Here is a 128,277-nt window from a genome sequence, read left to right as displayed (position 1 = left end):
TGCCTGGATCAGTGAGGCTTGGATCTATGCCGGAGTGTGCAAGGCAAGTGTCAAAGCATGGTTACTCTCTCTAGATCACCATGGCAGTCTGTGCTGGGTTTCAGAAAGGAATTTGTGGCTTTGAGGCACACTCCTGACAAAAGGACACACTCCGGCATAGCATCACCGCTGCAGCTGGTAATGCTGTGGTGCCTGACAGGAAAACATCTTTCAGGTTGAAATTGCTGTGGCCACAGTTGACTTCTTGCCCTAATGAATAACCTCAAGTAGCACATAATTTTCAATTAATTTAATTTGTCTTGGCTCCTTATTTAACCTGAAAACCCAAGATGTATCCAACGCTCTCCTCAGTTACTCACCCCTTGCTATTATTCTTTGGAGAGTGGACACTAGCATATCCCTCATTTCGGCTCTGAATATATGTTTGAGATCCATCACGAGCAAGCTCTGCAAACCCTTTTTCTTTTTATTTCAGCTGTGTATACGCCCAGACAGGATGTGCCTCCTAATGCATTTGCTTGATAAGTTTAAAAGACCTCAGTGTAATTGATTTTTCACTGCTAATATTAGTCCAGGAAACCAGAGCTCCCATCCATCCTGCCAAAGGAGGAGGATTTATTGTTGAAGCTGTGCTGCCTGGTGTCAGGTCATTCCTGGCTTTGGTTGTTTCTCTGCAGCAATGTCACACTCAGTATGTTTGCTATTTGTGACTGCTGAGTGTTGGGGTGTCCTCATGGGTGACTCTGGAGTGACAGGGAGGTGCTTTCAAATCCTGACGTGTGCTGACCCCAGTGTAGTGTGGTCCTCCTTGGAAGGAATAAAGAGCATATGTGTCCTTCACATAAGGCTCTGTACCCAGGGTTGGTCTGTGCACAGAGGGTGATGTCCTGGCCTTGTCAATGGTGGTTAGACTGCCCTGGCCCTGTGAAGACCTTCCCCCAGCACTACGTGGAGCTGTGCTCATCCTCCATCCAGGAACAGTGGGATGTGTGAACTTTAAACCAGGTCCTCACATAGCTCTTTGCACCTATAAAACCACTTGGGAGAGTGGGTAATGTTTTCTTAAACATGACAGACGTATAGCACCTGAAGCAAAGGCTGATGTGCTGTCAGGAAGACAACCTATCCCCTTTTCTCTCTCCCTTTCTGTTTTTAGTGGCAGTCTTTCCAAACCATTACGTACCTATGGCCTGGTGTTTAGCATCAACTCCTTGTTTGGCCTCTGGGGACCAGTGATTTTTAAGATGTCTGACCCAAGCTCAGTGCTGTGCTAAGACAGTCCAGCTCCTAGGAGCATCCAGCCTCTAGGTGAACAGAGGATGGCCAAGGCAGAACATCACAGCAATATAATCTATACTATTTTTCTATTTTCTCTACAGAAATAGGTCTAAAGCCTGTCCCACTCCCAGCTGCCAGCTTGGTGAAGACACGTATGCTTCTTTAACTGGTGATATCCAGTGGCACCAGGTGTCTAGAATGATTTTTGAGTCTCTCCCAACCAATGGGTCAGATACACACTTACACCTCAAACAACAGTCTAAGACGTAGGAGTGGAGTGACATTCAGATTTGCACTTTTGGATCTAAAATGGTTCATCTCAGTCATGCCACCATCATTAAGGCTGATAATAACAAGCTATTTTGACATGCTTACTCCTGCATTCCTACGGCCCTAAGGGTGCTTAATAGCTTTAATTGCAGTGATCTGAACACCGCAACCTTTGTGCTGGACCCGTGCACAAGTTCCCATCTATCAGCTGAGCGATAGTGACTTGTGACAGGTCAGCTTTCAGCAGGGAGCAAATGTGAAGCGAGGAAAGAAGTTAAGACAACTCACATTGGCACAAGCCAAGAACACATCGATTAACCGGGGACTGATAGCTTGTTCCATATCTTGTCACCCGTTAAAATATTGTATTTATATTCACACTGATATACTGCCAGTTGCATTAAAAATAGACCAAGTGTGTAGCTTTTAGTCCACCAGAAGAAGAGTTTTCATGCATTTCAAAAACTTCACTGTGATTAATTCTTGCTTAGTTTTCAGGTGCCCCCAGGCAGTGTGTTTTGCCAGAGGTGTCCACTACACCTTGAAATTACCCTCTGCAAAATAAAGCAAAAGAGACATGCGCTGTTCATCAAAGCCCCATGATGTGCAGACCCCCTTCAGCCAAAACAAGTCCCAGTGAGGGGAAATCAGGCTGTTAAGACACTGACAGCCCGATGCTGATGCTGGGGAGCTGCGGGGGCAGCGGGAGCGTCATGGGCTTCTCCGTTGGCTCTGCGTGGGTGGCACAGGCTGGCAGGAGGTGAGTGCAAGGGATTGCACAGAGTCCTCCTCCCGTGCAATTAGCAGCTTGAGCAGCTGGAGTCAATGGTTGATGTGGTGCCTGCTGTGGAGGGTTAGGCTAGGAAAAAAAGATGATTTTCAGCCTTCTTTGGATCCTGTTTATTGGGAAGTTCTTGACAAAGTAGGGAAGTAGGGAGTTGCTGAAATGCACTTGCTTTGGAGAAGAGTGGTTTCATCAGTCCTTCTTCTGCAAGCACACAGGAGAAGGAAGAGCAGTCTGATGAGAGAAGACTTTACTGAGCTAGGTCTTCACTGTTTTATTAAAACAAAAACAAACACAAAAGAAGTCAGTTAGAAAATCAGTAAGATAATCGTACTCCTAAGCTCAAGCAGTCCAAGTAGCCTGTATAACAGGGCCATCCTTTTCTCTGCACATCCTGTCTTTCCTACTGAAATAATAGGGGAAGAATACTTTTCATCTAATGTCAAATGTTTAAAAGACAGCTGCTAATTTTAAATTAGTTATCCAGGCTCTTTCTACATCAGTCAAGAGGACCAGGTACTTCCAGAGGCTAGTTCATTCTCTGATGACATATTTTTAGGCATTTGGGTGAGATTCAGCCCTATATTGGTAGGTTTATGACCTTCAGATAAAATTTAGAGGTTGAACCCATAAACTGTATGTTTTACAGATCTCTGGCCAGGTAATCCACAATCCTTATCTTTTAGTTTTCTCTTTCTTTTACTTTTCTCTTTTTTATTTTTTTTCTTTCTTTTCAGAGCAGTGATAACTGCTTGCACCTCTGTTCCTGAGCGTTCCTGAGATTGCTGGTTCAGTTCCCTCCTTTGTCAGTCACGAGGACATTTGTCACCTGTGCCCTGCTAAAATGTGCTCTGATGTATTGCATGAGCTAATTCCCCTGACTCTGCCTCACAAATCTCTGTTTGTCTTGTTCATTAACATAATTACTTCCCTGCATTAGCTGATGCCTGTAATAAAAGTCTCTGTTCCTCCTGTTGAAAGCTGTAGAGGTTGATAGCATGGTAATAAAAGTCAACAGTACGGGTGACTTAACAAATGACTTTCCCTTCAACTGTTTGGCTGGTTTAGCAGAGCTGCCTTTCCCCAGTGCCCTTGGCATCGAGGGAACTCAGGAGTTCATGTGCTAACACTTTTGCTCGATGTAGAAGGCACTAGAAACTCCTTCAGAGAGCTCACCTTGATCGTTTGCCTCTTGGTAGCTAAGAGCAGATGGAACAAAAGGGAACTCCTTTCATTGCATGGAGCGAGATTCATTCCTGAATGCACGAATGGCATTCAGTGATAGAAATGATGCTATGAAAAAGCGGAAATTAGTTTTTAAGAAGGCTTTATTGTACACTTGCAATTCTGAGTCCTGTGAATTACGAGCATTGACAGGGAATTAATTCTCTTTAAGAACCAGTTTCCATTCAAAGATTATTTTTGCCCTACTTTGCCTATTTTTGCCACCCATGGAAATTATTTCAGAACTGGAAAATAGATCTTACAGTAAGACCTCACAAAGTCTATCTACTCTACTGCACTCAATAGGGGGATTGATTGCTGTCTTTAAAAGTACATCACTGAGGGGAAAATATTGCACGCTAATGGGCTCTTTAATCTAGACAAGAACACAACACAGCAAGGAGAAAAATATTAATGGTGAGGGTGATTCACTTACTAGAGCAAACTCGTAAGGGAATTATTGTTTTCTGTATCTCCTGAAGTTTGTTATCAGCTCTATTCAGTTGACTAAACATATGTGTTTAGTGCCTTTTCCCATGATCTGGGGTATTTGAGGCACCGGTATGGGGCTGGCAAGATCTATGAGGTACTCAAGTTCTTCTGAAGTGGCAGCAAGATGCTCTGTGGGAGAGCCCCATGGGTCTCAAATGATACTAGAAGCCTGCTTTTACTAATTACTAAATCCCTGGGCTCTTATTATGGATTTAAGGGGAGAAGTTGGTACTTTTAGGGAGCAAGATATTTAATCTATTTATACATCCTCTTTAGGATGAGTTGAATTGCCTTGACTGATTTCATATGGGGGCAGGAGCTCAGATACAGGCATCTATGCCTACTGAGATGGATGCCACCATCCATAAGCGAGGAGCTGAAATTGAACCCTGGGTCTCATGTCCATCTCCATTGCCTGTCTCACAAGAGCAACCTTTATGGAATGGCATGCTGCTTTTATCCTGGTTGGGAAGTCATGGTGACTTCTGTGCTTCAGCTGTGACTCCTAGGCCATTTGATACCTTCTGCACTAAGCAGGCAAATTGCCCTGTCTCTGCAATTAGAGTAATTAGGAAAAGCGATGTTTTGAGCTACTGGCAACTCTAAGAATAAAACAATTCATTTGAATCAAAGTGCTCTGATCAAAGTTTGAGCATTAAGATAACAATAGAGCAATTAAGGAAATTTTCAAAATGAAAAGCTTGTGTGGGTGGAAACAGTTTCTTTCAAAAATGTCATCAAAATATCTGAACTCTTTAAGAACACTCCTTTTCCTTTTGTTTTGAAAGCGCTCATTTAGGAGAACAACAAGGTAACACGGGTGTATCATAGGCTGGTATCATCTGTTCTTCTCCACCTTTCTTCTCCATTCCCAAGAACAAAAGTTCCAAATCCCAGTACAACTTGGGCAGGTCTGTTTCCCATGTGTGGGTCTGAGAACAAGGTCTGACTGCTGAAATTTCCACCAGCCTACACCCAGAAGGATCTAGAGCACATCTAGGGACGAACGCAAACAAAAAGTTGTCTGGCAAAAGGTTGTTCTCTTAGGCTCTTGTTCCTTTCTAAAGATGAAAAAAAAAAAATATGGAAAGACTCACAGGGGCTGAAAGCCTATCTAATGGGCTTCAGCAGTGTGAATTGTCCCAGTCTGCAGTGCTGCTTTGTGATAGAAAGAACCTGAGGGTGGAAAACAAAGGAAATCAAGCCTGGAAAATGGTGCAGATTGCACTTTGCTGCAGGCAGCGAGGTATTTATTGTAAGACACCCTGTCTCAGGTTGATCAAAAAGGCTCTGTCTCGCTGACAAGTGAAGTGAATTTCCTGGTACTGGGAAAAGAGATGAACTTTTAGTGAATGCCTCTGAGCACATATGAATGCAGAGCGCAGGAGTCACTCTGACTCTGTAATGAGTCCAGCTCAGGCTGAAATCATCTCGCTGCATGGAGAGGGATTCAGGCTTGCCACTGCTCTAATCGTGCAGTAGGAAACAGCCCTCCCTTGATGGGGTGTGATTCAGCCAAGATCAGCTTCTCGTGCAGTTATAAACCTGTTCCCAAGGGAAGGCAGGAAAAAAACCCCACCGAGCTCTCTAGGAAACACTGAATTTCATCATACATTCTGTGATTGAGGGCTCTGGAGGTAACCTGAACACACATGGCCTTAACTTGTGAAGTCCTAGTTCCTTTAGTGGAGTGATCTGGTGGGATTATCAGGCTCAGATTTGCCAGGAAGGTCATTTGCTTCCCATTAACCTTCAGTTTGTGCTTCTCTTGCTGTACCTGAGCGCTCACCCATCCTCACCACAGAAACATGGGTTGCTTCCTGAACTCCAAGTACTGGGAGTGGGAAAGAGTCTTCTGTTCCCTTCAGAGATGAAGAAGGATGGTACCTCTCCACCCAAACCAGCCCTGTGGTATGGGGACACAGCCACATGGAAGAGGAGAGTCTGATCCCTTCATGTCATATGGTGGGGAGGGACAGGGATGTGATTCAAAGTGAGAATTGTACCTTTGAGTTTTAGGGATCTAGAAGTCATGTGACTGCATCCAAGTTCTTCATGCTGGGGTCCCCTATAACCCGTAGCTGTAAGTAAGCCCTTCCAAAGGATCTTGTTCAGACTGACCTTAGGCTTTTATTTTAGGGTGATGCAAATTGTCCTCTGGATGTGCCCATTTCTCTTTATTGACTATGGAAGGAGACAGGTGAGAAGCTCAGGCTTAAATATCTCTGTTTTAGATGTATCAGAGCCAGAAGGAAGTTCCCACCCTCATCCCCACTGACATCAGAGCTGCACCTACCCCAGGTCTTCAGGAGAGCAATAGTTGCAGAGAATCTGGCCCATAGCCACATCACAGGATCCAAAATATCCACGGTATCTTTATTCCTTTGGATGCTGCGTGCTTGTAAACATCTAAGCAAATCAGGACATCTGATAGGGGAGAGCTATGCTAGTGAAAAGGTGCTGAATGCCAGCCTAACTCCTAATCTATCTCTTATAGGAGTATGCTAACTTGGATATTTATGGACAAGCCCACAACTAGTGTGAGCTGGGTTGGCACATGAGAGGTGGTAGCAGCTGGAGATGATCCCTCTGTGCTTGTTCTAGAGGCAACATTATGGCTGTTCTGGACACATTCACTAAGCAATTTCTATTACAATTTTATCTGAAGGAGTTTGGCATACCCAGACGTCATGAGCAAAACTTTATCAGTTTGGACTAGAATATGGAAGATAGTACTAAAGCAGTAAACATATTATGAGTAGAGGTCTTTGTGTCTTTTAATTTTTTAGATATTAGATGGAGCAGAAATGAATTTTCCAGTGATTTGGCTAAGATGCTCCTGGGTGTGGCAGCTGGAAGATTTTTTCACCAAATCTGTGTGGAATCCTGAATTCTGAGTAAGAGAACCTGAACCCAACCACAAATAGATAAATCATGGGACTGGACTGAAAATTTGACTGGCTGAATAGCCACTTCTGAAAGGTTAATAAGCTGTCTTATACCTGCATTCAGAGAATGGGAAAGACAACCAGTGACTCAGGAGAGGACAACATGGCCCATTTGCTGAATTTTAGTATGTAAATGGCAAGGAGCAACGTGTGTGTGAGTCCAACTGAGAAGACATCCAACAATTTCCCACCTTGGGGAGAAAGTCAGCTGGTGCTCACTTCCTAAGTGAGACCTTGAGCTCACAGATGTGCCTGGGAAGCCTTCCTTCTGCCTCTTCTGCTTCATTAGGTCAAGTTACACGACCAAAACGTCATCACAGAGCCTGTAGCTGTCACCCTCTGAATTGACAGTTATGAAGTACCACCTGCCTTGGATCAGAGCTAATAGAGGGTCCCCAGCCCAGTCAATCAGATTGCAGGTGAGCTTATGTTTAGAAGATCAGTCTCCTGGCTGATCATCTGAAACTGTGAAAATTACATCAATAACGGTGAAGAGGATTTTATTTTGTGGTGAAAAGTTGCTTGAATTTTCAACCCCAGGCCTTCAACTTGGCAAAAGACCCCTAGATTAGGTGGGGGACAGACCCCTCCACGGTGGTGTGGTCCACTCCTAGGTATGTCAGCCTAGATCTACACCACAGCCATGCAGCTCAGCTGGTCTGAAAGGAGACCTCCAAAATAGGTGAGAAGAATCACTCATTAAAAGTGCTCATTTGTCTCTGCTGATTGGGACCTGCAGTGCTTTGCTTAGCTGCAGATGTTCACACTGGAGATGTTCACACTAGAGATGTCCAACATTCAGTGAACTGAATCCCACCCAATATGGACTCCTCCCAGGCAGGCCACATGGTCTCAAATGCTGACACTGCGATGCTGTGCTTTGTACTGTTAAAATGACATCAGAGGAGAGGTATCCTCTGCTGTCTCTTTCCCTCCTCTCACCTGTGAATTCTGAATTTTAGTGATCATGTCTGTGGTGCAGATTTTAAGCAAACGATCTCTGTAGCACCCCTGCTAGTATGGGCTGTAGGTTTCTGGTCAAGAAGGTCATATTCCCCCTAGACTCAATAAGTAGTTCTTTGAATTAATCTTGTATTTCAACTGTGTCCTTACATAAGTCAATTCCTTTTAGAACTTGCACTGCCTGTTGCCAAAGCTCAATAAATTGTGTGGGTTTACATGAGCCAAACTGCAAAAGCTTGGTTGGTGTATATGAGGCATTTTGGAGCGCAATTTTGGGCAAAGAAGGAGCTTGTTCTTGCTGTGTCTGCTTAAATATGGCACTTTGCTTAGGCTGGATTATTATCTGGATGCAGGAGAAGTGTAGCTTTTTGAACTTTCACATTTAGATTGATGAAAGCAAGATAAAGTCTTCCACAAATGATAAAAAGTGGTTCCTGCGAAAGAGAGAGAGTCTGTCTTGCTCACTCACTTTTCTTCTTTGCTGATTGCATACATACGCATTCGACATCCACCAAACATAAAAGTCAGACAACCAAAACCTAATAAATGCAACAACGAAGGTTGCCCACCCATCCTGGGGTGGAGGTTCAGGGTTCATACTCTTTCCACTCTCTCCTCCTTTTTTCCTTATTTTCCCATTTGTGGTGATAAAACTGGAAAAGGAAAAAGTGAACACTGGAGGGAGGAAATCAAACATCCAAAATGCTGAATAAGCAGCAACCAGTTCCCTCCTGAGACTTGTAATTGGAAAAGGGTTTAAACAGCCTCCATCCAGTCCTCTCCTTGCCTGCTGCTTGTCTCTGTTCAAAGTGCATTTGGCTACATGGTGGAAATTGGATTATACCACCAAAAGCACATCTAACAGTGATGCATATCAATCCTAAAATACCTTTCTCTGCTGGGAATGTGAGATGGGCTTATTCGTCTTAATCAAAATAAATCAAAAGCCTTTGTAAAAAAGATTTCGAGCCATAGGTCACTGAGTTACCTTGAAGCTGCAATTTGGGAAGAAAAGTGTGATTAAACTTCTGGCAGTTTCTGATATGGGGCTATGTGGAAGAGCGTTTAGGCCTGTGGAGTTATGCATGGCCTCAACAGGCCTTGAGGCATTTTTGTATGTCCCCAGTGGAGACACAATAAAGCCGATTCAGTTACTCCCCTGTTAATTGCATTAGGATTCGGGTCTTGCTGAACCAACGTTATTAACAGTGATCAGAGACTTTTCAGCAGTGGTACCCAGGAGCTAGGAAAGCATCCTGTGCTATTTCTTTGATTGCATCAGGCCTAGATGACAGGGAACTCGGGGCGAATAAGGAGCTGAAGGGATGGTAGACACCACAGCTCTGATACATTATTCAGATGTTACGATATTGGAGCTGAAGTTGCACAGAGAAAATGAGACCTCCTTCTAGTAGGGCATCTGTTTATAGCAGCTGTTTGAGCACCACTAAGAGTAAAATAACAAGCTCCTGTAGGCTCCTGTGGAGATGGAGACCAAGCAGGGGAAAGCCTCGTGATGTGCTTGCTGGGAAAAAGAGCGTGAGTCTGATCGTCAACTCTTCACCAAAGAAACATCTGACTGATACCAATCTAGCTGGTTCTGAAAGACATCCAATGATGGAGAGATACTGAAAAACTGGCTATCAACTTGTTTGGGGGAGGGGGTGTGGGGGCGAGTCAGGAGGTTTTTGAGACTGAAGCTGAAAAGCACAAAGAACTAGGAGGGTTTGGGTCCTCTGTGCATAGTGGGGCAGATGAGGAGAGGCAGGATGCCAGGGTTCAACCTGAGAGGATGGAATAAGTGGAGGAGAAGTCACCCCTTTTGCTGAGCATGGGCACACCTGAGAGAAGAAACCATGATAGCAGGGCCTGGAGGCCTACACAGGAGTTGTTTCAAAAGCCGTTCAAAGTTTTGGGGGCCCAGCGCTGGTGATTCTGGATGGCAACTCCAGAGCATCCTCTGGCAGTAGGTTCCTGCCCTTCAGTCTTTGTAGCTGCAGAACTCTGTTTAAGGACTGTTTTGAAACTACATTTGGTCAAACTCTAAAACTTGTACGGCAGTACTGGCCCAGGTCAGTTGTGCCTAGCCTTAACAGGCGGTTGTACTCCTCTTCTTCCTTCCAGCTTATCCCTGGGCAAGCAGATGGGGCTGAATTCTTCCTCAGTTTGCTCAGGGTGGAAGAGAAACCCCAAATACCCCCTTCTCCCTCACCATAGTCTCAAGTGATTTGGCAAAGGCTGTCTTGCCTGTAGTTGCTCTCCCTCCCTCAAACAGGTAAAGAGGGAAATGTTTCCCCACAAACAGATGGAACTGCTTGCTCTGCCTCCCCTGGTAAGGGACAAGGAGATGGGGTCCTGGATGGAGAAGACCCCTTTCAGCCTCTGTGAGGGTATTTTGGGATCACATGGTGCAGGAGTCACAAATTCATATCCCTTCAGTTGCCCCAGTGTAGAAGTAGCCATGGATTAGATCAGTAACTGTTCACAGAATCCCAGACTGGTCAGGGTTGGAAGGGCCCTCTGGAGCTCCCCCAGTCCCACCCCCTGCCAGAGCAGGGGCACCTCCAGCAGTTGCACAGGACGGCGTCCAGGCGGGTTTGGAATGGCTCCAGAGTGGGAGACTCCCCCACCTCTCTGGGCAGCCTGTGCCACTGCTCTTGCCACCCTCATGGCAAAGAAGTTCCTCCTCATGTTGAGATGGAACTTCCTATATTCAAGTTTGTGCCCGTTACCTCTTGTTCACAAATACTGGGAGAGGTCCACACAATGTAATTGGGGATGAGTTCAACATGTTTTAGTGCTGGCTACTAGGAGTTAAATTAGCATACTTTTGCCATGACATGCATGTGGAGAGTCCTTGCTGCTCAGCAGTTATGTGGTAGCTTTCAGAGGTGCCACGTCTCTGTCACTGTCCCCGGGGATGAACTCCTTGTTGTGAGCGCAGGCTGGTGGGTGTCCTTGGGAAGAGCACAAAGGCCCCTGAAGAGCATCCCATCATGGAGGAAGGAGCGGTGCTGTCCTTCAGGACATTATTCCTCCCTCCTACTCATGGGTCCAGCACCACGAATGGTGGAGACAGCTGATTTTCACCCTCTTGGATCAATACATTTGCATGTATTTTAATTCCAGGGCTGGTTTGCTGTTTGAGTAGCTGTTTTCTGCCCCCCTCACTGTCCAGCACTCCAGTTTCCTTTGAATAGTACATTTATCTCTATTTCTCACAGACAGGGTTGACGGTGATGTGTAGATGCCAGACTGAGATGTGTACTGCAAATTCTGGGGACAGTTACTATGATAAATGCGTAAAGCTTCCTCAGAGGAAGAGTGCTGTCTGTATAGATACTGTCACACTGACAGATGAGCGCACGGGCTTATTCTCTTTCCCATTTGTTGCTAAGGGCCAGGCCCAGAAAGGGTTTCCCAGCACAGACAGAATATGCTTCCAATCTCATGTCTTTGGCTTTGTTAATATTTCACCATATCAGCCACCTCTTTTTGTCCAGGTTAGCAACCCTGGAGTCCCTCCAAGTCTGCACACATTTCCAGTAGTCATTAAAAATCAAAACCTCAGCGCCATTTCACCGGTGATTTTGGGAGCAGCTGATGAATGAAAATAGTCACGAAAACTGAATGTGTTCGGTGACACCAGAGAGGCATTCTGGTGTCCTGTCCACCTCCTTGGAAGTTGGCTGTTCAAGAAAATAACACCTTATTGGCTATTTTCCCATTATGTATTAGGAGAATCCTCCAGCTGGGGGAGGATAGACTTTTTGCAGCAGCAAGGGTAGGTCATGCTGATCTAGAGAACAGTCACCAGCCACCTGAGGTGAAGGAGAAAGACATGAGCAGCAGAGCTGAGAGCTCACTTCCCTCTCCAGGGGCAATGTACACACAGCCATTGTGCATTGCGTTGGCATGTTTCATTGGGACATTTACATTTTTCTTCATTTCCACTTGCTTCCAGCATGTTGGAGCAACATAATGGCACAGCTGACCACATACTTACAGCTCTCCAGGGTCCACCATGAGATAGTCTATGGTGACGGCTTCTCGATCTCTCTGAGTTGATCTAAGAGGCTGATTACAGATTGCACTATAATGTGCTTGAAGAGATAGTGAAACTGCAGTCTGAGTCCAGACATCATCGCTGAAAACACCAGGGAAGCACCAGACGCAGTGGTGGATTTTGAAGGCTTCTGGGTCTTGCTGTGCCCCCCAGACTCGATACAGCAACACAGAGAGTTCAAACAACACCCTCAGAGAAAACAGTATCTCAAACAAATAGGAAAGAAAGGAATGTTTACTTAAAACATTAAATATATCCTAATTAGTAAATAAAGTGAAATTCAAATAAGGCACGAAGAATTCCTACACTGCAGTATTATGCCACTTGTGAAATTTCTATGTGTAGTAGGAGAGAAGAAAAAAACACCAAACAGATGAAAATAGATGCCAAAGGAAATAAAGCTTTACATAAAAAATGGAGATTTAGATTTAAATCTTTCTTTGAAGATCACTTAGAGTCAGCAGAGGAGAAATGTTCCTGAACTTACTCAGACTCAGAGACTAAGGTTCCAAAGAGCTGGGGTCTCTGCAGGGAAGAGCCCAAGCATGGACACAGGCTCCATGCCCCAGCGACGGCACTTTTTTTATTACCACAGATATAAACCGGCATAAATCTACTGAAGACAATTGGATGTTACTAACACTAAGCAACCTTCACCTCTGTAAAGTACATCCACATAACTTTTTATAGCACCAAGTTAGCTTATTTTGTGTAAGTCAAGATGTTAATCATTTATTTGATTCTACTTTCTGATCTATGATCAAGGAAAGTCCTTCTCTACGTTTTCACTCCTGAACTTTTTACCCCTCACAGACCATTTTCTGCTGGCATGATTAGAGTCATGAGGGGGTATCTATTATCTCTTATGCTTGTTCATGCTTTTCTAAGTCACTGTATATATTGCTATCTGAACCTAAACTGTACTAATAAATATACTACCAATACTAATGTACTCCAAGCTGGTTATGGAGGAGAGTGCAGCCTTGCAAGATGTCCTCGTCCTCAGGTACCATGAAGCCAACCTTTATTTCTCCAGGTAAATTTTTGCCCTTCATTGCAGTGAGGAAAATCAGAATCCAACTGGTTTGAAGCAAGAGGCCATGCTGGAAGAAGTGAGGTGTTATGGCTAGGGACAGAGGCTGAAGATCTCAGAGGTCTACATATTGCTTATATCCATGGACTGCCAGATGTGGTGGGGACTTCTGGAGGTTTCTTCCACACCTGTACTTTTCAACCTACATAGAACAAAATGCTTTGTTTTGACATCGCTCTAACAACACGGCATTTGTTTAGTGACACGCAATGTGAGCTAGCACAGACTTTGGAGGATATTACAAGTACAAAAGTGCCAAGAGCATCTACACCTGGGTTTGCATAGCGGCTGGGCAGAATAGCTGGTAAAAGCCACCAAGTGTAATTTAGGTCAACTCTTCTTCCCAGGGGGTCATTGGTATCTCAGGTGATGCTCAAGGCCGGGCGGTTAGGGCTCTGTGCGGGGGCAGGCTGTGGTGGGACAGGCATGAAGGGAAGCAGAGCACTGAACAAACAACGGGGGCTTCTAAATTAACTTCTCCCACATCATTTTCAGGGATTTTTCTCCTACCGCTTCTGACACTGAAAAAGTCTTTCCACTTTGGACTCCACATCTTATAGCTTTATTATTTATGAGTCTCTATCAGCTGAAGAGAAGCAGATCATGTTTTATTGATGTTCTTTCAGATTAATCACAGGCTATATGGCACTTGGAGTATTTCCATTCCTCCGCTTTGTCAGGGATTGCAAGGCTTGGAACAGTGCTCCCCACAGCAGAAAATGCTGTAGATTTCCAAAGGGGTTTAGTTGGGGGAAACTATAAGGACATTTTCTTTTTAAGAATAGCGCAAAGACTTTTTTTTCCTCCTTTTTTCTTTGATAGTTATCATGACCCGGAAGAAACAGACAAATACACATACACACAAATAAAAAAAAAGGAAGAAAAAAAAAAAAAGGAGGACAATAAGCAAACTCACTTTGTCACAGATCTCTTTTCCTCCCCAATGTATGTGCATGTGCTGCTGTACTGCACGTGATCTTTGATTTTATATGTCTAATGGGCGACTCCCCTACCTTTAATCAAGTGAGCAATTGGCAGAATCAGGGAAAAATGGCGCTGAGAGGTGCCCTGGGGCATTTGGGGATTTAAGAACATTTTGTAAAAGTAGTCATAAACTCAGGCTTGTCTTGTACTTTGTCCTTATAAAAGTGGGGCTGCTGCCCTGGCTGTGTTAGGTAATAAATAGTGGTGTAAGAAACCACAGCTCTGTATTCAAAGTGTTTCAGTTTCTTAGAGACTGCTGCATGTCCAATACACAGAATTATATGCATATTATATGCATATGTATTGTGCTTATTAATATGCAGAAAGCAACAGCTTAGGCTTTTTTCTCTGGAGTCATGTTCTCAAAAAGCAGCAAACTCCACGTGACAGCAGCAGGTAGCTTCACACACCCGGCTTGTACGGGCAAGAGCAACATGGCCTGGTGGCACATGGGCTATTTCTCACCCCAGTGCTCTCGGGTAGAGGCACTGCCTGCAAACCCACAGCCATAAAAGACAAATAGCTCCATCTCATTTTCTTGTGAAATTAGGAACATCAGGAACTGCCTTTTTGATATTTCTTTGCAGACTTCTTTGCAGACAGACAACGTGCCTGTAGCTGCCCTAGTTTTTGTTAGTGTCAGAGAAAATCTGGACAAGAGAGGGGCAGTAATCTCATCTCAACCCTGCTTTTTACCCAGGCGAGGTGGCTGGGGTTGAGGGCAGGATCGCTTAGCATCAGTGGAGCTGTAGTGAGGCTCCTTGCCATCTTTGCAGATGTGAATAAAAGGTTTCTGCTCAAGGTGACTCACTGGGGAAGGTGCCAAATTCATGGCAGGTGAGTGGAGAGGTGGTGGTAGCTGCAAGGAGTCCAGGTAGGACGGGTACAGTCAGACATCAAACCTTCTTATGGACCTGATAACATCAGCGTTGACCGTTGCTGTTGCAAAGCAGACAGAGAAGGTGTCCATCCAGAGCCTGGCCATGAGCTCCCAGGCAGTGGACCAGCAGAAGAAAGCTGTCCTGAGAGCTGGGAATATCTCTCAGGAGGGCTGGTACATCTAATCCTAGGCTGCCCCTCTTTTCTCCTGAAGGACAAAGCTTTCTGGTCCCTTCTGCTCTAGCCAGCAGTGTTAATTACCAAGGCTCTCCGATGCTCATCACTGATTTGTGCTGACCCTTGCAGGTCTGTCAAGTCTCATGTGTTGAATGTGAGCTGACTCGATGTGGACCCACAATGAGGGCGGTGCCTTGCACTGTCCAGTGGTGTCCCCTTGCCTGGTCCCTGGCCCATGAGCCATAGGCAGCTGAGCTGCATCTGCTGCCAGAGGTGGTGAGGGGCTGGAGGGGCTCAAGAAGGCAGGACTGAAGCTGTGGCATGGTACAGCTCCTATCAGGCCCTAGGGCCACGAGTATATCTCCCTATGCTTCATCCCAGATAGACCATTTGAAAGATACAGCCCATTAGAGTAGTGTGGTGATCTTCACATCTCGGGTCAGAAGCAATGTGAAGAGTCTGGTGGGTTTCCGTGTTCTTCACTGCTGAGAAACTATGTCTGCCTGGGCTGCCTGCTGGTCTGAGATTAGGAAAATAACCAACCTGAACAACTCCCAAACCATTTCTGTGGTTCTTTATGCTCTGTGTGCCTCTGGGAGGCCCCCTTACAGGAGGACTTTGCAGTTCTGATCCAACACTCCTTTCCACTCCCCAGTTCAGGGAAGGTTGTGACCCTTGGAGGGGACCCTGCCTTTCTGATGAGCTGCGGGAATGCCAGTGGATCCTTTGCTTTGTTAAAAGTGGGAGTGTGTATGAAGCGAACCTGGCTCTGATATTTTCCCAAACACACCCAGCACTCACTCTGACTTTGAACAGCAGAGTAATCATCTCAAGAGGTTTTTTATTTCTTTTATTTTGGGTTAGGGCTGGAATGTCTTTGTTGGGCATCTTCAAAAGCTGCACTAGCCCCAACTGCTGTGCAGATAATGATGAGTTGCTCTTTGAAGTTGGGATCTGTGTGCCTGGTGTGTCAAGCCTTAGTAGCACTGAAGATCCTCGCTTTGGGATCAAGGGCTCCTCTGCCTCTGTTAAAATATATGCCAGGCACGAAGCTGCATCCCTCTCAGCCTGGAAACAACAAAGACTCCAACAATCCTGCTGTTTTGAACAGCTTGGACAACACAAGTCCACAAAACTAAAGAGGAAAGTGGGTGACACTCTTGTGTGACCGTAAGTATTATCTTGGAAGAATAAAAGGGGGAACTCCATTAATGTCTTTTTTCATGAGGTGCTTTGGTGTCTCTCTGGGATGGGATAAATGGCCAAATGTCCTAACCAAAAGGTTTTAAGCTTCTGCAGAGCTATTACCAGGTGCAGGTGCCATCTTCTTCTCCACATCTCCTTTCAGAAGATGACTGATTCTCTGGATGCCTTTTTATACCCACTTGTTTTTCCTCCACAGATGAATCTGGCTTAAGAAAAAGCATCTCATGGAACCCCTTTTTGTCATTCATGATCATACAGACCATCTTCTCCTTGCTGAACTCATCCAACCCAGCTTGTAGTAGTATCGCATCAAAGACAGCCAGTGGACCAGCACTAGATTTGTGTCTGAATTCTCATGGATTCTTTGTGTCTGGAAAGAAGGAGAAGTGTCAGCATTGTGTGACTAGCCACGTTTTCACACATGGCCAACAGAAATGTCCAATTGTCCCAATCTGAAAATGCTCCTACTCTGAAAATCCAAGTCCAAACTCCTGCAGGCATAAACTAGCACAACTTTACAGGCTCAGGCAGGGCAACACCAGCTGCAGACGCTGATTTCCACTAATTAGGATATTTGCTTCCAGAGGGAATACATCTATTTGTACCATGGAAGACCCAAGCTGACTTCCATGTAGCTACTCTGACATATACCACTGTGACATTGGTGTGTGCAGAGTTGTATTATCTCAGGATCTGGCCTTTACTGCTGCTGTATCCTTCCCAGATTGTGACGGCGTAATTAACCAGTTGCAGGGCTCACCCTCAGCTCCCAGCAGGTGAGAGGATTCACATCCTTCAGGCTGTGTAAGTGCTCCCACTGCAGCCCAGCACCATGTCCACATGAACTGCCAGCGCTAGTTAGGTTTACTGTGGTTATTCTGATGGTCTCTGTGCTAAGTAGAGGCAACACTGCAAGCACCATACTACAGAAGTGTCAAGATCTTAATGATGCCACCATACATTCACTAAAGGAGATGCTCCAATTTCAGTTTTGGAGGAGATGAAGGGTGTGAAGAATGGATGCACGTGGCAGAGGAAAGGCATGCTATCTCTCTGAAGTTAGTAACATATCTGTGATCCTTCGGCCTGATTGTTGAACTATAAGGGCAAAATGATTTTTCTACTGGTCAGATATTGGAAGCTTTAGTAAAAATCCTCATAAATCTTTAATGCTAGTAAAGAGCTCTAGTCAAGCATCCTTAAAGCAGTCGAGCTGCAAGTAACTGTGTTGGGTCCTCCTTTACTATGAAATTCTCCGTTCTTCCTCCAACAGAGCTGCAGGCAAAACCACAATGCTTTGGTTATTCTGAGCATCTGTGCGTTTGACCCAATTACTGTACGGTATCTGTCAGTTGAGAGCAGCATCTAATACAGACGTGCCTGATGCTGGAAGCTAATTAGTATTTCCTTTGTAACTTACTTAGGAGGGGGATGAGAAGGAGGTGGGAAGAGGGGGGTATGTTGAAGAAAGTATTTCAGGAGCTTGCAGTGGTTTTAATTTCAGGTGTGACTAGGGTCATTTCTGCCCACAATTTGATGCTTAACTCAAAAAGAAAAGTATGTATGTATCTATCTATCTATCTACACACACGTGTGTGCGTATAAAAAGAAAGAAATATATCTGGAAAATCTGTGAAGTCTGGAGTGACAGCATATAATTAAAGAAACAATCAATCTGTAGCATAATAGACCAAGCTGCTCTTACTGTCAGTGAAGAGAGCTATTTAACCTTTTCTGGACCAGAAAAGTAACAGTGGTGGAAATCTTCACTGTCTAGCTGATTTGCACTAGCTGGGGAATGACTTTTAACTCCAGGCTTGAGAAACTACTTCTGGGAAGAGCCAACATCTGGAAGTTCCCATCATTTCAGCGTCAATGCCACGCACAGCTGGTTTGGCAGCCTGGAGGATACGGAGCACTCCTCACACACTCAGACTCCTGCTGTCCAAAGGTGTCTTAATCCTGATGAAACCCTGGGACCAGGGCTGCACTGTGAAGTATCATTTCTAGATCTGCTGTGTGGGCAACTCTGAAAACAGGAGGAGATATCACACCAATTATATTGGGGGTTATATACCAACCAATTATATTGGGGATTAGATACCAACCCCCTTGGCTCTATGCTACAAAATTGATTTGCCCAGCAAATGTGGCATGCCTTGGAGGACCAGACTTGCTCCCCATGTCAGATGGACCATACATTGCATGGACAATGAATCCAACACGTCCAGGATACACAGGACTTACATACATGTGGTATAGACAAAACACGCATGTGCTAAAGGGCCATTTATGCAGGATTTCAGTCCAGCTTGGCTCCATGGGCGACCGACGATGCAGGAACTGGTAGGACTGTATTTACAGGGAACGTGTTAATTAATAGATGGCCACCCTGGAGCAATCAAAAAAGACCCAACAGTGGAAGAGGGCACAGGTTAGGAGAGGTGCTTCCTCTCAGACCAGACATGAGTCCAAAGCTTTAATGTCTAATGGCCACTAAAATGAAAAAGCCACTTCTCAGAAGGATAATGGCCATTTGGCTGAATTCTCACTCAGGTAATTACACTAAGGACCACTAGAGTCTTGACATGGACTTCTGGCTACCGTAACATTTACCGTAGTTTTGCAATTCTCTCTGCTAAATAGAGACAATATTGCAAACACCTTATTGTGGAAATGTCAAGATTCTAGTGATACCACTATAAATTTCTCTGAAGTATATTTGTGCTCCATTTGCAGTTCTGACTCATCTTGTTTGCTCAGAAAAGCTGTTCTCCTGTAGCTCTGGATGCTGTACGGTTAGCAAATGGTGTCTTCTCTGGAAATATTCCTAGGCAGGGAACAGCGTAGTGAAAAACTGGGCAACATTTTACAGCTACAACTTTTTTCCAGGGGAGATGTTCAGATTTAGAGGTACCAGAATGCTAATTGCTGGCATTGTCAATTTATTTATGTAGAAATCAGACAAACAACATTTTGAAAAGCACTTAAATTGCCCCTTTTCCTGCTTTTCACAGTTAAGTCTTTCAGCTTTTTGATTTGAACAGAATTTTGAATTTTAACTGTGCCATTTAAGCAAAAAGCCCTTTACTAAAGAATCCCTTAAAGAAAACATTTGAAGCTGAGACTGAAAGTCTTATTTACCTCCCAACAATGCTTTCGAACCATTGTTTACCTTTTTTTTTTTTTTTAAAGAGTGGAATTTGGTTTATCTTGAAATGATTATTTTTTTGTGTGTGTGAATTATGCACAAGCTGAGAAAGCAACGCTCTTGGAGCTCTTAAAAAGTGTTATGAGAGGCTGTGGGCTGCAGCTGATGAAAAGTTATGGTATAAGTAGAACTTCATATTATTCTATATATTTATGAAATATAAGTACTTGTTCCCCTCTTTGACTTGTGCTACTGCATTTATATGGTAAAGTGGCATATTTTGCTTTAGGTGTTAGATACTTGTGTTTACAGATGCAGCTATAAACTTGCTTTTTCCTGCTGTTGAAATTAGGAGGAACAAAAAAATCTGTGGGGTTTTTGCCTGCCCGGGCAGGTCTGCCTGGCTTGCCAGAGATATATACAAACCCTTTTTGAGGTTTTGCATTCCCTGGAGTCTCCAGACTGAAGGGAATCTAGACTTTAAAAGGTCATTTTGCTGACATCACTGGCTGTATTTATAATTGGGTCTGGAATGGGTTTTTAGCCATGATGCCAACATGGAAATAGTCCTTTTTCAGGCAGCTGAGTACGTTCATTTTCCAGATGGGCACAAGGGACATCCCTTAGTGACACAGCAAATCGTCCTTGACCCATGATGACTCCAAACTGTGCCTGGACAATGGCTGGGAAAGTGCTGGCTGGCAAGTTGCCCTGGGCCAAAACCATAACAACAGCCTTTCTAAGGGTTCAACAGTATATGGGTGAGCCCGTGCTAGTGTTTGGTTGCTGGTAAAGGTGTTTCTCCTGTTTTTTCTCAGGTCAGACTTCTCCAGTGCGCTAGCCTGCTCTGGAAGGTTTGTCTTTGTAGCTTGCAAGGAAAGAAGGATTTGCTTTTAGTAACGGCCCAGAGCATGATCTGGAGAGATCTACCTCTTTCAGGGCCAACATTCAATGTAATTACCAAATTACATCATTATTTATTCCTTCTTCAGTAAATTATGAGAATAGTTTTGTTTTCTCATCTTCTTTGAGACCTTCAGAACAGGTCTCTGGAGGTATCCAAAGCATCCGTAAGAAGATGGAAGTTATGATGCAGATGCCGTGAGAGACCTGTGTCCTTCTGCAGCAATATTTGGAGCCTGGTGAGATATCCTGAAGCGTCTCAAATGGCACTAGACACTTCTGTGTCGACAGCTGAACTAAGTCTGTTTCTTAAAAGCAGTGATCATGTCCATAACGATGCTGCCTACAGGTGAGATTCAGGTATGAATTAAGAGACTTCGAGGCTTTCCAAGGTTGGAAGGCTGGACTCTCAAACCATCAGTGGATTAACTCAGTGGGGTTTTTTTTTCTTTAAATATGGCTGAATTTTCTGAATACAAGAAGCAATAGAATGTTCTATACTTTTTTCTCTGACAAGGAAGTCACTTGCAAAATTCAGCTTAATTCCAGAGCAGCTCAGATTGATGATTTCATCACAAAATAGTCATGACAATGCATAATCATGGACTCAAGTATATTTACAAATGCACAAAAGATAAGACCTTTTCCAGTGAATAATAGAGGGCAAAGATACATTCAAAATTATTCTGCCTTTCTTTAGACGTGTACTTAAAAGAATCATCTTTATCCCAGTTCCTTTAGCATTCTTTTTTCTTTTCTTTTTTTTTTTTTCATAGGAGAATCAGGGTTTTTCCCAGGTTGCTTGAATAAAGAGCTGTTTCTAACACTTGCATATTGATGCCTACAGCATTGCAAATTTAATGTATGCACCTCATTTATATGAATCATTTAAGAGCATAGCTCCATAGGGGAACATAGAAAGATTAGCCTCTATATTTGTTCCAAATCCTAATGAGGCGAATGGAGAGATGTGTCAGGCACTCCTCCCAGACCATTTCTGCCTTATAACTGGAAACGCTGCTGCCTAGTGGCTGCTGTGGTTGGACTAGGGTGCAGAAGGTGCAGTTTTTCTTCCTACTTTTGGCCACTGGGTAACCTTTAACTCATTGTGCTGCTTCTTTATGACTCCAACATCTCTATCTGATAAAGGAGGGAAATGTTAATGAATTCCTTGAAAAATGATTCGGGGTGTGCTCCCAACAGATCAGGTTGGTTAAGTTGAGGTAGTCAAAATTAATGCTCAGCTTAACCCCTGATGGATATAGTCAGATGCCAATAAAACCCAAAGCCATTCCAGGCAGAGGGGCTTTAGCTGCCTTATTCAAAATTAACCTTGTTACCTTCAGGACATGGTATTTTGCTGTAGAAACTTGCTCCAAATTCTGTGAAGAAAGACTTTGTACAAGCACTTGTTCTTCTGCTGATGACAACCTGTACAACCTCACAAGCCAACATAGCCCTTCTGGATTTGATAAAGTAGGTTTTCAATTATCTCCCATTCCTGACCAGCCTGATTAATTTGGCATGCTGGGAAACCATCTGCTGGCTTGGGGTTCATGTTAAAATACACCCAGGAAGGAGGCTGGGCAGTGTCCCTGTGGGTAAAGCCCTCACTTAAGCTGTAGGAGGACAAAATCTTGATCCCAGTCTAAAACCTGCAGGGCAGCAATCTGAATGCCCTCGTGTGGCTTAGTCACCAGGCTTGCAGCTGGATGCTTGGCAATTGGATGGAAGTTCATTCACTATTATAAATATTGGAGTAAAAAATATCAAGGGAGGTTTTTATATGCTACTTCTTGCTGAGAGCTCACTCATCACCCAAGGAAAAAGTGAGTGCCATTAATTCAGTGAATGAAACTGTAAATAGAGGAGGAAACGTCAGTGTTGAATTTAATATCTGTATTATCTTCCAAAGCATAACATGTGCTAATTGAGCTAGATGAGAGTTCTTGCTCTCTGAGGACAGCAGAGATAATGTTCTCTGTTGCCCATTCAAGAGGATGAGAAAGATTCAGGTACAACACTACAAAACAGGGTTTATGAAGAGATGTTGGAATGAGGGCTGAGTCCAAGCCAGGAAGCCCACAGGGGACATTACAGCACCATGTAGATTGACCAAGATAGGCTGAATCGCACTGCTGGCCACGCAGACTAGTTGTCTGTTAACATAGGATGCTTGAGAGGAAGGATTTGGACTTGGACGGAGAGCTCTACATCTCATTAGGTGAGTCACACCAGATAGACCTGTCTGTCTGGTGCGATCTATCTATCCAGATAGATCTGTGGTTAATATCGTTTGACAGGGTTCTCTGTAGTGACCATGCTTGGATCAAAACAAAGCGTGAGCAGTCTACTGAGAGCTTTTAAACTCCCACTTGGCCAAAATGTTCTTTTGAGGTGTCAGTGCCGTCATTGCCAAGTTCAGCCAGAGCTCCAATTAGCACCATGCCTGCAGCTGACCTCCATGAACTGTCTGTTTTGATTAAAAATCATCAAAGAGAAGTGATCTGGAAGGCTTAAAATAGGGAAATTACAGGAAAAAAGATGCCTAGTATGCAACCATTTAGCCGTGTAATACAGTGTCACCATTGCTACTAAAAGGCTGTAAGCTTTGCACTGAATTTGCAAGTTCTCAGGAGTGAGGCTCCTCAGGCTTGCTCTGTCTGAACTATTCATGACCTGTCTGCAGCTTTGTTTCACTTTGTTTAGCCATGACAGCAATTTCTTTAACTGATCAGGTGTCTCTGGCTAATTTATTTCACTTTTATAACTACAGTTGTATATAGACAGCAGCAACAAGCAGAAAAACAAGAGCAAGAAACATTGAAATAGCACTCAATTAAAGATCCTTCTCAGAAAACCAGTGCTTCACTTCTGAAAACCTTGCTGCACAGCTCAGATGCAGGAGCCTGGGAAACAGCTCATCAGAACATCTTTGGTTTTCTAAACTGTGTTCCACAGGGCTGAATCCTCAGTCTGGGATGCAAACCAAATAGCGCATTCCAGGACTGAATGGAGAAAGGGGAACAAGTTGATGATTTGGGGTGGGATTCATCTATATCTGTTAGATGACCCTGTTGTCCAGTCCAACGTAATTTGCTAGAGCTCTGAACTCTTGCTAGAGTCAAAAGAGGAAGACAACCACCCCACCTGAGACCTGGTAGAGTTTATTGTGAGTTGGCAGGTAGGCAGCTCTCTCCTCTGGTCCAGAGGTGGCCTATGAAGTCAGTAGACTTAATGTCTGTCTCTTAGAGCAGTGCAGATGGATGAGATGAATCCCAGGTCTCAGGAACTCAACCTCTTGAGCTGCACTTCTCACCTCCTCTTTGCTTGTCCCTGAGGGTGTCATGGATTCAGAGGTCACCAGCTAAATGCAACAGCAAGGCAGGTCACTGCAGCAGCAAAGCAGACTTTGCTTTGCACTGACTCTGCTAGAAGACCTCTGGGACCTGGCTGCATCCCTTGGAGGATGGAGGCCCACCAGTGCATGAGCTCCTACGCTGGAGACCCAGTGCCTGGTCCAGAAATAAGGGTTTGAGAAGGCTGTCACCACTCTCAGCAGCTGTAGATATTGGGTGTTGCATAAATTCACTAGCACAGCAGATGAAGAGGCAGTTTTGACACGGTTACTGGTGTTAAAGCATTTTACTGAAGCACTGAAGTGCTTTGCGAGGTCTTGGCTCAGCACAGAATCAGGCCTGGGCCCAAAAACCCACCTGCTCTCGCTTGGGAGAGAGTACATTTGATTTCCCATTGTCTGTAAAAGCTGCCCTGTGGATAATCTCATTTACATTCCCGCCCTTCACGCAACCCCCGTGCCTTGCGATGGACGCGACCGGCTGAAGGAGCAATAACCATTTCCGCTGCTCAGATGGAAGCAAAGAGGATTTCCAAACTCAGCAATAAAAGCACAATTACTTCAGCGTCAGGTCTGCCTGTCAATGAGTGATGAAGCCGCAGATGCCTCAAAATTTTATCAACAGCACGGAAAAAAGTCAGCAGTGCCCTTTTTAATGTGCTCAGCAATAGCAAGGAAGAAATGAATGAAAAAATCTGCGTTTGTGGTAGTCTTTACCCAAAGCAAGGCAGGTATGTCAAAGCCAGGAAATCTCCTGCAGGATGGTCAGGTGGGATTTGGAATGCTGGCATTACTCCACAATCCTTCTGTGTGTGCCTTGGGACTGGAAGCTGCTCTATCCTAAAAAAAAATTAAAAAATATCTGGTATAGAAGATATTCTGCTGTTTGCTTACAGGGAGATTGATCTTGTTTAGTGTGAAGATAGACTGCATAGCCAATTTGCCCGTGACTTTTCCAAAGAGTAGACTTCTCAGTAGGAGTCAGACCAGGAATCACAGAATCACACCCAGAATCACAGACTGGTGGGGGTTGGAAGGGACCTCTGGAGATCATCTAGTCCACCCCCCCTGCCAGAGCAGGGTCACCTACAGAAGTTGCACAGGACGGCGTCCAGGCGGGTTTGGAATGGCTCCAGAGTGGGAGACTCTCCCACCTCTCTGGGCAGCCTGTGCCACTGCTCTGCCACCCTCACAGGAGAGAAGGCCCTCCTCAGGTTGAGATGGAACTTCCTATGGTCAAGTTTGTGCCCATTCCCTCTTGTCCTGTCACTGGGCACCGCTGGAAAAAGGCTGTTCCCATCCCCCTGGCACCTTCCCTTTCAGTATTTATAAGTATTGATAAGATCGCCCCTCAGTCTTCTCTTTTCCAGACTAGAAAGACACAATTCCCTCAGCCTTTCCTCATAAGAGAGATGCTTCAATCCCCTAATTATCTCTGTAGCCCTTTGCTGGACCCTCTCCAGCAGTTCCCTGTCCTTCTTGAACTGGGGAGACCAGAAATAAAGCTAAATCCCAAGTGGTGGAAATAAGCCAGCCAGGGGTCCCTAGATCTACCACCAATTCAGTATGTAATCTAGGATAAGTTTTGCCATTTACCAAAAGTGCTTCCTTACCAAATAACATGATCTGGAGTATTTCAATGGTAGCTCAGATACAGAATGCCAGATTTGTGAGGCAGCCGTGGCAGGTGAGGAGGTGGTCAGGGTCGGGTTCTTTCATTGCCCTTATTGGCAATTTTTCATTTTGCACCTTCAAATGCAGCATCTGGAGATTATTTTTTTTTTTTTTCCAAGTAGAAGCAGCAAATGCATGCACTGGCTGTGCTGCGTGGTGCAGCTCTGCACACTTTCCTGCGGTGCCAACGCTGCATTTGAGCCTTTGTGCTCGGAGGGGGATGCACCGAGTGGATCTGCCGGTGGATTGCACTGCAGATCTCCCTTTCTGCATGAGAGAAATTAAAAGCAGATTGAGAGAAACATCTCCTCACCACAGCCTGGCGCATCTTAGAAGCTGTAAGACGTTAATATGCAGAAGAGACTGCGGTCTCCTTGCTGAAGAGGTGCAGTGCGTTGGCTGGGAGCCCACAAGGAGGAGGAGGGCCTGGCAGCTGTTAGAAGCACTTGGAAGAAGAGATCAAAGCATATTAATTCTTCTCTATTTCCACAGCATCCAAGAATAGAGAAATAACTGTTTTTACTGCCCGTGAACCATACAGAAAGCAGCATTTTGTAACTGCAGGAATTACTCTTCCACCTGGTGGTTTGCTGCACTGTGATGAAGGCACAACATGATGAGAAGGTTTGGACGTGGTCCAGGTGACCTGAGGGGGCTCATATCTTGCTCTTTCACCTGTTTGGTCAGATGGTCTTTTTCCATGTCTCTGCCCAAGCCTCAGTTTCCCTATGTGTAAAAGAAAGATCTTGACCTCCCTCAAAGAGCGCTTTGAGATTTCTGGCTTGGAAGCCCTCTGCTGCATCTCTGTATTAAACCCCGTGAGCATCTCAGCATTGGTAGAGAAGGAACATAGTGTGAACTGGGGACTTTCATTGAAGCTCTGCAGTGCCTTCCTCAAAGCATAACCTGCCATTCTGGCAAAAGGGCTCTCTTTTTGTCCAAGCACCATTTTCTGGACTTTTGTCTCCATTTATCCAGAAACATTTACACTACGAAGGCCACAACGGCATCGGTACATTGGCCCGTGACCCTGCTACAGTGAAATCAGGTTTGCAGATAGTATTTAGCCACCTGCACAGTCCTGTTAACATTAGAGTTTGTGTCTGCAAAGTGCCAGGGAAGATTCCCAGGCACTGGAATTGATCATCTATATTGTGCAATTGTTGTGATACTCCTTGGTGTGTGCCTCGAGCCTGGACTAAATAGCACTTTCCCAAAGAATTTCTGAGGGTGTTTATGGGGGGAGCTCGTGTGGCTCATTCCTGATAGGGAGCTGAGATGGAGCCTCATATTTTGGAAACTAAGGGAGTTTAATAAAATAGCAGTGGGCCATTCTGAGCCAGCTGACCTCGGTACCAGAGAAGGATCCTGAACCCATTTCACTTGTTGCAATACCTGTCACCTTATTGTTTATTCCGAGTGTTTTCTGGGCCCCCTTTGCACTGTCAGAGCACACAGGGTGTTAGGGTGTGCATCATATTGCTTAGACAGCTGGATGGCATGAACAGTATCCCTGAGCTGTCCTTACCATGTCTGCAGTGCCACCAGAAAAAGTCATGATGAAGAAACCTAACCTTGCATGAAGTAGGGCAGACCCTGCCATCCATGGATTAAGATGTTTTTATTCTCCACCCAAACTTTTCAGAAATGGGCAGGGTCAAACTTCATGTGTTGGTACATGTAGGATTGATGAATTGAGTCCTGGATCTCCTCCTGGTAAAGTTTTTAATTATATTTATATTTATATTATTTACTTATATTTGTATACTCATACGTATATATTTTTTTTTTTAATACTTATTCAATATTTCTATGGAATCATAGAATCGCCTAGGTTGGAAGGGACATTTAAGGTCATCCAGTCCAACCATTAACCAAACACTGCCAAAAGCATCGCTAAACCATGTCCCTCAGCACCATGTCTACCTGTCTTTTAAATACCTCCAGGGATTGCTACTCAACCACTTCCCTGGGCAGCATATATATTTATATTTATATTTATATTTATATTTATATTTATATTTATATTTATATTTATATTTATATATTTATATTCGTATTTATATTTGTATTTATATATTTATATTTATATGTGTATGTATATTTATATCTCTGTATCTATGTCTATATCTAATCTATATCTATACTTATACTTACTCATACTTAAACTTATACCTATATAGTTATAGTTATAATTATAGTCTTTATATCTATATCTATCTACTTTCAGCAGCAAACAGTTCACAGATCCAGGGATTCCAGCTTTGTTCAGCCTTGCAGGCAGTGCTGTGACTCATCCCCATCTTCTGCAATGCCTCCTTTCTTTCAGGCTCTCCTCAAGGCAGAAAAAGCATGTAAATGGATTGGTCTGGTTTGTAGTTTGTTTATTTGGTTTTCACCTCGGAGGCAGCATGAGCAGTCAGCTGCGGGAGCATTTGTTCCTCATCTTTCTTCTGGGCATTGTCAAACTCCCATTTTTTTAGCTCAGGGTTAAATCCAACAAAACAGGCCGGAAGAGAGAGATGTCCTTCGAGTAATATCTTTTAGGGTGACTCATTTAAGGCCCTTGAGTTTGGAAATACTGGCCTTAACACTTCCGAACTCCAGTTTCTCCTATCCTTGCACCTGCCTGGTTTAGTGCATGGACAGACCATGCTGTCAGCATCGCTCTTGGTGATGTCTCCTCTCTCCTTTCCACCCATGCAAAGGCTCAACCCCTGCTCTTATTTCTTGTGTGATTGTCCAACACAGACAGGTATTGTTCATAGTCTGGCACTGCCTAACTTTTGTGGGCTTGACTTTGCAACTTGAAATGTAATCATTTCAGCGGGTAATATCGTAGCCTGTAGAAGAAGAAGGAGATGGAAAAAACAGCCATCCTGTGGCATCAATCACCCTTCTGGCTCTAATCCCTCTTCTGCAGCAGGGCGAGGAATCCCTCAAAGAAACAGATTGCAAGATTAAAGAAGAAAAAGCTGCCCTCACTGTTGGAACTTGCCCAACCATTTAGAAACACATTCCCTCTAAAAACATTGATCTCAAGAGGAAAACCAGGGTTGAAAAATAATGTCTAGCCCAAACTGTTTAATTTATGAGTGAAAGAGGAAAACGAGGTGAGGACGGTGATACCTGTTGTATTTTTATTAAAAGATTTGGGGCATATTTGTAGGCTTAAATTTAGGCAGCTTTTAGAAGTGACTATGTTAAGAGAAGACTTTCTTAGGTCCACCTGTGTTCAGTGGGGACACAGTCGTGCCCAGGAAGTGGTTCAGAACAGGAACAACTTAGCATCTCTGCGGTGCTTCTTGGTACTCCCCCTTTTCTGCTCTCAGCCTGACTTTCATGTCCAACGAGAGGGGGCCAAAGGCTCGAGGTGACTGTTGAAGAATCAAGGTAATTTGGTCATGACCTGGACTGTTAGACTCACCTGCAAAATGTTTTATTTTTTCGGCAGGGAGGGAGAATGGGATAACACACTGTGATGGTCAATGTGGCATACAGGGTGGCTGGGGAAAGAGACTGGGAAGGCTTCTTCTCGCCTGTGCTTTAAAAAACAGTCAGGCTTGACTGTCTCTACTCCTGCTAAATACTGCTGTGCTCTGTGAATGGATCTGTTGATGAGATTTTCAGGTGGCTTAGGTGCTAATCAATAATGAAGTAACATTAAACTGACACCATCTGCTTATTTATAACTCCAGAATATTTTTTCTTCATGAAACTATGTTTCTTCCGTATACTTACCTTAAAGCTTGTGTTAGCACTGTAAGAGCTTAATCCCCTCACTGGAGAAATACATGGAAAGACTAGTTTTGACCTCAGGAGGAGGTGTAGAAAGCTGGATGAGGCGAAGCCCAGCCCAAACAGTGACAAGGCTCATACCAGCGTGGCACAAAATGAGAAGGATCCTCATGAAGTCTCTGGCTGTTCCTGTAGTGCTGGCAAATCCTTTCCCACTTCAACAGACCACCTCAGAAATTCATTGATTTAACCGCAAAGTGAGCATTAGTCGCAGCTGTAGACTCATTTGTAACAGTGAGCTTTGGTTTGTCACAAGGGAGATGCTTTCTAAGGCATAACAAGCCTTTCCTCCTGAGCTGGTTGAGGATTTAGTCCAAAGTCATGGGATAAAATGTGCTGCTTTTTGCTGTCACCAGTAAATGCTGGGACACAGCCCAAAATGTTTGGTTTGTCCGGTAGCTGACCTTGGAGGGTTAGGATGACGTACTTCTTGGGGAATGACATTTTCACTGAGATTCACTTCATTTAATTTCAGGAGCTGACAGTGTTGGTCACCACATCAGAGCTAATTGCTTCAGACTACCTTTATAGTCTCCAAAAGGAATACGCCATGTTAGCACGTAGCTTATTGACCTTAAAATGAGAGGAACTTATTTCTCTCCACTGTCTGTGAAGGCAGCTTTGAGTGACTCACTCAGATGTAGATCTCACCTTGTATTCACATTTGGTCAGCAGTGGTCAGTGATGAGTGTTATCTTCTGACTGCAATGACCTTTATTGCTCTTCCTCCCTTCCAGCCCAGAAGTCCTCATACCCTCTCCCTACACAGAGACCCAACTCACCCAGGGCCGGTGGCTTCAGTCCTCAAGGATGTGTCAGCAAGCTTGGCTTCCAGCTGCCTGTTGTCCATTGGGGAGCAAGCATCCCTCGTGACTCCCTGGAAGTCTCAGATCATCATGATACCTATGCATGGGACCAGAATAATGCTAAGAATATTGAACTCTCTCAATCTCCACCAGCTATGGACTTACAGAACTGTTACAGTGAAACTGTGGGGTCTGACATTCATGGTTCAGAGTGGATGAAGAAAGCATTGGCGTAAAGATTCATGGGGATCATTTTCTTAACTTTTGCAGTATCAGAGCCTGGGCAGACTCCTTGGGGAGAAAACTCTTCCCAAAACTAGACCTGCATTTCCTACTCATTAAATCTTTCATGTGCGTAGTCGGTGTGTCCTGATTTCATGCTACGAATTAGAAGTTAGGAAAAGATGTTTCTCCCAGGTCAGATTGGCCAAGATCTCTGGAATTTTTGTCTTTTCTTTGGGTGTGGGGTGTGACTGGCTTCCGAGGAGCCTCTGCAAGTTTTTAAAAAGAATTTCCCTGCTATTGCAAATACCTCTTACTCTTTTCCTATACATGTTATAGTAGTCTTTTATCCTTTGCTAGAAGCCTTAAGTTAGTGACAGATTTTGGGAGGTGTCTGTAGTGTACAGCACATGAAGACCTCGTGGAAAAGGACACGTATGAGATGGCTGCCCATGGTTATGGGAAACTAGACACCAGGTTCCACATGCTCTTCACTGATTTTAAATTCCTATGCTCAAACGACCTCTCTGATTTTTCACAAAGCAGTGCAGATCTCAGGCACATCCGCGCTCTTTGGTTCCAGACCTTCCAGAAGGTGAAAGCCCAGCCCAGCATGAAGTCCAGAGGGCTGTTGTGCAGGTGAAGGCAAGCTTGTGTAGGTTCTCTATGAGTAAGTATCTCTAAGGAGTGGCACTAGATCGAGCTGCTCATACATTACAGTCCCTTCTATTTTTGGAGGGTCTAAGGCAATCCCATTAAATTCCCCAAAAAAGCAGTAGACAGCAGCTGATTAACTTGTGCCTGCTCATTTAAATGATAGACCAGCAGAATCAGCCTGTGGTCAATCTTGAAAGGTTTTATTGGCAGGGGGTTAATGCATTGGAACCCTGCCACTAACTCAGTCAGTAGACAATCAGTATCAACTGAATAATATTTGTAACAATGAATAAGGGTCATTCCTCAAATAATTTCACATTTATAATCAATCATGGCACTAGAGTTGGTAAGATCAGGCATACCGTGTGAGGTCAAAGACCTCACCAGCCCAGAAGGATCTTCTTTGGGTATCAGTTTGTAAACCCTTTGAAGTCCAGTGTCATGGCTCTAATGGTGAACACACTGTCAATCACGAAGCGTAGAGGGGAGATGAGGAAGAGCAACTGAAATAGTACCGAGCTCCATACGGATACATGATTCTGCTGCAGACTGTAGGGTTGGAAATAAGCAGAACAATCATCCAGATTAATCTCTCATAACTGCAGATGACCAGATTTTAGCTGTCTAGTTTAGAGAGATGCCCGAATAACCTGAAAATATTTTTTTTCTCCATAGTCCACAACTCCAAAAACACGCTTTAGTGTCATGCAACACACTTGACGTTCTCAGGGTGCCTTCAAGTGCAGTGGGTTGCTCTCTTTTAAATGTATACCTGAATATGTCAGTCCTCCTTCTGGAGGAGTTTAGCTTCTGTCATTTATCTCTTGTAGCAGAGGGATGGCTGAACTGACCTGTTTAGATCTGATCCAACCCGGTTTTCAAAGGTCCCAAACCACAGATGTGAAAAAGCATTTCTGAGGCATTTTTTAAGGCAGGATTTTTTTCCTATGTAGAGAGCTAGGCATGATTTAAGGCGTATTTTGAGGTTTCGATAGAAGGGTGCAGATCAGTGAGGTCTGCCAGTACCCATACCTGAGCGATTCAGGAATCACAGAATCACAGAATCACAGAATTTTCAGAGTTGGAAGGGACCTCTAGAGATCATCTAGTCCAACTCCCCTGCTAAAGCAGGATTGCCCAGAGCACATTACTCAGGACTGCATCCAGGCGGGTTTTGAAAATCTCCAGAGAAGGAGACTCCACCACCTCCCTGGGCAGCCTGTGCCAGTGCTCTGTCACCCACACTGTAAAGAAGTTTTTCCGTGGGTTGGAATGGAACTTCCTATGTTCCAACTTGCACCCATTGCCCCTCGTCCTGTCACTGGGAACCACCGAGAAGAGTGTGGCTCCCTCCTCCTTCAACCCACCCTTTAGATATTTGTAAGTAGTAATAAGGTCTCCCTTCCGTCTTCTTTTCTCCAGGCTAAAGAGTCCCAGCTCTCTCAGCCTTTCCTCGTAAGGGAGATGCTCCAATCCCTCAATCATCTTGGTTGCCCTTGGTTGACAGAATCACTGCTGTCCTGTGCACTAGTCCAGGACAGGTGTCTGTTGTCAGAAACAGAAAATGAATTAGGACAGAATCAGCTCAGAGTACCGGAAGGACACTTTTCACAACCATCTTGCTCTTTTTTTATTTATTGTTTTCCGCCTCTGCTTTAATAGTCTCGTTACCTTTCTTTTCAGCTTCTCCTCTGCCAGTTGGGAAACAGGTGGTGGGAGAAAAATCATTTTGCCTCAGAGATTCAGGGCAATTTTACACCTAGGGCAATATTTTTATTGTTTTCCTTTTCTCTTAAGGAGCCAGTGCAAAAGGTCTCTTTGCTGTTGCATGTATTAGGAAAAGAGGAAACTTCCTAGTGTTCAACAAGGCCAAGTGCAAGATCTAGTGGGAGGTGTCCCTGCACGTGGAAGGGGGGCTGGAACTTGATGATCTTTAAGGTCCCTTCCAACCTAAACCATTCTATGATTCTGTGATTCAGCCACTGCTTGCTACCACTGGGTCAAGACTATAACAGCAACACTGAATTCCTGCATGATTTAGAAGTTTCTCTAAATGCCATCAGTCACCGGGAAACTGGGAAATACCTAAATCTCAAGCGTCTTTTCTGGGGTGTGTTTGTGGAAATGTTCCTGGAAGGCAATATGGAAAATTTAACTTTTTTTTCTGCAGAATCAGAAAGTTTAGTGGGTATAGCGCTTAGGGACATAGTTTAGTGGTGGGTTTGTCAGTGTTAGGTTAATGATTGGACTAGATAATCTTACAGGTCTTTTCCAACCTAGGAGATTCTGTGATTCTGTGATCTTTGCCATCTAAAGACATGTCTTAAGGTGGTTGACCCTTTTGCATACTATGTTCCTAGAGAGTATGAGGAACTGATCCAGGGGAAAAACTCCCAGCAACAAATACTTCTTCTGTTGCATGAAGTTCTCATCTGGCTTTGGTGTTTTGAGTGCAATGACTCGACTATGCAAGGTCATAATCTCTGAGAGCAGCCACTTCCCTGCCCCTCGTGCCATCTCTTGAGGTTATGGGCAGTGACGTAATGTGCAAGACTGTTTACATCCTCCTTAAGAGAACAGTCTACTGAAAATAAAGCATGGGAACAAAAATGCAACTCTAGCACTGTCACTTAAGTTCTTTGATGAAAACAAGCAAGGAAATAAAATTAATATACTCCCAACAGCTTCAGTTCAACTTGAACTGGTGGGGGAAGAGAGGGACTCTGAAACCCCTCTCGAAAATGCAGGTGGTAGTGGCTCCCATCAGGAGCAAGCAGCACTTGTTATTAGTTGCTTTTTGGAACTAGATGATCTTTAAGGTCCCTTCCTACCTAAACCATTCTATGATTCCAGACAGTCATTCAGAAGGTGCAGGAGCAAATGGTTTGAGCCTTAGTGAAAAAGCTAATGGCAGTGCCTTCCTGTCCAGGAAGATGGAGGCAGTGTAGAAGGTGGAGGAAGTCAGTAGGTGTGTGAACATCCTAAAAGCCATAGATATTGGCTATATCTTCAGCTATGGTCCTGTTTCTCCCACAGTGTTATTTTTATTCAGAGTTTGAGGTAAGGTTTTTCTGTTTGGGAGCTTGGAAACCGTAGTCGCCCTTGGACTGTACTGACTTGTCCCTGGTCACTTCCAGTAAATTCTGATTCAGATCAATATATTCTGTACCCACAGAAAAAGAGAGTCCTTGTTATCTAGCGCTTACAGTCACAATAAATCAAGATATGCAACAGCGGGTGAATTGCCCTGGCCTAGTATTAGACATCACCACTGCTGACATCTCCAGATGAGGTAGTCCCAGGAAACCCTTTGTATTCAAGGCAAGAAACAGGCACTTTGGGCAAGATTTTCAGCTGCTTAAACACAGGTTTGAAGAGTCATAGAAGCTCTGAGATTTTCTTCTAGAAGTACAATTGTGCTTACAAAGTGATGTGTATTTGCTGTAAATTCTGTGTTGCACCTTCTGTTCCCATGTAGAAATATACAACACCTTGGGGATTTCTTGTGGCATTCGACACAATGGAGTCCTACAAATATGTCATTAATCTGACATCATTAAGCTGTCTACTTAAGATGAAATTATTATAACTCTGGTGCATTGCTTATATTGACCAAATCTCCAGTGACTATAAAGAGAGCTTCGCTACAAAACTGCAGTCCAGGCAATCAAAACAACATTATTTCAGCTTCAATAGATTAATAATAAAGTTGAAATTTGGCCTGGGAAGTTTGCCATTCTTAGCCAGTTTCGCAGACCCTGGGCTACATATTACTTCTGTTTTTGGTTGCCATGAAATTAATATGTGAAAAAGTGCCCCAATATAACTCTACATTTGAGAGTAAGCAGAGAGAGACACACATCTCTCGTCACACGTGCAGAAGGACAAATGGAGCAAGCAAAGGTCTGATTTGTTGTTGCTCCCATCTGGAGGGTAAACCTGACATTTCTGTCTGCCAATAGCAATTTATTGTGAAGCAGACCCTCAGGGAAGGTTTCTTCATGCTACATCAACCAGCAAAAGAAATGAACCTTGTGTTACAACCAAATAAGAAACTTAATCACAGTCTACATGTCCGGGATAAATAATCTAAATATATGCAGCTGAAATTTCAATATATTAAACCAAAGCCTCCCAAACAGCCATGTGAAAACCAAAAATTAATACTCCGTTAGAAAAGAAACTGAATATATCTAAGTGTAAGTTTGTTCTCATTTGATCTTTGGGGAGAGAAAGAACTTTTTATGATCTACAAGGAAAATTACTGTGTTAATGATCACCTGGTGGGTGTTCTGTCCCAGCGAATATATCTTTACTGGAGCCATAGTCAAATTCACTCTCTTAACAACAGCAATGTCCTTTCTGGGCATAAGTATATTTTTATATTATAATACTCAAGGTTTCATTCCTGATGCAGTGGTCACCAAAACATTCTTATTACAAGAATTTGTATTCATTGTTAACGTAGAACAGAAGCAAACAACAATCATATATATATTTGAGGAAAGGATATTGGATATACTGTGAGGTGTGCAGGTGTGTGTTTCAAGCAAAACTGTAATTGTTGCCACTTTCCTCCTCCAGCTTTGAACCAAAATGAGTTTCTGTAGCATCTTCCTCTTCATCATCGTGTCTTTTTATTGGTGTTTCCTCCCACAATACACATTTTTGTTTCCAAGAGTTTGTTACTAATTTTTGTGTTCACAGATTTGACAGGAACCATAGTAGCTGTGCCTCAGAAGATCAAGGACAGCTTTGGAGGCTGGTGATCCATCCATTCATTGCACATCTCTTGGCAACACCTCTGCAGTCATCAGCTTAGACCTTTGCAGAGCAGTTCACATCCATCAAGCATCTCTAAATCTCTTTTTTACAGTTTGCACGCAGTGCATTCTGGGAAAGGAGGTCTTTGCATGGTGGACATTTTACTCCTTTCAAACAGAAGAATCAGTAATTTCTGTGTCTGCTTTTTTAGTTTCCAAAGTCCTAAATCAGACAGTCTGGGGTTATTTGAGTGTATTAAGTCCCTCAGTTCCCTCAATTCATCTGCTGCACCTGGAAAGACGAATTTCCCCCTAAACTGAATTAACTGCATTGACAAGAGCTCCCTAGAAAGGAGTTCAAATGAGTGGCTCTGACATTAACAACTGTGTAAGAGATACATAAAACTGGCTGAGAGGAATTTCACCCAGAAAGTCAATACTACGATAACAATTGCTCTTTGCTTTCTGTTTACAAAGCTGACAATAGTTTCTCACAGTCTGGCCCACTTAACAGAGAGAAAACAGCGATCCTCTATGTGCAATGAAATGCAGTTTTTCAACTTGTCTCCACAGAGAGACAATGCCTTTATGGAGAGAGGTGTTGGGTGGAAGGCTTTTCCAGTTTGAGTGGCTAAATTCAACCTGCGGTTGAGCAGGGCCTATCAGATGCATTCCCCTGGCTGATGCTAGGAATTTGTACCCAGACTGTTAAGATTATATGAAGAAAGCAAACCTATTCAGCTGAAGGGCCCACATCTGAGGAGGTCAGAACAGGTTTAAATGGGAGTTCAGAACAAATGGGAGCTCAGAATAAACGGGAGTTCAGAATAATGGGAATCTGCATCACTCACCTCACCAAGTTGCACTGTACTATTTTTAATTTGCTTTTGTTTTGGTTCACGAAAAGAAAAAACTTTGGTAATGAGTTTCTGCAGCCAGCTTCACTGTACAATAGTGAGGGTTCTGTCAGTCATCTTTATTGCTGAAGTGCTTCATACCTGTGTGTCATCCTACACTTCACCAGCACTTTGCAAATCCTCTGCTTTTTCAAGTACTTGTTTTTCTTCTGACAAGAGATATGTTCCAGCTGAGTGTGTGTGATCCAATTGGAACTTGTCTCAAATGCTCCCTAGAAATTTCTCCCTTGCCGGAGTAATTACTACTTTGCTCTTTGACTTAATAACACCTAAAAAGCTCTTTCTCTGTGAACAGGCCGTAGCACTTCAGGTAATATTGAATCTGAAGAATTTCACTCTTGTTCAAGGCTTGGGCAACTTCCAGAACTGGAATATTACTATGAATCTGAGCAGCTCTGAAAAGAATGTTCCATTAATTTACATTCTGCAGTGTAATTAGATTGGCATTTGAATAATGAGAGTTGCTGAATTATATATCTATATATCTATATATATCTTTTGTTGATGTTAGGAAAGGTGCCCATTGACTCATATCACTGCTTAGCTCCACAGATGCAACCCTTGTCCTTCTAATCTGTGTATTATAAACTATATACAAATTAATCATCATGTACATAGAAGTGAGCTGATGTAGTAGGATATTGCAGCAACCAGAATTAATTTTGATCACCCTTTTGGAAACATTACCCACACAGAAAGATTATTGTAAATAAACTAACCCTGCTAAGCCTTCCAATAAGTCTAATTTTACTTACAAGTTGCCACCTTAGACAGCAGAAGTTACTAACCTGGCCCGTAAAATATTCTGATAAGGTGGCCCAGGCTCCAGCTCTTTGGGTTGTGCTTTTTTCTATAATGTTATGCATTGTTTCAGTATCTTACGTCTTTCCTAGCTTGAATAAATGCCTAATTTCAATTGTGAATTAGTGTCCTTATTTGAGAACAATTAGACAAATCTGTAATGTCCTACACTGGGAAAGAATACTGTGTATATAAAAGATGTACCATTCACAAAATCTCTTGAACACAGCACAACTCCTCAGGCTGGTGATTAGAACTGATCAGGCTGGGAAAGGGATGGGGGAACTCAAGCACGTGACCCCCAGTTTCTTCCAGTTCGAGAAAGTCATAACAGCGCAACTGGAAAGACCTGAGGGATTTAAAATTCTTCTACTTAATACCCTAGTAAATACATTAGTCTCATTCAACTATGCACAATGTAAAAGGACACGATCTTCAAAATCCAGGTTGTTGCTCTCACCCTACCTGGTTGCTCTGGCTGTAAGGTGAGTTAGTGGAAGGGAGGCAGTGCTGTCTTGTCTTCTTTTCTTTTGAGCGCATTTGATTTTTTCTTGACTTTTTTTTTTTTTAATAATTTCAAATGGCAGAAGTGAAATGTTCCATTCCATATCACAGTTGGTTTTTTTTTTCAAATAGTAATTTTATGTTTCTCCTTTCAGAGGTAAAAACCCATAATATGTCTGCTTTAGCATTTTGTTCAAAATAAACCATAGTTTTTGTTGTTGTTTGTTGTTTTTGTTTTGTTTTTTTTTTTAAAAGAAATAAACCATGGATATTTTTTCCTTCCCTTCACTCCTCAGCAGACAAAAAAATGCAATCAGTTGTTCACACAACTCCTAATAACCAATGCAGCTAATGAAAGCCAAAGCTTTCCTCTGAGATGGGGGAGCTGGTGAGAGCCCAGAAGTGAGGCGTACTCTATAATTTTGATTCTAAGCTTTATCCTTGTCCAGCTCTGGCCATAATGACAGTAATTCTCTCAGAAACTGTTGGTGCCTGGCCAGTAATGGAAGCAGGAAAGAAGAAAACCATCCAGTCATCTTCCCCAGATCAGATAAATGACTGTGATTATAAATAACCTTCTAATTTACAAACAGATCCTTGGAAACATGACCATCATGATTCAAGAAAGGGGTGAGTTCAGACTCAGCCAAGAGGACAGGGCCAGACAGGCTTTTGCAGCAGGAGGACCAGGCTGAGCAACTTGCACTGCTGCTCACTGTTGTCTCAGGGACAGCTCTGCGAGCTGCGAGATGTGTGTGGACCTTCTCCCATCGTAGACCAACATTTGGCATTTTCTCAAAAGCCAAAGAGCCTTGCTGGAACAGCTCCCAAGGCTGGAGTTTAGGGGAGAACTAGGTCACACAGGCACTGACTTGGTGGGAAATACCATGATGGGATCCAGTGAAAAGCTCCACCCAGTCCAAACCAGAAATCACATTACCCGCATAAATTTATTACACATAATAAATTCCTTCATCACTGCAGACTGAAGCCATGTGTCTATCAGATCCCCATATTTTTTAGCTGGGAGCAGATAGGATGTAATGAAATATTATGGCTTTGCATTGCTTTATGCCAGAGAGCTGAGAGTTAAGTGGTTGATAAGAAACAGCCATTGATTAGGCATCCCAGTGAAGTAAATCTGTAAGGGCTGGGGGAGGCAGATTCTTGGCAGCAGTGGCCAACTCAGTATTGGGGTCTTGCTGACGGTATTTTCCTTTTTTTGTAAAATAAAATTCACATCTGGATTCAGGTAAAAAGTGACAATATGGGCTGCAATCAGTTGTCAGGACCTGCCAGAAGGAAGGGTGAGATGCAAATACGTGGGTGTTGGTATGACATGGTTCTACCCTAGTTTTATCCACATCACATATTGGCATCACTGTGTTTTAAAAGCCACTGTCCACCTCCCACCCACATCTCTCAGCTTCGAAGGAATTTTGTGTCACCTGCTGGGAAAGTGGAGAACTCTCCAGAGCTACTGAGGTGCTTGCAGTGCTCACTCACGAGACATCTTGGCCAGGGACCCTGCTTCAAATCTCCTTTCGCCTTGATTTGGAGCTGATATTGACAGGACTCCTGTTTGTCACCCAGGGCATTTACTACCAAGGTACTGAAGTTTTGAGTTGAAGTAATTGTCCTCTTAATGTTTGGACAACAAAACAGGCTTTAGAGTGTCTTGGCCTTGGTTTCCCAACAAGCACACCGACCCTCAGGCTTACAAGTTCGATGTTGTTTTCCTTTCTTTCCCTCTCTCTATCCCAGTCAGTGTGCAAAAATTATATACAGTTGCTCTGAAAACCAAGAGCAGGAGTGATGTTGGCTGGTTTCAGTATGCCACGTTAGTTCCTGTACTCTTAGGCTGTGGGTGATAAGGGTTCAAAGGCTTTGATCTCGACTGGGCAGAGTGGAGATATTTCCAAGTAGTGGAATAGGTATTTCAGAGATATTTTCAGTAGCTTGATGTGGTAGGGATGGACTCTAGGAGAGAGTTCATCACTGAGCACGGTAAGGGGGAACCTAATGCCATATACACAAAACACTGGCCTTCTCTGGTCTTTGGCTGCAGGGCTAATTCAGTTCTGAGAATAACACTTTGTGGGAAATAGCAATTTTGAGATGACATTTCAACTTACCTGTCTTTGTTCATACAATCCAACAAAACGTTAAATGCATAGGGAGTTACACCAGTAGGAACGATTCCTCTGTGAGCACGTGTCAGCGTTGGAAGGGGTTTTTAAGGCTTTCAAAGTGTATGGTGTTTCAGCAGTGATGCTGTGCCTAGGCTCTTTTTGCCACACTCCTTTGTGATCCCTGGACAATCCAGAGTCTTTCTGAATTTGTCTGAGGGCAGCCGGACTCTTTCAGCGGGTTGCATTGAGTCACAGTTCAAACTTTACACCCCCAGTGGGAGGGAGGGAATGCAACTGGCTGCATGCAGAGTGAAGATAATTTAACCGCTAAAATTGATTCACTACACGGGAAATTGCTTTAATGTCACGGAGATCACAAAAGTCCTCATCCTGGCATTTTGCCATGGAAACCACAGAGGATCAAAGGAAAAGGACGCCATTGGCCGTTTTTAACCATGGCTCGCTCTTACAGAGAATTATGTTTTTGCAGTCATGAAAAGCCACTTCGCTGAACTTACACAAAGAAGCTCTAAAAGCCAAGCTCAAAAATTTCCCGATCTATGTGATCGCATGTTCTATGAAATTCAGAATAATGGTGCGTGTCTAAGGAAAGCAATGCTGTGCTCATTGTAAACCAGGAAGGATGTCTCTCTCACAGAGGACACACAGAAGGGATCGAAGATGGTTGGGTTGATTTTTGCCTCAGACTTCTTAGGCGACCTTCATCAAAGCCACTTACACTAATTCATGTCTGGGCAGTGATTGGAGTTCCTCACACGGCAGATATTTTTTGGCATTTTGTGATTATCATCACCTCTAAAGACACAGAATAAATGCAATTTGCTGATCTTCCCTTTCCCCAGCCTTTGTAACCTGTTTTTCCAATTTCTGATTTAATCCACAAAGGGATCCAGCGAAAGCCAGTATGGAACCGCTTTGCTTCTCAGAATGGCCCAGAACATTAGACCCTTTGCTTTTAAATGAAAAGCAGAAATTCAAGCAGAAAGGAGGGACACATTTAGTGAAGACTTGTCATCCCTAGTTGTAGATTTGGCCTTTATCAGTAGTGTGAACAGTGGGTGTAAATCAACTTAAAAAGGGGGTGAGCTGTAGAACTGGCCCTATCGACAGGGAAAAGCTCATTGGCCTCTCACTGTGATCTACTTTCAACTGCATGTGCATTAAATAATATGTCTTTTGTATGAATAATTACTGTTCACTTGTAGTTGCCTGCTAGGCATTTCTCCAACACAGAGGAAGGCTCATGCTTTGTTCCCAGCAATAAAGACCTGAAAAGACAGCGCCGCTGAACCGGGCACACAGGCGAGGATGAAACACAGAAGCCTTGCAGGGGGCAGATGGGGCACCCTTGGGAAAGCTGGAGGGGAAGCTGCAAAGCTAAGGTCACTCAACGATGCTCAGGAGGTATCTGTTCACCTGGGAGGGTGGGAAAACTGCCAGGGATGAGCACGCAGACCCCACAGGCTGAGCACTGCTGCCGTGTCTGCTGCTCCAGGGACCAGTGCACAAGGTGCCAGTGTTTGGCACGCACAGTGAGCAGAAGAGGCAGCTTTGCAGAACCACCAGCTCCATGCAGGGGCCATGGAAATGGAAAGGAAGAGTGTTAAGTCTCATTAGCCCTACTGGGCAATTCTGTGTCTGAAAGGAGTGTTAATTTAAATGTCTCACTAATGATTTGGAATCAACTAGCAGAGATTTGGAGGCTTTGCAGAACCCATGTTCAAACACCCATCCATTAATTTCCATGGAAAGAGCTCCTTTCAGCCCAGAGAAAGGAACTTCTGTGAAGGGATTTAAGTAGACAAATTTGTACTCTGCATTGAAAAGATCCAATGGCCTCTGCATTTCCAAAAATCAAAGCGTTCCTTTTGAGGTGGATAAACGACACATTCAGAGGACTAACTTAACCTGTGTCCCAAAGGCACACTACAGTAACAACCAAGCAGCAAGATGCTGAGCCCCAGACCTAGGTGTTGCGCTTCCCTTTACACCTGCAAGCTGTTAATTACCCACTTGTATAATTATTTCTACAGTCAGACGTATTGTATTTGTGTATGCATGCACAGTGACGGTGTGGATGTGTCAAAGGGTCTAGTTGTAAGAGCTGCAGGCAGGATGTTCTCAAGATGCTCAGATTATGAATTTACACCACCAGTGCTGCGGAATCATCTGGCTGTGACAAGCCCAAGTCAAACCATCGTGTTGAGCTGGAAACTGCATTTTAAGATGCCCTTGGCCATTATATATGTCAAATGTTGCAGAGAGTACTGGGTATCAGCTCTCTTGTGCATCTCATGGGTGAAGTGCTTTGGTTTCTCACAGCGGTGTGGGATTTCTGCAGGTGAAATGGACCCATTGCATCTGCTCTCAAAAAGCTGCTCACAGGTTCTCCTACCATGTGGCCTGGATGACTGGCAGTCTGAGTGTGTTCAGTCCTGAAGGGAATAATATTTTATTTTTTTTTCCCACGTATTTTGGGGTTTTCCTGTTCTTGGAGGGTGGTTATGAACTGTCACAGTCTGTGATGTAAAAGACGGACCTGAGCTTTTGTTCCTCCATCCAGGGAACTGGGGGATTCTTATGGGGATGAACTTGAACAGCGCAGTATAGTCACACAGTTGGAGGATATTCCAGCATCCAACCCTAAACTTGTAACAACCAATACACGTTCATGGGTGTACGTACCTACAAATACAGGAAACATTTAACATCTCTTGATCGTGGCAAAAGAACTGTAGTGTGTTTGCAATTGCATGATTATTACCTCCATGCAGGAGTCCTACCTCCAAAAATCATTGCATCAAGCCACCCAGCTCATGCAGTGGTGTGGCCTTCCTTGGGGTGATTTTGAGGATCACTCATGCTGGGGCTGGTACTGATTGTTCTGCTGGCACAGATGTTCTCAAAGAAGGTCTCCCATTTTGAGAGCAATTTGGTCTATCTGGCTGAAGTTACAACGTATGAGAACATTATGCCTAACTCTGGGCAACCACCTTACCAGCTTACTACCTTCTTCTTAGCCTTTCCTCCTCTGCCCGTGTCTTCTTCAGGACTGAGAAAAATAAATCAAAATATCAGGTGGAACATCTCAGACACAATGTCTTCACAATGGTTTTATTGCTTGTTTTTCAGCAGTGTCAACCACAGAGAAGAACCTCCTCTGAAGCAAGGAGATGAACCAAATACAAAGGAAAAAAAATAATAGCCAATTCATTGCATGTGTACAGAGTCAGAACAAAATAAATAACATTGGGCAAAAGGCCATGAAACAAGGCAGAGATTTCACCTGTGCTGAGTAAGCAGGCCTGTTCTCACTGGGATGAAGAATACATCACAAGCACCTAGGTACATAAAAGTCCACAGAGATGGCAATTCTCTGTTCACAGCCAGTTTTCATCACTCTTTGCTTTCAAAGCCTATTTACAGGAGGGCAGAGCAGAGGTGCTTACACTTTGAGTGAGAAGAAAAGAGTCAGTTGGCACCCGCTACTGAACAACAGCTTGAGCTGTTTGAAACAGAGACTGAAAAATGCACTTTTGAATTCAAAAGTGCCTTTTTGAACTTAATTTATCATCATCAGAATATCAAAAATGTGGTTTCTTTTTGTTTGTGGTTTTTTTTTTTTTTTAATGTGCTATTCAGATTTCCTCTATGTACAAGTTTACAATATCGACAAAACTGGGGTACAGAACACTAGTGCTCTGCTGATGCCAATTTGCGTGTCATAAAGGCCTGGCTCTCCGAACCCAAATGGGCATTATTTCCCTTACAGACCTGTTACGGAGTTTCCAGTCCCAACGTTTGTCTTCCCCGTGATTTCACAGTATGCTAGAAATAACCAGGGTTTCAAACCCAGGGCTCTTCAGTATATAACACAACACCATGCAAGCAAACAAGGAGTTAGGACTTTCAGACAGTAGGAGGTGGAAGAGACAGTCCATGGGCCCAGGAAACTCCTAATTTCTAAAAGCCACAGTTTACAACTGTACAGATCTCCAGGGGAAATAACAAGATCAGTCACTGTAATTATACCTCATCAGACTGGTATGTAAATACTGGGTTTGGAGACAGGGTGAAAAGTTGACTGACTGAAAGAAAATGGATTGAAATGTATGCTTTTCTGGATTTTGGGACATCTGACTCCACGCATCAGTCTGGGACTTAATTTGATTCCCTGTTACACCAGTTCCATTCCAGAATGATACCAGCAGAGTCACTCCAGATTGATATGGGTATGCATGAGGCCAAGAGCTTGGCCTCCTGATCTTCAAGGGTCATCTACAATCAAGAAGCATTATGGTCCATGCCACCATAAGCATCGGGGTGTGAAAAGTGCAAAGTTGCATTGCGCATCAGGGAGCTCAGGACTGTGGTCCGTGTCTCCGAGAGTTTGGCACATTCACTGGCGCAGAGACGCCTTGTGAGGAAGGACGGGGCTGAGCCTGGGCTGTGCCAACGCCCCGGCCGAGATCCTTTCTTCAGCAAAATGCCCTACCCCAAAGCGGAGAGGCCAGGACACCGTGGGGAGGAAGCATGTTTTACAGGGGCTTTGGTGTTAAAGGCAGATTCATCGTCCAGAGAAGAAACATTGCTTCTCGGTCTCCTTGCTTCTGATACCACATGGATTTCCATAGGCCATTTATGAAAACAAGTTGAATTTGTGTGGACGGAAGAAAATAAACTTCACCAAGACACATATTGGCGTTTCCAAGTTTGAGAGATTCCCTTTTAGTCTGAAAATATTTTGTATTTCCTGCCCAAAACCTACTGGGTTTTGCCTTGTTTGAACACATCGGTGAAGGTGGAAGGAATAGAGAAAAAATAATCCCACCAAACCCCTTTAATCCCTGCCATGGAGCCAAGCGATGTTCACTCCTGAGCTTTCTTTGGAACTTCATTGTGCTTTTTAAAAACCACCAGCAGTCTTGAGTTAATCAGCAGACGCATCTCTCTATGGAAGTATTTCCATCGGAATGAAGCAGAGATTTGGTGTTAATCCCTTCGCTCGCAGCGCCCTGTGACACAGACACCAACCCGCCTCATGGCTCCTGAGCTCAACGGGAACCAGACGGGATATTGAGAAAGAAGTAAATTTGCTGATTAGTTAATGTACAAAACATTTTTTTTTTCTCCAGTAGCACCTTCCTTGAGAAAAATATAACTGCTTGATAGGCAATAAATTAAAATAAAATAAAATAAAAATAAACACAAATAAATAAATAAATAAAACTTTCAGGTGTTTTGTCTCTTGGGCTTTCTTGGGATCCCTTTTTCTTTCCATAACTGCAGTAACGATGATGTTGCATATACCTCTGATTTTCAGTGTTTCAAGGTAATGCCCTGAAATTCTGTGACAGCCTAGAATTTCTTTACTGCTCTTTTTTAAACCTGGAACATGGTCATATTCTCATTTCTTGCTGCTTATGAGAGGGCCACAGAGCAATATAGGTCCCAGCTGAGCAGAAATATCTACAGTCTAATGTTAGCATTGAACCTTTTACCTCTAGACCTTGAGACAATAATTTAATTTTTATATTTTAATTGTTCCATACTTATTAATTTTTTTTAATAGTTTAATCACTGAAATATAGAATGACTAATCAGCAAGAGGGGTTTGATCTCTCACTGGTATGGAAAGGGAGTAAACAGTTCCAGGCTGAAGATAAAGGAATTATTTTAAAGGCAAATTCCAGTTTAATGCTGGTGTGATTCAGGAGTCACTGAAGTGGACTGGTGGGTGCAAGTGAGATCAGAATTCCGCCTGATTTTTGTAAAGAGTTTTGGAGTCCAAATTCATGATCCTCAAACACATCTAAAGGCCTGTCACATCCATGTATCTTATTTTGCAGCGAATCAATGCAGTTGCCTTCACTGGAGCCATTCCTGTCTCACACCAGAGTTGAGGGGGGTCAGGCTGGTGCTTTGGGAACAACAGCAGCAGCCCTGGGCACTGCCTCCTGTGCTCTGCATGGGTTTGGGTTGTCCTCTGGGGTTGCAGTGAGGTCCTTGAACTCCATTTTATTGATGAGTTGGATGAAAAGCTGAGTAGAGGGTGCCAAGTTATTGGGCCAAATTCCTGCACTAAGCCACTTAACGAAGGGCCCAATCTGAATGTCATCCTTCACTTGATTGCTCATATCCCCAGAGTGAAAGGTTCTTGATTTCACCACGGACTCCTCTGTTCTCCTGAAATATGAGGCCAACACAGCTGGGCTGGCAGCTCTGCGCTGCCTCAATCACTAATATCGCCATGCCTGTCCCAGCAGGTATATTCAGCACATTCATTTAAATCCCTCAAACACCCTTGACAGCATAATGGCGATGTGGCTGGATGCTCGGGGATGAAATAACTGCAAGTGGGATGCCTGCGGGCACTGTTCCTGGCACGCTAACACCGTCAACATTTTTTGAAGGAGCCTTTCAGTGTAGGTCACATCCTATCTTCAGGCTCCCGTGCAGAATAGCTGTGGTGAATCTCACGGGCCGCAGAAGGCCCTGTGGCATGGGTAGATAACCAGCTGAACTTTTCCCTGTCATGTCTCTCAAAGGCAAGCCCATTCTCGCTGCCTTTGGCACATGGTTGACGCTGGCACAGGCTAGCACAGGGCTGAAACAGAAAAGAAGCTGTAAATACACAGCAGAAGGTCCACCTGCAAATGGAGTTAGAAGCACAGGCAGAAGAAAAGGAAGGTGAAGAACACAGGGAAAATGCACAATGTGTCTCACTGCTCATGGCTCCCAGCCAGGGACTTTCTACCCTAGCAAGGCTACCTAAAGCGGATGGATGGGAAGGGTTTCCCTCACATCTCCCAACAGAGATTGCTGGTAATGGTGTGTCACTTATGCTCAAGAGCTCTGGGCTCAAACTCCTCCTCTGCTTGTCTGGGACCTGGGATTCAGGTTCCCACCTTAGGCACCTCAGTGGAAGCATTAACAAGATTGGGCAGCGCTCCTCTGCAGCCCACCTATTTTGTTGGTCATAAATTGATAAAGAGGGTGAATGACTGCAGTCTGATGCATCAAATCTTTTCCAGACTGACGTTGCTTCCAAACTCTGCACCAGTGAGAAGAAGCATTTTACACCAAGTGGAACAGCTTGGAAGCTGAGAGAGAGAGCTTTCACTTGCTTATTCTGGGCCTTCTTGCTAGTTATCCATTCACCTGGTGACATGCAGAGCTACATCAAATCCTTGCTTTGAACCAGGCACAGGAGAAGAATTGGTGGTCATGATGGGACTTCTCCAGCATCTTCTGTGAGTCCTAATCCAGGGCTGAAAGCACTCACCAGAGCAGCAGCACCACCAAACACAAAGAAGGTCCTCGCCTCTGAGAACCTCCTGGAGATTTCAATGGGGACCTTGTTCCTGGGGTGTCAGGACACAAGGGTTTCAGTGCAAGCAACATTTCAAGCATCATCTTGGTTTCTATGGATTTTGGGAATTAGAGTGCTGCTAAGAGAGGATTTTGATTGTCTTGTGGCACGTCAGTGTTGGATTCTAACTGCTCATGATATGGTTTCAGTGTAATGTAGCCATAACAAAGATGGCTTGCACCTGGCTATCCTGGGGTCTCATCATCACTTTAATTCCAGGACCATGAAGGTCATTAGGACTATCTTCACAACATCTACCTATCTTCTTAGGTTTTGCTGGCGGTGTGGTTTGTTGGCAGTGAATTACAGATGCTTGAAGCAAGAAACAAGCAAGCAAAACAAACCCCAAATCCACCAGGTTAACGATGTTTCCCTTCAATGAACTACATATCATTATGAAGAAAAAGAAGTCCAGGTGCTGTTAGTACCTGGTGGATAAGTTGAGATCTCTGAACTCTGAAAGAGAAGGCCACCTTCCTTTCCATGCACATGCATTGGTGACCCAGACTCTCCTTCACGAGGACAGTGCTATGACATGGTATGATGATGGCAGCCCAATTACTAAGTGTACACCAGTGCTGGGCAGGGTTTTCCCACGCCCAGTGTAAAACTGGTGCAACTTCATTCAAGGCAGTTGGGTGGGACACAAACGTGGGCATCCGTATCGTTGTATTGTCTACCTTCTGAGTTTGAGATTGTGGGAACTGTCTCCAATGCAGTGCCTGGGCGTGAGAGCTGCATGTGATGTCCTGCGAGCCACTAGCCTGGCATGTCTGAGCAGGATTTGGTTTCACCCTTCTCCTTTGCCCCTCCGCCAAGAAAAGAAAAGAAAAAAATAACTACTCCCTTGTTTTTCACAGGATCTATGTGTGTTCTTCACACAGGGATTGCCCCTATATGGAAGCTAATAGGCCTTCAGAAAAGAAGTAAAATACACAGCACATCTTAAAGATCTAACAATGCCTTCATCACAGGATGAAAGCTCCCAGCGAAAGCCCAAGAAGAAATCAATTTAATAGCTCCTTCACTCCTTCCTGACTCCTGGAGTGCCAGTTACGTGCTGAGACAACCTTGTTCTGATGAAAGCAATTTTGCTTGCTGCTGTGACGCTAATTTTTTCATCTGGAGAGTGGCTCCTTATGGCAGGTCTGATTCAATTAAGGATTACAGGTTCTACATCTCCCTTTCCTGGCAGTGTGTGCTAAGCAAGTGCAAACGAAATACAGACCAATTGTTTTCCCCTGATCCCTAATGATCCTGGGTGTGTTAATGCACCAAGATCTATGGGCGAACTTAAAAAGAATGAAAAACACAGCCGTGCTCTGCTTTTGGCATCTGTACCCAGTTTTTATACATGCAAATCGAGTTTCCTGTTCATGGAAAACAACCAAACAAAACACGATGTCGTGAACAGAGCGCGGAGAAAGGCATTTGTGCTGTTCCTTCTCAGCGACCTGCTTTTCCAGAGGGCACCCAAGGGTGCTTGGAAAGCTTCTGCTAACAAGGATGGTGGGCAATTAGCAGAACATGCTGCGGCACCGGGGCATCCTCTGAGTGGCTGCAGCTTCGCCTTCACACGGGTAAAACGCAGAGGCAGGGGCTGTGCGCTGGCCTCTCCCTGCTCATGTCCCTCCTGTCCCTTCTGCCCGTGCCCGCGACTCTGTCTTCGGTGCCTTATCATCATCTCTCATCAACACGACTTTTGGCACATTCATATGTTTGGCAATTTTGCCTTTCCCTCCCCCCCCGGCTTCTGGCCTCCCTCTCTGCTTTACTGGCTCATTTTTCAAAAAGTGCAATTTATCTGTTTCAGAGATGCTGGTTCTGGAAAAGCCACCAAGGACTCGGGCTCTCCCCTCCCTTGCCCCCCGTACTTCATTATTTATGACACATCAGGATCTCCCAGGCTCTCCTCAAGTGACTGAGACCTTTACCCATAGTTATCAACCCCCGAGGGCTTGAAACTTCAGAGTGAAAGGTCTGAAAAGAGGCAGAGGAAAAGTATTTCTCTGCCTCGTGGCTTGTCTGATCTTGTTCTGGATGCCAGCGGCTTTTCCAGTTTTGTGTCCTCGGTTGGCTCAAGCGGAGCATGCCATTTCACAAGGATTTGTCATCATATTGCTGATTCCTGGGGATCCTTCTGTCTCTCAGTTTCTCTCTTGGATGCTCAGTGCTTGGAGAGCCTCTCCCCATCACACCAGAGAGAATTCAGCCTGGAAGCCAGAGCACCGGCGTGTCTTTGGTGAGCACTTGGTCAGCATGGAGATCTGGGTGCTGAAGTTGGTGCCGTTGCTGCCTAAGGAAGGGTGGTGATACTTCATGTCCGAGCCCAGGAACCGCTCCAGATGCCACCTCCGCCACTTTCGCTTGAGCTCAGCTTGGACCTAGGCAGTGGAAAGACAAGCAAATCAGCAGAGGGGAGCATTTTCCATTACTCTGACTTGATTGTGTGAGCAGCAATGGGTGATGCACCAACCAAGGGGCCAAGAATTATTTTATAAAGGTCACTAAAACTCAACCGGACCAGAACTTTTAACCACATAGAAGAGAGGTCACACTCCAGCCAGTAAACTACTAGAGCAGAAATCCCTGACCTTCAGCAGAAAGGTGAGCACAGGGGATTGCTTATCTGATAGAGTGAAGGTGTCAGACTACTTAACTTTAATGGCAACATATTTTACGCTTTGTGGGGGTAATTAAGATTTTTTTTTTTTCACTGCCCTGTTTTTGTCCAAATACAAATGATTTAACTATAGCTTGTTTGTAAAGCTGTCAATACAGCTGTGCCTTTTATTTTTTTGATAGAAGCTCCTTGTTCCCGCTCAGGGAGTTCACAGACATCATCTGGTTTACACTACTCAGATTCAAACCCTGAACAAATCTGGCCACCGTCCCCCTCCCCTCCTGCGGCCTTCCAGGGCAAATTTTTAGATAACAGTATGAATTCGATAAAACAGCTGTGTCTGCGGGTTGCTGGGATCAGCAAGCACAGGAACGGTACAAAACCAGGATGCAAACGCCAGGACTGGAAATGTGGGAAAGGCACGATCAACGCCTGTATGGCGGAAACATTTTCACCTGGCACTGGTCTGTGCATGACAAGTCCCATCAATGCTTGTATCGGTTTTGATTTGTTAATAATAATAATAATAATTGTGTGGTTCTGCCCTGCTCCATGCAGGCTTATTGGCAAAGGTCTCCCCTGGAGCCAGACTATCTGCTCTGCGTGCCACCGCGTGATGTCCACATGGCATCAGCCTGGCTGAAAGCAGCATCAGAGCTGCAGGAGAGCAAATTGTGATTCTGGACACTCTTCCTCTCCCCAGGAAGCTGGAACACAAACCCAGATCACAGCTGCTTCTTGCTTGCCTGTGCTCAGTTTATCGAGCTGCAAGTGCTCCAGCTGACAGCAGCTCCAAGTTTTTAGCTGCTCGCACCTACTTGGTAGAGCCTTCACAATGTGGGTTTAATCAGTCTCCGTTGAATTTCTTGCAGGCAGATGGAGCATGGTACAAAAATATCACTGCACTAACGAGCTTCCATCTTGGCAGTGGGCCTGATCCTGTGGAGGATTCATTGACATGCTAAGCATGAGTAGGGCTTAGAAGACAGGCTTTATCCCTCCCTATTGAAGGTGGTCCCTTCAGATCAGGGTTTATGCAAGGTCATATGGGAGTTCTCCTGATGCTGTATCATGAGTAAAGGGCGGACTCAGCAGCAGTAATACTACAGTGTGCACAAAAGTCCTAATATGTTCATTAATTATGCTGGAAACTGTCAGGCAAATGATTGAGTTGTTTTTCTGGAGTGAGCGATTTTACTTGGAAGCTTTCCCCCAGCACAGTAACATCAGGAACGGGACACTTCTCAATCCACTCTCCACAAGGTTTGCCTTAGCTGCAAACATTAACCAAACAACATTGCTGATCTTACCTCCCCGTTGAGAAAACAGTACAGGACAGCCACCACAAATCCCTAGGGAAAAGGAGAGAACAGGCTTTTAGCACCTCATAGCTGATACTGCCCTAGATCACAACCCAGGCTCACTGCGGCCTTGGAGAAAGGGCACACTGCTGGGGGACTGCTAAGATGCCCCTTAGAAACCACTTGATTGCATTTTCCCTGTAAAAGGAGCACAGGAAGATTGGTTAAGGTACCTTGTGGCAGGTGTATGGGTATGGGTTCAAAGATTGCTCCAGACTGGTGTTTAAAGCCATCGGCAGTCAGCTCAGCTCTAAGAGGGGCACTTGGCTGTCCCAACTGGGGCATTAAGAGGCAACTGGATGGGGTACTAGACCCAAATTTCCTGCTTGGTCTTGTCAGCTGAAACTGGAGAGATCTAAACATGCTCACTAGTATCTCAAGGTCAGAATGATCTTAGACATGGCATAGGGCTTAACTGTTTCTTTCCCATCCCCCCTGCAGTGACACCTACTTTTTGAGAATCTCATCTTTCATTGAAAAAAATAAACCAAACTTGTAATCTCTAGCCCTTATGGTGGCAAACTCTAAAGACAAGGAGTGAGTGTAGATCCATTCGTCTCTCAAAGGAGAGATGCCAGATGTGAAGTGATGATGATGTAGGCAGGAACGTTATCTCATTCACCACTGAACAAAGCATGCCACTGGCACGTGTATGGCATACTGTGACAGACAGACCCGGCTTGCAGGTTGTGAGAATACAAAGTGGCTAGACCTGATTAATGGATGGAAGCAATGGGATGAAATACATAAATAAGCACTTCTTTTCATGCAACAGCAGGGCCAAGGTTAACAGCCCAACATGGGAATTGGCTGAAGTGAAATGAGTGGGAGGATGTAAGAAGCAAACTTCATCAGGGCTTCCCAAAGACTAATGGGGAGGACAGCCCCATTATCTATCCTTGTGGGGAACCTGCCTCCTACACCAATGAAATGGAATCCTGCTTGAGTAGGATCTACAGGTAGAACTTGTCTTATTTACAGAGAGAAAACTTCATGCAAGTCAACTGGTTGAAGACAGACCTGGCTCCTGTTAATGGCCAGAAAAACACTCCTCCCAAAGGTGATTTATCTCATCTTACACCATGCCAATAATATACAAACTGGACTGACGTGCTCATTTTTCTCCCTTATGTACAAAAAAATCCAGGGTGACTAACTTAGAGAGGTACATTTTCTTTTTAGGTGCCTAAAATGAGGAGAGAGAATCTCCTTCTGGAATTCCAGGAGACAAAATACAAAATTATCTTCCATCCTTACCAAGCTGGAGTAAGCAGCTTTTCCCCAAAGGTATAAAAGCAGTATTGGGGATGTCCAGGAAAAAACCCAGCTCACATGTTTGCTTATTCCCTTGTCAAACTTGTTATGCTTCTCCCTGCTGACGGACCTGGTGACTGCCTGGTGGCCCAAAGGGTGGCTTACCTGGAACGACCCAACCACGAGCTCAAAGACCAGCTTAACTTCTGCTTTGAAATTGTCAGGGAAGAAAGCAAACATGATGTAGTGAATGCCAAAGAGAGGGATCAGCAGCAAGGTGGACTTGGCCAGCCTCCTGTCGGAAAGACAAACATGAGTCAGAAGGGGAGAGGGAAGAGGAGCTAAAGGGTAAGCTGATGAGAAATCTGGCAGCTGAGCCCTGTGCAACCCTGAAACTTTAATTTGCTGCAGTATATATTTGCTGATTACCTGGATCATGAGGGCGTAGCCTGTATCATGCATGTTAAGTGCCTTTGTTTGCCCTTAGGAGATGCGATGTGGGCCGCTTACCCTGAGGTCCTGGGAACATCCAGCCTTTCAACAGCAGCCTCGCCTGAGGCAGCATCAGGAGGCTGCCTTCGCCCAGAGGGAAGATGTGTCTGGGTTACAGGGAGGGAGCTGAGGTAGCTCCTCACAGCCTAACCTCCCTGGGATCCTTCTGATGACCTGGTCTGGGATGACATGACATGTGGAGCCAGACCCTCGTCTGGGCACAGTTAGTTCACACTAACCAAAGGACCATGCTGGGATCATTTCCACAGGCTTGCTTTCCTCCTCGTTAAGAGCTCTTATATAAATATATACATGCCTCCAGCTGAGGCAGAGTGATCAGCCCTGGATTACTTCTCCTTGGCCCGCAGACTGCAGATGGCTGGTGATTTCAGATGTGGTGACAACATAAAATGTGACATCTTTATTCCCAGCAACTTCAATGGAGGTATTTCTTTCTCCCCTCTCTCTTCTTCCCCTCCCTCCAGAGATCTTTTTTCATCTCTACAGGATAAATCATCATCTAGCACTGTCTTTGTTTGCTTGAGATTTCTGAAAATTACAGCTTCTGGGAGAGAAATGGTATGTTTAGCTCAGAATAATGACAGGCTATCGCACAATGAGTGTCTCCAAAGGAGGGGGATGAACAGTATCAGTGCTTAATGGCATCAGGCTGGGTAATCAGAGGCCTAATTAGGAAGAGATGATAATTTATTAAATGTAATCATTATTAAAATATAGCTGATGGAAATAAAATGAATTCAAGGGCCTAAGGATGCTTATGGGGGTTTTGGCTCTGTTGGTCACCCACATCCTTCCAGGTGTCCCTCTCCCAGAGGCTTATGGAGGAATTCAAGCTACGGCTGGGATGTTGGAAATGCTTGTTCTTCCATCTGCAAACCCTTCACCTCCAAAGTCTCATCAGGCTCAGTCCCCTCAGACCATCTTCATTTATTTGCCATCTGCAAAAGCCCACTGGGAAGGCTGATGTGTCAGCTTTATGCAGATGATGCTCATCACTGTATCTCCCAGCAGACCTTTCCAGCTTTCCCTGGGCCTGGCCCAAAGACAGCTTGACATTAAGGCTGTGGTTGGAGGCCGTGGCTCCCCAGGGAATACCTGGTGGCTGAAACTGGCTGCAACTCATTCCAGGCAAAACAAGTGCCTTAAGGAAGCTGAGGAACTTTCCAGGAATTTGCCTTTCCCATCACATCTCTTACTAGCAGGCAAATCCCTTCTCATAGCGAATAGATCCAAAATCTGAGTCCTCTCGGTTGTCTTGCTCTACCAAAGGACTGTCACTGCCATTGGTCACCATCAAGGTACCATGTTCCTCCCTGTCAGAAGCAGTTCTGGCCAGTGTGACCCACACTAGTATGACCTAATTCCCCCAGCTCCAGACATAGGAGAAAGCAACTCATTTTCTAAGCAGATCACAGTTCAGTGACTATCAATGCTGGCTTTGCAAAGATGTCTCCTCTCTCCCCAGTCTTTCAGGAATGGTCACCTTAGAGGAATTTGATTCAGTGTACTGTATTCATAGAGACACTCTTTGCAACCTGCAATGAACTAGAAAATTTTGTTTTACCCTTGCAGACAACACCGAAACAACATCCCCTCAACTACAACTTTTTTCCTCCTGGCTGGACTGCGGCAATGAACACGACACAAATGCCAAACCTTAGGAGCCCCTTTCTCCAGTTTGCACAATGCTCCAAACCAGTCTGTTGCTCCCAGAACTGACCTTCCCTAGAATATTGAGTGATGTTTTAGATGGCTTCAAGGCAAGGGCCCTTTGGTCTAGCCCTGTGGTATTTAAGACTTTCCTGCAGAACGCTGAAATGAGGAAAATCATCTTTCCCAGTCGTGGTTCCTCCCAGGAAGCCAAAGCCTGGCTGTGCAGGAGGCAGAGCTGCTTGGGAGATTGTCCAAAGCTGGTTAAAGCTACCTGCTGGAAGCCATGGCTTCTCAAAAAACTCACGACTTCCTCTGCCAGCACAAGGTGTACTTCCCAGAACTACCCTCTCTGACAGATACACATGGTGATGGGTAATTTAGGGAAAACACGTCTCCACTAGCCTGCACTGAACCTATTTCTCTCCTTGGAAGTGGATAAGAGGGAACCAACATTTTAGTCATCCTCCTTGAATGCATAACGGAAAAGTTACCCAGAAAACTTTGATGATCTTATTGATCTATGAACATGTACAGAATAGAAAGAGATGAATTTTGCTCGAGATTCCTGTTGCAGAAAACAACTTCTATTTGCTTGAAATATTCCTGTCCCATTCTTGCACACGTCTCTGTCATTTCCAGAAAACCGTTTTGGGAGACTTGTCTTCACAGTTTCCAATACATTAAAGCCCAGTTCACTGTCTGTAGCATTAATGAGTGAGTCAGCAGCACACCTGAACTTCCAGCCTGCAGCTAAACTGAAACCGGTTGGAACTGAACAATACCGTCAACTTGTCAACATGTTATTTCTTTTTTTTTTTTCCCTAAAATAAACAATATAAAATAAACAAGAAAAGGAGGGAGAAATGCAAATGAGAGATCCCTGATGCTGTTAGTTTAAAACATACTTATCTCAGATTTGACAGGAGGAACCCACACATATTATGCTCAGATCTCTTGGGTCCTGCAGGCCAAACCCCTGAAGCAGCAACAGCATTTCAGGTACTAAGGAAATGACATGTAAAAGGATCCAGGTATCTACAATTTGCAGATCTCATGCCTAATGGCATTTATTAGAGGGTCAGGACCCCAGATGTCTCTACAGATAGCTGTCTAAACATTAAAAACTTAGGACCCCCTTGGTGGGATCCAGCCTTCAAGTTGGGACCCTTAATATTCATTTCCATAGGAAAGTGTGGTATCTCATGTCCCACCGCAGTCAGTACAGTCAACGGAGACTTCCAGATGCCCCAGAGAGTCTGGCTGGTGGCCAGAAGGTGTAGAAGGGTACAAGTCTCCCATAGGTCCTGGGTCCTATATGCCAGGTTCAGGCAAACGTCCTAAAGCATCTCATATGGCTTGGACATGTATAAGTGAGCAACTGATTCATGCCCTAATGGAATGGAGATGCTTTTCCAGGTGGAGAAGGAAGGTGAGGAACTGTAGATGCAAAGATCATCTGTACTTCAGCAGCACCTCTCGTTTGGCAGGCCAGTGTGGGGAAGTCCGTGTTACCTACTGCCCCGCCGTGCTACGTTTGTTTACAAGGCAAAGAGAGCTTTCCTGGCAGCTCCCACTTCATTGGAAAATGTGAAGTAAAAAGCCCTGAACCCAAAGCTCTGCATGACCTCCGAAGTAATCTGGACATAACCCTTCCAACGCGTGTTGGCAACACTTCTACTGAGATGAATGGGAGCCAACTGCTCCAGGCTGCTGCTTAGTACTAGAACATATTTCAATATGCTGATTTAATCTATGTACCTGGCCAAAGCTGTTGCAGTCCTGGGGGTACAAAGACACAATGCCCAATTGGAAACACATAAAGGGACGTGATAGAAAGAACAGGGCCTGGTAATGTTGGCGTGTTAAGATGACAGAAAAAGAGGTAATTGGCTTTGGCTGCTACAGGGACAAGTTAAGGTCAAATAGTGGAATTTCCTTTCATAAATTTGAGAATCTCTTGAAGCAGATGAAATGCATAATTTACCGTCACAAGAGAGAAAGACTCAGTGTCATGGCTGGTCAGTATTTAAGGACCATATTGATATTCTCTTCCATCTCGCAGAAAGATAAACTAAGCTTAGATTCTTCAGGGTACCCAAGTGCACAGCTCCCTCCAAAGACAAAGAACATTTATGAGCAGTGACCATGTCGACACTGGACTTTTTCCTTTTCAGTTCTTTTATAGGAATCATTTAATAAATATCCAGGATAGTTGAAATCCTAAGCCAGGACAGTGGCAAAATAAAAAAAATAAGCTGTTTTGAACTTTTATTTTATTTGCATTGAAGCCAGAATAAATCCATGCAGATAGACAGATTTCTTGTGCTCTTACAAAACTGCAACTAAGAATATTCTTGGCCCCTAAGACAGATGCTGATTTCTCTTGTGTGCTGTTTGTTATAAAAATCCCCATTAAGGTCAACCTTATATCCCTGGAATAAAAGCATTACATCAAGTAAAACTTCTGAGACAGTGCTACTTCTCAACAGTGAAGAGAAATGCGTTGAATTAATCCAATATCTAGTTTAGGGGTCTGCTTTAGGGTAAGAAAAATTTGCCATAGGTTCTACTGAATGTACTAATGTAGATCTCTCCTTCTTTGAAAAAGGGAGCTGAGGGCAACTAGTGCAGAAAAAACAGCCCGTATACTGTGGACTCTTTGTCCACGTGTGAACTCTTTGTTCTCCATCAGGGTCCCTCTGCCTTCAGAATCCAATAAATATTGAATATACAGAGAAAAAGCCTATTTTTTTTTTTTTCATGATCATTACTGTTGCTCTCACTTGTTCATTGTTAATCCCAGGAAAAAGCCTTCAAAAGCCTCCAAACTGACATACAACATGCCCAGCTGGTTTAAGCAAATGCCCCATCTGATTAGCTTTAATCAATTAACAAATACTTGATTCTGATCAGTGCCAACAGATGCAATACTGGTTTTGTATCCAAACCAAACAAGTTTCCTAAAACCCATACAACACAGTTGAAAAAGTCTAGGACTTACGAATATTGGCTGGTTTCATTGTGTCCAACGTCTGGGGAATGCAACTTCTGGACTAAAATACGGATGATGCAAATGAAGAGAATGAAGTTCACCTGTCAGGAGAGGGAGAAAGGAAACAGAGAGAAACAAAAAATTAGTATTTTTGTCCAGTGAAAAGAGCCGATTGTTAGAGGGTGATTCCTTTCACTGCATTTTTTTTTTTTGCCATGGAGCAAGCTGTTGTTAAAAAGCCATGAGCAGAGAACCCCACTCTGGGAGCACATAGTAAACCGACACAGGATGGCAGCCATCTTGGGCCTGACATCAGCCTGCTTGGGACTTTGTGTCATACATCCCAAGTATGATGATGTCAAACCCATAGAGCACAGCTATGCACGACGTCCTGCTGCGCGGGGGAGTGCCGACGACAGGGTGGGAAAAGAGCCTTGGGAGTTAGCGGAGCGATGGACGTCAAAGCCCTCGGGAGACGGTGACATGGGACCGGCTGCTGAGCATGTCAAAGACTGAGGTGGTGAGCCAAGGAAACCGAAACAAAACACAAAGCAGTATCCACTTCAGCGGGCCTCTACTTAATGCTACGGGGCATGTCTTCTCTGGAGAGAAGCTGAAGACCTTGTATAGCAAGGCATAGACCTCACCGACACAGTGGAAAACATTCTCTCCCACAAGGTTAGACCCCAGGCGTCTAGCTAATACCTAGATTTCAGATGGTGATTTTCACTCAAAAAACCTCCAAGTGCTCTACCAACATACTCAATCAATGTTAACCTTATTTAATTGCAAAGGCATAGAGCTAGGAATCACAGTTCCCTAATGGCACGTAGTAGATGGCATGAATTGAATGCAAATATACTTGCTTTTAAGGTCCTATCCATTGAATCACTCTGTTATTCATGCAACATATACAATAGAAAAGTGATGACGGATTTCTGTGGACTTAGTTTAGTTTTAATTTGGCACACAGTCTCTTTCTTTATCCTTTCATGGTTAACGAATGCACAAATGATTCTGATTTTTAGAGGCTTAAAGGCTGGAAGGGATTGTGTTAACCAGCCAATCTGATTTCCCACAAAAACAGGTTGTAAAATTTCCTCCAGCAATTCCTACATTTATCTCAACAACAGGTGAACAAAGTAGATTGAAGCACATCTCTCATTTAGACACTCACTCTTTTTTCAAAGGCTATGAATGACTGGAAATTAATTGTATTTCTGGGTTATGATGCATTGCTTAATCACTTTTGATCTATCCCATGCCATTTATCATAGTTTCTATTCATATTTATTTGCTTATAAAAATGGTTTGCGTCTGATTCGGTGGCATGTAAAATCCATCAGTTCAAACCAGTATTATCTAGTTCAATTACTCTAATGAGCATTGATAGCACACAAGCTGCAGTGCTGAAGGTAAGATTGGAGCAGTTAAATACTGTGTTTGCTCATAGTGGACAAGAGCAAACGTGGACACAAGGCAGTGGTAAGTCAGGTGGAGCGTGACATAGGCTTAGTGGTAGAAGATACAGCTATCAGGCTTCTGCAGAAGTTGTTTAGTTTATTTTTCAACCTAGAGTATAATCAAAGGCACTTGATCTGCTCCCAGTGCTTAATATCTTATATATCTTATACATCTTGTACATCTTATATAGCTTATATATGAGATATATGTATTTCTTCCTTCCATTGAGATCTATGCCTTTTTCCCATGGATATGGAGAAAATGTTGCATTTCTCCCTGAAGAAACCTGCTGTTCATCAGACAGCGGTTTTCACGCCCTTCCTTTGTGACAGATTTATATGATATCTGCAGAAGGAAAACCAGAAATTGCTGGATAAATTTTGATTGGCAATAAGAAAATGATTTATTGGCCAAAAGAAAATGTAGAATCATTAATCTGAGGAGAATACGATGTATTTCTGGACCCAAAGGTTATCTTGGGAAAGGGAAAACACTATCTATAGCTTTCTATGATGATATAAATATTGTGAGATGTGTCGTCTAAGTATTGTATTTCTTTTCAGTGAGGTGAACAGAGTAAAATGTAATTATCCAAACTGTTTCAGTTCGGAATCCCTGTATGACAAATGCCACGGAAAAGAAGTCTTCTTGTAAAGGTCATAATGTACGTGGAATACGAAGAATGTATGCCTAAGAAAAGATTTCTGTTTAAAAGAGATATATTTGGTTTGATTTCTGTTGCATTCCTTTTCTTCCCTTCCCACACACTTGCCTTCCTTTAAGAAAACTCAAAGCTAAGTTTAACTCGAGTTCATTTGATTTTAAGTTTTGGCTTGATACCTGACAGAGGAAACATGTAATGTTCAAAAGCACGGAAGGACTCAGAGTTCCTCAGAAGTGTCATAGTTTCTGTGGTGAGAATGGATTATATCCAGAGAGGTAAGAAGTCAAGCACTTCTGCTGATTTATTTGGAAGTTAGCAAGCTTCTCAAGAATTTACTTAAAAAACACATATCTGGAATCCACCTTTGTACTGGATACTATAACAAGAGGCAAATATCTGGGGGAACGTATCTAACCTCTTTTTATCTAGGTAGAAATTTGTGGTAGGGCTCATCCCATTTTACTTTATAGTGTTGACATCTACAACTGAACAAGTCATCCTGGGCTCTGCTTACGGTCAGCTCAGAGAAACAAAAACATTCATAGCACAATTCATCTGATCTAATTTAGACATCCACTGATTTATTAGACAAGATGAGCCTTTTCTGGATCTCTAACCATGTTCCTCAACCTTCTTTGGCTACATGCACCCATGGCTACTGCACAAGAGTGCCCAGGGTGACTAACTGAGATGGAGGTGGTCCAAGTTAAATCAGATGAGCTCCACCTTGGTTGCCTAGTCACTTAAACTCTTCCTAACATCGATGCTTAAAGCTAAATGTTTATCTGGAGGGTGAGTTTCCTCATCCTAAGACAGATATTCAATTGACACTGTGATAATTTCTGTCAATGCATTTTCTACGGACAGTTACAGAACACTTCTCAGCACCCCTTCAACCCCCACACTTAATATGAAAGATGGCTTTGCAGCCAGCAGAATGTGCTGATACTTTACCAAAATAGACACCAAAATAGGAGTTTTAATGATCCACCAGAATGGGGATTCCACTACTTCCTCCCAGCACCTAAAAAGAAACAAAACCAGACTTAAAACATCAAGCAAAGCAAGCAAGCAGCTATGTAACCTTCTCAGGTACTTGGTTTCCCTAAATGCTGAAGATAGCTATCCTAAGTTATGTGAAGAGGACTAAACCTGGTGTGCATGAACTGGGAAGGGCTTTGCAGTGGTGTTGAGCACCGGTAGGCACCAGTTGCTTCAGGTATAATGCTGTGAGCTCTTTTCCCCTTGGTAATGGAATGGGTTGGAGGGTGTTACATCACGGTGAATGTGGGGGAGAATGGTGATTTGCTTAATTTCTCCTACACTGAGGTCTGCTACGTGGAAATGCTATCAAAATCACACATTCATGAGGGTATGGGGGTTTTGTTAAGCACAGAGGAATTGGCACCATCAGGAAAAAAACAACATCGCCTTCTGAAAAAGATGACGGACAGCCTACGGTGGGATTAGTCCAACTAAATCTACTCAGCTGCACCTGAGCTATGGATCTAGTGAGACAAGTCCATAGCAATTTATTTTATCTTGAAGTCAGAATTGTCTGCAAAGCACACCACTCACCTAGGTCCAGGGAAATGGCAGAACAGGAATGAAGTGGAAATGACTAACACTGCTTGGGACACATGTATCTGCAGACCTCGCAACAGTCAGGTGACCGAAGGTGCCTTTTTAGGAGAGCATTAATGAAAACTGATCTGCATTCATGTTTGAAACAGATTAGTGGAACCCGTCGTAGACAATTTCACCCGGATCCGGCTCATCTAACTCAAAACTTTGACAGCGCAAGTAATGGCAGACGAAGAGAGGCACTTTTAGGGCACAGTTCCTGAGACCTATTTTAGGCATCAACTTTAGGATGAAAAGAATTGCACTCCATGGACTACACTGACTAAACCTCCACTAGCTATAAAAGGAGATGAGAGCGAATTGCTCCCATACAAATGCTTATACTTGGTCAGGTGCATGCTGCCCTTTCATTTAGAATTGAAGTGGCCCTAATTATGTCTAGTGCTCTTCATTTTTAAAATAAATTCAGGCAGTCTGAATGAAGGTCACTTTGATTTGGAGTTAGAATGTTTAAATAGAGGCTTAATGTTGTTTAACCAATCTTACATAATTAGGTTTTATTTAATCTGGATTAATGTCCTGTAATTTTTCTCTGTAGGTAATTTTAGTATGCAAAAAAAATCTGTTAGGTATTAGCATATCCTGTAAATTCACATTCTGTTTTACTTGGCACAAAAACATAGAGCGTTAAAGCCTCCAGAAAATGCAAAGGAGTCTGTATTTTTATTAAGAATTGCTGGATCTGAGTGGGAATATATAGTAAGAAAAATTGGTATCTAGACTGGTTAAATCCTTTGGTCTCTATCTCATTGTAGAGGCTATTTATTAACAAATTAAATAATGTGAGTTTTATTCAGACAGAGTAAAACCATAAAAGAAGTCAGTAGCCCTCAGGAAATGTGTTAGCATGACTATAAATCAAAAAACGCGATGAGAAATCTGAGCTGCTTCTCTTACGGAAATAAGGACAAACCAGGACACATTTGGAGAGAGAGAACGCACGAGAGAAAATGGAGTTAACCATAAGCTGTAAATGCAAGAAGCGAGGGCATGCACAGTGACTACATAATAAGCACCTGATTCTGTAACTCTCTGGAGTGTTTTCTCACAAAAGTTTTTCCAAATACTATAGTTTGATTGCTGGAGTAAAGGCATGAAGGAGCACTGCAGGATCAGATCCTATTTACTTGCATATGTCCTTGGATAGCTCTAATATCGACCTCGTTTACTTAGCTGTATTCTGTCTGCTGCTTACATAAAGTATCAAAGGCAGCTGTTAGGTTAAAGAGGATGAAAAACAGATCCTAAAATCTGCCTGGGGGGGGAAAAAGAGTTTTCAGAGTTTTTCTGCGGGAAGGCTAATGGGTGTGCTTATTTTCTGCTGCACCAGCATATTTAGGGTTAATTCTGCAGGATGCAAAGCTCTGAGCACCCAGCAGCTCCTTGGCTGGTATTTTTGTTATACGCAGGATCACAGGGCCAAACGTGACCATCAGGGTCTGTTCACAAATTCCCTGCAAATATCCTGACCAAGGGGTTGGGAAACTCTGCTCTGCCCTGGTGAGGCCGCATCTGGAGTGCTGTGTCCAGTTCTGGGCTCCCCAGTTCAAGAAGGACAGGGAACTGCTGGAGATGGTCCAGCAAAGGGCTACAGAGATGATGGGGGGACTGGAGTTATGAGGAAAGGCTGAGGGACTTGGGGCTTTTCAGTCTGGAGAAGAGAAGACTGAGGGGGAATCTTATCAATACTTATAAATACTGAAAGGGAGGGTGCCAGGGGGATGGGAACAGCCTTTTTTCAGTGGTGCCCAGTGACAGGACAAGAGGGAACGGGCACAAACTTGACCATAGGAAGTTCCATCTCAACATGAGGAGGAACTTCTTTCCTGTGGGGGTGGCAGAGCAGTGGCACAGGCTGCCCAGAGAGGTGGGGGAGTCTCCCACTCTGGAGCAATTCCAACCCCGCCTGGACACCATCCTGTGCAACTGCTGGAGGTGCCCCTGCTCTGGCAGGGGGCGGCACTGGGGGAGCTCCAGAGGCCCCTTCCACCCCTCACCAGTCTGGGATTCTGTGATTCTATGAAACAAAGAGCGTGAGTGACTGGCCTAAGCTGACATAAACTGTGTGTCTTCAGGGAGACCTCGGAATGTTTCCCGGTCCATGGTGGAAGGGAGAAGCTTTTGCTCTGCTCTGACCACCGTTGGGGTTAGGGCAGGATGGCTGGGTTCCTAAAACTGCAGGGCTTTCCTTGGCCTTCCTTGGAGATAAAGGAAGGAAGAATTATAAAGGAAAGAGAATTGAGTCCGTAGGCTTACCCAACATCGAAAAAGTAAATCCTGACAATAGTCCAAGCAGTGATGAACAAGGAGGGGGCACCTGACAAGAGAAGAGATGGTGTTACTGACAGAAACAATTATCAATGCTTTCAGGGCTGTTCTTCCTCACTCTCCATCCCTCCTGAGTGACTGAAATGATGCCTGCCCTCAAGAGTGGCCGAATGCTTCACGTTTGCAATGGTCCCATGCCAAACGAGCAATATGTTGCTGAAATTTCTCTCCCACTGGCCATGCAAGATGAGTCTCCTGTAGCTGCTCCCTAGCAGATTTATCCTCCTGTTGCAATGCCTCCCAAAAACTACTGATGGTGAAATGCAAGGAATTGGAATCGCTTTAGAGAACTACAGTGTGGACACCTCTCACCACAGGTCTCTATAGCATCAACGGGGAGAAATATGTCCTTCTAACACACAGGTCATCCAAGCTACTTTAGATGTTTGCTTTAGAACAAGAAATACGCCCTTGGACTCCCTTGACTGTATTGTCTGGATCTTCACTGACTATAAAGGGACCCTGGAGTGACAAGTTCATATGTAGATGTCTGTAGCTGGCCACATTAACCCACCCCTGCTCCTCACTCCATGATCTTCTGCCTGATTAGGGTGGTCTTGTTCCATCCTTGGGGTGTCTCTTTTCTCTATGCCTCGTGTCTTTGATTAGATTTAGATTGGAAATACTCCAGGAAGGACATGTCACTTTGTTCTGGGTTAGTCACAGTATTGCGTATTGTTTATTACCAGTGATTTCTGCGTGCAATGGTAATACAAACTGTCAGGACTGTAACGAGGGTGTCCAAATTATTAATTCCTGCATGATCCATTTCAGATCTACCACTAACGGTCTTGGAAATGATAGATGACTGAAAGGCCAAAAGATCCTTCAAGCACCTGTCATTTTCTCGAATTGCCCTTCCTCACCCAAGCAACTGCAGAACACATTGCCAGTGCAAGGGATTTCCTCTAATTTAAAATCATTACCTTCACACTTTTTTTCTTTAACATCTGCCAGGTCTACTGTGTTGAAAGAAAGGGTATCTATGCACAAGGCAGGTTTAAAGAAGGTCTGACCTGATTAACTGCATCTGAAACAAGGCCTGCTAACATCAGCTCTTCCTATGCTTATATCATGGAGAATTATCTCTCTTCCACAGTGTGAACCCAAGCGTAACTCTGTCACTTTCGATGGAAGTTACTCTATGGCTAACTGATCAAATCCTGAGCCCTGGCATACCCCTGTACATGACACTATTTTATTTTTTCTTTTCTTTTTGAGATTCTTCCCTGCTCTAATTATTTATCAGTTTCAGCTATGGAGAGCATGCATAGAAAGCCATTTTGCTTACTTATACATAAATCTTCAGCTAAAAGACTTAAAGGGGAAAAGAGATCCCTGTTCCCTCTTTGGAGAAAGAGGAGAAGTTGATGTGGTAAGGTTAATTTGCATAAGTTAGCAATTCAGCTCTGAGTCGCTTTTTGAAGAGTTTAATTCTGTCTTCCTTGCCATTTTCTCGTTTTGTTTTGTTTTATTTTATTTTTTTTATTTTATTTTATTTTATCGATGTGTTTGAGATTAGATTCACATTAAAGCTGGAGAACTCATGAATGCAGTAGCAGAAGGTTATCAGTATTAGCACACAGGTGACGGCATCCAGGATAGCTAGCTGGTCTCAATTCAGTAAGACAAGGACAGAGTGATGGACTGCAGTATCTGGTTCAGTCCAGGGGTCCTGCTTTGCTGGAATCTATCCTTACAATTTAAGGTCAATGCATGATGTCCACTTTGGGATCCCAGTCAGGATCAAAGGACTAAATGACTACAAAGGTGATAAAGATTTTCAGACCCACTGTCCTTGAACACACTGAGGTTCACTATCAATGAACCTAACACAAACTAAGTTCTTAAATACCTTTGAAGATTTTGGCTAATGCTGTTAAACTCCTCTGGACATCACTCGATCTTGCTCCCGGTTGCACTAACAATTCTTGGCAGCAAGGTTACATGTGTACTACATCTCTGCCCTGTCTGAGGCCCCAGGTTTGTGGATTACATTGCTGTTAAAAATGCCTGCCAGGATCACCTCTTGGCATTCAGTTTCAAGAAGATGCATACCCCAGCCAATCAAGATGTACCACCAAAAGTACTTCCTCTCTGAAAAGAAGGAGATGACCAACAAGGTGTGAAGATACAACCCTTCCACCAGGAGCCAGAAGAAGTTGGCCATGACGCAGTACTGGAAGAAAACCATCATGGCTTTGCAGCCTACCTGGAAGAGAAGAAATGAACAGTGGTGAAGTGCAGCATGTTTCCATAGCAAACACACTGAATTGGCAGTCAGTCTTGCTCTGTGTGCAACTTTGGGATCGCTTTATGCAGCTCCTGAAGCCCTTATGGAATGAGCTCCATGGTAAAAAGCCAAAAGCCCTACCAAGCTTGCTTCGGGTTGACAGCCTCAGCATGCGTTAACCCCTGCATGGAGTGCAGCATGCATCCTTGAGCTCAAGTCTGGACGCCATTTGTTTGTATGCATGAGCCTGGAAATGTACTCAAGCTTGGAAAACCTGCTGGGCATTGACAGGCTGATATGCTGGACCATGATCCCTACCAGCATGGTGCTGCTCCCTGTGGGTTTTGGATGTACGTCTCTGGGAAGTTGGCTTAGTAGCAGAGAGGATGCCAGAAGGTCCTGCCCTGATGTGCAGTCACCAGCCTCTCTGCTCTGCCAGGGAGGGCTCGTGGGGCTGAGCTGTGAAGCAAACCATTGCACTCACTCAGAAGAACCCTCCAAAAAGGCGCTACTTTGACCTGAGACTAACTCAGTGCCTGGTTTACAGTGCAGCCCAGCTGAACCCTTGGTTCAGCATGACAGAAGTGATCTGCACCAGAGAGTAAATGAGAAGGTGTGGGAATTTCTTATGCTATTTTTGGCACTGATGTTAGCGTCTTCACGAACAACACCCTGAGTGACTTGGGCATCATGGTCCCCCCATCATTCTTTAGTAGTGGTTTTGGTAGTGTTAAGTTAATGGTTGGACTCGATGATCTTAAAGTTCCCTTCCAACCTAGATGATTCTATGATTCTCAGTGGGGCTGTGGGGCTGCCTGCTAGAATTACCTGGCTCCCTGGACCAGAAGAAATGAAGTCTCTAACTTGAACAGACTCTTTCCTCAGGGTAAAAAAAAAAAAAACAAAAACAAAAAAAACCCAACTGTGTGAATTAGCCCATGAAAGCAAAGTCCATTTGTAGTCACGCCATGGCCTGGTAGATATACAAAAACTAAAGGGGTGTGAGACTGGGATTTGAAGAAAGCCAAGTCTACAAATAATTATGAAGACTCAGTTAAGAAAAGAAGGATTGGGATATACATTTTTAAAATAAAGAAAAGGGTAAGGAGGAGAAGCAGGGTGAACACTAATGAGCATGGACAGATTTGATTGCACTGGAAGGGAAGAGATTTGAAAAGGGAAGGAGGATTGTTTTTCTTCAGGAAATGAATAATTAAACACAGCAACTTGCTGTGTGAAGATTTCACTGCAGCACAGGTAATGGGAACAGTCAACTTGCAAAAAGAAAAAAAAAAAAAGGGAAATGTCTCTCTGAGACTCAGGGACCAAGCCCACCGCAAACCACCTGAAGGTAGAAATCAGCTGCCCAAAGAAGTGTGTCAGCCCTGGCCATTGCCCCAGCACGGGATGTAGCAGGTCCAGCCATTGCTTTACAGGAGATCATCGGTGGCATCATTACACACACCCGCGCCATCTGAGCATCCTTGAGATGCTGATTCAGCAATAGCCTCGTTGCCTTCAGTGAGTCTGCTTAGGTAACACCCTGCAATTATTGGGGCAAAGGCATGAGAATCTGGCTGCTAGCACTCTTTGGGTAGTCGCTCTTCCCTGGTGCTCTGTACGTGCAATACGTTGAATTTAGAGCAATAATTGATTTGCACCAGTGACGAGCTCACACTTCCCCCCCACCCTGCTCCCCTCTTGAAAACAGTTGCTATGAAACACGCTGGTTAAAAAGAGAAGTGTGGAAAGCGTTTTCTCAATGCCACATGCTTTGGAGAGGGACTTGTCCCCACCGATCGCTCAAAATTAATTCAACCCTCCCCTAGCACCCGCCAGGATGTCACACTGGGGACCCTCACGGGCTCCTGCTGCTGATCAATTTCTATGCATGTCACCTCCCTCCTGTGAGGCAGATGGCATCAGCAGAGGCTTGCCGCAGGGTGGGGATGGGGGAAGGCGGAGGCAGAGCAGGCAGTTAACTCCCAGGGAGGGAAGGTGACATGGAGCTGAGCTGACAAGGGCTGGGGATGTGGCAGAGTCCTCCCGATGGTACCCCTATGCTCTTTGTTTCTCCCCGCTGTTGTGTGCGTACGGCTGTGTGACATTGACACACCTCATTTCTGTTGCCCAAAGCCCGAGTGCCTGCTTGGCGTGTCCGCAGCCAGTGGGGATTTGCTGGTGTGAACGTACTCAGCCCTGTTGGGCCTACTGAATTCTTCCAAGGTTTCACTCTATCAGTATTTGGCCCTAATTCGGCAGCTCACAGGCGAGACTCGAGGTTTAAGGGAGCATCTCAACCACACGCTTCTCAAGCATGGATTAGCTTTGGGGACTGAATGTTGGGGAATCCTTTCTGGATGGCTCCATTGAAGCTGTGGCAGAGGCATGAGGCTGGAGCACGTCACAAGGAACTGCAATACTTAATAGCACCGGGGAAGGCTGCTCACAAAAACTGAGCGTGATTTCAGCCTCATGGAGAGTATCGGGCAGGGATCCCCAGCCTGAGTTTGCAGAGCTACTGCTGCCACAGAGAAGCTGTGCTGAGCTGTGGCAGCAGGAGCACCAGGTCTGGGTCCATCACCTTTTCTCCCAGTAGTGGCAACTACTGCTTTTGTGGTAGTGTCTGGCTCCACCTCCTTCCCTAGCGTGGTGGTGGCTTGTTATGGCCCTGAGGTGGGTCACGCACATGGGCAGCTGGATTTTGGCAACTTCTTCTCTGAGGGATCTGTAGCAGATCAATTCTTTGCTCCATGCTGAGGGATATTAGGTTATTTGAGCACTTGCTACCACCCCAGGCATTTTTTTTTGTTTGTTTACCTGGAGAAAAGATATTTTTATGCATCGTTTCGAGAATACGGCAATAAATGCATTGCAGCCATGGGATCCCCTGTGACACAGGGATGTCCTGCATTGGAACAGATTTGGATCCACTGTCCTGTCTTCAATCATGGTATTTTCTCATTGCCTGGGCTTCTTGCTACTATTGCCCAAGCTGGGTAAGTTTAAACTAGACCAGATATTTCTAAGACAAGTGCAGTTTCACTGTTGACTGCAGTGTTGTTCCATTGACAGCCATTCTTTGACAGCCAACTCAGTGACATGTTTGGAAAACAACCCTTCCTGGCTTTTGGGAGATCTTATTACATGCAACACTTGGTAATGGCTCTCTACCTTCCTGATCGATCAGATTCAGCCTCAGAATGGCTGTAATAATGCTGGGAAACAAAATCCACATTTATATAAGTTGCTTTACCCTTTAGATGACAGACACTAGGCAGAGATGAGCTATTGCATCTCACAGAAGACTTTTTTTTCATAAAGAGCAGACCTCATGATGTGTCAGTGTTGAAAGACTAATACAGGCTATGTTTAGAAAAGACATTTTCAAGAGGAAAAGCAGCATTACAGCACTGCTTTTTCTATTCTCTCCCTTTCCAGTCTCTCATTTACAACAGCCTATTTCCCTGTCTTTCTTCAGGGATCTTGCCCTGCTCATGTTCACACGAGATGTTGCAATGAGATGGTCTTCCTTGGCTTTGGGGATGGCACATCTACCCAAGTGGCTCCTCTCTGCTTCCCCTCTTTGGGACTGCATTAGACATGGGCCCCTTGCTTTTCCCATGAAGGGTCCCCTCCCTTTCCACACACACTGATGGTGACAAACCACGGAGATGCATTCTGCCTCCAGCCAGTGAGGGATGGAAACCTCTTTGACCCAAACAAACACTTTTGTGCTTCTCTTTAACTTTCTCATAGTCAATAAGAAAATTTAATCTTGATTGTTGTAGAAGTTTACTTGAGGATGAGATGAGGCATGACTTAGACCTACTGTATGGGCCAACCCTCCCTTGCGTCAGTGTGCTTAAACATCTCTGCTGTAAGCATCCACATTTATGACTATTTAATCTGAAAAGAAGACACTAAACAAGAATCAACTGCTCACAAGTAGACTGCTAGTGTCATTTTAGGCACTGTTAGGTATTGTGTTGTGCTTCCAGATGTTGCTCCAGAGGGATGGGGATTTCCTGTGCAGACCATTTAGGATACTCACAGGCATTTTAAGGTGTATGAGATGCCCATGGTCAGATGGCAGAAGTCTGCCCTTTATGGAGAATCCTTGCTGAGCTAGCAAGACATGGAAAAAAATGTACATACTGCACTGAATCCACTGCATATAAAGTGGATGCAAAATACTGTCTTGCTGCTTGTGGAGCATTTAGCATTCCCTGGATATGGGTGTGAATATCTACCTTCTAGACTAGAGCCAGGACTACGGCTCTGAAAGAAATGACTTCATTTCCAAATGAGGGGCATTTATTGCCCTCTGAGACAGAGGTGCCCTGAGCATACACCTATTTATTGCCTAACAAGGCAATACAGAAGGCAGAAGATACCACATTTGCTTTGAAAGAGAAGGGGACTTCTTGCAGCCATTTTAGGGCAAATATTTAATGAGCCATTGATAATTAGGAATGTATGCTGTCCTTTCAAAACAGGGCAACAAAGCTGGTGAAGGGTCTTGAGAATAAGTCTTATGAGGAGCGGCTAGGCGACTTGGGGTTGTTTAGTCTGAAGAAAAGGAGGCTGAGGGGAGACCTTATCGCTCTCTACAACTACCTGAAAGGAGGGTGTGGAGAGGTGGGCATTGGTCTCTTCTCGCAAGTTACGACCAATAGGACAAGAGGAAGTGGCCTCAAGTTGCGCCAGGGGAGGTTTAGGTTAGATATTAGTAAAAACTTCTACACTGAAAGGGCTATCAAAGACTGGAACAGGCTGCCCAGGGAAGTGGTTGAATCACCATCCTTGGATGTATTTAAAAGCCATCTAGATATGGTGCTCAGGGACGTGGTTTAAAAGTGGGCCTGGCAGAGTTAGACAACTGTTGGACTTGATGATCTTAAAGGTCTTTTCCAGCCATAACAATTCTATGATTCTATGATTCCATGAGAAAAGGAGATGGGTGAGTAGGAATGAAGCACACAGCTCGTTAGAAAGCTGGTGTGATGTTGAAAAGTGCTTAGCTGAGAAGCTGGGCAAAAATTTTAGGGTGTCAATCGTGGGTCAAGATTAGAGCTTTATGGAATGGTGGGAAAAGCAACAGAGCTACCCACAGCACAGCATACATGTGCAATGGCTGCTGTGAAAAGCACCGGACACTTCGTCAGATCATAGGAATAATGCACTCAAGATGCAGCCAGACTTTCTGAGAAAGAGCCAAAGAGAAGGGACATAAGGCTGGGAAAAACAAGACTGAGCAATGACCCTACCAGGCGTCTGCCCTGCGCCTAGTACCACTTTATACTTTCAAATAACATTAGTCCTGAGAAAAACATCTTTCTCATAACACTGATGTAGTGATCAGCTGACCCACCCAGAAAAATGCAGTTGAGATGCTGGAGGCAGTAATTAACTCAGAGCTGAATCTGTCATTGCATTAAATACACATATGTCATACTCCTCAGTGATAATAACTCTGCTCGAGCTATCCCTGCTCATTAATAACTGCTAAGGATTGTCAGTCTTGACCAGCTGCTGAATTTCTCTTGCTCAATATAAGCAGCTTAGTTGGACAGGAATTGGTCTGAGGTTTTGAGGGGGGTACACACACACAACCAACACACGTGCATGCAGCAGCCCCGTGTGCATGCAACAAAACTCTACAAAAAAAGGTCAATCGACTCCACAGAAATGCTGCGGTGCCTCACAGAGCACCACTGCACCAACACAAATCTCCCTTGTCTTCTTTACCGGGGATATGGTGTGCTTTAGGAGTTGGGTCAAAGAAGGATTTAGATTAAAGAAATATAAAAGGGCACTCAAGTGATTGATCATACTCCCACCCAACCCATCACAGCGAGCCTGGAAATACATTGTGATGCAAACAGTCTGCTTGAGTCTGTCCCTCCCTGTGTAAGACCTCTCCTGTACATGGATGTGACCCCTGTTCAGACCCCTTATTCCCTCCTCATTCCCTTAAATCTGTGCATTCTTGCTGCATAGAAGACATATTTAAGTCAACTTAAAGATATATTTAAGACACCATATGTAATCCTGGGCACTGCTGCGACTCCTGGCATTATTTATGAAGTTGGGACAGCACCTTCAGCCCAGTCTCCACTGCCTTAGGCAAAAGAGTGGGCTCAGATTCACCTCAATCCATCATGAAACCCGGAGACCTCAAAATCCCCTTTAACGTACTTTTTACCCGGGCTACCGCTACTGATGCAGGAGGAAGAGATTTAGACAGAGATTTCTGCAGGCCTCTTCATCAGAAGACAGATGAAAACTCATTTTCTCAGTGACAGATTTATCCAGCACTTTTCTTTTATGTTGCCCAGAAGACATGACCTATCTGAAGGGCTAGTTGCTGAGTGACTCACGCTGAATTTGCCCACAGCAACAGCTGCTCTTCTCCCCAGCCCAGACAATGAGGCTTCCTCGATCTTATTTAAAAGCTTTTTATAGATCCCAATCATGATCCTGTTGCCGGGGCACACCTGGAAGACGGGGTAGCATCGAGTAAGTACCGCCTGCTTTGGAGATGCTGAAATTGGGGTCTTCAGGCACAGGAACTGCCTAACCCTACATATCCATAACTACAGTGTCATTTTAGACACTCATTTCATAATCATAACTAAATTCAGAAGTCTCGATCTTGAGCTGATTCTCACCCCACAGGCCTAATTCAGATTGAATCCCATCTCAGCCTTTCTTCTGTTGAGATGTCCACCTCAGCCAAGGTATGATGTAATCTGTAATGAGGATGCAATAACGAAATAATTGCTCGTTTTGTAAGATTAGATGGTATGATTAATTCCCTGTCTCACTATGTTGGCACTGGAATTCATCCAACTGACAAATTCCCGATCACTTTATAATATATATATTCTACAGCACTGTTCATAACTCTGCATTGTCCATTAATTTCTGTGCATGTTGCATGGAAATGTCAGGGTAGACTTAGTTTCCAAATACATTTTTTTTTCATGGGGTACTTCTTTCTGCTTTTAGCTTTACTTTTATGTTATAAGGTTAGTTACTGTCTGAGAGAAAAACAATTTGATGGAAGGAGTGGATACACTACACTGGCTTAGATATTATGGCCTCTGTTAAGAAAGGAAGGGTGAGGATGTTCAATGAGCTTTGCCTAAGATGATGTTGCTCAAGCCAGTATTGTTTACTGGAAACAAAAAGAAAACATCTCTTGCCCACTCAAGTGGGGATTTTTGTTCCCACTAGAGTGTAGAGCAACCTGTTTCACAAGTCACCTTCACAGAGAGATCAGAGGTGGCTTTTCAGTAGTGACTGTCGATCCTGGCTTGGACCTTTCCTGAGGAGGTGGCCAAGATACAATATTGTATCTTTATACCTCCAGGCTATTTCTTGTTTCATTCCCATGCTCAAGGCTATTGGCTTTTACATATTATCTTTTCACTACCTAGTTGGCTTTGACAGAAGAGTGGCAAAGCGTGCCATGCTCCTGCAAGAGAAACTGCAGTAGAGAAGACATTTCCAGAAGTGGACTTGGCAGACTGAAGATGTGAATATCAATTTGTTATCTCAGCCTTCTGCTACTGTGTCTAGCCTTCTGCAGAGACAATTTGGCTACACAGGGTAATGCTTTGACCCTACAGAGGCCAATGGCAAAGCCCCTGATGGCTTCAACAGGGCTGGAGGCCTCATTTGCAGAAATTCAGCATGATGTCAGTGGAAATTGTTGACAGGAATAAAACAGGTTCTTACTGGGTGATTCTGTTCCTCCAAAAATGAGCCCTCAGGTCAAACCAATTTGCTGAGCCACCAAAAAAAAAAAAAAAGAAAAGGAAAAGAAAAAGAAAAAGTGTTAACTTGCCCTTAACGCACTCAACCTTTTGTGTAACAACAGAAAAAAAACCAAATTAAAAACAAACAAACAAGACTGACTGGCAAAAAGCCATCACTTTTATTTCTTCCCTCATTTTAATTGCAGTGGCAGACTAGATTCAAACAGGTTAGCAATAAAAAAGACCCAGAACGTTCTACCATGAAAGGGAATCAAGATCTATTCAAACAAGAAATCCCCTCCTAAATCAGTTGGGTGCCTTTGACTCCTTCCTGCCTTCCCTATCGTGGAGTCTGACGAGCAAGTAATTTTAAATGATAAATTGCTACACTGGTGCATAGATCTTCTATGATTCTTCAGATTTTCCTGGGAGATGCATGGAAACTTTGTGTGCTGAGGATTTAACACTATCTATGCACAAAGAAATTTGAGTAAAGAAATTCTTAAAATGCCATCTCGATAGAAACAAAGTGGCTTTTGATTGAGGCACGTAACCTTCACTTTGTGAGGGCCTAAGATGTCAAGTTCAAAGCCTTGGTAAAACAATTTCTCATCTATCAGGAATTATAAGAAAGAAAAAAAAATCTTTAAGGAAATTCATGGGAATAATAATTTTATGTTTTGATGATGGACCCTTCATCTCCTGCTGCCCTTAGTGGCTTCAACTGTAAGTCAGTCCTGACAAATGGATCAACGTAAAGGAATTCACAGTCACCATCTATCTCAGGCAGAGGGATAAAAGGCCTCAAACACACATTTTCCCTGTTAACATGCTGCTCTGCATCAATGGTGCCCCAGAAACATTATGCAAGAGTGCTCTTAAGCCTTGGCAATAGCAAATTAATTCAATTTATCTTAACCCGCTTTCCTCTAGGTCACAATGCATTACATTTTCATGCGCCCATCATTGCCTAAGAGCACACACTAGAATACTTACTCCATGTCAGCTGTCACTGGGCAATGTATTAAGCATTTATAACCTGGATTTGTGTCTGAGCTTGTTGATTTGTTACCACTTTCATAAAGCAGAAATGCTATTTCTAGCCTGATGAGCTGTGCTGTACAGTCATACACATGCATACAACTTCTGCAAGCTAAGTCTGGCCTGCTAAGTCATGACTGTGGAAGGATGAAGACATTGGGAAGAAGCTATTGGGCTCAATCTCCATGACTTTTTCCTGTGCCACCACTTCCACATGCACCCAGGCTGGGCCACTACCAAACCTGGACAGAATCATAGAATTATTTTGGTTGGAAGAGACCTTTTAAGATCATGAAGTCCAACCATTAACCTAGCACTGCCAAGATACCACTAAACCATGTCCCTCAGCACCACATCTACTCGTCTTTTAAACACCTCCAGGGATAGTGATGCCACCACTTCCCTGGGCAGACTGTTCCAATGCTTGACAACCCTTTCGGTGAAAAATTTTTTCCTAATATCCAACATAAACCTGTCCCGGTGCAACTTGAGGCTGTTTCCTCTTGTTCTATCGCATGTTACTTGGGAGAAGAGACTGCCCCCCCCGCCTTGCGACAACCTCCTTTCAGGTAGTTGTAGAGAGCAATAAGGCCTCCCCTCAGCCTCCTTTTCTTAGATAGAGAAAAGAGTGTTAATAAGAGTAATTAAGAGTATCAATAATAGAGTATTATTTCTCTGGTTAGAGTATAATTTCTCTAGCAATACCTCAACACATATGGAGCACAAAGTCCCATGAGATACCCTTGGCCTTTCTTTGTGCTCGCACCTCTTTAATGCCAGCTGAAAGCCAGTTGAAAATGGCAAGGCATTTAAAAGTCTCTCTCCGCTAATATGGAAGTTACATAAGACAACCTCTATTTTATTTGCTTGCAACACAGCAAAGCATGGCAGGGTAAGATCCTGATCATGCACTTGCAGAAACCTTGAAACTCTAGTAAAGTAAATGGAGCTGTACCAGTTTACGTCAACAAAAAATGTGGTCCACATGACTGCACTTCATGCCTTGCCCACTTCCCACGCACGTTTCCTCAAATACAATACTGTTAAGTTCAGTAGGAAGCTCTAATGTCTGCTTTTCCTCACATAAGAAGCAAGTTTAAGCCCCGTGACTGTGATCCTCAAGGCGATTTAAGCATTTTTCTTCTGCTGATTTTAACAGGAGTTATGTAACTGTCAGTCTTTGAGGGACTTGGCCGTTCTATTTGGTCTCTTTGAAATACTTGTTTGATTTTTGGGGGCAGTCTTGTGAGTATTTCTAAGATATGATTAGCTGCAGCTGGCCTAGCCTCTGCGTCAAATGACTCAGAGTTGAGTTTAGATGTAAAAATAGAATTATCTTGGTAAATGGGGTTACTGTCCCTATTTCGTGCTCATCAGTCGCAAACTAATGGCACTTCTGAACCCATCTTCAGTAATAAGGCAAGTCAACCACAAGACAGCAACTAAAGGAAGAAGGTGATCAGCGTTTTAATAATGCCCTTCTCGGCACTTGTCACCTTTTCTCTCATTATTGGCAATCCTGCACTGCTTTAAGGTACCAGCCCATGACTGGGGCACGGCTGTGTCAGGCACAACAGGGTCACTTATGCAATGAAAGTTTCTAGTCCAGAGCTCTTCCACAGACTAATTTTCTGATTTCACTCCTGGGTTATCTCCAGGAGCAGAGGAGAAGACAAGGGGATAACTCATCCAAGCAAAACTCTGTCAAAGCATGTTAGAGCTTGGTCTCCATGGTCCAAACCCTCTCAAAGGCTGCCTGATATGAGTCCAATGAGCACAAAGGGCACAACCCAGAATCTGATACTTTCTCCTTGGAGGCATGGATCAGATGCTAGACTCACATGGATCACTTTATCCATCCTCTGTGGGCCTGGCCTGGAGGGAGCCCAGCAAGAGCTCCCATCAAGCTCTCCCTCTGTTGCTTCCCATCGATTCTTTTGTGGCATTAGTTGGTGAATATACTGTTTCTCTTCTGTGTAGGGTTGCCCATGTTGGCAGCCTCTTCCCATCTTCTACTGCAAACCCCATCTCTCTAAAGCAGAATCCCAATCCCGTGGCACGTGTCTTCCTCGCTTGCTAGCCTGGCATGCCTCCAGCACCACACACCAAGTGCCTTGTTTCATCCTCCACTGCCATCCATTGCCTCCCTGTCTCAAAATGATGATGGTTCACCTTTAGTTTCTCTGACACTCAAGGTTTCCTTCACTCTCCGTCACTACATGTTCCTTTCTTCCCAAACTCAGAGCCGAAGCCCATGTTTCCTTCTTCTGCCACATCCTTTTAGCTGAGCTTCAGCTCCCAAAACCACAACCCTTCTTCCCAATCTATTTTATTCTTTACTTGCTATAGCCAGCCCTGCAGCTGAGTCCCTGTGAAGGGTACGGTGAAGCAACCAAGGCTTCAAGTGTGGCAGCCATAAATTGCTGTCTCACCGATACAGAAGGAAGTTACTGTTTGCCATCTGCTCCACAGCAGTTACCTGTGTTCAGGCCCTCTCCCTATGGTACTTGTGAGATGACTTAGTAGCCTACTTCATAAATGTCAGTGAGGGCTTAGGTAGGTAGAGATTCCTTCTGTTCTAGAAGAGATGATGAGATAACATGTTCCTGGGTTGGGTATCTCTGGACAGTTTCAAAATCCAAACAAGAACATTAAAACAGTCTCGGTGGATGGTTAGTCCATCTCGCACGTTCATGGCTGCTACTGGCCACGGGCAGCTAACATCCCAAACCTCTTATTTACAGCTTCTCATTTCTTCACACAGCCTTCATTCACTGAGCTTGCTGCATCCTTAAGTTAGCTCTGGCACTGATTTTTGAAAGCACATTGGAGGCATTTTTTATTTTTACTTTTTGGTAATATTTTCACCATTAGGGCCTCTGATAATTAAGGAATGTAGCTGTAGTCTCTTCGTGTCTTCTCTCCCCACCTCATCTCCATTTTGTGGTCCTTTCTAGAAGTGTCTTAATACCTTTGGTGAAGTGAAATTTAAAGTGCTGGTGTGAGACTTGAAAGAGAATTAACATACAATGCCTCCATTCCTTCCCCCTGCTTTCTTTCTGCTGTTTTTTATTTCTTTGTATCATTTACAGGAGTTTTCTCTAAGGTCTTTGTGGGGTTTTTTTTTTGTTTTTTTTTTTTTTCTTTTTCCCTTCCCCTCTGTCATTTGTTTTGCTGTAAAACTTAAGATTGTAGCAGTGATCAGCAGCTACGGAGATATAAGCAGATATCATCAGACCCAGCTCCAATTAAAGTCAAGGGAAAGATTAACATTTTCTTCAGACAGAGTTCTGCCAGGCTCTTCCCCCAAGCTCGTCAGCCACAGTTCAGACGTCCATCTGTGCTGTTAAAAAAGAGCTCACCCTCCTCTGTGTAGGTGGGAATAGATGTCTTTCCCAGAGGATGTAACACAACAAAAGGGCTGAGTGTCTTATATTTGTTTCATTTTTACACAAGTGCATAAAAAGCCTTATACTCTTCCATCTCTCCAACAGCCAGCATACTGGGACACTCTCACATGAGGCAGAGAATATGGATCTGAGTAGCCTCAGATGATGGTGCCCTGGAGAAGAAAATGTATCTTTCTTCAACTTCTACATTGAAAGTCCATGTAGGGGCCTGTAGCTGTTAACAATTTGGCCTCAGCAAGCTCATGTGAAACCCTCAGTTTTTCACACTGAAAATATGAGATGTGTATATGTGTTCACAGTTGCTAGAAGTCCCACCCTCCTTTGCAAACAAGATTTTTTTGTTGGAATTTGATTGTCTTACTGGATTGCAAAAGGAAAAAGATAAATGATCTAGTCTCTCTTGGCTGAATCTTCAGTAAAGGCCAATTTGCAGAGCTCCGAAAAAGACAGGATAAATTAAATCTCTAGAACCTGATCTTTCTTTATATCAAACTGTCGGTTTCTTTGTCTTTGTCTGGAAATGCAAGTGGTTCATCATTATGCTAACCAGATATTACAGTAATGAAACTATATCGAAACCTATCCATAAAAACACATACAAAAAAAAAATCAAATGAAATGACAATTGAAGTGTTCAGTTCAATTTTTCTACCAGGTTTTCTGTTTTGGCTACTGTGTTTCGCAGGGTGTTCTCCAGGGAGAGAAGGAAAGGGGAAGACAAAGCGTGGGAGTGCCAAGACGGAAGGTCACCAGGCCTAAGAAAACTACTGTGAAAAACTAAAACTAGTAAGGAGGCCTCTTGAGTCTGGCAGTGAAAAAAACCCAGAAGAACGCAGACAAATACAGGCTGGAAAGTGGCACAATTTTTCATGCAGTGTGAGTAATTGTTGGATGCAATGAAGTCACGTGCGGTGAGTTTTCTATCAGAAATGATCGATTACGGAGACAGAACATGTTCTGAACGAATCTAAATGAATAGTTACTGAAGAAGTCAGAGTGGGTGATTCCACAGACCCTCCCCTAGCCTGATCATCTCTACATCTGAGCACTTATGGCCCAGATTGACTAACACACTTGAGTATATGACTATTTTTAGGCAATATAAGCCAACAGGATGATTCAGTTACACATAATTACAGACATACTTTATGACTGAAGGCATGACAGAGAGAGAGAAAGTGGTTTTGGTCTACTAATGACTGTTGGTACCTTGGGCAATATGCTGTGTGTACATGTGGCCATCAGACTCCTCTGCTCTTTCTACCCCTCTAGAAAACTCAAGGTCCCTGCAGTGCTTTGTTTCCCACTGGAAAACAGGCTGAATTTTTCACCCAAGCAGCAAGACTTTTCTTTCCCCTCGGAGAGGGTTTATCAAGAAAGAAGGACCAAGGAATTCAAGGAGGCTACGGGTACCACATATCCCTCTGCAAACATCACCCAGTGCATGGTGCATGTTTTAGCTCACATGGCTCGGTGATGCTCATCACATGTATTTTGGCTGCATCAGCCCTGAGATGCTTACTGCATTTCTGCTTACTGCATTACTGCTAGCCACATTGTCAGTCTCTGTGGCCCGTAGAAATGGCCAACAAAATTTTTCAGGGTGTTCCTGTTGAACTTAATGGTAATCCAAAACTATTTGAGTTTAAAATGGCATAGAGTTAACAGTGTAACTGAGGTTTCCCAAACTGGGCAAAATGAAGTAAAAATGCTTTTGTGGCAGAGACTATGAATAAGGTTTTTCTTCAATTACACCTACATGTAGTGGAGTTCCTACTTGATTGGAGCATTGACACATTTGTTGGTGGAGAAGTTAAAATATTTTGGTGTGGCTGCTGCATAAAACATAAAATTAAGTTTTCTTGCTGCAAGAGGTAATGCCAGATTCAGGAATTTAGTCCCTTCATCAGAAATGCTGGGAGAGGTCTCTGTTCATATGGATTTTATAGCACTGAATCTCTTCTGGAGGGGGGATGTCTTTATCCTTTTTTTCCTTAAAGGAACTAACAGCAGTACTTTGTCTTCTAATAAAAGACTGCTATTGCTTTGGTTTTGCCCTCTTCTAAAACAGCATAGGGGTGAGAGCATTCAGTAAATTGCACTGTTTGTTCAAATCTCTCCTCAGCCTGAATGAGCTCAAGGCCATATCTTGCCATTATACACAAAACCTTCAGTAAATTGTGTATTAGGTCCTGGGTATGACATAAAAAAACAGATCCAGAAGGGATCTGCTGGAGTACTGTGCCCAGTCCCCTGCTATTACCAGCAACATTATAAATTTATTATGAAGGCTTCCTTTTTCTTTTTTTGGATGACTTCTGATCACATCTCTTAATTTTGGTGATTTCAATTTCCTGCCTAAATTTATTCATGGCTAGTGTCCTCTTACGTCAATGTGGCCTTTAGATAAACAGCTCTTCTCCCTCTTTAATGTTTGCTCCAGCTGATAACACTGAGTTTGAAAGTGAAAGAAATATCCCAACTCCTTCATTCCCCTCATTTATCATCCCAGTGGGGAAAATGCACAGTTGCAGACAGCTAGCGTGGGATACAGATCCATATGAAAAATAGACAATGATGTCTCCACAAAGATTTCCCACCGAGACTCCTGCAGAGATCCGGTCACTGCAATCAGTGAAGACCAGAGAGCCATCCAAATGCAGGAGGCTTCTTCAAAGGGAGGTGAACAGCTCCCCAGACTCCACTGAGTATATTAATTACAGCTTGACTGACTGTGATTGCACCCATAGCTAATGTGTATGTACTGACCCCATAGATACCTACGGTTAGTTACGTGACTCTGGATCTGACTCCCACCCTCACTGAAAGGAAAGGTTTACTTGAATCTCTAAACACAAGACCGCAATCTCCTTTGACCACGACATCGAAGAAATTACCGCAGGACTGGGAGATGGACACAGGACTGACAGGAGCCCCCTCTTGTAGAGGCCCAGTTGTAGGTTTGACCTCAGAACGGACCAGATGCCTATAAACTTTTGACCCTGCTAATTTACTTTATGCCTTTGGAATACAAATTAAACTGCAGCAAACGTTCTTGTTTCTTTGAAACGAGAAAAAAAAAAAAAAGTAATCTTCCCAAAGTGCTACCTCACACGCATTTGCAAGGTAATTTTTGGTGCCTTAAGAGGCAGAAACAGAATAAGGTGGAAACTTCAATGTGCATGGCTACTTACTGAACTCACAAAGCAGTGTTCAGATTCTCCACTTTCAAATAGGATGACATCTTTTATGAAGACTGCGATGGCTCTCATTATGAAGGACATGAAGAGATGCATATGAATATAATTTCGAGTACAGTGTAGTTTTCTGTTGGAAAGAGATGAAATAACATTTCTGAATAGCAAGGCTTCTCAAAAGCATTATTTATCTATTTACATGTTTCTTCTGCCAAGATACAGACTTACAATTAAACATTAGAAACCCTGAGACAGACTATGTTTTGATGTAAATCACTGCAAATCCACTTAGGCTTTTTTAAAACCACAAAAGATGTGGCAATCCATACATCTGCAGCAGTGTTGCTGCCTTTCCAATTCTCAGAAAAAAGGGTCAAAATACAGAATGACAGAAAACAGGTCTATCGCACTGCTCTCCACTGGAAAAGAAATGTTTTTGACTGAGCAAACTGTGCTCACGATAAAGGTTTGTTTTTCTGCGGACTGTTTGTACTGCAATAATTCTTTTCAAAGTGAAATGTTTCTTCAGGAAGAGAAATAAATTCTTAGCTGCTGCCAAAATTAACACATATTACAGGCTTTCTGCAGCAACATCAACTACATTTTCACTTAAAAACGACTAGTTATTAATGATCTTGAGAACAACACCAGAGTTTTTCTGTCCCTTGACCACTAATATTTTGAAGGTGAATTTTGATGAAGTAGGTCTTTTTTTTTTTTTTTTTACATCAGCCAAAGCGAAAGGCCTAATACTCTGGAAGTGGGTACTTTGTACAGTCATCAGAACCACAACAGACCTCACTCAGCAACATGATCAAATTACCACCTCTTAATGAGTCACTGTGCATTGGCAGAGTTTACGCGCTTAATCTCTGACAGCGGCAAGATAGTGTGACTGAGAGGACTCCTCTCAGTCTTCACCTTCACCTTCACCTTCACCTTCACAAGGTGAAGGCAAGTCAAATTACGCTGTTTCCCACACATGAAGAGCGTGAACCTCGGCAGTTTCACCAGCTTGGCTGGCACCTTGTACCTTGTGGAGATGAGACAATTGGCATGTGTGTCTGATTCACTCGTCCCTTGTGAGAGGAGTGGAGAGAGCATGTGTGCTGAGAAGTGCAAAGATCTTGAAGGTTGAGTCCAGTATTGGTATAAGTGTGAGAGTTACCCTAGAATGTATGCTGTTTCCTACAGCTTTCTTTGTGGGTGATGTCTGGACCAGACTGTCATAAATTGGACAACCATATAACACGTTTCAGAGAAACCCCTGCAGAGTGGCGTGAGGAGATGGAATCACATCTAGAAGGTTCTTCCATCTCACAGACGTCTGCTTTTTGCTGTTCTCCCTACACATAACATTATGATAGAAGACTACCTTTTATGCAGACTTCTTCACTGGAGGCACCAAAATTTAGATGCCTAAATCTATTATAAACAATAGAGACTGAGGATTGATTAATTAATTTGCTACGATCCAGGCATCTAATGCTATTTGATATGCTGTAGAGTATCTATCTGCCCATCAATCCATAAGGGCCTGGGTCTCCTGAACGTCCTGCATTATATCTGCTACTCGTGTGCACATCTCAGAGGCTCCAGTGTGTCTAAAATGGCTCTGGGTGTCTATCTCTTGCCACAAAGCTATAGGGGGAAGCACTTCTGAAATAGACTTTGGGAGGTAGTTTTGGGGTGTGATTCACCTGCCCTATTTAAAACACCTACTTCAGTGGAAGTGCATCATTCTAGAGTATCCATGTACACCACACTGACTAGGTGTCTGTGGACTGTAACAAGATTATGGGATAATGGCCTCTAATACAGAGATCTATCGCGTAACAACCTACATTTAGTGGGATGAATCCCACCTAAACAAATGGATTGGGGTTGTAACTCACACAAAGGCCAAAATCACATACCAGAAAACAATGGTACTGAAAGATGGAGGAACTTTCCTTCCTTTTCCAACTGAGTTTTGACAGAAGTCTTTTGCATCAATCTGTAACACTCATAGCCTACAACTTAAACGGCCACTACATTCTTTGAGTCATCCCCTTACCTATGGCTTTTTTGCTCATGGTCTTACCTGAAGAGACATAAAATGATCATAGCAGCCGTGAGAGCAATAAGCGATAAGGTATGTCCAATGGTGTAGCCGGTCTTGACTGTGCCATAGAACGCAGTTTGCTAATGTGGAGGAAAGAAACAAAACAGGTCTTTCACAGAGCTTCCAACATGCATTCCTAAATACACCATCACTGAGCTTTTACTGACTTTCTTGGTGAGACAAGGAAATCATCCTACTTCATTACATGCATCAAAAAATCATCGTCAAGGAAATCATCCTACTCCATCCACGCATCAAAAGAAGCGTGGTGGCTAGCAGGCTGAGGGAGGTGATTCTCTGCCTTTACTTCACTCTGGTGAGATCCCACCTGCAGTACTGCATCCAGCTCTGGAGCCCCTGACAGAAGAAGGACATGGACCTGTTGGAGCAGGTCCAGAAAAGGCCATAAAGATGATCAGAGGATTGGAACACCTCTGCTATGAGGATAGGCTGAGAGAGTTGGGGTTGTTCAGCCTGGAGAAGAGAAAGCTCTGAGGAGAACTTATAGCGGCCTTCCAGTACCTAAAGAGGGTCTACAGGAAAGTTAGGGAGGGACTCTATCAGGGACTGTAGCGATAGGACAAGGGGTAATGGTTTTAAACTGAAAGAGGGGAGACTCAGATTAGATATTAGGAAGAAATTCTTCACTGGGAGGGCCATGAGACACTGGCACAGGCTGCCCAGAGAAGCTGTGGCTGCCCCATCCCTGAAGGTGTTCAAGGCCAGGTTGGACGGGGCTTGGAGCAACCTGGTCTGGTGGGAGGTGTCCCTGCCCATGGCAGGGGGGTCGGAAGTAGATGATCTTTAAGGTCGCTGCCAACTCTAACCATTCTATGATTCTCTTAAAAAAACTCTAATTCCTTCACCCTTTAAAATCACGTCCAGTAGACTACATGACTCAAATACCACTTGAGTGAATAAGAAGAATGTGTCGGGTTGCGGTAAAGTTTGGATCACTCCAAAACCAGGTTACAGTTACACAAGGGAAAAGTTCATGCAGGAAAGAGTCTGATTTGACACTTGCAGAGACAGCTACATGGTTATAATCTTGTGGAACAAGAATGACTAATGTTCAGTTAAACAGCGCACTGACACATCAGCTCTGAGGTGGTGAGTATGATGAGCTTCATCTTATTAAGGAAGTTTGAGGACAGAACTGCTCTGGAAATTGGTTTGATTTTTGTGGAAGCTCGATATTGTCTTTCAGCAAGTAAAATGTTCTCATCGAAACCACAGCTATGTTAATTCAGAAATATATGTTAAATTGGAAATTAGTTCATGGCTTTTCTCTTTAACAGCATACAGAGGCAATCTCAGAGCATGGGGCACCACGGGACTTAAATCCAACAGGGAATCCTGGTCTAAATAAAACAGGGAAGTAAGGCAACAAAACTCCAACTCTCCTTGGGCTCTCCAGCAACGTTCTAAATCAATATATTTCGATTTTCAGCTTAGAAAAAGGACAAAAGAACAGTTGGTATTTGGATATTTGTTTTATCAATGAAAAATACAGGTTTTTACAAGAATCTGACTCAGTTTGTGGAAAATATCATTTTTCTAGCCCTTGATTGACCCTCCTTCTGCCCTCCTTGCCACCAATTCTGACCAAAAAAACCCCGAAAAACCCAAAACCCAAAACCTCAAAGGGCGGTTTAGACATAAAATCTAAACCGAACCTTGTTTGGGAAAACACTCTTTAATAGCAGTGAGGGTTGACATTTTCATATGCTGTTTTCATAGTTCTTGACAAGTGCTAAGTACTTTACAGAACCTGTGAGGCTGAGATGAGTAGTAATCCTCTAGCATTTGAACAAGCCAGCTTGGAGAGGTGTTAAGACACAACTTTCAGAGTGCCAAGGTCACACTGGTCATATCTATATTGCTTCTTAGACCACAGGTCTCAGAGATGGCTAAAACCATGGTGTTTTTGCAGCCCCCTTCAATGAATCCACACCGCTTTGGGTCAGTAACTCTGAATAACTCATAGCACGGGTTTCAGGCCAATTTATCTACCTGGTCTCGCCCATGTGATGCCAGGAGGTTGCTATGATGATGGGGTCACCCAGTATGGTATGGTCACACCTAAGCCTTGCTCATCTGCATTGCATGGGGGGACTTGCACTGCAATAAGGAAAGTGGAGGTTCCACCTTTCTACTCCACTGTCTTGCAGATTCCACCAAAAGGTATCAAAATACAGTCTTGTTTCCAGTCTTGTTTGAGTTTGGGCTCCCAAAGGCAGCTGAGACTTTTCCAATAAAAGCAGTCAACTTCCTTCATGTTGATTTATTCTTTCTGTCATTATCTAGCCTCCTTCTTGATGGCACCAAAGCAGAAATGTTCCAGGAAAGACCTGGCCAGCAGAAGGAAGAAGCTTGTGGTAGGGGACTGAGTTTGAGAAAGAGAATGTCCCACACACTATTTAGGAAAGCAGAGAAATGAGGGAAAGGAAATTAAGAGATATCATAGGAGATGTCAGTAGCGGGGTGATGGATGGAAACTCCAGTGTGAACACAGCTATAGGTCTTTTGCTTCTTAGAGTTTTTCACAGGAGCAAGTCCTGCACAAAAAGATCTTGGTGTTATTCAACAAGCAATTCCCTGCCTTTATATTTTAGGATGACCAGTCCTTCTTGTGTACAGAGATTTCTCTGCATTCAGCTTTAATGTAGCATGTGGGGTCATCTCTGCTCTGGAAACAGCACATAATGACTTCTCACTCTTCATTCACACTTGCTAATGACAACTGCTTCCTATTTTACAGATATCAAAGCAGAGAATTTGACCCGAGATCATAAATGGAATTGGAATTTCACTCAGAGTTTGGTTTACTAAAATATTCTTATTAGAAAAAACAGAGAGATTTAAACAAGTGAAGGAAATGCATGCCAGGATGCCTGGGTTCTCGCTGTAGACCTAGACTGATTTACAGAATGAAATAAGGCAATTTTGTCATTCTCTCTCTGCCTTCTAAAAGCCTTTGCTTAATTTCACAGAAACGTGATAAGAACATAAAGTTAAGGTAGATGCTAAACTGAGATTAACCGAGAGTTAGCTTCCTTGGTTTCTGCTCGGTAACCTCTACGTTTATCCCTTGGTAGCTGAGATTAGAATGTGAAACATGGACATTTGTAAGAGAGAAAGAACAGAAATAGTGCTATCAAGTCTTTCATGTTTTGGGTTCATGTCACCTAGCCTAAAGTCATCTAGGCTGTGTCTAGAATAAATACAGAGAAGTCTCTTTGGAGAGAAATATGGGGTGAACTGACTACTGAAGGTGTCTATTTTCTTTACCATCTTTGGATAGAGCCTATGGGGATACCTGGGGTGGCCCCTCTTTGACAGAGACATACAAGGCTTACAAGGCTTCTGATGGAGGCACACAAGGAAGAAGCTGTGCATCTGACAACGGGATAGCAAAACAACCCCCCCCCCCTCCATTTGCTAATACGTGGTTTTTAAAGGTCAGGCTGGAGAAGGAATCATTATCACTGCAAAGATCATAAATGAACTATGCACAGGATCTGCTTCTTAGGGACGGCCAGAATTCACAACTAAAATCTTATACACAGCCCTTAGTTATTTTTCATATTTTTCTTGTTTCGGACTTGAGACCAGTAGGTGTTAAAAGTGCATGAAGTATTTTAAGCATGGAAGGTTATCAGTCTGTTCTGGACCTCATGTCTCATCGAGCCTGTTGTTCGCCTTTTTTTCTATTCCCTTTACTTCTTCCTCCCCAAACTGACAGCCAACTCAACAACAACAAAAATCTATTCTTCTTCACAGGCTAGTACTGCATGTTCACCCCCCTCAGCCACCTTTCACACAAATTAGACTTAAACAGCATGACAAAGCTGCGGAAATAGAAAGAAAATAATTAAGAAAGAATTAAAAGAACACAATACGTGTTCTCTTGGTAACGCGGCACTCTGGCAACGCTGCAATCTATTGGGTCGCCAAAGCATGTCCCAGGAATTCCCAAATCCCCTTGGCGGCTGGAACATAAACCAGAGCTCTCGATGGAGGACCTTCCCAGAGCAGACCCGTAACAATGGCTTTTGCAATGCGCAGCTGGTGCCACACAGCTCGATCTGAGCAACGGGACACTTGAGGATCTAAAGTGGTGGCTGACCTCGAAGGCAGACTAAGGCTCTCTTCAGTAAAGCCCTGACATTCTTTGTGCAACTTTCCCTTTGCTATTTTCTGTATTCTTTCACTATTAAGGCTGGCTCAGTTCTGTTCAGAGTCTCCATTAACTCTTTGAGCGCCTTGGTAATGTGGGACCATACACAAAGACCTCTCACTATATGTATTTATTCATTATTGAGATTCCTACGCCCAACATTCACAAACACTGACATATGTCCCACAACAGAAAAAAATCATGTGCATAGGTTTAATATAAACATATGGTGGAAGTGAAATATTCTTTTGTAGCATAAGCTTTTTCTTGTTGACTGTGGGACAGCTATAGGTGACTAGTTTATATTAAATGTTGCACTTTTAGCTAGGTGAGGTGAACCTTGCTTCTAAAAGCATTTGTTATCCTCTTTAGAGTTTACATGACACAGCATGCAGCAAACCAATAACAACCTCCTCCATGTGTAATGACAATACTCTATAAAGCTAATTGTACCTAGGCCAGTGATTACTCATTTACACATTGGCAGTATCCCAGAGGGCTTGCAGATTTCCTTACAAAATTCAGTAACATTGCATGAAAATCTGTGCGTTCCCTACAGTTTTCTAGATCTTTAGCTGGATGAGATCAGCAGAGCAGCGCTGATGGCAAGTGCGTTATATTCTTTTATCCCTTTTGATCTTTTGATGCTTATGTTTGCCTAGAAATACTGGAATCCCCATATCTACTTAAGGATAAAGGTAAATGTGGAGGGCTTGTTTCAAAGTTGAACATGGAAAATCAAGCACCTGAAGTTAGGTGTGGGCATCGCAGAGGCACTGGTCGGATCTTCTCAGGTGCTGCTTGCCTGCCACCCCCCTGGAAATCAAAGGGAGGATCGTCTCTTTGACCAGACTTTTGGTCTCTGCTTCCAGAAGAGGATCCTTCCTTCTTGAGGAATCAGAGTGGGAAAGGAAAAAAAAATTGGGCATGGGAAGTTCATGTGATTCTGAAATCAATCCCCGGTAAATCTTGATGTCTACCCATCCAGCTTTACAAACCTCTTCCCCTGGAGTGCTGTTGGAATCATATCCACAGGCTACGGCATACGGTGCAGGGTACACATCTGTCCAGCCCTGGCTTGTACAATTCCTGGTCACGTTCCCTGGAATAAAAGAGAAAAGGACGAATTAAAAAGAAACGTTCAGCTTGCTGTTAAACAAATGTCTGCCTTTTGTTAATTCAAATACCAGAGCGCATGTCTTGTAACATTTACAGTAATATTCTCATACTTTTTCTCTGTTACGAAGTGTTCATATTACACAGAACACATAAATGGGAGGGACCTATTGGGTCGTAAAGTTCAGACCTCAAAACCAAGTATATTTTAATACTGAGGTATGCACAAAACATCATTTCTAATGCTACCATAATGCCAGGTGTACCTTTGGTTGTTGGCACTGCACCAACACTGTCTGAGACCGTTATTGTCATATTGCCTTTGTTCCTGGAAAATTTTTCATCTAAACAGAGCAGTGAAGTATTTACATCTTCCACTTTGCATGTGAGAAGCCAAGACAGGACTAGATAAAGTGCTCATTTCACATTACGCAGGTAAGGCCAGAGGCCTGGGAACTGAATGCAGCCCTCAAAACTCAGAACTTGCCTATAGGACGAGCCCTGATCAAATGCAATTCCTGGGAAATGTACTGCACTCTTGTTTGAGAACCAAACACTTCAAAAATTCACTACGAGGAGAGAAAAACCAGATACCGACAACCTGCATTGCCTGTTTTAACATGTGTACTCACAGGCAGGAAGATTTCCTGGACTCTTAAGCAAGTTGAGTGCCTAGGGACTCCAACTGGCTAAAAAGAGCCTTAATTAACATAAGGACGTCTCTCTCCTTCAGCCAAAACTGACAAAACTGTGAAGTTTGCATCCCTCTCCAGTACTCTGCACTTCATGGCCCATGTGGGATCGTAACGGGGCTCTTCGGTGCAAAGCATTTGTAAATTTGTAAGACATCTCTGCTTCCTGGACCTCAAACCCACATCAGTTAGGGGCTGTGCAGACATTTATTAAGCAAAAGAAGCAGAAACCAACAATCTGACCAGGATAGGCCTTACCCTAAAAGGTTTGTAGTCTTAAAGGCCAAGATGATAGATACTTGTCAGACAGAAATAACAAAGAAGTAATACATCCAACAGCACGCTGCAAATTCCCCCAGCACCCACTCTGACCCCTCACTGGTCCCTACCCTGTCCATCTCATGCGAATCACATCGCTGTTGCATTCCTGTGCTGTCATTTATAACACAAAACTGCTGGCCATCCCTGACTGGAAAGCTGGTACAATAGACCGGACCAAACAAACAGTAGTCAAAACTCACTTCTTGGACAAAGAATCACATTAGTGAAACTCAAGAGCTTCGCAAACATTCCCAACAATGGGATTCTTTGCACACAGGAATAATGAAACTTCTGCAAACAGGAGTAAATCAATTATGTAGCTACGAGTCATGAAAATATTGAAGCGTCACCTCCAGGAATTGCTGACAACTGAGTCACCTGAATATCTTCCTACACATAGACCTGTCTTGCACTGAAATCTGCAGCAGCCTATCCCCTGGCTTAACTCACTTCCCGAATCCCCGTGACAGGTAGGTTTTGACATTAAAATTTGACCCTGTCTTTTGTCTCTACAACGGATCTAAACTTCTGCTGCTATTGTTCATTTTAACAGCTGCTCCAAAAGTCATTAACTTTAGCACAGTTTGGTGGGTTCCTGTTCCCCAGGCTGTTTCTGCACGGTCATTGTTTGCCTTTCTTTTTACCAGGGTTCATATCAGGATCATAAGAGATCTTGTGCAAACAAATCAAGGACATGACTGTTCAGTAGTTTGTTGGGGTTTTTTTTCTTTTTTTTTTTTGGGGTGTGTGTGTGCGTATTATGTAATTTCTGTTATTTCTCCTTCATTACAATGGATCCCATTATCTGAACTTTTCTGCTTCCTCTTTCCTGCGCAAGACTCCTCCCCGTTGTTTGGGGATGCCTTTAGCTTTCACAGGGGTTTTGATTCTTTACGTCTTATTCTCAGTGAACTAAGGGGTGCTTGTTTCAGCTTAATTTCCTCATATTGCTCCTATTTCTTCTTTTTAAGTGCACCTCCCCACTATTTGATTCTTTTGTAATTCTTCTCCTCACTGCTCTCAAGAATACTTTCCAAAGTAGTATTATTGCTTTAACAGATGTGAAAACTAAAGTAGAGGCAAGCACAATGGTACAGCATCACTGAGATTAAAAAAAAAAAAAAATGCCCCTGATTTTAGGGAAACTCACTCCCCAGAGAAGCATTTCTACCACCTTTTGTTGCTCATGTCACTTTTTGATGCGCAATTTCACACGCATGGTCAACAAGCCTCTCTAATAACACTCATGTTCTTTACTAGATGCCTGGGAGGTGAAAAATGTACAAGCTTAGAAGATAAAGATTTTACCACACCACAATTCTGGCTCAAGTGATGGATGATGTCTCCCCTCAGAGAAAACAACATTTCTAATTACTACTACTTACCAGACTACTTTCTATACTGAAGATGAACTGGAAAAGTGCCTCACAAGCTTAGTTCTTGCTCTGAGGTTACCTAATGGACAGGCAGCAAAGTTTAGTCTCAAGTATTAAACTGAGATTTTCATGTTATAGGGTCCAACCCCAGCCCTGTCACAGCCCTCCAGTGAAACAGCAGCCAGTTCTTGTGCTCTCCCTGGGTCTTGGTTTCCTCACCAATAGTAGGGCTTTGGTAATAAAGTCTGATCTTCTGTTAATGGGAAGGCAAAGTGTTCAAAGCACCTGAAGTCTTCCAGAACAGTTTCCCATTAACTAGTGTTTCTCACAACTTTGTGTAACACAAATTTTTCCTAGAATGATGCACTAATGAAGTACATTGAAGCTGCAAAATGTAAGTGGCAGTATCAGAAAAGACAGAGCTTCTGGACTTGGAAATGGTATCTCCAGTCTTTGAAAGTTCACCAGGTTTCCAAAAGTTTCCCATTTCCTTTTTACTGAAGCTAAAACTTTTCAAACTGCATTCCTGGAGAATTAATGAGAAAGGAGACGAGGGGTTTATAACTCTGTAACACATAATTAGCAGTGCAACAGCAGAGGAGAATCACAGTGAGAGCTGGAAAGCATCCCACTGCCCGTAAGATTGTGCTCCAGGCTCTTCTTGGCCTTGTGGAAAAAGGAGGTTCACAACCCAGGTGTGAACAGAGTCCCCTCGGTAGGGTGGTATTGGTTAACACCCATGAAATAATCTGCCTTTTGTGGGGTTTGTATTTCAGTTTGATCAGAAATGTTACAACTGTCAAACTGGTGCATCTACTCCTAAAAGCCACATCCATTTCAATAAGGTTTTCCACTTAAAAAAAAAATAATAAAAAGTTTCATTTGAAAAAGCCACAGCTAACTCTCATCTATGATAACAATAACCTCACAATGTGTCTTACCAGAATGCAGCTTCCTGCTTCTGCAGAATCACAGAATGGTTGAAGTTGGAAGGGACCTCTGGAGGCGATCTGATCCAACCTCCTTGATCAAGCAGGGCCACCTAGAGCTGGTAGCTTGGGAGCATGTCCAGATGGCTTTTGGCTATCCTTGGAAACCTCCAAGGATGGAGACTGCACAAGCTCTCTGGACAACCTGCTCCAGTACTTGGTCACCCACACAGTAAAAAAGTCTTTCCTTATGTTCAGATGGAGCCTCCTGTGTTTCAGTTTGGCCACGGTTAGAAAATGCAAAGGCAATTAGAAAGTGCAAGAGGGTCTCATTACTTCAGAAGTCCATTTGTGAATGGGAGCCTTGTGTGTAACAGAAGTCCTCTTCTGAGTGCTGTCAGGAACACAGAACAAAATCCCCGGTTCCTGTTTCAGGGGTCTATAATCTCTGCAGAAGCACCAGGTGTACAGTCCCAGGAGGATGGGATATCGTTTATGAGATGCCGCCACTGATGCTGCAGTGATATACTGCTCTCCAGCTCATCCACAGCAACTCTGCCTGTGTCAAAAAGGAGGTAAGGCAACCAGGCTAAACTGTGTTCATTGTAGTGTAAATTAAGTGAAATCTCTCTACGGCTGCCAGAGGTGTAAATCCTGAATGGTGGGAACTATCCTGGCTCTGCAGACACACAATAACCGCTAAGGTGCAATAACTTGATTGTGTATTTGAGTCCTGAGCAAAGCATCACAGGGAGACAATTAGAGGGATCTCAGCACTCCAGCTCTTTCACTGCTGTCTTCTCTCTTGTCAGACATCAGGACAAAGGAGTTTAAAAATGAGGTTTTAAAGGCAACAAAGTGATGACCTTTTCATGAGGCTCCTGGCCAGGTAGGAGGGGATGGATGCACAAGGGAGCAAAATAACAGTGTCGCAATGAAAGAAAAAAACCAAAGTTAGTTCTCTAGAGGTGGCAAATATAATGTGCAGAGGTAATCCTTATACAAGCTAAAGAAACCATAGCTACTACCAGAGAACCAGGATGGGAAACTAAGCAGTCAGCTTTCAAAAGTATGCTGTGGTATAAAAGCCACTGCTTACAGAAGGGAACTACAAGTGTAAATATGAGGCTAGACCTTTGGCTAATTTATATCAGTGTTTCTGACAGAGAAGACAATAAACACTATTGAAAGGCAAGGGGCGAAGAAGCAGCCCTGAATAACCGGTTTTCAGTAATTTTTACTGCAACAGTGTCTTAAAGGCTCTGCGTAGCATCATTGGCCATCATTGTCTAATCAAATCCGCACATTTCTTGGTCCAGCCTGAGATACGAGCTCTGCCTCTTTGCAGGTATTTTGACCACAGAAGTGCAAACGTGTTGGTGGCTTCAGGTCAAGTCCCAGCGACACCAGCAGGGTCTCTCCCGAGCTCAACAACAACTGGTCTGCAGCACGCTAAACACTACCCAACTGCAAAGTTAAGCAGGCAGGATGGGCCATCCAAGTTAATGCAAACTGCTGTATATATAATAGAATCATAGAATCAAAGGTTGGAAGGAACCTTGAAGATTATCGAGTCCAACCGTTAACCTAACACCGCCAAACCCACTACTAAACCATGTCCCTCAGCACCACATCTACACGTTGGTTAAATACCTCCAGGGATGGCGATTACACCACTGCCCTGGGCAGCCCGTTCCAATGCTTAACAACCCTTTCTGTGATGAAATTTTTCCTAATATCCAATCTAAACCTCCATTGGTGTAACTCGAGGCCATTTCTTCTTGTCCTATTGCCTGTTACTTGAGAGAAGAGACCAATATATGTATGTATAATAAAGCACGCCTCTTCCTCATGTGCTACCTCTGCATGTATTCCTTGAAAATCTGCTTGCTTGTGACTAATGATCATCCACACAAAGCATGAGGAGAGACTACACTTCCTCTGTACGCTTTTGCATCTTTCTAGTATCACGTCTGCTGTAGGACAGGACTTTGCCATCTGGCCTAGCAGCTGCTCCTGGTTTAAGTAAATGCTTCTTTAGAGTTCACAAAGCCCTCTCTAATTTCCTAATCTGTATGGTTTGAAGGCATGCCTGTTATGAAAATCGAATTGATGGTTGTAAGTAATTAGCTGAATGCTCCCATCTTTCCTTTTGATTAGCTCATGTAGTTGTACAAAACTTGGTACATGGCTCACACCTACCCCAAGCAGCTTTTTCTTGCTTGCATGGTGATTCAGAAACTCTCTGCTCTGAGTAGAAAAGACAGAGGGAAGGAAATCCCTTTCAATGAAAACAAGAAGGACTGGTTAAATTCTAAGAATTTTTGGTTAAGAAACCTCACATATTTCTTTTTAGCATTAAAAAAGCCCAGTAAGTAAAACAAAAAAACCCCAAAAAACAACAAACCCAAAACCTGTAAACTCATGATGTAGTAAACTCATGAAGTATTCATGGTTTTAATTTGGTTTTTGGATATTCAGATTTTTCTAACTGTTTTAATTCAGTCTCTTCTGAGGAAAGAAACACTGTCCCCTTCTCTTCCTCTCGCACACCACTCATATTTTTTAGTTGGATTGACAGATAACAATGAATTGACAGTACTGATACTGATCTGGAGACAAGGAGGACATTTGTGTCTTTATCCCCTGCCTGTTTTTTTTTTCCCCAATTGGGTGAAGAGCTGTTGTAGCTTCCTATGAAGCAGGGCAGGTTTAGCAGCTAAATGACTTTATGGAACTGCATCTTGCATATACTGGTGATAGTGGAAATGTCTTCTCAGCTCCCTCAAATGAAGATGGTATATGAGCTAGTGTTCCACACACCTAACCACTGAATTTATCTTATTCCCGTACTCTGAAATTCTTACGTCTTTCTAATAATTCTTATAGCTCTTTATACTTGTATAAGGTATACAGTATATGTATACGTATAAAGTATAAAGTATAAAATATACTTGTACCTTCCAGCTCTACCGCCCCTACCATTTCTTTTTACGTTGCGTGAAAACATACCTCCATATGCTTATTTTAGACCTGCTGGTGGACAATTTCATTTAGTACCCCTTCTCTCATACACCATGGAACAACCATTCCCCACCTACTTTGCCACAACGTTCATGACTGCATTTACCTCTGACTTACAGCCTTTCAATCCACAATTTTCCAGATGGAGGAGCATTAATCTAGCTACTCTACTTGCCCTGTGTCTGTCCATACATTTATTCATACATCTTTCCAATGATGGTGGTCCTATTCTCCTTTGGACGTGAATGTCCCACTATCACTTGACAGACCTGCTCAGCTCCACCTTGCATGAGGTCTTCTGGTCTTGAATTTGGTCCCTCCATTGCCCACACAAACAGCCCAGAGGGTTCACTCCAAGTCTTCTTCCTCTACCTCCAGGATCCTCATAGCCCTATACAAAGGGTCTAACTCTGCTCTGTAGTGAATATGTATGTTCATCACTGGTCCTTGGGAAAAATAGACAGATGTTCTTCTACAGCAGAACACTGCACACACAATTTATTAACCAGGACAGACTTTCTGGGATAGGAACAAGCACATACAAAATTCTAATTCAATTTTCTGATTTATAAAAATATTTGGGAATGATGTGGAAAAGATTATGAATCAAAATGTCTTTGCAGATTGAGTTATACCAACCAGTGAAACGCCTGGTAGAGGAATGGCATGAATTATTCATGGTGTAGAGGAAGAGAAGCGAGGAGTTAGTGGAACCAAGATAAAACCAGAACATTTTCTTTATAAAAGGTGTTTGATCTGGGTAGGAGTTAAACACTGAACAGGTGAACTGAATAAATGCAGAGAGATAACTGTATCCCAAGCAATTTGTTGCCTAACTCCAGCTCTCATAAGGTGTTTCTCTTTCTTAATTTCTTTTTGCCTCTCATCTGTTTCAAATACACACTTCAGACTCAGAAATATATCTGAAAGTTTGTGTCACAGGTGAGGTTTTAGCTCTTTGATCTTAGTGGAAGAAAACCTCTTATTGGCTTTTAACGGGAGCCTGAATTCATACAACGAGATATAAGGTCATTCATTTCTAAGGGCTGTTCGCTTTTGTCTCTCTCTTGCTTCTCTAGCCCTTTCCTCTAATAGCTTCTAAAGGAGAGGGGAAGGTCTTCTCTGAGTAGCAATCTGTCCTGCTTCTCTGTCATCTTATTCCATGGTCAGAAATCGATTTTTTCAAGCAGAAGCTATTAAAGCAATAGCGGTTCTTATCATTTACTCTTCTTGAGATGCTGCTGAGCCCACTGGAATCTCTAGTTCCATTTTTATTATTGATCTGTCCAGCTGCTACGGGGAAACACCTGAGACTTTCAGACGTGTATAGCTGTAGTGGTCAGATCTGGGAGAAAGTTGTGGGGTAAGTCATGACAAGATATTTTCCAAACTTGCCTTATCTGCCTCAGTCATGATCTCGCAAGATCGTTCTTTCAGTTCAATTTCTGCTTTGTATTTCATGGTATTTCATATTTTCAGTATTTCATAATTTCGTGCCATAGTACAACCTGTGGCACAGTGTCAGCGTGTCACACAACAGACACAGCCTTCAGTTTCTTTATTTGTTCTTTTTCACATCACTTGCCCTGTAGTTATTACCGCCACATCTCTGGTGCCCTGAAGCTTACTGCAGTCTGGATTCTGTGAAATCCTCCATTTTCCCTTCTCTTCCTTTCCCCTTACTGCACATCACATTTCTAAGTGTGAAGATCTTGATCCTTAATAAATACAGATAATTCCTCCCTTCTTAACATCGCATATTCCCCTTAATCAGGCACCTTTTGTAAACTCTGTTTGTTTTCCCACACTGAAAGCAGAGCTGTCAAACTCTAGGACAAATTTCTCAACAGAGCTTTTGATATTGCAATCACAGTATACTAGGAAATAGTTACAAGAAAAAAATACACATTTCTGGGCAGGTGGAGGTATAGCAACTCCATGGGCTGGCAGTGGGCTTTAAACCTGAGGACCTCAACACAGCGTTCACTGCTCCGTTCACTGCTCTCACTGGACGTACATGACTTGGGGTGCCCCGCAGTGTGGTGGGGAGGTTCAGCTACTGCTTACAAAAACCTCTCAGCACCAATCCTTCAGAGCAACAGGGCAAACACATTGTGACACCTCAGTCGCAATCAAATCTCAAAGGTCTAAAGCAAAACCAAGCTGTAAATAAGCCATATATCCAGAAGTCCACCTGTTTCTTCAGTCAATTATACCCCTGCACATTGCTGCAGCCAGCTAACAGGAAGGGCACTCTTAAATGCTAATGTAAAACCAACACTGATTTGTGGAAATGGGATGAACTAGCGCTGGTTTCTGCCTTGGGCCTCCTGTTGTCCAAGACAAATGAGGAAAAATGAACATCAAACAGGGCTGGAGATGGCCCTGATGGGCACAGGGAGGAGGAGCGTTGGCTGACTTCTCCCCTTTTCTCTGACTTCAGGGTGAGCTGTGCAAATAATTGTCACAGTTTCACGTAAATGAGAAGGTTTCCTGGAAATTCTGCCTTTGTGATAAGAAGGCATATTAGCACTGAGCACCCGAGCAGGTCGAGGATACTCAGTGAATAAACCTCCATAGCAGATGTGCTCAACTTCTTGTTTCCTTTTAAATGAGCATTGTAGTAAATAAATAGTGGGTCTGGTTCATTTTGGGGTTCTCGATGGTAGTGATAATGTTTTCTGCTTATCTCCTCCCATCTGCTCATCCCTCTCCTCATTTTATTCTGGTTTTGTTCCAGTTTTCAAAAGCAATATAGAAAAAAGGAGAAAAGAAATTGAGAAGAATGCTGGCCCAAGAGAGAGAGAGATTAAGACGTTTTTTGAGCAAATAAGAAAAGTTTTTGGACGGTGCAAAATGAATATGACTCTGCATTTTTGTTTATTTTTGTCTACTCATTACAGATCTCCTTTCCATGAGCTAAAGATTGGGATTTATCTCACCTAAGTTTTGGCATGGAAATGTAGGGAGTCTAGTCTAAAGTTGACTATCAGGTTCCCTGTAGAGGCCATATCAGATAACCAAAGGTCATCTCATCCTTTCCTAAGAAATGTCATGGGATGACCCATGTCCTGAAAGTGCTGGAGGGAAAAATTAAGCAAGTTTAGATTAGATGCTTAATGTTAGGTGCCTATGGTTCAGTGGAAGGAGCCTCATCCGTATGTTTAACCAATCAAAAAGAAAGGCAGCAGAATACCAGCTCCTTGAAGCCCCTATCCATGTCCTACTTACAAATTTCTTTTGACTACCCCAGGACATGGCTATACTCTGCTCCAAGACTCACTCTGAGCCAACAGGGACTCAAGTGTGCTTGGAGGGCTCCATACAGAACATGTGAGGACCCTGTAAGCTTGCAGGTGGCATCAGTGGAGTTACCTGCGGTAGTCTATTTAACTGCTTGCTTCAATAAGGGACTTATTCTCATGTTATTTCATGGGGAGCTCTTCCCTTTGCTCTGTGCGGTTGTGTAGAGTCATGTGTGTGTGCCAAACTGGAAGGGGTGGGGAGCAATGAGGGCTGGGTGTTGCTTCAGTCTGAACCATTAGGACCTGGGTATTAACAGTAAATGACATACATCCAATGAATTTGGCTCGATTGCTTCTATCCTAATGAAGTTAGATAATGCTACAAAGGATTAGTTAATGGCATTCAAAGTGAAGGTATGGACAGTGGGTGTCATTTCCAAATCTCTCTATTGATGAATCAGGAAAAAATATGAGATGACAGAATTAGACCTTTGCTGTCCATCATACTGAATTTGCCAAAAGGCCATCAATCAGAGACCAGGCATGATACGAACCATGTTTTGTGTATAATTGCTCACAACAACTGAGACGTACGTAGGATCAAATGGTACTTGAAATAACTTTGGGCATAATATCAAAAAAGAGAATGACAAAAGACAAAAAAAGCTTTTGATTTGTATTTGTTGAATTGAAATGTACCACAGAGAAAAAGATAAGTTTTAAATTCAAATGAAAAAGCTATCTGACAGAAATGTATGAATGTGCAAGTTCAAAATGATAAGAGGATGTAAAACAAATAAATAAATAAAAAGATGTAGTGATCTTTCTCATGCAGCTTAGAACTCTTAGATCCCAATCGCCATGTAGAAGATGAAAAGCTTGCTGTTTTCATGAATCAATGCTGATATACATCTATGCCATTCAAAATTCCCATTTCAGAGGAAGAATTGCAAACTTGAACACTTTGTGCCGCTCCGCACAAAAGAGTACCTTAGAGGTGACATGCAACACAACTGCCGACGTTTGTAGCTGGTGTTAGACACAGGAGCCTGGTTACATGAATCTCATCCCTCCTTAGTTCTTGCCTGAAGAACCACACGAAACCTTCTGAATGAACACCAGGGAAACCAGCCTAACAAACTGAGTGCACCTAAAAGCTGTCAACAATAAGCACAGACACCTTCATGCTTGTTCTAAGACTCCAGGTAGCTGGTAAAAGCATCGCTTCCATGGAGATCCAAAGCCAGATATCATGTGGAAGATTTGCTTCTCAGCATGTAGGATTTGGGACTCCTACACGGGACAAAGAGCAGCAGCTTGAATGTGATTCCAGAACTTGGTTATTCCCATCCCCGTCCCGTTAAGCTAATTAATCTCATAGTTGAAGATTAAAAACTGTCTGTGCTAATTTTTACTGTTTAACTTGTGCATGATGAACAATTTGCTTTTGGAGAAACTGTGGGAAACAAATCCCTATTACAAATGTCATCTTCTACGTATTGAACGAAAGCTGGAATGCTCTGGACAAGGGATAGCAAGTAATGCACTTCAATAATGAAAGGTGCCAAAAATATCTTCATCCACCTCCTTCACATGGTACTGACGAATGTCATGAAATTATGACAATCTTATGAATTTGTGAATGGCATAAAAATTTAATGTCAAATGACATCAAGACTATGCTAGGCATTTTAAGGTTTCTAAATGCCACGAGATATTTTATCCTTTATTTACCATGAGATAGGATATTAGTCATTTGAAGACCATATTCTCCATTAGGCAGGAAAAATCACATTAACACTTTGTTTCCCAGTGTTTCACCCTTTTCCTGCTATAAATATGAAAAAGATTTTCTCTTGCTCTCAACTTTGGGATAAGCTTTCATGTTCCTGCACAGGGATCAAAGAGTAAGACATAAACATTAGCTAGATGATTGATTTCCTTGAAAGCTATTCAATGATACTTGCTACTACAAAGGAAGAACAACTTCACAAACTTTAATGGCATTAATTTTGCAACAAATCCTATAGAACAAGAGGCAATCTTACCCTCCCTTTCTTTAAGACCATATCTGCTTTCCACATTTGTATATGACTGTACAAAGAGCATAGCTCAAAGAAAGTCAAAGCTGTTGTTTCTGCTTTGGAAATGGCATCAGTTTCTCTGCTTACAGAGGAGACGTTGGCATATATGCTCTGCAAAGGTGGGATTCACTCATATTTTAAGACATTCACATCTGCCAGAGCCACTCTACAATAATTTGGTGGTAAATGGAGAGAAATATGTGGTTTATTGATATTATTCAACTAATCTTGAAGCTGAAGTTTAAAAGTCAGCTGAACTGCCCGTCTGAAGAGTCTATTTCTATAGTCTATGAGACCCCACCTGGAGTACTGTGTCCAGCTCTGGGGCCTAAAAAGTAGGAAAGACATGGACCTGTTGGTGCGGGTGCAGAGGATGGCCACAAAGATGACCAGAGGGCTGGAGCACCTCTCCTATGAGGACAGGCGGAGAGAGTTGGGGTTGTTCAGCCTGGAGAAGAGAAGGCTCCGGGGAGACCTTATAGTCCCTTCCAGTACCTAAAGGGGTCACACAGGAAAGCTGGGGAGGGCCTTTTTACTAGGGCATGTAGTGATAGGACAAGGGGGAATGGCTTCAGACTAGAAAAGCGTAGATTTAGATTACATATTAGGAAGAAATTTTTCACTCTGAGGGTGGTGAGGCACTGGCCCAGGTTGCCCAGAGAAGTTGTGGCTGTCCCGTCCCTGGAGTTGTTGAAGGCCAGGTTGGATGGGGCTTTGAGCAACCTGGGCTGGTGGGAGGTGTCCCTGCCCATGACAGGGGGTTTGGAACTCGATGATCTTCAAGGTCTCTTCCAACCTAAACCATTCTATGATTCTATGATTTCTCACCACTGACTGTAAAACAAGCTCAAAGATAGGTTTACATACGGGAACATGTAAAATCAGTTGATATGGATGTCATTCCAGGTTAGAAGTCAGTTCCATGAATATAGGTATCTTAGCACCAGTTGAGGCATCCTCATGGATTTCTCAGAATCCCCAGGGTATCTCAAATAGCACCAGATGCTTGTTTAGGAACCTGAATGGAGCCCTCAGTGTCTACAGCGTAGGTGCATACCTGTGAGCTTAGTGCCTGCACTTCTACTGACCTCAACAGAAACTTTATCAATACAGCATATGACATCTAAAGAGTTGTTCAGGTTCCTATGATACAGTTGCCTGTTGACTGCGCTGTCTAGATTACTGTTGATGTTAACAGCATCCCAGACACCTATCTCATACAGACACATCTGCATTAGAAACAGCAGAAATTAAGAGTGCTGAATCCGCTTTCTCCAACACAGCAACTCACTCTGTGCTTTAGCATACTAAACGGGGAGAAAAAGGTATTTTCACAGTGCTGCTCACCTGATCTCTTTAAGTGATTAATCTACGACGAGCTGAATCACACCCTAGCCACCACTGACCAAACCAGCCAGGTCTCCAGTGATTGGAAACCCTGGATGACAGTCCGATGCAGAAAACTACATTTAACCAGAGGAAACCCATCCAAAGCAATGTGAAATCCCACTAGAAGGCCGCTGACATTGCCAGCTGCAAGCCTAGATGACATTTGCTGAGCTTACTGCTCACAGAACACCACAAATTCCAGCAGCCACGCTACAAAATGGGTATGCAGGGAAGGGTCACGGGTTGGCTTGTGTTTGAGACTCTTTCTTAGCCGGGCACATTGAAATAAGTGCACAGAGAGCCCAAGTGATGCCCAGACTACTCTCGGTGGAGCCTGGACTTCTTCCAGAATAGGAACCATTCGCTTGCCTAAATGTAGGTTTTTTGAGATACCCTTAAGTACCTGAGACATCGCATGACACGTGAACTATGGAAGAACTGCACCTTTCTGCAGGGGAATCTGGAGACCACCTGAGATGTCCCAGGACATCTAAGAGAGCAGTAGATGCCCCTGAGTGGGCAACTTTATTCAATCTCATAACTCTATCCTTGAGCACAATTAAAGGCATCCCACTTTAATTCGCTTAAGTTCAACACAGCCACTATGACAGACACCTATATATATGAACATATATATATACATAATATTTTTTATATATATATATATTATACTTTTGTCATTGCTCTGTGCTGGTGGGATGAAGAATTAGAAAATCTTCTCAGGGAGTTTTTTTTTCTTCCCGTTTAACTAATTCTGCTGGGCCTCTAAAACCCAGTGAGCGAATGCTGCACTCGGGAGAGGAGAGGGCACGAAGCATCAACATCAGGCAATTATTCCACACGGCTGGACCAACGCACAGGGGTCTCATCCTGCAAGATGTGACATTACAGCAGCTTCTGCCTGCTTTCCCTGGGTGTTGATGCAGCAGCGATGAGATGCAGCAGCGACGAGCTACTGGGAAGTTTTGGAAACAGGGAGGTTACGGTGCTAGGACAGCACTCTGGCGATTTTGAATGTCCCTTCTGGGTCTGCAAAGACTTTTGGTGAGGCCTTGGGCAAGTCATATAATCAGCATGTGGTGGTTAATCAGTGTGGTGTCCTGGTCTGTTAAACAGGGATGATATTGCATCCTTACTCCTATTCATTATCTATCATATGTGTTTGGACTGTAATACTGTAAAAGTGGAGACTTATCAGCTTGGTGCATAATCCTCACTGCAAAAGAGCTTAATTCTCTGTGGAGGTCTGCAGGGCTACTATAATAAAAATAGTAAATAATGACTACGAACTACCAGAAGACAAAAAGTCCTGTTGCTGCACGGCCCTTGAGACCTGAGTTTTAAATTAAAGCTTCCCAGAATGTGCCGAACAGTGAGTTAAGCCACATTCTCCATTAACCTTCCCTGCCCGTTATTTGTCAGGTTAATTTCTTGGCCTGTGGCCAAATTTGTCATTTCAGCAGCAAAAAAATACTTTATTGCATACAGTTTCAGCTTGTTTATTTTATGTCAGAGACTTAATTAATTACAGTGCTTAACTGTTCATTTTGTACAACAAACATACTATTACACGGGTTGACTCAATTTTCACTGCACGATGTCCGTATTATTGGATTGCACCAGGAGCCTTTTTTGCATCCCTGTGATCCAGAGTAGTATGTGGTGTTGCAAGAAGGATGGGGAGGATGCTTTAACGGTTTGGACGTTCATGTATGGCTTGGAAACCTCCTTTAGCTTGTGCAAGGGTCTTGTTTCTCCCTCTGATTATACGAAGAAGCTTCCCCTGTGATGTGATGTGAAACCCCACAGGCAGTGAAGCCACAAAACCATTTCACTGAGACGAGCTGTCTGGTTTTGCTTACCGAGAAAAGTGGTGAGGAATCTGAAGTACTTTGGGCACGGCCGTACCACAACTTCTCCCACCTCGGCTTCAGGCCAGCACGTGATGTTGTCCCATTGCCTTCTGCAACCTGGGGAAGAGAGAAAAGCAGATAGTAAAACAAGCACGAGTGGTATCTGCTGGAGGGAGTAGAGGAACCGGGACAGAGCAGAGCAGCTGTGCAAAGGCGTGTGGAACCTACCACCTCAGTGCAGGCACCTTTTGGAATGAAAGGCATGGAAATATTTTCTTTAAACATGTAGCTTTCAGCTTCCCCAGTCCCTGAAATTCAGCACTGGTGGTGTCTGTAATTTTCCAGAAATCAGCACAGAAAGGACAGCAGATTGGTGCAAGAACCAGGCAAATCAGAGTTAATAGAGAACAGTGCCCTTTTTGAGATGAAAAAGGGAGAAAGGCCTAATTAAATATCTCTCTACCTTGCCCTTATCTCTCCCTGTTGCATTAAAACACCTGGTCTGAACATGTGAGACATGCTCCCCTCCCTTCTCCGCTTCCCCCAAACTTCTGTCACCAGCTTTCTCTTCCCCTTGAAATGAGATGATTGTGCAGGGGATACGCACAGCAGGAAGGGGACACCGATGACAATCAAGGGATCAGGAGTCAAATCCCTTCTCAAGAAGCAGTTTTGCTCCTTAAAAAAGGAAAAGGCACAAAACACTCCGTGAGGCTGAGGAGGGACAGTGCCATCTCCAGGAGATGCTCTCTATGGAAGGGTGGTGCAAGGTGGTACGCTCCTAGCGATTCGAGCTAGGAATGAAGGTATAACCAATGGAGCTAACTCCAGGGAGAAAACTTAGGATTTTGTTAAAGTTAAGCATTTCTGAAGATTTTTTTGAATAGAACAAAAACTTTCGGAGAGAAAAATATCATCAGGTATGTCCTTCCTACAGAATTATAAAATGTGGTTCTGATCTTGTCCTTTTATTTCTGCTTTCTCAAAAGATATCACATACGTGCTGCACTGCTGAATAATGTAACATTAGCACTGACGCCAAAAGGAGTTGGCAGACCAGAATTAAAAAAAAATCTGATGTTTTTTTGCCTCAACATGTTACATATATTACAGTCCTTACTAGAATTTCGAAAACTATTTTTTTTTCCCCTTTAAATTTCCAACAGACAGGCACTTCAATTGCTGCCTGGGTTAGATAGATGGGTTGTCAACAGATCTCACTTTTTTATAGCACCTCTGCTCTCGGTTATTTGTCATGCCCCATTAGATTGCAACACTTCCCCAAATGTGACTAACGTGTTGCTGTTAAGGTCAACAACCTAACAAGAGAAACTAGAATATGAAGAAGAAAGCTTTGAGAAAATACTCTTCACATGCAAGCAAAGGGAACTATGAAAACCACTGTCAAGCTGCATTTCTCAGTAATTATATCCTGATCTGAAATTCTTCCTTTAAATCATCTTTTACTACTTGGGCTAAGAAAAAGGCTGGTGTCATCATCAATCTGTGGCAGCATGCTGTCTCAGATCACTAAAGAGAGCACACAAAAATGCTTTGAAGATGAAAAAAAAAAACCCACAGCAGCTCTTTTTCAAAGTTATTTTACAGGTTTTTCCTTCCTTCTTTCATGAGCAAGCAGAACTTTTCAAATGAAGTCCTGAGGTGCGTTTATCGGAGCCTGAGAAAAACCAAATAACTGACAGTATCTTCTTCGTGCATGCTCTTCTGTAGCCTTCATTAAAATTCAGTTTTCAGGTTTCTAATATCAGGTGCAAAGCTCAGTTTCCACAGCGTCATACTTATCTGCTGCCAAACAGCCAGCAGCTCCAAAAGTATTAAGATATTAGATATTCTGCCCATGGAAAATAGATGATTTCATAACAGGATCTTTCATGTTCTACAATCTTAACTTCCATCAACCTCAATAACTTATAGTGCACCCATTACCTCAGGACAGCTTATAATGCAAAATAAAATACCAGGTGATAGTATCAGATGGCTTTTTAAATGTCCTGGATTACGCACTTTGAGAATTTTTGTGATCTGTATCTTTTCCTTGGTTAAAATTTTTCACCGCCATCTGTGATGCATGAAAACAGCTTTTAGGAGTTCACTTTTGTAACAAAAGCTCTTTCTGATTAAAATGAAGTGAAGACACACAAGACTGGCCTTGCAAAACACACAAAGTGGATCTTTAAAAATTATTGCCCTTGTGAAGACCTCTCGTATCAGCTGATGAGCTCTTCCAACATCATCCTTCCCTAGTGCTCCCCCCAGACATGCTGACAGTATTTGTGCAGCTGCTGGAAGGGTCCAGGTTTTAAAGGTGGGATTCATATCCCTAAATTTATGCATCTAAAAGTCCGATGCGTAAACCTGAAGAAGCTAATGGAAACCAGAGCCCTGGCTGGCACTTCATGTCTCCGTGGGATGGTTATCTAAAGTTCAGCAAATGAATCATTCTTTGGAGGTGCTGTCTTCTCTCCAATGACTAGAAGAGGGCCTGCATGAGTAACTCGAATTTAATGAACTGGAACAATACAAAGATTGATACCTGCAAGATGCTTTGCATTTTCAGTCTAACGCTTGCTGCTCGCCCTGTAATCAGCCCATTGCAACATCAGGCAAAAGTTTGTGTCCATCCAAACCAGGACAGAGACAACCTTTATCAGATATCCTTCCAGAAAATGGTTTTCTTCCTCCAAAACCGATAGACCTTACTCTGGCAAACTGCTGGAATCAGGGGGTTGGCTGGCAATATTCAGTCACAGAATCATGGAATTGTTTTGGTTGGGACAGACTTTTAAGATCAAGTCCAACCACTAACCTAACACTGCCAAGATACCACTAAACCACGTCCCTCAGCACCACGTCTACCTCTCTTTTAAATATCTCCAGGGGTGGCGAATCAGCCACTTCCCTGGGCAGCCTGTTCCAATGTTTATAACCCTTTTGGTGAAGAAATTTTTCCTAGTATCCAATTTAAACCTCCCCTGGTGCAACTTGAGGCCACTTCCTCTTATCCTGTCACCTGTTACTTGGGAGAAGAGACGACCCCCCTCATTACAACCTCCTTTCAGGGAGCTGTAGAGAGCGAGAAGGTCTCCCCTCAGCCTCCTTTTCTCCAGGCTGAACACCCCCAGTTTCCTCAGCCGCTCCTCACAAGACTTGCGCTCCAGACCGCTCACCAGCTCCGTTGCCCTTCTCTGGACATGCTCGAGAACCTCAATGTCTTTCATGTCATGAGGGGCCCAAAACTGAACACAGTACTTGAGGTGGGACCTCGAGTCATGTCACCATGACAGACCAGTACCTGAGTAAACTGAGGGCAGAAACAGCTGCAATGTACCTTGGAAAAGGGAAATCCCTGTGGCATCACTTAGCCTTCATGGATGTAATAAAGATAACATTTTGCCTGATCAAATCATGTTTGGTGACTGCTAAGTGCTTCTCCCTTAATTAATTGTAAATGTTGTCTTGTCCCTTGCACTCAGTATCTGCAGGGAGGATACAAAGGTATTTATTAAGCTCTACCCAAGGCAGCAGGCAGAAATGAGCTGTGAATACACCTACTCTTCAGCTCCATTTCAATCCAAAGAACTCCTCTGCTTATTTGCTTGCTACCGAAAGCCAAGGAGTACACACTGCCAAAGGTTGTGCTTTGCTTTGGAAAGGATCACAAGTGAGTCTGGAGAAGCAGTGTCATGTGACTTTTTCAGGACAGTAGCATTTACCATGTCCCTGGGTAATCAGGTACAGTCTTTAAACTCGCATCATTATAAATATATATAAAAGAGAGTTTTATTCTTTTTGGTTATTTTAACTGTGACTTCCAGAGACTCAGCTTTGTCCTGCTGTTGCCTGGTAGATTGTTCTCTCTGGAGCCAAATATCTTCTGGAGGGTTGCAGGGAGAAACCCTTCATGACTCTAACAAAGCTGCCTTTTAACCTTGCTTCAAATAAGCAGATCAAACCACTTGTCATTGCACTGTAAGGCACGCAATTACTGCAATTACGAGCAGCCACATCTCTCCCTCTTGAAGTGGGCTCCTGTAGTCTTGCTCAAGGAGGACCATCGATGAATGGGCTGAGGGCTGTTGGCCACGCACCGGAGCTGAGATCTTTATATCCAACAGCTCAGCCCCAAGTGCAAGCCAAGGGCTGCACCAGCCTCAGCTGGGCTTTGTGGAGCCCTTCTCTGAGAAGCTCTGACTCAGAAGAAGCGGCTGAAGACCACTGGCGCAGCCTTGGCTGCAGTGGGTTAGGAAACCCCACCACAGCTGCCGAAGGTGGTAACCTTTTCCACTGTCTCCGCTAAATGTGAATCAAAGCTCAGGTCCTCATTTCCTCTCCCTTTAAAAGGTTAATAAACAGAAAACAGGTCAATTGTCACGAGGCACAGGTATACAGTGGTTTGCAGAACCAGCAGACTGGAGAGCAAAAAGAAACCATTTATTTGAGTCATATCTACACTTACAGCAAATCTATGGTCAAAGCTTATCTAGGAAGCAGCAGAGAATAACTCTCCTTCATGAATAAACATGAATTCCAGAGCTCTGGCATGGCTCTGAGATGCAACTTGGTTTGGCTGAGGAAAGAAATGAATGGCAGTAGGCTGGTGCCAGGCACTCTTTTAACCCAGGTGAACTCCCAATTCAGAAAACAAACCTTAAAGGACATCTCCCATTCACACCAAATTCTCCCTAATGAATGGAGTCACTCCTGGTCTCTTCTGAAGCACATTCACCTGCAAAACTTTTGCTCTCTGAATCCATGTTCAGATGCGGAGATGTCCGTTTGATGTCTGGGGTATCTTGGGATCTCTGCATGCCTCTCACTACCCACAGGTAGATAACAGCAAGGCAAAGGCGCAACTTGATTAAGCCAGGCTGAGCTATCACTGGGTACCATCAACAGGCTGGTGTGCTTGCAATGGAAACTCATTTTCACTCCAATTTGATAGCAGCAGGCAGTTTCCAACCTCTCTAGAGTTGGGACTGTAAAGAGCTGCTGGGTGACATTTATTCTCCCACTGAGAAGCTCACGCAGAAGTGCAGCCTCGGTGCTCACCCGTGGTTTGCCCAGTTTGGTCTAATTACAACCAATTAGCATTGCATCAACCTTCTTGTCCCTTTCAAGTACTAAGCTTTTGCCTGACTAAAAAAGACAGACCCTAAAAGATGGTCCCTGCAATAATCTGCTAACTCGGTTCCAGAGAGGCAGCTTGAATTCAGTCATGGTAGAGGCTAGAAAAACCCATCGTGACGTTGGGTTACTACTGCTGCCCCAGACGCCAATGAGCAGAGACTTGTGAATCAGGGATAATCTATTTTACTCTTCAAAGTTTTATGTAATTAAAAAAAAAAATTACCTTAGATAGATTCTTTTTCTTCCATAATTTTTGTCAATTAAATGCAATCTGATTTTTCTTCTGAACCTGTGGAAATTTTTAAAATTCACAACCTCCTGAGCCAAGGAGTTGCTCAGTTTAAGCGTCCACTGAAAGAAAAAATACATCCCTTTCTGAATTTGCTTTGAACCTGCTCGTTGCTTTCATTAGGAATTGCCTAGTTCTTTTACAAAGACAGAAATATTCATAACCTAACCACAATATGCCTTTCCCTGGGGAGAAAAAACATAAAGTCTTCTTTCATATCCCTCCTCAGGCATCTCTTTTTCAAGCTGAAGTGTCCTAGCCTATTTAGTTGCTTCTCCCATGGAAGCAGCTTCTTATCATTTCTCCTTTGTACCTTTTGTGCTTTTAATTCCACCCCACCCTGCCCTGCCCTGGACTTGCAGAATAGGGTTTTACCTTCTTTTTCTGTGACAGATTGGGTTTGATTGAGGCTAGCTTGGCTCCAAGGTTTCAATAAATGAATCCTCCCACCCTTCCCTGTAAAATTCAACCCTTCCCCTCTGTATTCACTGCCGTGCTCTCCTCCCCCCAAGCCCCACTCAAGCATCCTGCGGGCATCTCTCCTCCCCCAGCTCCATCTCATCACCTTTTTATTTTTATCAACACTGACAGTCTGCTCTGAAGCAAACCCATTCCCCCAGAGCTCCCCCTTCAACTTTCCATAGCTTTGCATTTGATTTGGATATTTTGTTTTGCCTCTCGTGCCGCCTGCTATCACTCCAGCACTGCAGGCAGGATGTGACAGAGAAACCGCTTAACTGAAGGAAAGCCACAATCCTGCCAGGGCATGCAAAACCCCGACACCGTCGCATTTCCTTCCCACCACTGACATGGTCTTTGTGGCGCACTGATGCTCCTTTATTCATCCCTCAGTGAGGGATTCGCAGTGCCAATTCAGCAGAAAACGGACTTGGGCAATCACAGAAAGCAAAAGAAAGGACCCACAGATTGAAGGTAAGTGAAAAGAGTTTACCTTGGACTTTGCCTCAATAAATGTCGCAAGACAGAGATATTGATTTTTTTTTCCCCACTCTGTGTACAAGCTGGAGAGTAACAAGAACACCGTTACTTGCTATAAAACCTGGTTTGCACTTCAGCAGTGAATTCCAGCAGAAGCTGTCCAAGCACTCAACGGGAAATGTTAAAAGACTTCTTTCTTCCTAAATGTTTACAGAAATTTGACTCAAAGACATATGAAGGAAACCTCACCTTAAGCCCCCAGACTGAGTCATTCTAAACAGTGTGAAAGAAATCACCAGAGACTATTTCTGGAGTATTATTTTTAAGCACAAAAATCCCATGAGTTTTTCCATCATCAACATCTATTAGGAAACAAGTTTAAAAAAAAAAAATGTTTCTAATCTTTCAGCCTTTCTTTAACCAACAAACTAAATAAACATTTAACGTTTTTCATCCCTCCAGATCACTCCTTTTATAAATCAAATTTATGAGCTGAGCCCTTCTGCCTAATTCCAGAACATGTAAACTGAAACGAAAGATCCAAGATTTAAGACAAAGATTTATAAAGTAGGTTGCTAAAAGCATTAACTTATCTCCTCACCAGCATCTAAACAAGAGAGAGATCTCTCGTGCTCTGACATGGAGCACACTTAAAGGATTATTCCAGAGCTTCATTCTTCACTCAAACTCACCAGCTCTTGTAGAGAACTGGATTTATAGAGAACCAGACTTTGAATTTGGGTATCTACTCTTCCTATAGGGCTTTTCCCATGTTGGCACCTCCAGACAGCAATTCATAGCCAAGATGACTAGGCTCAACCTCTACCAATGCTTTTTTGACTGTTGGGGAGGCACGAGTGACTCCCCTGACAATGTAAGATCTAAAATGGGACTCACTCAGGCTGTAGCTCCTCTGTACCTCACTGTCTTGCCTACCAGAAGGAGACAGGGATGCTGTGAGGAGGAAAGCATTAGAGATTTTGTGGGTTTTCCCATTAAAATGGGCCAAGCAAGGACAGGACAGGAGTGCAGCAGCTCTCACGGATGGTTCAAGTGCTGTGAGGGTCAGGAGACTTTTCCTCAACTTTTCAAAGTTGAATGGTAGCACCAAGCTGAGAGCTCGGGAGACTTGGTCACTCTAATGGAATTCAAAGCCTCCCACTGACCAACTCAGCTTGACTTGCTCATTGAAGGCAAACAGGCAAGTGACAGCCCCTCTTGGCAATGTGCTCATGGCTTACCAATCTGGAACAAGATGTGGAGAGGTCTCTACCTATCTGGAACAAGCTGTGGAGAAGTCTCTTCTATAGCAATTAGGGCATGATTAAGAGGAATCATACCCTGTTGCTACTTTAAAGGATCATTCTGTACCTTCCAGACTAAGTCATGTGCTTTGCAATGGAGGAGATTTTCAGCCAATGCTGTGTTGCTCTTCACGGTAAATATTGGGCTAAGATATGACATCCCACTGAAAAAAAGGAAGGGTAAAATGGAATTTTCTTCTACAAACTGTAAGCCACAGACTGCTTGTCCTGCTACTAGAAAGATATGACAGTCCTTACACAAAGCTGGAGAGAGTTTCACCATGTAAAATATTCATGACCTGGCTCTTGCTTATTAAATGTGATGGGAGTTTTTGCTGGAAATGTGCTTCTCGCCCATAAAGACAGAGGGGCATCTGCAGAAGAAGGAAAGGTTGTGTGGAAGCCCTCTACCTTAGCTCTGTAGGAAGGGACAAGAGGGACCAGAAAGCTTTGGTTTCACATGGAGGCATATTTAATAGTTAGAAAGCAAGAAAAAAGAAAATTTACATTTGTGAGACACCAATAATATAAAAGTTTTCCATAATAGAGACCCTGCTGAGGCCTGGTGGATGTAAAGCATGGTACCTCTGACCTCAGCTTCTCATGTTCTCCACAATTCCACTCTCCTATGTTAAAAGGTCTGGATATCAATAAATAAAGGCATCAAGGTCACAGAAAGTCCAATGCATAGTAAAATCAGTGGAAAAATCTCCACCAGCTGCAGCAGGTTTTGGATCTCAGCCATATATTGTAACAGGAGATCGACATAACTTATGGCATATGCAACATTTTCCAATGTACTTATCCTACATAAAAAAGGTGGATACCATCATGAAAGTGCTCCAATACAATCAGCTTTTTAGCAGGAAAAGAAAAATAAAAAAAAGATGAGGAAGGAGAGATTTCTTAACCAGAAATCTGACGGGATGTGAACAGGAAAAATACAAGCCGTTGTCAGAAACAAAAGCTCTGCATAGATGGATTTCGTCTGAGCTTTGAAAATGTTTTGAATTTCCTTTCCATTGATCTGCAGCAATGGCATTTTCTCCTTGTTTTTATGACCTTCACATAACTAAGGCTGTGTGCATTCATATATCATCCCATGCTAAAAAAAACCCAATTAACCAAAAAGTCTGATGGCATTTAAAAATGTTACATATTCTCCAAATGAAAAATGCCTTTTTCAGTTCAAGACTTATGTCCACTAAATGGCTGTTAACCCCGACAAGCCACAAGACAGCTGTTCCCAAGTCAAATAAACACTGCTGTTTGTTAGAAAGCTTGCAGCCAGGACTTGTCAGCAGCAGGCAAAACAAAGGCAAAGCCTCCACCCCTATAGTGCATTGAGGCAGAAAACAGATGTTGTAATGTCTTATCTCATGATTGTGTCTATAGAAAGGTGAGGTCAAGGCAAAAATCAGCTCTTAGGTCTATGGGGAAGAACGATAAGGTGCTGTGGAGAGCTGTGTTTGAATTTCATGCTGTGGATGGTAGGTGTCTGGACTTCAGGTGATGGGGTAACAGCCCAGCAAGACAGCAATAAGTGACTGAGGAGGTACCACTATTCCCAACTGGGAATGAGCAGTCCTCAGCAGAGAGGTGCACCCTCCTTGAGCAGTGAGTTACCAAGCAAGGATGGACCGTCAGATAACAGCTGTGTAGGAAAAACACCTTTGGGTACTATTTCCTCAGAAAGAGACTCATGGCCTGGAAGAATGGCCATCATCTTCAGACTGGGTCAGAACAGCCAACACAAAAGTCTGGGGGCTGCTCACATCTAAGGGTTGAAGCTGGGTTTACCACCATGGCAACACATGATTCCTTCTCATGTTCCAGATGCCATCTTTCCTAGTGTGGTCAAGGGAAGGTTATCCTCTGAAAAATACAGGGCAGATTTCTTTCTTTTGAATTCCCAGAGAGCAGGCTCCACCTCTGTAAGAGCTGTTGGTGGCTGGGAAGAGTCCCAGAGCAGATGAAGAATGCGTTAATGAAGGAAGACCATTTGGAGGTACCATGCAGTGGCCTGTCCCAACTGAGTATCATGGCCGCTGTCCAACAAGTGGAAGAAAAATTTCTGCTAAATAAAAGGCACCTTGACTCTGGTACTGATCCTCTAAGAGAGACAAACAAGAGTCTGGGGTTTAAAGTCTTGATGTCACATGGCTGAATTTTCTGCTGTTGTAAGAGAGGCCACATTGTCCAGGAGTGGGGAGGATTGATGTCATATCTGGAAGTTGCCCCATGCTGCTGGTGAGAGCAAGACTGAAACCAAGAGGCCCTTTGTATCACCTAGACCAGATTAATAAAGTACAGTAAATGAAAAACTAAGGAAAGACAAGATGAAAAAAAGTCCTGCAGGTCCCTTTGCCTTTAAAGATATCATTTAGATCAAATGTAGGTATCTATTTCAGACTGAACTAAATTGCTTTTCAGGCTTCATCAAGTATGTTGACTAAATCCTCAGGGCTTGGTTTAGCTGACCAGCAGTAGTTATTTAATACCATCCCTGATGTCCCAGGATATATGAGATTTATATCCCAGGATATATGAGATTTTTGGGAGGGCTGGTGGATATGGTACAAGACTTACGAGAGCCCTACACAATTCTGAAATGACAACTGGAGGTCACACTGATTATCCACGAGTATCTGTTAGGAACTTTGACGTGTGGCTAAGGGCTCACAAGAGTCAACCCCTGTTCAAGGGTCTGACTATTTTTCTTGACTTTTTTCCTTGACTGCTCTGAATCATTGGGACAAATCTGCTTGCTTCCACTGCAACCAAAGCCCTTCTTCAGACCTTCTCAGCCTGGGGACAGTTCTCTCCTCTGGCTGCACCAGTGCCACCTTACATTATTACCCAGAGACCCCTCGGACATCTGCCAAAATGTGTATTTCTCCTGGAAGCTACCAACCTTCAAATCCGCCAGTTCGGTAGATCATCTGAATACTGCCTCCATTACTGTATTTAAAACAGTGGCTTTTTGCTAACAAAACCATCCATCCACATGTATTTGAAGGTGTAAGGAGCACTCACGTGAGCACTCAGTAGGTCTCAGGGATGTACCACCACCTTGACGCAGCCAGAAGCAGCAGCATCTCCCCAGCCTGGGGTTAGTGGTCCATCCACCCCCTTCTCCACCCTGCTGTGTGCACCACCTCGAGTGCTTCAGCTGCTATCAGCCACATAGTACCCGTTCTAGCGATGGAGCACCTGGAGAGATGCTGATAACATACAAATCTGACCAACACATCACCTATCCCAGGAGGTCTTATGCAACTGGAAGGTGAGAATTCACTTGAACTTTTGCAAGCAAGGAACTATTAATTATTTCTTATCTTACTGCACTATAAACAGATGGTGATGAATAAACAGACTCCTAATTTAAACTTCATTAACGTTTTTCCAGCTTGACTTTTAATTTCCATATGTTCACTGCTGCTTCTCCCATCAAACATGCCTTGATTTCTTCAAGGGAGTCTGACAAAGAACCCCAATCTCTACATTTGGCTTTTCAAGCCAGCCTCTGCTCTAGGCCTGTGGAACAGTAAAAGCAGTCTACAGGGAATAAACAACATGGGCCATTTCCCTCCTGGATTTCTTTGCATGTGACAATGCTGGTGATGAGCTTGCAGGACTCAGCTCTATTGCCCACAACAAGTGTGAAGCATGTACAAGTTAAGCAGATATGAACAGGCACTGGGAAGGGGATTGGCACTATTTTTTTTTTTTTTTATATTCTCCACTTTTCTGACTTTTTGATCGAGGTTTCAAATCCTACTTGCAAGACAGACAGGTCTAGGTTGCAAATATAAAGTGCAGTGCTGAAGTGCTTTAGGTATCAGAAGCAGCTCGTCTATAGCGGCTCCTTGATGGCCATTGGCAATTTTCACTGACACTTAGAAAATCATCTCAGCTATCTCCACGCTACTGAACTGTGGGGGGAACAGATAGACTAAATGCTAGTCTGACTCCATGAGATGCTGATGGCCTCCAGCTGTGAAGTCCTGAACTCGTTTCAATTACACTTAACTTCTGCAAGAATTTAGGATTCAAATCAAGCTGAAATTCTTCCTTTTCAGAGACAAAAAAAAAAAAAAAAGTCCTGAAAAATCATAAGGTGACAGAAGTTCAACAAAGGGAAATGCAAAGCCTTACACTGGGGAAGCAATAATGCCATGCACCCCTGCAGGCAGCTTTGCAGAGAAGGACGTGGTGGTCCTGGTGGACACTAAGTTGAACACAAGCCAGCCATGTGTCCCTGCCACAAAGAAGATGAATAGTATCCTGGGCTGAATTAGGAGGTGTGTTGCCAGTAAGTTGAGGGAGGCAATCCTTCCCCTCTGCTCAGCGCTGCTGAGACTTACCTGGGATGCTGCGTCCGGGTGTGGACTCCCCACTACACGAGAGACATGGACATACTGGAGAGAGTCCAGCAAAGGGCTGCAAAGAAGATTAAGGGACTGGAACATCTCACATATGAGGAAAGGCTGAGAGAGCTGAGACTGTTCAGCCTAGAGAAGAGAAAGCTCAGGTGGGATCTTATTGATGTGTATAAATACCCGATGGCATTCAGGGGAAAGCAAAGAACGCAGAGTGGCAACGGGCACAAACTGAGAACCAGGAAATTCCATTTAAAAATAAGACTTTTTTCACCTGTTAATATACTTCAACACTAGAACAGGTTGTCTAGAGAGGTTGTGGAGTCTCTATTCCTGGAGATACTCAAAACCCAACTGGACATGGCCCTGAGCAACCTGATTTTGCTGACTGTGGTTTAATCAGGGGTTTGGACTAGCAGAAATCAGGAGGTCCCTTCCAACCTCAGTGATTTTGTGTTACTAAGCCAAGGAACTGTGTTAATGAAGAAAACTGCATCACATCTGCTCAGGTCATCAGGGTCTGGTGTCAGGAGTCTTCTGTGGTTTAAAGGTCTCCTCTATTTTCTTGAATAGAGACACACAAACTTCCATGCCATTGAAGTTATCTCCAAATCTGGGCCAGGATTTCTGTGCTCAAGTGCTGCCTGATACTCCCACCGCTATCCGCAAAGGCTCTTTACCATATGACACTATGCTTCCCGCGCAGCGGCATGGTCTCCAGAGCTGATGGTCCCACCCAACCACGAATCACAGTACCTCACTGAACTGCCATCCCCAAATGACTCTGCTGCTTCTGAAAGAATATCTGATTGCAGAGGGAATTGATTAGCAATAATGGGATAAACGGATCATGAGCTGAGCCAACCGACCTAGACCTGACTGCTTTTCTTGGCTTTTTAACAAAAGAAAGCTGGTTACTTTTTTTTTTTTTTTAATTTTATTTGAGTGCTTCAGGTTAAGTTGAACTGTTCATAAACTGCAGGCATGCAAAGGGGAAAATAATAATAAAAAAAAAAACAACCCTCTTTTATCAGGGATCATTGCACACAAAAAAAGCAAGTGGAAGTCAGAAAGACGCAACGCAGCAGTGAGACCTGCCTTGCAGCAAACCTTTACGGGCTCAGCCACGCTTCACACAGAGAGAGATTTGCCACCATCTGTGGGTCCGGAAAGCAAAACCCCCTTCAGCCATCCTCTCCTCCTAACCCTTGGGAGAGCTTTCCTACTGCTGCTAACTATATTATCAGCTAAGCAGTCACCGTATTGCATATGGATGTCCTGGCTGAAAAAGGATCTGGGGTAAAAGCCTGGTTTTCAGTGCTGGGATTGCTTTCCTCATTTCTGAAATATGTTTGTAAGCATTATCAAAGTAAAACTCGCCTGTCCAACCTGCTCTGGGTGAACCTGCTTTGGCAGGGAGGTTGGACTAGATGATCTCCGAAGGTCCCTTCCAACTCCTACCCATTCTGTGATTCTGTGGTTCTGTAATGCAGAGGACAGAGGAATTCTATTTATTATAAGCTCCTAAAACTACTAAGTGCTTTGGAGAACCCCAGGTTGTGGAATTGCCGTATTTATTTGTTTTATATTGCAGTGGTGGGACATGCCACCAGAGAAGCAGCACTGTACAGCCAGAGAGCAAAGAAAGGGAAAGAAAACAACCAGAGAGCAAAGAAAGGGAAAGAAGACAGCCAGAGAACAAAGAAAGGGAAAGAATACAGCCCAGGCTGCTGATATCACCACAGCTGCTGGCAGAGTGCAAATGCCCTTCTGCAAAGCAATTCTCAAGAACTTCTCATCATGCTTGTCCAGCAGGGCAGCAGAGAGAGCTCTCACTGAAGGCATTCAAATCACGGGACTGACTAGGCTGAACTGATCCTACAGTTGTCCAGGCAGGACTCCTACACTGGCTGATGGAAATCTGGGATGACCTGGAAACCGTTTGAACGATGCAGCTGAACCACCAGACCTGACCTGCTACCAGTTGCTTACAGCACACTGATCTTGCAGAAAGCAGCACTGCAGATTCACTGATGGTGTAACTGCATCGAGATAGAATCATGGAATCATAGAATGGTTTGGGTTGGAAGGGACCTTGAAGATCATCGAGTTCCAACCCCACTGCCATGGGCAGGGACACCTCCCACCAGCCCAGGTTGCTCAAAGCCCCATCCAGCCTGGCCTTGAACACCTCCAGGGATGCGGCAGCCCCAACTTCTCTGGGCAACCTGTTCCCGTATCTCACCACCATCACAGCAAAGAATTTATTCCCAATATTTAATTTAAATCTCCCCTATTTCAGTTTAAAACTGTTACCCCTTGTCCTATCACTACGCTTCCAGATAATGAGCCCCTCCCCATCTTTCCTGTAGCCTCTTTAGGTACTGGAAGGGGCTCTAACGTCTCCCTGGAGCCTTCTCTTCTCCAGGCTGAACAACCCCAACTTTCTCAGCCTGTCTCACCAGTCCAACACCCAGGTACGTCTGTGTGATGCAGTCCAGCAGCACTTTCTCCTTAGCTGTGTGATGAGGGAAGGAATAATCAAAACTCCTTTTCTAACATGTCAAAACCCAGCAAAAAATTGCTTCTTAGAAATGGTGCAGGCAGTCTCACTGAGCTGAGTTTTAGGTCCTTTAGGAACACAGTCTGCACCGAGATTGAGACGAGGCATTTTGTGCACTGTCTCCTGCCTTGAGCAGGGAAGAATCCTGCCACTTGAACAGTAACAGGTTTTTCAAAAGATTAAATAATGCCTCAAATTATATTGTGAGCACTCTTTGGGGGCCAAAGGGCTGGAAAGATCATCTAGCAAATACTCAAGTGAAAGTTTAGCTTCCTGAAATGCAGTTCTGTATGGGACTGAACATATTCATCACTCCTAATCATGGAATTGGGACTTCACCTCATTTGGCCAAATCCCCTCCAAGTCAGTGAACGCCAGGACAGGAGGCAAATGTGAAGTGTGGTTATTTCCAACACAGCCGAGCTGCTCACTAAGAATCCCCTCATAGTAAAGGCAGATCTCGCCAACAGTCAAGACAATCTGAACACAATTCATCACATCCTAAAAGAGATGCCTACACATGGCCAGAAAACACTAGAGCCATCTAAAATCAAGTGAAAGAAATCCCCCACCAAAAGTCATTCCCATGCAATGGTGATTTGCCCGTGTGAAACAAACTGGCCTCCACCTACTTAGTCTTGATTTTAATGGTAAAGAATCCAGTTCTGTATTGAATTGCAAGTGTCACTTTATGTCTACACCAGTTATTTCAGCACAGGGGTAAAAGGATAAGAGGGCAGAGGACTGCAAGGGCAGCCCTGCTCATGAAATCAACCCTGTGCTGCAATACGCAACTGCATCCTACACACCCTTTCATAAACCAGGCAAGCTCTGCCACCAAGTCAATAAAACACTCCTTCCTGCAGACCTCCAGAAAGGCTGTTCGGTATCCTCTGATGGTTACAAACTTCCTTTAAAATCTAGACTTTGATCTCACAGCCTTTTTATTCTCCTGTGTACACACTGCCAGCTTAAACTGGTCTTCCCCGCTGTTTTCTCCCCAGCTGCAGCACTTCCCGTGCTGAAAAGCTAACCTCTTCTCATCAGATGTGGTCATGCTTCTGTGACCCCTGCGTCTCTCCTGTGTCCCTGCCAAAGTCTCCTCAAATGTGGATAACTTCATGGATACTGAATCATGCTCCTAAAAGCGAATCGTGAGACTCCCATCCTGCTAATAATGAGCAGCAGTCCTGTGGTCCAGGGCTGCTGACACCAGGAACGGCAATTGGCATCTACTACCTGCACTGAAAACACATGGGTTTAATTTGAAGAGAAACCATTTATTTCATCCATGCGTACACACCCACTGTAAGGAATGGGTGTTTGAAGACAAAATAGCATTAAGACAGACGTTATCGTTTATCAGTGGAAATCCACCTGCTTATCCTGAGCCGATGATCAATCTCAGTGCTACCATCAGGTGTTCTTAATAAGTGACTAATCTATCTGACACATCAAATTACATCTGTGATTAAGCCCCTCTGATCAATAAAATTGATAATGGCTTCCAAACAAAGCTTTATTTCCAGACTGTACCGAAACAGTGTGCTTCCTTATTTCCACTCATTTAATTAGAAAGGACAACAAATCGGTTGTTAAATCCCAAGTGATTTTCTTTTTGCTGAAAGGATGTGGAATGCACAGAAGGCAACACAGTCACCTGGTCATAAATCAAGGTATTACATTACGGATGGCAGGGAATCTCCATCACTTTCCATTCTCCTGTGGGGGACTGAACCGTGTTAAAATTACATTTTTCCTGGGAGTTTTTCTCAGATTTTTTCTTTCCAGCAACACTCAGATTAAACAGTCATCACCTTCATATGATCTCATATCATCACCTTCATCAGATTTCTCCCCAACAAACTTCCCCCTCACCCCCAACTGTCAGAGTTCAAAGTTCTATTTTGCAGCTATGCTCAGCTACATTTATTGAGTTATGGTTCCCCACTCCAGAATAACATCTTTTTTTCCGACCTACTTGTGCTCACATGCTGTACCTTGAACACTCGAAGGAGGAAACACATTTCATTTAGGCACTTTGAAGTTACCTGTCCGCACCACTTTCAAAGCAAACTTATTCATAAGATGATTCACCTATAGTCACCCATTTGAGAGCCAACACTTCAGAGATGCTGGCTTCTTTCTGTTGATTGCAAGGGTAGCCGCAAGTGTCTAGATAAGAGTCAGGTATTGAGCTCTTAAATACCTGCTGATGTTTTGGGGCACGTGGATGCCAACTGCTTTCCACGCAAATGGCATTGTAAAATTTGGTTGGAAGCACACTATGTCCCTACACACACTTGTTCCACCCTGATGTCATAGAATTATAGAATGATTTAGGCTGGAAGGGACCTTGAAGATCATCGAGTTCCAACCCCCTGCCATGGGCAGGGACACCTCCCACAAGCCCAGGTTGCTCCAAGCCCCGTCCAACCTGGCCGTGAACACTTCCAGGGATGGGTCAGCCACAGCTTCTCTGGGCAACCTGGGCCAGGGGCTCACCACCCTCATAGTGAAAAATTTCTTCCTGATATTTAACTTAAATCTACCCTTTTCTAGTCTGAAGGCATTACCCATTATCCTATCACTACATGCCCTTGTAATAAGTCCGTCTCCAGCTTTCTTGTAGGCCCCTTTCAGATACTGGAAGGGTGCTATAAGGTCTTCCCAGAGCCTTCTCTTCTCCAGGTTCTTCTCCATGACCATTTCCACCAAGGACATGCAGACATACACAGAAGACATCTGACATTCCCTCAGGAGTAGCAGGTACTGTCTCCATGAACAAAAAACATTTTATAGTGCTCACAACTGCGATTTCTGAATCAGCCCCATTTAATGACTACGGGTGGCAACTGGTGGAAATGCAGAATTACCCCAGTCCAATATTTCAGCATTACATTATGAAAAACAAACTCCAAAGGATTTTTATATACTTGCTAGTGCTTGGGCATTCAGGTCTTGCAACACGACTGAGTGTGTTTTTACATCAGAATCAGGAAAAATATTTTAAACGGTTTAATTCAGTGGAGAGGAAAAAAAGCTGGTTTGGATTAAACTTTCCAATGAGAAAAATCATTTTGAAAAAGAAAAAAGAAATTAACACTTCAAGTATTTATTCTTCTTTTTTTGAATGTTCTGTATTTAATTGAATTTCTTTAAATGTCCATGAAAATGAAATGAAGCATTTAGTTGGCTTTCAGATGAATGTTTTAAACTACCCTGACTTTTCCCTTTACTGGATTCCAGGAGAACATTTCTTCAAACGGCTCCATTTAACTGTACAGGAACACTTGAAATAGTTTCCGAATCAAAGAAAAGCATATCTTAGTAGATAAAAGCAGGGGCCAAAAGCCATCCTTGCATTCAGTAAAGCTCCTCCAGGGACCAGCTTGTCCCCAGGATGCTGTTCTATCATTAATAAGCATTGTGCAGAACAGTCCTTCAGCCTGTAGCCTAACTGCAAGCAATGCCAAGTGAAAGAGGATGAGAAGACTTCTTCCAGGAGACAGGATGCAAATATCGAGCAGGATACCCGTCTTCCCACTCCCTCCCCCAGCAATGTGATCCTTTGTTTTCAGAGCCTGACAGCCTACCACTGGTGCCTATACCTCCTTCACTTGCAAAACCAGGACCTGTAACTTGAGGGAGGCATTTGGAGGGGGAGAGGTCCTACTTGATGCCTCAACTTGGGGCTTCGACAGCACTGCTGCAGGATGGGACGGGACGGGACGGGACAGGATGGGATGGGACAGGACAGCACCAAAACCAAAAGCTTGCTTTCTCTGCCACACTGATCTCTACAATTTAAGACTGAGCATGGGTGGTTGTGTCAAAATTTCCCAAGCTCTCTGCAGGCTGGCCACCAGGGAATTGTGTTAGCATAGACCCTTTCAACATCACATCACCTGTGTTGTGTCTTACAGGTTGCTTTGCAGCTCCTCTGTTCACAACAAGATCCCACAACCTTTCTCCTGCTCTGAAACCCCACGTGCCCAACGTGTGGTGTGCCATGCCTGCTCCTCAAGGGTGGCACAGCTCCATGGCTGCTGCCTGAGGCTGGGATGGAGAATCCTTGGGAGTCTGGAGAGAAAAGGTGCCACCACTGACCTGGCCTTCCTCTCCTGATCACTGAAGCAGGGAGTGGGTTAAGAGGATGGGAGATCCTTCCAGGAGGACTGCCCAATGTGGTGTGTGCTCCATGTCATGCGAACAAGGAGAGGACCTCAGCCACCTGGCCTGACTTCACAGATACCTTGCAGCCTTGGAGCACACCCTTGCTTCCTCTGCTTTGCCACCAGGGAAGGAGCAGTTTTGGCATGGGGATGGGAGGGAAGTTCAACAGAATGAGAAGGTTGCCATGACTTCCCTTGAAGCAAACCAAGGCCTATGAGAACTTCAAGCTTTCAGATCCCAGGGAAAAATCGGTTAAGGCACTTCCAGTTCAGAGAGATGGATGACTGACTGTGATTAAACACACTGGGACACCTAAGCTAGGCTTCCCCAGCAGGGAGGCAGCAAGTGATCCCCAGCGAGCTATTCAAACTCTTGCTTGATTGAATTGTACTTTGGAAGTCCCTATTTCTCACCCTCCTAATGTAAGAGCTCAACATCATCTGGAGTGACTGCCCTGCTCCAGCAGCAGAAGAGGTGAGAAACGGCATGGGCAAGGCAGATGTGAGGCTGGGTGATGTTGGCTTGCAGGCCAGTGAGGGAAGACAGCGGTCCCATACCTGAAGTCTGATTATCCCCAACAAGCTCTGCCAAGCATTGGCTGCGTTCCTCTTCAATCTCCTGCATGATGATGCACTCCGGACGTGTGCTGGATGCCTGCAGAAAGGAGAGAGAAGAGAGTTAACAAAACCCATCTATCCTCAGGGACTTATTCTTGGAGACTGGTGGCCATCTAAGGTCTCCTGGGCCACTGCACAACGGGGGTATGCATGCAGCGTTATTTTATGTTTGCTTGAGAGAAGGGATTGTAAACAAGAGCCTGCTCAATAAACAATATTTCCCTCGATGCCTTCCTTAAAAATCAACTCCACTTATTTTTTTTTTCAGAAGATCAGGAGCAATTCTGCTTTTTTATGCTCTGGGAACCCTGCCTGACTAACCTAACACCAACAGCCATCTAGGGCAGGAAGATGGCAGTTTTAATATTTATGCCAAGAGCAGTGGGATCTGGGCTTACATGGTTTATTCCCTCCGTTCTCACATGGCCTGCCTCCTGGCTCATGCTAATTCAAAGCAAAACAAAACCCAAATCAAATAAGAACGAAACCTCTGATGCAGATTAGGAGATCAAGGAGCTAAAAAGCAGGAAATTCCCAATGACAAGACTTTTTCCCCCAAGTGGTTTCTCCTCAGTCAGACCTAATTATATTGTGTTTGTAACAACACAACTGTGGCTATAAAAGTTCAGGTAATTAATCTTGGACTCCTTACAACATGTAATTCATAAACCGCCTCAATCATAAAATGTGCAAATAACCATTTGCACTCCAAAAAAGGAACCAGGAGCTGGACAACCGGTCACGTAACACAGTGTCCCCTTGTCAGTGTCCCTGGTCTTGCTTAATTGTTACCGCAACTGCAAGCAGAAATGGAGGTTGCATTGCACACGGCGCTGCATAAAACCCCATCTCTTACAAAGAGATTGGAAACAGCATACAGCAGGGAGAGACCTATTTGGAAACTCAGTTGCAAAGAGACGGCGAGAGGGGAATGATGTGAAGAGAGCAGAAGTCTTGTCTTGAGCTTATACCATCACTGTTAAACGTGATGCAGGAAAACCCACGAGTTGGGTGAGCTTCAGGGTCAGACTTTGAGGACAGGGAATGAGCCTTTGCCTGTAAGAAGTCATTGACTCAGTGTTCACTCTTGATAGATTTTGGAAGAAGCACACATTTTCATCATAAATAGAGAAAAGTTAAAAAAAAAAAAGATCTTTCCGTGTCTCCATTTCAAAATGTGTGAGCTACTTCTCTATCCATATATTTGCCAGACAAGTTTGTAAGACAGAAGGCCCAGAAAACCTTTGAAGGAACAATTGTTTGATGTGCCCTTTGGATTAAAATTATAAAATAATTTAGCACGTTAAATTTATTCTCAGCATTGCTTATTAAGCCAATCTGCTCTCTTCCCTGTTTCACCCCATGTCTTGTTCAGACTGTAATTTTCTTTAGGTTGGGAATTGGCCTTGATTAGTAGTATATAAACAATTAATTATGTGGTTTTCTAGTCAAATTAAAAATAAAAAAAACAAACATGAGAAAGGGGGGAATTATTTGGAGTTGTCTTGGTTCTCAAATGTTTCTTTTTCCCAAAGGGAAATGGATCTTAGGAAATTTTGTCTTGGCTCATCTAAAATACCATAGATTCATTTTGTTTTGATTTTCAGTGCTTCTTGCCTTTTTATTTTAACCTTAAAAAAGCATGAGGGGAAGCATGAGAGATTTGCAGAACTCTTGCTGTAAAAGTAAAAACTCAAATGTTTTCAAAACATTCTGATTTTTTCAAAGGGAAGTTTCAACTCTCTGGACTTAAACTATTGCCAAATTCATCTCACATCTATAAATAACTCAAGTTTTCACTTTATAAATTAATTCATACAGCTCTAACTTTGATCAGGGTTGGCAAAGCACTGTGTACTTCTACAACATATTTTAATTATTTTTTTTTTATGCAGTAAATTTTCTACCAACCCATTAGCAAGTACTTCACTGCCGCATCTTCCCTTCACTAAAAATGCACACCTAAATTGGTTGATTGCATATTTACCTCAATGGCCCAATATTTACTTTTGTGTAAATGTTTTATCACCTTTCAAAAAAAAAAAAAAAAAAGGGTGGGTTGATTCATTGTTAGTATTCTGAAAAGTGGGCTTGTGATAGATTCAGGTAAACTTGGTTATAGAAGTAATTTAAAAAAAAAACAACATCTTTTTTTCTTCCAGTCCAAGAGGAAAGACATTTATTTTAGGCAAACCACTGAAAAAAGCGTGTGCATCAGCTAAAACACCAAAATAAGGGTGATCTTGGCTTTTGTAGTGCTGGTGGTGACTTGCTGTGAGCTTCTAAGCATGGTGGGGGGCTCCATTGACTGAAGGACTATTTAAATGTCTGATCCCCACTGATTTCAAGCAGAGCCAGATGCTGAGGTGGGATTTAGTCTCCCGAACAGAGGTATCTAGGCCCAGTTGAGATGTTGTAGGGTATCCCTCTTGGCCAACAGCTTTCATTCCAGGGAGCACGGGCCCATGTAAATCGTATGTTGGATCAGCCAACCCCAAAACATCTACCACATACACTGAGCTCTCTACAACAGTACTAGATGCTTAAACAAGTATCTAGTACTTGGAACAGGCTGCCCAGGGAAGTGGTGGAGTCACCATCCCTGGTGATATTTAAAAGATACGTAGACATGGTGCTGAAGGACATGGTTTAGTGGTGGACTTGGCACTACTGGGTTAACGGTTGGACTTGATCTTAAAGGTCCTTTCCAATCTAAATGATTCTATGATTCTATAAGCAAACAAAGAAAGGGTGGGATGTATCACACCTTCTCTCTTAGTAGGACACACCTTCCTTCATTTTAGCTGTGTAAAAGCTATATATTTAGTCTGAACTGATTTTTACCATTCCTTCTAGTGCACAGAGAGCTAGCAATCAACAGCCCTGAAGGCTTTCATCCCACTTCACTGACTGTAGTTGGACCAGCTCAAACTAAAATACCTACTATTCAGCTGGAGAAGGTCAGTGATGTGTGAATTTAATGTCTAAAGACCTTTAACTGAATCATCAAGGTCAACAAACAGTCTCACATTGGAGGCTGCCTAGTTTATGGCTCATTTTCCACATTAACTAAACAAGTAAATAAATAACCCAAACAATCACGGCAACCCTCCTTCTACCTTCTTAGTGATAACACTAATAACCCTCACATATCACAGCCGTCATTGCTATAGACTAACAAAGGCAGCTGGAATAGAAAAAATAAAATAAAATAAAATAAAATCACAGTTTTGGGCATTATCAGGAAACAGAAAATTGTGGTTTTGACAGAAAAGTCTTTTTTTGTTGGCAGGTCGTCAGTTCAGCTGGCATGACGGTGAGCAGGGCAACAAGTTCAGCTGCCTTAATCCACCTCCCAGTTGACAAAATACTCATGGCTGAAAAGACCCCTCAAGAGCTTCAAGTCTTGCCTGCCAAGGGGGATCTTCCCTGGGATGAGAGGCTAAATAACTCTTCTTCCTTGGCGTATTCCTCCTAGAAAAGTTTGAAGTAGACTTTATACATAGCTTGGTACAAACTCACTTCTTCCCCAGCTCTGCTTTTTTTGTGTTGTTTTGTTTTGTTTGTTTGTTTGTTTTCCTGTGGAAAAGGCAGAGATTTTGGGCTTTGGCATCTTTCGCTGCAGCCGGCAACTGGCCACGCAGACATGTGGCTGAGGACTACACTAATTCACATTTCCTATCCAAAAAGCGTAGATAAAGGAAAAGCATGACCAGCTTTGGTTGGCTCACAGTAACATCAGCTAGTGAACAGTAATCCAGTTTCCTTGGCATATCTACTGTGGCTGAAGCTGAAACTCAGTAAACCCTCCTTTGCTAAGCCCTCCTGGCATGGCCAAGATACCACGTAAAAATTGTGGTTGGTTTGTCGGGAGTCATTTTTCCTGTACACGCTGTGAAGCCCTGAGCAGAAAGACGAAGGGAATGTTTTTCTGGATGCGATTTCCTGCAGCTCTGAATTCTGCAGCCACTCTCATGTGGATTTATCCCCAAAGTCTTTATTAATGAGAGTTTTCCTTCCCGCCAGATCCCAACAATTGTTAGAGGATTACTGCACAGTCTGCTACTGCAAAGAAAGCCATTGTGTACACTCTTTAATTAAATACAATTCAAAGGATTGTCACAGTCTGAAGGAGCCGCAGAAACGTTCAGTCTCATCTATGCTGTTGGCTAACCACGTGCTAACTCCTTTGCTCACACAGCAACTCCTCAAAGGCAGGTGGGATTCACAGCAAAGCCACAGCTGTGGGTAAGGAGGAGTATGGGCCCACAAGAAGCCATGTGAACCTCAGCACCTCCCTTCCTCGCGATCCCAGTGTGTTCCCGGGCTCAGCTGGAGCTCACCGTATGGAGACAGCAGAAAAAATGGGGACTAAGGTGACCACAGTGATAATAGGCTTTGGAGTCAAACAAGGAAGGAGTAGAATTGAAAAGCCTACAGATGATGAAATCACATCCCTCATTCATTTCTGCTCAGCTCCCACAGCCTACACAACAGTGACACATGGGTACACTTCAAGTTATCTCAACAAAGATCTTTTATACCATAATATCTTCCCATAGCTTCTGTGGAGGTAGTAATGGTATAAGATAAGAGCATCAGTTGCCTTCCTACAGTTTCTATAACATGACTTCATTCACTGCTTTAGATGGAGATGAAGTTTCTCAACCCCTTTTCATGTGGACAGCAAAGGAAATGAAAGATTTTAGCAGGTAGGTCTTATTTCAACCCTCAGTAGCACAGTCCGAAGGAGCTACTTCTGGCTACTTTTCAGAAGATCTTTGTAGGAATACAGGACTGAAGGAACTTCTTATGCATCAACTTTGGCTTTAACTTCTTCCATAACTTCATTCAGCTCTGTCTTAAAACTAGGAAACCAAAGGAAGACATCAACACAGGATTTTTTATCCATACTGATGGGTAACACAATTTCCAACAATAACACTGTCAAACTTAAAAG

The 128,277-nt window shown here is 43.6% G+C and overlaps 1 protein-coding gene across 2 annotated transcripts; it reads right to left on the bottom strand.

The window, feature by feature from the left end:
* Positions 1 to 48,773: 48,773 nt before the first annotated feature.
* On the bottom strand, positions 48,774 to 123,370 carry LOC104282398 (vasoactive intestinal polypeptide receptor). 2 transcript variants are annotated; one of them, XM_009880488.1, is made up of 12 exons: positions 123,258 to 123,370; positions 103,909 to 104,016; positions 88,869 to 88,972; positions 83,670 to 83,770; positions 81,584 to 81,716; positions 65,998 to 66,151; positions 63,868 to 63,928; positions 60,922 to 60,991; positions 57,849 to 57,940; positions 52,847 to 52,976; positions 51,377 to 51,418; positions 48,774 to 49,827 (listed from the first exon to the last, which is right to left on the bottom strand). In XM_009880488.1, exons 1-12 carry the CDS (start codon positions 123,322 to 123,324, stop codon positions 49,636 to 49,638), a joined length of 1,254 nt encoding a protein of 417 aa, XP_009878790.1. In that variant the 5' UTR covers positions 123,325 to 123,370; the 3' UTR covers positions 48,774 to 49,635. The 2 variants fall into 2 exon arrangements, with proteins under 2 accessions (XP_009878790.1, XP_009878791.1); XM_009880489.1 differs by lacking the exon at positions 103,909 to 104,016 and having other exon boundaries at positions 49,622 to 49,827; positions 123,258 to 123,361.
* Between the last annotated feature and the right edge of the window lie 4,907 nt (positions 123,371 to 128,277).

The sequence above is a fragment of the Charadrius vociferus genome, unplaced genomic scaffold (genome assembly GCF_000708025.1).
Source record: "Charadrius vociferus isolate BGI_N301 unplaced genomic scaffold, ASM70802v2 scaffold12, whole genome shotgun sequence".
NCBI classification, from domain to species: domain Eukaryota; kingdom Metazoa; phylum Chordata; class Aves; order Charadriiformes; family Charadriidae; genus Charadrius; species Charadrius vociferus.
Note: the sequence above shows the minus strand (reverse complement) of the source record. Positions and strands in the feature narration are given on the sequence as shown.

Coding starts and splice junctions, on each gene's coding strand:
- LOC104282398 (XM_009880488.1), bottom strand. CDS start 123,324: ATGCAGGAGATTGAAGAGGAACGCAGCCAATGCTTGGCAGAGCTTGTT. Junction 104,017..123,257: donor TGGGGATAATCAGACTTCAG/GTATGGGACCGC, acceptor TCTCTTCCCCAG/GTTGCAGAAGGCAATGGGAC. Junction 52,977..57,848: donor AATGAAACCAGCCAATATTC/GTAAGTCCTAGA, acceptor TCTTTCCGACAG/GAGGCTGGCCAAGTCCACCT.